A 144,179-nucleotide genomic window follows, 5' to 3' on the forward strand; every position below is an offset into this window, starting at 1 on the left:
CTCGGTTTTAGTTCTTTAAAGTTCTGGCATCCTCTGTGTCCTGCTTCTGGGTCCAGTTACAAAACAAATCGGCCCAGCCCCGCCGTGACAGTTTTCTCTTGGAAGAGTCCTGCATTTGGGTCTGATTCCTACCTACACCATGACATTAACACTGGTTTCCATGTCCAGATAGATTTCACATACCGTTAAACTTCACATATTTCCTTGATATGTGTATGATCTCTCTCTCTCTCTCTCTCTCTCCATATATATATATATATATATATATATATCCATATAATGATGCAGTGCTACACACATTCATATTTGAGTGTTATTGTTTTCAGAGAGACTGCTTTTTATTTCCTCATTGCTGTGCACTAAGGCCTGTTCTTTTATAACAGATTTGAAGGTAAAACTTGGAGTCAGATGCTGTTGAACCTGTTTTCTGGAACAGAGTCTTGAAGGAACCAAAAGCAAACTTTTATTTATGTGTCAACATTTGGAGATAAATGTCTCACTGTTTCTGATCCATCCGTGTCGGTTAATTCTGCCAGTTGGATTTTTATTTTTACAGGGGGATGAAGATGCTGCTGGTGTTGCTGCTCCTCATCAACAGTAAGATACACACTTTAAATACTGTTTAAATGCTGATTGTGTGTAAAACCTATGGAGCTGTATTACAAACAAGTAACTCAAATAGTGAGGAAAGAAGCTTTGTTTGTAAAAATATGAAAGACTGTAGTCAAAGGTTGTGCTTTTCCATCATTGAGACGCTGAACAACATCCTAAAATAGTTTTACACTAAATCCCTTTGTTTGTACGGTGGTTCAGTCCTCGTCTTACAAACAGGCGTTCATCGCAGTCACCGTACAAGTCTGTAGGCACTGAGAGCCAAGGATGAACATTTCTGACATACCTCTGCAGGAGTGCCAACTACTCACTGTGTGTGTGTGTGTGTGTGTGTGTGTGTGTGTGTGTATACATGGTGTAGACTTGTTTAAACTGATTCTACTACGGTGGTTATCCTCAGGCGGAAGGAGTGGCTGAGCAGCCTGCAGTTTATTCATATTGAGTGTGATGTACAAGAAGGTACAGTGTTGTGTGTTGTGTGTAACAGGAACAGGAAAACATCACAGTATAAAAGATGAAGATAAAGTCTGAACTGACAGCTGTTCCACTGCTGTCACATTAAGGACCTGCATCAGAATAATTTTTGTAATGTTGCTTTACTGGAACAGCAGTTATTAAACTTGTCACAAGATAACGCTCAAACAGAGACACAACACAATATTCACAGTCACATTAAGTGGTGAAGGAAACACTTGTATGTACAATAAATGTATCTACAACATCTGTGTCAAACCAGCTTACTATTGTGTTGTCAAGAGTCATGTTTCAATATTAAAACACATGTCTTGGGTTTCTTAAATTAATTTGTCACCTGAGGTATCTGAGACAAACCCACAGCATGCAGTTAATTTCTATGTCTGTTTATGTGTCTTCAGTTTCCCAGCATGGCCTGGCTGTGGTGGTGGAGGTGAATCAGGGGGAAAGATCTGTCCTCCTGCCCTGTCAGTACTCAGGTATTACACCCGAGGACCCCACAATGATGTGGACTCGCAATGATCTTGATCCCAACTCTGTCCACCTACAGCGAGAAGGAAGAGATGACCTTAGAGGGCAAAACCAGCATTACAGCAGGCGCACATCGATGAGGCGTGATGCTCTGCACACTTTAGACTTCAGCCTCACTCTGAGAAAACCACAACTGACCGACAGCGGCAACTACACCTGCTCCATCAGTTTTGGAAGAGAAGAGCTGACGCTGACATTTATACAGCTACAGGTCAAAGGTCAGCAAGAAACCCCAACACCTGCTCTTTATACAGCTCAGGAGTCAGTACTGTAGACAGATCAGACGTTAAACAGGTTAGATTGATTTGGTTAAAAGTTGTCATTGTTGTGTTTAAATTTGTCTTAAACACAACAATGACATGCAGTTTAAGACAAATTAAACTGCATGTTTAGATATTTTTCTGTTACTACCGTACATGTACGATGGTGGAGGAGGTTTAGCTATTAGTGTTTAACTGCAGGCACATTCCATATAAGATTGTGGTTTCCTTATTTGATAAGGAATGTTTACTTCCTGCCATTTATAGGCTCACCTGCACCGGTATATGAGAGACCGTTAAAGGGGTTAAACCGTATACAGGAGGGGTGAGATGACTTGGATGCTCGGATGAGCATGCACACACACACACAGTCCCTTTAACTTTTATGACACACCATATGGGTTTTACAATGGGGTTGTGTGTTGACTGAATAAAGGCTGCAAGGGGACGCTGGTTCTTTGGCGTTGTGTGGGATCAGGTGAGATCCCAGACAACTGATCCGACCGGCTTCCCTTGCAAGTTAAAACCCATCGATCTCTGATTGTCTTGCTTCGTTCATGGGGATAAGTCTCTGAATCAGTGAGGCCTGTGAGCGCAGACCTAACAAAGAGTGTTTTGGCAATTCTGTTATAAACGAAGACCAACATTTTAGATCTAAGCTCCATGGAAGCCGCAACTAAGGTACGATTTTAGTTTGAATAAAGCGATATTGATTCATTAAATCCTGAATTGATTTTTAAATATAAATGTATTTTGCCAGGAACACCTGAATCTCAGCTCACAAAACAATTTTAACAACCACCAAACAGCTAAAACACCAGGTACATTGATTCCACACAAACACCTAAACACAAAGCACAGACCATTTCACTCGACGGCACATACACAGACACGCCATCAGGACTAAAAGGCGAGATCTCACTGATTCTGAAGCTGCAGGTTTTGTCACTCTCTGACCAAAATTTACTGAACCAGCAGCAAAAGTAGATCAAAACTAAGCTTCACATTTGATAAACATCGTCTTTAATTCCCTCTTACTTTTGCCGTTTTACTTCCACCACAATAGAATCACACTTCCTGGATGGCTCTCTCTGTCAGTCACTTAATATGTTGATTCATGGTTTTCTTTCATTTTTGTTCTACTGCAAAATATTCTAAGGTAATATAAAAAGCTAGGCTAGAAAAAGGTTTTTCTGTGTTTTATTTTCACTTACTTTGACACAAAGGCATCTGCTGTGATGCTCACACCTCTGATGAAGTCTCACAAGTGTCAGCTTTGTTTTTATATATAGATATAAAAATATGGAAATGTACTGATAAATGATCAGAATTATAATATTTCTCACTGTCTGAGTCAAAATTGAACTGAATCGAGGATCAAATCGAGACCTTATGAATCAGAATCTAAACGATTATAGAAATCGACACCCATCCCTAGCCTCAACAGCAGAGTGGACTGATTCTTATATAACGCTTTTCTACTCTCCCGGAGTACTCAAAGCGCTCTATACAACATGCCTCATTCACCCATTCAAACCCACTCATACAAGCACTTCTAAACTCAAGTGCAAACTAAACTACATTCACACACATTCATACTCCGATGGATGCATCGGAGAGCAACTTGGGGTTAGTATCTTGCCCAAGGATGTTTGGCATGCAGACTGGGGAAGCCAAGGATCAAACCACCAACCTTCCGATCAGTAGCTGATCTGCTCTACCACCTGAGCCACAGCCACCCCCCAGAGGATACATAAATACATAATATTTTATATTTTCTGATGACCGTATTTAGTTGTCAAAACTGTGTAACACTCTTCAGAAATGTTGAGGTTTTTCACCACTTGCTGAAGCCTTTTCTAGTAAATACTGGCTCCCAGTGAAACTCAAGAATTCATTTAGTAAAGACAAGCTAACAAGCAAAGTAAAGTGCTGAGTTCTTCGGTACACTGTAGTTAACCAGCTTTTGTTAAAACTTGTCTGGAATGTGGGATGCTTCCAAAGAGCAGGTTACGGTTACACTGGGTCTGCTTGAGGATGTCCTGCTGTCATCAGCAATGTTAGCTTCCTTGGTGGGTGGAAGTCCCTTTGATTCTGTTGAATATAATATTTTATTTAATGCTTAAGATACTGGCTGGTATCTCTGGTTCAGCACAGTAGGAGGAAGGTTCCTCCTACTCGTCTAGAAAGACTTTTTGTCTCAGGGTAAGCAAACCCTCCTCTGACACTGCTGCTCTAATCTGTGGGGTAGTGCAAGGCTCAATTCTGGGTCCATTATTTTAATTTGATATCCTTTATTTAGCTGATGTCATTAAATGATATCAATTCTATGCTGATGACACCCAACTGTGTCTGTCTTTTAAGCCTCGACAGCTGGATAGACTATCCTCCACAGTCCACTCTGTGTCCCTGATAACTGCTCTCTACTAATAAACTTTTTTTTTTTAATGTAGCTTGCCATCGCCAGTGTGTGAATGACTAAATGTAGTGTGAAGCGCTTTGGGGTCCTTAGGGACTAGAAAAGCGCTATACAAATGCAGGCCATTTACCATTTATTTATTTATATTCACACAAGACTCAGACTATGACTACAGCTTCTCCATAAATGCCTTTAAGAATCAGTCAAAGGATTTCTGTCCAGTGTTTGTAATCTTTCTGTATTTGATTCTTGACTTATATGTAAAATCTCTTTGACGTTCCTTTAAAAGAACATTTCTAAATTGTTATAGTCTCCTGTACATAAATGCATAAAAGTATTCATGCATTTGTGTCATTGTGGTGGATTACTGTAATGTCTAGTTTACAAGCTTAGAAAAAAAAAGCTTTATTTATATCTCTAAGTGATACAAAATGCTGCAGCCAGGCTCCTAATGCATTGTAGTAAGCAACCTTGAAGCGCTTTTTATTTATCTGCTTTACAGTTGATTTATAATTAGATATAAAATTTTCATCCAGTGGAGCCCTGCCTTACGAAGACCCTATTTAACGAAAAATTCAAGTTACGAAGGCTCTTAACGGCAGTATTTCTGCCCATGGTACGGCAAAATGCCCGCATAACGAAATCCGCTGGCAGAGACCAGAACTCCCACAATGCCTTCCGAATCATGTGATAACCCCTTGGCTTTTGTACTTGCGTTTTGCTGTTCCATGTGAAAGACGTATCGTTGTTGCAGTGCACTATTTCGTGTGCTTCTCGTATGCAATTAGCCTACCGTTCATTCATAATGGGGCCGAAAAAACTTTCTGCAAGTGATTCGAGTGAAAAGAAGAAGCGTAAGGTGCTCTCGATGGAAACAAAGAGAGAAATTATTGACAAATATGAGCCAGGTCCTCCTCCACCAAGAACTTTGTCTTCAGCCAGCATCGCCTCACTCAAAAGGCGATGGAAAAAGGTGCTCCGACTTAACGAAAATTTTGACTTACGAAAGACGCTCTGGAACAAATTTATTTCGTAAGTCGAGGTTCCACTGTACTTACATATAGACCACTAGATGGGCTAGATCAATTTAGTGCTTTGTATGTACATCTGCCTTGCTCTGTGGACTTTTTCTTTTCAGTACAACTTTCTTTTACAGGCTTTTGTTCCCTTATTCCAACGTTTTTTGCGATATCCTGCTGTCATAAAATTCAAAATGAGATTTCTGATCAGTCAAAAAACAAACAAACAGCAAAAAAAGAAAACATAATTTAAAATACATTATATTTAAATTATAAAAACTTTTATAAGTGTCTAATATAAAGGTTTTGTGTGCATTAAACAATGTTTCCATGGCATCAAGGATTTTTTAATGCTGGAAATGATCAAACGATGATTAAATTGTTAACGTTAAAGATCCAGTTTAGCTTTCAATGGGAAAAAAGAGGCCAGATGATGATGTATTACCACAGAGACATAGATTAGCAACACTAATGCTCATATCCCAGATGACTATTTCATATTGTGATTTATTGTCCTCTCAGACCAGCAGGTGGGGATGAAGGTGAATGAAGGCTCAGAGTCTGTCATTCTGCCCTGCAAAACAAAACCTTACCTGCCTGAGGACAGCAGAGTGGAGTGGACTCGCTCTGACCCAGAACTCATGATGGTTCATGTGTATGCAAACGAAGGCGACCAACTTAATGACCAGGACGGCCTTTACAGAGACCGAACAACAGTGAACAAAGACCTGCTGAGAACTGGAGACCTCAGTCTGACCCTGAAAAAACCCACAGAGAGAGACAGTGGAGGATACATCTGCACCATCTACAGGGACAAAGACACCCTGAGACAGAAAGTAGTGCTGCAGGTCAAAGGTCAGAGATGTAGATAAAGGTCAGAGGTGCTGTAGATGTTGTCATACTATTATTATGTTTTAATATAATGGTCTATTATTGTTTTCTACACAGAGCCATTTCCATCCTGGGCCATAGCTCTCCCAATTCTCCTGGTTCTTCTTGTGGTTTCTGGAGGTCTTTTATTTTATTTCCGGCACTATTTCATGTCAGGTGAGTGTCTCCTACTACACTACCCATAATGCCGATGGTTAGCAGGTGTGATTTCATGGCTCCTCAACGGATGATCAGGTTTGAAATCAGTTTTCATATTTAATCTTTACTCTTTACACATAAACAGCAGTGAGTCTGCAGCTGATAAGTGAGCTGAAGAGAAACTTCCAGGTTTGTTCCAGAAGTCAGAAAACCTCCTTCAGACTCAGTCATTGATCAGTGAAACAGCTCCACAACATGACTGTACTAAACAGTAGGGCTGGGTATCGTCACTGATTTCTAGAATCGATTCAATTCCAATTCACAAGGTCCCGAATCGATTCGATCCACGATTTGATTCAATTCGATTTGATTTGATTCAATTCGAATTGAATCTGGGGAATTTTGCCTTAGACAGTCAGAAATATTATAATTCAGATCAGTACATTTACATATTTTTGTATCTATAAAAAGGAAGCTGACACTTTCCAGACTTTATCAAAGGTGTAAGTGTCACAGCGATGCCTTTGTGTCAAAGTAGCTGAAGATAAAACACAGAAAAACATGAAGGTGGTTTTCCTGGCCTGGGATTTTATAAAAATATTCTGCAGTACATCAAAAATGAAAGAAAACCATTAATCAACATATGAACGTTACCTCTGAAGTTACAGCGGTTTTATTAGAGACACGGCTAAGCGTTTTGCATTTTGCATAATTTTAGAAAGTTTAAATTTGTTCAGTACTGAACAGCAGAAATTAGGTTTTCTTTTCGGAAGAATGGAAAACGAAAAAAAAACAGCGGCCGACAGCCTGTAAACAAAGGTAGACTTGTGCGTAACAAGCAAGCGAATAATGCAGAAAACAGATTTTTACACGGGAAACTGTTCTTGAAGTACAGAGAGAGAGAGAGAGAGAGCGAGAGAGAGAGAGAGCTGTGCATGAAGTGTGATTTTATTGTGGTGGAAACAAAACAGCAGAAGTCAGAGGGAATTCATGCCGATGTTTATGTGAAGCGTAGTTTGGATCTTCTTTTGCTGCTGGTTCGGTCAACATTGTTTGGAGAGAGATCAAACTAACAGCTTTAGAATCAGCGCAAAAAGGCCGTAAACACAAAGCTCGGACCCGCCGAAACATCAGAATCAGCGAGCTGTCGGCTTTCAGCCCCGACCGTGTCCGTGCCGTCGGGTGAGAAAGGCGACATCTCACTGATTCTGATCCGCGGGTCCACGCTGTGTGTTTAAGTCTTTGTGCAGAATCCGTGTTCCTGCTCTCATGTACTGTTTTAAATGTTTGGTGGTTGTTGAAATTTTGAGGTTTCACCAGAGATTCTGTTAGGGCCGAGAGAGCCAGGCTGTGGACTCAAATGCAGACACAGGGAGGCAAAACGGGCGTGAACACAGTGCTTTATTTACAGTGCCTAGTGAACTTACAAAGCAGGAAACTATGAATGCTATGAACTGTGGAAGCTATGAACTGAGAACTGAGGCCAAACTATGAACATGAAACTCTGAGTGCTATGACTAGGTGCTAGATTTCATGGATGGATCCTGGGAATGGAAAAAGGGGCAGCGGCTTGGATGGAGGTACGCAGTCACTATAATGAGAGGAGACAAGTAGTCAGTGGCAGTCTAGTGAATCACAGCTGAAGGATTAGACTATGGTGGTTAAGGCTTACGCGTTGCAGGTTAAAATGTCATGCGAGAAGGGGGTGTCCAAGGGGTTCCGGGTGAGGAGTGTCCAGAGAGGATCCAGAATATACTTGGAGTGAGGGACTTGGCAGGGAGGCAGGCAGGTGTAGTCCAATGATGGAAAGGAAGCAACCAGATGACAGAACCAGCGTCCAGGCGGAGATGTGAGTAGTTTAGCTTGGGAAGTGCGACTGCCAGGTGGGTCCTATGACAAAGAAAACACGGTGAGGAGAAAAGCAGTAGTTAAGGGCTCTCACAAGGGCTTGGCAGCCTAGCACTAACGTGAGTTAGCAGAAGATCTGGCAGAGGTCTGTTGTGAATGCTGGTCTTATATGCTGGTGACTTGATTGGAACCAGGTGTGGAAGCTGATTGGACTCTCTGCCTGAAGGTGGAGCCCAGTGGAGTGGAAAAACCCCGTACTCACCCGGACCATGACAGATTCTGGCATTTCGGGCAAAATAAATTTATATTAAAAAATTGATTCAGGATTTTAATGAATCGATTTCACGTTATCCAAGCCAGAATCGATTTTAATCGATAAATTGATTATAAAAACCCACCCCTACTAAACAGTGTGTGTGCTTCACTGCATTGATCTGACACAGAGGCTGCATGTGGACAAGCTGTTCTTCTTCTGTGGTGGTAAACAGCAGCTGACATGGAAACATGTGCTGACAGTAAATGTTGCAGCAGCTTCAGTAAATGTTCCTCCTTGAGTTGTGCTCAGTCATGTTGTGGAGAGCTTCAGATGTTCAGAGCAGACACATGAGATCTTCATGGTTTCTGTGCTGATGTGTGTGAGACATGGCCGACTGTGGAGGCTCAGTCTGTCTGTTCTTCTGCTCTTCATCCAACATGTCTGCAGCACTTTACAGGACGCTGCAGACTAGTTACCAAAGAACGAGTCAGGAACACATCAGGAACAAACTGAGACACAATCTGACTGAGACTAGAAGACAAGGAGGGACAGGGAGGTCATGTGACCATCACAGCTGCTGCTCAGGTCATCATGTTGTGCTTTGTTGTCCTCTCAGATTACAAAGTGGAGGTGGATTCAGGGGTGGAGTCTGTTTAGCTGCCCTGTAAAGCCTGAGTTTGCCTGCCTAACAATGCTAAAGTGGAGTGGATGGACAAATATAACAGGAAGATCCACGTGTATCAGAACGGCTCTGACCAGCCTGAAGAACAGGACAAGGACTTTAAGGGCCGAACAGAGATGAATGAAAACCTGCTGAAGCTTGGAGACTTCAGTGTGACCATGAAATACCACACAGTAACACACACCTACACCTGCACAGTCCACAGCATGGAGGGACAGATCCTTTCTTTCACTTCTGATCTACTACAGAATATTTTTAAGGTCATGTGCAATAAACTCCCTGGCCATGTTTTTCTGTTTTGTCCTCAGTTACTTTGACACAAACGCATCTGCTGTTATGCTTACACCTTTGAGTCTTGCAAGTGTCAGCTTTCTATAGATAAAAATAAATGGAAATGTACTGATACGTGATCAGAATTACAATATTTCTGACTGCCTGCGGCAAAATTTCTGATTCAAAACGAATCGAATCGTCGATTGAATCAATTCTGAAAATCAGTTACGATACCCAGCCCTAATCATGTTGTCCTTTGTTATTCTCTCAGTTTACCAGGTGGAGGTGAGATCAAGGGTTGAGTTTGTCCAGCTGCCCTGCAAAACCACAATTCGCCTGCCTGAAGATTCTAAAGTGGAGTGGAAGGACAACGATGCCGTGAAGGTCCACGTGTATGAAAACGGCTCTGACCAGCCTGAAGAACAGGACGATAAATACAAGAACCGAACAAAGATGAAGAGAAACTTACTGGAACCTGGAGACCTCAGTCTGACCCTGAAATACCCCACAGACAGGGACACAGACAGCTATACCTGCACCGTCTACAGCAAGGAGGAAGAGATTCTACTTGAGAAACAAGTGGTGCTTACTGTGAGAGGTCAGTGCTCTATTAAAATTACCCGATACCCCTCATAAACCTACATGTACATATCACAAATCTGAGTGATGAAACAAGAAATGGGGAAGTGGAGGCCCTGTTACCATCAGTCCTGCTGTTCCACTTATACATGCTTCATTTTCTTCTCAGTCCCCCCGGAGGTGGTGGATTCAGGGGTGGAGTCTGTCCAGTTGCCCTGTAAAACCACACTTAATTTACCTAAACGTGCTAAAGTGGAGTGGAGAGATGCTTACAGGAAGGTCCATGTGTATCAGGATGGCTCTAATAAACCAGATAAACAGGATCCGTTTTACAGAGGCCGAACAGAGATGAATGAAGACCCGCTGAAAACTGGAGACTTCAGTCTGACCCTGAAATACCCCACAGTCACAAACACCTACACCTGCACCGTCTACAGCAGGGAGGAAAACATCCTGATGAAGAAACAGGTCCTGCTCACTGTCAGAGGTCAGTGCTGTAGTTACAGGTCAGAGGTCAGAGGTTAAAGTAAAAGTTCAGAGAAGATGAACTGTTAGGGTCCACATCATCCATGAGACTTTCATGAGTTTTTCACAATGTTTGTTTAGCATTTAGCTAGCATACAGCTGAAGCTAAGTCAGTTCAAATATATCTATTTTGTTAGCACTCACATCTCAGTCACAATAACTACATGATTGCTTTTAACCAGAACTGTGAAAGTTTCCTGATATTCCTCATAAACACACATGGAAATCACAAATCTGAGTGATGAAACAAAAAAAGGGGAAGTGGAGGCCCTGTTATCATCAGTCCTGCTGTTCATGTCTGTACCACTTATACATGTTTTATTGTCCCCTCAGTCCCCCAGGTGGTGGTGGATTCAGGGGAGGAGTCTGTCCAGCTGCCCTGTAAAACTACACTTACGTTACCTGAAGGTGCTAAAGTGGAGTGGAAGGACACATACAGGAAGGTTCATGTGTATGAGAATGGCTCTAATAAACCAGATAAACAGGATCAGGATTACAGAGGCCGAACAGAGATGAATGAAGACCTGCTGAAAACTGGAGACTTCAGTCTGACCCTAAAATACCCCACAGACAGAGACACAAAAATCTACACCTGCGCCGTCTACAGCAGGGAGGGAAACATCATGTTCAAGAAAGCAGTTAATCTCAAAGTCAAAGGTCAGGGATTCACACAGTATTCTCTCTCTGTATACACATGTTATATTTGTGTTTCCCTACTTTGCAAACATTCAAACTGTCTGTATTCCTTTGACTTACTGCATTAAGTTAACTGTTCTGCATTTGGATCTACAAGATTTTCTTGTTGATCTGTATTATGCTGTACATTAGACAAATAAGTCGTATCAGGTCATACATGCAGAAACAATTGTCACTTCTCCGAGTAAAGACTCAATACTTAAATTAATGTCCCTTCTCCTTGCTGTCAGTATTACTGAGGATAAGGGGTGGCTGTAGCTCAGGTAGAGCTGCTCACCTTCTGATCGGAAGGTTGGTGGTTCGATCCGCGGCTCCTCCAGTCTGCATGTCAAGTGTCCTTGGGCAAGATACTAACCCCCCTCCATCGGAGTATGAATGTGTGTGATTGTAGTTAGAAAGCACTATGTATAGAAAAAGGGCTTGTGAGACTGGGTGCGATTGGGTGAATGTGGCATGTTATATACAGCGCTTTGAGTACCTTCGGGAAAGTAGAAAAGCGCTATATAAGAATCAGTCCATTTTACCATTATTGAAAAGAAGACAATCACAGAGTTAAATGTGAGTGACCACCTGAGAGAGGTCACATGGTGACGGCAGAAAACGATGCTCACAGTTCTGTTAGAGACAAAGATTTAAACAGTAAAATGAGGCTAAATTTCACTTTAATCATCCAATTAGGGGGGTCATGTGACTTCAGCGCTTCCTGTGTGCCGATTCAAGACTGAATAAATGTGAAATATAGATAATATAGATCTTGATTTTGGGGGGGTTTTCTCTGCTTTCTTTGTATTATTGTTGGGTCTTTATCTTGCAGTATTATGCACCTTGAGGCAAATATTGATGTGATTTTGTGAATTAAGTTAAATAGAATTGATGTAACACTGTACTGATCCAGTTTCTGTGGCTACCTTAATCTGAAATGATCAAATTGATTTAATCATTGATCACTTAATTGAAAGATTTCAGTCCCATGTTACCTTCTGCTCTGATCTTTCTTTCAGCTTCCTCTACAACCCTGAAAACCTGCTGCTGTCTGTACAGCTCATGTTGTGTTTGTTGTCATCTCAGTCTGTCAGGTGGAGGTGCAGGAGGGAGCGGAGTTGATCAAACTGCCCTTTAAAACTACAGAAAACCTGCCTAGAGATGTTGTAGTAGAGTGGCAATGTGGTGAAATGATGGTCCACGTGTATGAGAATGGCTCTGAGCAGCCTGAAGAACAGGATGAGTATTACAGAGGACGAACGAAGATGAATGAAGACATGCTGAAAACTGGAGACCTCACTCTGACCCTGAAACAACCCATAGACTGGGACAGTGGAGAATACAGCTGTGAAGTCAGCAACAGGGATAACCGCATGAACAGAATTTGGAGACACAAAACTGTGCTGCTGATAGTCAAAGGTTTGTGTGTGTGTGCGCGAGTGTGTGTGGGGACAGGTATTAACATCTTTCTGGGGACCAAAAATTGAGGTTGTTCTGTTATAGCTTGGAAGAGTAAAACTAAACGCATTGACCATAGAGCACAAGACCTCTTCAAAATAAAAAAAGGAAACATAACCAGATGTAGGGCTGCTCGATTATGGCAAAAATGATAATCACGATTATTTTCACTGAAATTGAGATCTCGATTATTTGACGCTATTTATTTAACAATAACAATGTGTTGAATAATGACTTTAAAGATTGTCAAAAAATAATATAAAATAGTGTGCAAATACTGATAACAGTGCAAATGTTTGCAATATAAAAAATAAATGAAAAATGTAAACATCTATGTTTAGTGAACTTTGCAGTGTTGCTCTGTGGTGCAGCTACGACACCGTAGCAAAGTTTACACACTATGTCTACTTGATCCACGTCTGACTCCACGAACCCATAATGTTTCCACACCACTGAAGTTTTTTTACCTCTCTTTTCAACCAACAGCAGTCACTCTCCTCTCCAAATAACTTCTGCTTAGCTTTCCGAGCTTCCCTCGGGTCCTCTTAATCAGCGGTCCCCAACCCCCGGGCCTCGGACCGGTACCGGTCCGTGAGTCGTTTGGTACCGGGCCGCGAGAGTTGAGGCTCAGGTGTGAAATGTATAGTTTTCAGGGTTTTTATCGGTTTTCAGCGTTATTTTGTTATCGTTTTTATCGTTTACTCGGTTTTCCTGGGTCTTTTCACGTGTGTTATGAATAAATCTTCTTTTTTTCGGTACCGGTACTAGTTTTATTTTGTTGTATTTATCCGCGACACCTTAAAGGCCGGTCCGTGAAAATATTGTCGGGCATAAACCGGTCCGTGGCGCAAAAAAGGTTGGAGACCGCTGGTCTTAATTGTTGTGACACGTGTTCGAAATGCAGAGAGGTGCGCTCGATTTGCCACACGGAGCAGCGCGAGAGTAAAGCACGAGGGAGGGGCTAATAATCGGCTCAGTCATTTTTAATGATCGTTGAAAGCCCAGATCGTAATCGAGATTAAAATTCGATTAATTGAGCAGCCCTAACCAGACGCAGACATGATAACCTGAATTTGACAACATAAGACACACAGACATGAAACACGTGAAGGGCGAGGGAGGGACATAGAGGAGAAAATACAAGGGAAATCTAAGCAATAATAAACTATAGCAACCTAGGCATGACAGGAAAGAACTAAGATAACCAAAAGAACTTAAATATAAGTGTAGCCAAGTACAGGATAGGGTAGGGGAAGTTAAAGTAAGATGGAGAGAATGGGCCAATAGCTAGATTCGTAGGAGGGATAAAGTGAGTTGCGTGAAGAAGAATGACTGGAGCCACAGGTAAAGTTGCTTTGAATTGTATTGAACTATTTAGCAACAATTTAACAGCACTTCATGAACAGGAATGAAAACATAAAATAAAATACAGTGACAGCAATAATAATAACAATCAGAATCCTATCTGAGCTCAGACATGTCAGTCTTGCCGGCTCAGTGTTCAGTCAAGTCAAATCCAATAGGTCAAAAGTTTGTGATTGGTGCGATTTCATCCTACCGCACTGTTGCAATTGTTCGTGAAAGAAGAGCAACCTGCCCTTCTGGGCCAACTCGGAATGGCTGTGGTTCGGTTCAAAGGGAAAGGCTCGCCATCTTCCTCGTCAGGAAGAGATCCAGGTCTCACGATCCCATAAAAAAAAACCTAGCCTGTAAACAACAGGACTATTACTAATGCAGTTCACACTCTAATGATATACATGGCCATATGTGTAAATAATGCAAGTGCTATAACAAAACAAGCACAAAACATTAATTCTAATTTCTAACTATAGTCTATACAGTGCATCTTAATCATGAATGCGATCTTTAAATCACAATCAGCTTATTCTATCATCAAGGTGCACATTTCTATCAGAAACCAGAAATAAACCATAAAATACGGTAGATTATTTTTTACAGTATTGCCCTTTAACTGAATTACAGGAGCATTGCTTTACACTGCATAGCAATAAAGCAATATATTATCTACACTCAATGTACAGAATAAAATTACCAAAAGAATATACAAAAACCCACAGGCTGTAGTTTTACAGTATGTGGTAACGTATCAGCACAGTAAGAATACACACGGACATCTATCCAGTGCCGCTCGAGCATCAAATGTAACAAAAAATAAAGTAGATTCATGACCTTTAAGATCAAAATTTACTTATTCCATCATCTTATTTTAGTGCATTTAATATTCAACAAGTAATACTAGAACATCATCAGCACACAAGCTGAGTACTCAGAATGGCTGAACTCCGTGGGAAACCCCGTGTGTTCTCCCACAGTGAAAACGTGGTCAGCTACAGCTACAGCTATGAGCATTAGGCTAGTTAGCTTTTCAATTAGCCTGATTCGCCCAGTCCCAGTTTAACTCACCAGCACACGTCTAATGTTCAACTCTCAGAGAGGATCTTGTCCATTTCATCTGCTCCCGTGCAGATCTACAACATTGAAATTGGGCCATTATATTCCCCGTTAACTTCTTGTTAGCTTTTTAGCTTAAAGGTTAGCTTAACAGCTTCTGACTCACAGCGATGGTTTCAAAGTCCAAAATGCTCACAGCAAATTAGGTCAGTTTCTCCAAGGTCCATGCAGATCTCCAGTATGGATATTTGCTCAATTTATCAAGTTAATAGTTATTTTCCAGCAACAAGCTTGGCGGTGAAAATCAGCGATGGTCTCCCGCACCTCCGTCTCTCTCTGTGTCTGAGCACCTGACGGTGCAGAGCAGGGGAAGGCGGGGCTTGTTCCTTCCTAACCAGTAGGGGTGTTACTCTTTACAAATATACTCTTTGGGGTTTTATTCTTATATTTATATTATTTATCTTTTACTATTGATTTACTTTAGCTCAACTCAGTGATTAACAGAGTAAATCACTTCCGGTATGATGGCGCCTGTGTTTGGCTCTGCCGCTGCCGGTTGTAGTTTGTCGCGCTCTACTACTGTTGTGTTGTTTTTTTCTGCTCTACTGTTCTCACTCAGTTTTAATGATGTATTTGCGGCCCTGGTGTATGATCGCCTGGCTTTGCTATCCATCCGATCCTCTATGATGCCACACGATGTCTCGTCGTCCTCTGGCATTTTCCACCCTCCTCCATTAGCTGGATCCTCGTCAGGCGATTTCAGTGGTCCCTCTAGACCACGGAGAAGGAGAGGGAGAAGGAGAAGAGGAGGTATTCAGGTAAAGCTCAGGATGTACTGGCGGCGTGGTTTGGCTGGTAAGCGACGTCGAGCGTGCGTTGTCTCCTGTGTCCAGAAAAGCTCCATGGAGGGGGACTTGTTTTCCACGGCCTTGTTTGGATACGCTGGGCCTGGCTCTTTGAGACCGTGCCACCTCAGGAGGGTTTATCCAGACTCTTCTGCGGGCTGGCTTTTTCTTCCCTCGGTGAGTGGATTCTACGAGCGTGACGGCTCGAACCCTGTGTATTTACGTCCCTTAACTCGAGCCTCTGCAAATAATGAGGCTTCTAGCTCACTGAATATGGCGCTTTTTAACGCTCGATCTCTCTCTAATAAATCATTCTTGTTGAATGATTTTATATTATCTAAAAAACTCGATTTTTTATTCCTGACTGAGACCGGGCAGCGGGATGTAGACTACTCGTCACTTATTGAACTCTGCCCGGATGGCTGTACTTTTATTACCCAGCCTCGGTTGTCTGGTCGGGGTGGTGGGCTTGCCGTGGCTTTCCAGGACCGTTTCTCCTGCCGCTCCGTGAAAACTGGACTTTTTCGCTCGTTTGAGCTGCAGCTGCTTAAAATTGGTAACAAGGATCCTTTGTACTGTGCTGTGGTGTATCGTCCACCTGGATATAACAGGTTATTTTTATCGGAGCTCAGTGACTTCTTATCCGCTACTATGAGGCTGTCTAGAGTGCTTATAGTTGGGGACTTTAACATTCACGTTGATGATGACTCCGACCTATTCGCCAGAGACTTTATGAGCATTATGGATTCTTTTCATTTGACTCAGCATGTGTCCGGTCCTACACACAGCAAAGCTCACACACTGGACCTTGTTTTTTCTTTGGGTTTAATATTGATTTTATTTGCTCTGAGGACATTTTTATTTCTGATCACTATGTTATTGTTTTTAACTTGTCTTTTAATGAGCCTTTGTCCCCCGTCAGACGGATGGTTAGCTCTCGCATCTTAAACTCCTCCACAGCGGAGAAATTTGTGGATGCTTTTAACTTACAGCTATCTCCTCAAAATTGTGTTGATTTCTCAACCAGTCTTTTTAATAATTATTGCCTTTTTATTTTAGATGAAATTTGTCCGGTTAAGACGAGGAGTGTTTCTGCCTCTAAATCTCCTCCTTGGCTAAATGACAGTATTCGTTGTCTAAAACGTAATTGTCGTAAAGCGGAGCGCAGGTGGAGGAAAACTCATCTAAATGTTCACCTCCTCTATCTTAAGGACCTTTTAGCTTCTTTTAACAATGCGATCAGAGATGCGAGGGCTGCCCATTTCTCACACTTGGTTACAAAGAGCAGAGGCAATCTTAAGGTGCTATTCAACACCATTAGTCACATTGTTACTCCTGCTCTGCCTGCGGCCCCTATTTTTTCTAACGAGGACTGTGAAAATTTTCTCTCTTTTCTGCTTACAAAAATTCATAACGTGAGAATGAGTTTTACACACTCACCTGTTATCTCAATCTCTACCCCATCCCGGCCCATTATCTTGGATACTTTCTCTCCGGTTTCACTACCTGAGCTAGTGAAATTAGTGAATTCTGTGAAAGCATCCTCCTGTTCACTTGACATTGTACCTGCATCATTATTCAAAAATGTCTTCCAGTCTATTGGCCCATGTGTGCTCACTTTAATCAACTCTTCACTGGCATCTGGTACAGTTCCGGTTTGTTTTAAAAACGCTGCTATTCTCCCACTTTTAAAACAACCTCAGCTTGACCCCTCTCTTTGGAGCAGCTACAGACCTATCTCTAAGTTACCGTTAATCGCTAAGCTTCTAGAAAAGGTTGTGGCTAAGCAGCTTATGGCAGCTCTGGACAAACATGGCATTTATGATAAGTTTCAGTCCGGTTTTCGTCAATTTCACTCCACGGAGACAGCTCTTCTTAGGGTCTCATGTGATATCTTGATGAATAATGATGCAGGAAAATGCTCTGTTCTACTCATGTTGGACCTCACATCAGCTTTCGACACAGTTGACCATCACATCCTCATTGAAAGGCTGAAAAAATGGGTTGGTGTATCTGGAACTGCATTAGAGTGGTTCTCCTCTTGTCTCCATCACCGATCCTTTTCTGTGGCAGTCTCCGATTTTAGGTCATCCTCTACCTCCCTTACTTATGGTGTCCCTCAAGGGTCAGTTTTGGGGCCTTTATTGTTTTTAATTTATCTTCTCCCCCTCCAGCATATAATGGGCTCTTTTGAGGACATTTCTTATCACAGTTATGCTGATGATATTCAGTTGTACGTTTCTTTTATGCCCGAGGATTTATCTAAGCTTCAGCGTCTGAATGATTGCTTAGATTTGATCAAACGTTGGATGGCTGCAAATTTCCTCCAACTCAACGAGGGGAAAATCGAAGTCCTCGTATGCGCCCCTGATAGGTTTCTATCACAGATAGTGAAAGCCCTTGGTCCTCTCTCACTTTATGTTAAATCCTCTATCAGGAATTTAGGTGTCACCTTTGACTCGAGTCTCACATTGGATGGGCATGTGAAATCTCTGGTTCGGTCTTGTTTTTATCATTTGAGAAATGTGGCTAGGCTAAGCCCGGTTTTATCTCGCTCTGAACTGGAGATTGCTATACATGCATTTATTTCGTCACGCTTGGATTATTGTAATTCGCTGTTTATGTGTCTAAGCAAAGGTTCTCTGGATCGTCTGCAGGTTGTGCAAAACGCTGCATCTAGGCTTTTGACAAAATCCTCCAAGTACTCACATGTGACACCGTTATTGTCTCAGTTACACTGGCTTCCTGTTAAATTTAGAGTCGATTTTAAGATCCTGGTCTTGACCTACAGAGCTGTGCACGGACTGGCACCAGCCTACATCTTTGATCTGCTACAGCCCTATGACCCTAGCAGGTCTTTGAGGTCATCTGATCAGGGCTTACTTGCTATAAAAAATACTAAGAGGAGGACTAAGGGGGATAGAGCTTTTGCCACTGTGGCCCCGAGACTGTGGAACGCTCTCCCCCAAGCATTAAGAACTGTGGACTCAGTAGCTGTTTTTAAAAACCAACTCAAAACTCACCTTTTTAAAACTGCTTTTGGTTAATTTTTTGCCTGTTTTATTTTCTCTTTTTAAATCTTTTTATGACTTGTAATCTTATGTGCAGCACTTTGTGACTCTGTCTTGAAAGGTGCTATATAAATAAAAATGTATTTATTATTTATTTATTTAATGATAAATCCCAATTAACAATAACAATGTTGTTGTATTGCATTACTGAGTCGTGTAAACTCACTGGGTTACATAATCCATAAACATAAAAATATTTTAACACTCAAAACGCTGGGCCAAATGGCCTATGATCATGATAATTTGAATCCCCCTGTAGATACTGACAGGTAACCATGTCACACAGAGCTCAAGCCTTTGAATCCAGCTGTGATTGTTGATTTTCTATTGAATGGACTTTTTCAAATCCAGCTGTAGGCCTGTGTTTGTGAGCTCATTAACAGCTGTTTATTTAGAGAGACGTGGTCCTCACAGGACAGCCACTACAAACATATGATTTTATAGAATATGATGCATTACTGCAGATTCAACACAATAGAAAGGATTTGAAATGAGCTCAGCCTTAAACATGTGCAGCAGTAATATTGATCCATAGACACTGATGGGAACATTTTTCTGCACAATAAGTACTTTGACTTTTCATACTTTATGTACAATTTGCCAGTACTGCAGTTTTGTGTGTAGTGAGGTGTTTTCATGGTGTTTTCTTGGTGCTTTTACTAAAGGAACGCTTCTATCAAATTCTTCCAAATGTTGTCAAACTGAGCTGTGTGATGAAGTGAGTGTGACAGAAACACTCAGACTGTGTTTCTCTGCTTCATCAAGTCAAATCTGGTCCTCAGAGACTGAATAAAGTCCTGTCCCACTAACAGCAGCTCCAACAGTCTGTTCACTGCTTTCTTCCTGTCAGTCTTCATCTTTCTGCTGCGTCTCCTCTTCACACTGACCACTTTCTATCTAACAGTGAGCTCCCAGTGAAGCAGCAGCATTCAGCCTGTTAGAGGCAACACAAATGTCTCCATCCAAGCTCATGTTGTGCTTTGTTGTCCTCTCAGTGCCCCAGGTGGAGGTGGATTCAGGGGTGGAGTCTGTCCAGCTGCCCTTCAACACCACACTTCACCTGCCTGAAGATGCTAGAGTGGAGTGGATGGACATGAAAAACAGGAAGGTCCACGTGTATGAGAACGGTTCTGACAAGCCTGAAGAACAGGACGATGAATACAAGAACCGAACAAAGATGAATGAAGAACTGATGAAAACTGGAGACTTCACTCTGACCCTGAAATACCCCACAGAGAAAGACACCAGGACCTACACCTGCACTGTCTACAGCAGGGAGGGAAACATCCTGCTGAAGAAACAAGTGGAGCTGAAAGTCGGAGGTCAGTGCTGTAGATACAGGTCAAAGGTTAGGGGTCATGTAGGAGTTTATTCTCCAAAAGCTGTTAGTTTGAATCTACTTTCAGTTAATTTGTTTTGATCTAAAAGTCTGAAATGTCAGGTGGCGAAACTGTGCATTTAAATGAACAGAATAGGAAGACAATAAAAAAAAGATTCTAACTTCAGAATTAAGGCATCTGGTATGATTTCAGTGTTGATCAAATCAATAGTTTTGTTAGTTTAGTCCAAATCAATGTAAATGTATAAATATCAATAGTTTTAAAGCTGCTGAGATCATTCAAACACTTTGATCCAGTCATTTGGATGTTGTCAACTGTCAGGATGGAGCAGCGATAATATGAGGCTTTTATTGTGAAATGAAAATGATGACTTTGATGATCCAGAGGAACCCATGGGGTCTTTGTGGCTGGATGAAATGGTTTGTAGCTCTCCTTGTAAAGAGAAACAGCTTGAAGCTACAGAGGAGCTGTACACAGAAAACTTTACAAACAGCCAAATAAAAACTATTGAAAAGGCTTCAAGATCACAAAGAGCTCTTTTACAGCACATATGAGCCATTAAGAAGTGCACATTTGTGTGTTCCATAGTCCATGTTCAGAATCCCAGATTTTAAGCACTAATGGAAGTGGGCCCCAAGAGTGTCATTGACCCACTATTGATCATGTGCCTCATCATAATCAGTGTTTATCATTGTCCCAGAGCGTAGGGCCGGGAAAAGACAGAGCGTACGCCTCCTTTATTGTGAAATTCCTCACCATGGTAACTGATGCTGAACACATCAGAATAGAATAGAATAGAATGCCTATATTGTCACTATACAGTTGTACAATGAGATACAGAGCATCTCCTACTCAGTGTAAACATGCTGGGGGGGGGTACAGTTCTGCAGCGCTATATATATATATATATATATATATATATATATATATATATATATATATATATATAAGGGGTGCAACGATACTCGTATCGATATTGAACCGTTCGATACAGTGCTTTCGGTTCGGTACGCATATGTATCGAACAATACAAAATTTTTAATTTATTTTATCAACTTTCCTTCTGACGATGCTGTCTGTGTTGAGCGCTCAGTGGATCTGCGCTCGACAGTGCAGCCTAGGCGGAGTAGTCGAACGCAGATTCACTGAGCGCAGGGCAAGCTAGCAGACAGAAGTTAAGCTCTCCTTGCAACATGGCAAATTGAACCTCCCCCACCCTCATTCAGATCTGGGGTTTGGAACTATTTTGGTTTTCATGTGACGTATGACCCTGAAGGTAAGCGCGTCATGGACTAAAGTAAAACAGTATGTTGGATGTGCCACGCAATGCTCAATTACATGGGTGGGAACTAGTGTGTTAGCGCAGTTAGCTCGTTAACGTGTTGGCCGTCCAGCCCCACGCACGGGGCGATCCGCGGTAGCTCGTTAACGGAGATTTGCCGTGTTGTGGCGTTAACGTCATTTCAACGAGATTAACGCTGACAGCACTAGTGGGAACACAATGAATATGACTGCACATTTACCCCGACATCATCCTAGTGCAAAGACAAGTGGAAGCAGACAAAAACAACAAGCACGCATGCTACAAACTTTACCCGAGTCATTTAGACAGCCGTTAGCACATGATTCTCCTTATGGGGATCTGATATGTTTAATATGCTGCTGAGAATATAGCCCAGAAGAAGCGTATAGTATAGCTTTTATTTTGGAAAGAGCCATTTCTCTGTAATAAACTCTCTTTTCCAAAGATGAGTGATTCCTCAATCAGATACAGGGCTCGCAAAATCGCTAGCCCGACGTCCCGGGGCTAGCGATTTTTCCAGTCCGGCGACCAAAATCTATATCTGCCCTGCCCGTCGGGCTATCGTAGGAAGGAAGAATATATGTCAATGCTTTTGCATTCTTTCGGAAATGTAGCTGGGTAATTATGTCATTGGCATCGGTGAGCCACTGTCAATATGTGACATATTGAAATCGCGTTTGAATTTGCGCTTGTTTTTTGCTTTCACTTTGCAATCGCGCGAACTGTGTATAGAGAGCGACAGCACTGATTGGTGAGTGACGATAATTTGCGCACCAATTCCTCTGACATTGTCTTATCAATCGTTAGCTAAATCTCCCGCAGCTTAAACATGTGAGAGGTTGATCGCGCAGAGAATCGCTGAGCGTTATGTGAGTGCCTGTGTAAAAGCAGCAGGATATATATTTCAGTTCTGCTGAGCCAAATAAGACAGGTCAGGGTGAAGAAGTGACAGCCAAAGAAAAGCTTACCACAAAACGGAAAAGTTATGACAAATCAGACTATAAGGCAAAAAGAAAGTGCAGCTTTATGGTTTCATGGACAAAATAATTTCTGTGGCTGCAATATGACGAGCTAAATAACCAGGGCTGCACATAAGTGGTCCGCAGGTGCGCATTCGCTGTCAAAATAAAAAACGCGCACAAGATAAGAAGTTGCAACGTGTGTTTGCGTACATAAGAGTTTCAGGAGGAGGACAGACATTTGTTTAGAACTCTTAAAGATGTCGAAGAAGCTCCTTTAAGCTATTACTGTGATGTTCCTCCACCTCCAAAGAAATGTCAGAAGGAGTCCGAACCACAAAAGAAGCACGTATTCTCGGAAAAGTAGTTGCAGGAGGTGAGCTGGCTTCAAACAAATGATGAACGCACAGAGGTGTGGTGCAGAATGTGCCGTGAAAATCCCACTCTAGCGGACAAAAACAGTGCCTTTTATATGGACGCAAACGCGCGCTGCAACTTCTTATCTGGTGCGCGTCTTTTATTTTGACAGCGAATGCGCACATGCGGACCACTTATGTGCACCCGTGTAAATAACATAATGTTCTGCCGGGTGTGTTGTTGGTTTTCCCTCGATTTCTGAGTCGACAAGCGCCTTTGTTACTGGGACCAGTCATTTTAAGAAAGGCCCCCATTAGAACCCATGAGAAATGCAAGAAATGCATTATTGCTCAGTCTGCAATATCTTTCCCAGAACAAACACCAATTGCAAATAACATGCTAAAAATAAACCTGAAAATCAGTTTAGAACAGCGTACTATGTTGCAAAGAGTGAACTACCACTGGCACAATTTAGCAGTCTTTGCAAACTTCAAAAAGCAAATGGCCTCGATCTTGGTTCCACTTGCCTCTTACTCGTGACTTCAGTGGAAATTTCAAATTCAGGATCTGACACACAGTTCTTACAAGTTCATAGAAATTTCTGTTCAATTAGAACCAAGTATTTGAGTTGATGATTGTAATTTTTATACAACGTTGTAATTTGTGTTTCAAAAATTTTTTGATTAATGTTTTGTTTCCGTTACAATATTATACTTTAATGTATAATATTGTAACGGAAACAAAACAGGAAACAAAACATCAATCAAAAAATTGCTCTCTTTTTTATTTGGGCTACTTAAATTTATTTTGGGCTACCAAAAACTGAAGAGTTCCTGCCCGAAGGGCTACCAGGGATTTTGAAATTTTGTGAGCCCTGAGATATATTTATTTTTTTTATTACTTTTTTGTTTCAGCAACATTAAATTTAAAAACTGTACTTTTGAGTTAAAATATATATTTATAATTTTAATAAATGACAAATTAAAAAGGCATGAACATTTTTTTTTTGTATCGAAAAAATATCGAACCGTGACACCAAAGTATCGAATCGAACCGTGAATTTTGTGTATCGTTGCACCCCTAATATATATATATATATATATATATATATATATATATGTGTGTACAAATATACAAGCCGGTTTTTAAAAAAAAAGAAAAAAAAAAGTAATATGTAATAAATAGTCAAAGGAGCTTGCAAAGAAAAGCATCTGGACTTCTTTAAGTTGCTTGAAGACGTTTCACCTCTCATCCGAGAAGCTTCTTCAGTTCTAAGGTCAAATGGTGGAGAGTCCCAGATATAAACCTAGTGGGAGTTTCCCCCCAAAGAGGGACAAAGGACCCCCTGATGATCCTCTAATCGCCTGAGCCAAGGTGTGAAACTGGGTGTGGCTCCCAATCAGCCAGAGTTTCAGGTGTGTTCATTGTGAAACCTGGCCCCACCTTATCATGCGAATTCCTGAGGTCAGATGGCCCAGGATGTGAGTGGGCGTTCAGGCGTCTGGGGAGGGATCTCAAAACTGGATTATAGATGGCAGACAGTTGGTGTCGTAAACCCCCGCCTCTGTTCAAAGATGGTCGCTCACAGTGGACATAGATGGCTTCTTTCACTCCTCTTTCAAACCATCTGTCCTCTCTGTCCAAGATGTGAACATTGGCATCCTCGAAAGAGTGACCTTTGACCTTTAGATGCAGATGGACTGCTGAGTCTTGTCCTGTGGAGGTGGGTCTTCTGTGTTGTGCCATGCGCTTGTGAAGTGGCTGTTTGGTCTCTCCAGTGTAGAGGTCTGGGCATTCCTCGCTGCACTGTACAGCATACACCACGTTGTTAAGTCTGTGTTTTGGAGTTTTGTCTTTCGGGTGAACCAGTTTTTGTCTGAGTGTGTTGCTGGGTCTGAAGTACACTGGGATGTCGTGCTTGGAGAAAACTCTCCCGAGTTTCTCTGATACACCGGCTACATAGGGGATGACAATGTTGTTGAAAAGAAGATCAGACACCAGCGAGGGAGGATAAGAAAGACAGACGCAACAACATTGTCATCCCCTATGTAGCCGGTGTATCAGAGAAACTCAGCTACGCCTTTTCTTTGAAAGCTCCTTTGACTACGATGACCTGGATGACTGAGAACCTTCACAGACATATGTAATAAATAGTGTTGTGTATATACAGTTGAGTTATTGCACATAGAATTGGTATTGCACAGTGGTGGTCCATAGAGGAAGTGGGAAGAAAAAAAGTGTGTGTGTGTGTGGGGGGGGCTGTGTTATCGGTGCATGTGTGAGTTCAGGGTGGTTATGGCTTTGGGGAAGAAACTGTTTTTGAGTCTGTGGGTTTTTGTGTTGATGCACCTGTAGAAAACCAGCAGAGTGAAACACCTCCTGTTGTCAGGCCTGCAGGTTTATCCCTGTGCTGTTCATCTCTGTCTTTTGGTGGACAAACTTTCTTTTTTTTTTACTGGCACACATCATTTGTGGGGCATCTTATTGTGACATCTGATTGTTCTCTCATTTTAGTTTTAGTAATATTTTTTAAATGGTTGTACAAAATTTAAAAAAAACGGCAGGTGTATTGGCTGCATTTTTACATAAATAGTTGTATATGTTTACAAAATGTACAATTTATATTTGCATTTCAAGTTACAAAAATTTACTCAACACATCTGTGGGGGTTTTTTCACAGTTAAAAAAATACTGCTAGGATTTTAAGTTCTTTGTGTGATTTCAGATCAGTATGATGCAGTATGTCAGTGAAAAAAGAACTAAATTCAGTTGAGCTGAAAAGAAAGATACCAAACAAGCCAAGGGGAAAAAAATAAAAGAAAACAATTTGAGGGTGAAATACAAATGAACTCAAAAGGAGTCAAAAATGAGCAGTTGTGTTTCAGACCTCAGTGGGTTAATCCAACAAATCATGAAAAATTAGGTTAAAATTTTTGTTCATGACAGTGCAGATTTCTGACATTTTGTGTAATTTAAGCTGTAACAATGTGACTGTTTTCTAACAAAAAACAGTGAAACTTAAGTTAGACTTGTGTTTGTAAATGAACCGCCCCATGTTGTGTAGCTTTCTGGATTTTATACTTATTGGGCTACATATTTATTTATTATACAGGCTGTACAGTACATAACATCAAAACTCACATGTTTTATGTAACTAAAGTGTTTAATTATGTGGACTACAGACAATAATGAAGTTATAGACTATTTATAAGAAAAATGTGTATACTTAATGCATTTGAATAATTTTAACTGTATGTAACCACCTACATGTGTCTTCATATTCCCACTTTAGAGACAGGAAACAAAGTGAAGTGTGGATTGATGTTTGTCTCCATGATTTGGGCCCTGGAATCATTTCTTCATCTCCCACTTTAAGACATATTAATGTCAGCCTCACACGTCCCACAGTGGACATATTTCTATTTCTAGATGATATTTGGAGGATTTTCATGTGTTTCTCTGCTGTCACAGCTCTTTGTGATATTTGAGCGCAGCTGTAATGTTTGTGTGGTTAGAGCCACCAGACTCCACTGACAAAAACTCTCATTTTAGTTGTGAGAACACGGGACTGCTGTAGTAAGCATGTTGTGTTTGTTGTCCTCTCAGTTCATCGGGTGGACGTGGAGGCTGGGGCGGAGTCTGTCCAGCTGCCCTTCAAAACCACACAAAACTTGCCTGGGAATAGTATTGTGAGGTGGAGAGACAGTTCACACAACATGGTCCACTGGTATAAGAACATCTCTAACCAGGCTGACAAACAGCACCAGGATTACAGAGACCGAACGAAGATGAATGAAGACCTGCTGAAAACTGGAGACCTCAGTCTGACCCTGAAACAGCCCACAGAGAGAGACAGTGGAGAATACAGCTGTGAAGTCTCGATGAACGGACGGATAAGATACAAAACAGTGCAGCTCAAAGTCAAAGGTTTGTTTGATTGTTTCCTTCTGTAGTGTGTGTGTGTGTGTTTCTCTGACTGTCTTGTGTCTCCTCTGCAGGGAGAGTTCGGGTCCAGGATCAAATCAGGAACAGTAGCAGCTCCATTGATCAGACTCCTCTGATGGCTGATCAATCAGTTTGATCTGTGTGTTCTTTGATTATTGATCAGTGATGTCAGAGTGGAGTCAGTGTGATGTTGTTGTTGTGTGTTTGAGACTTTTAGTGTCCATGAAGGTCTCTGCTGCCGTAGATCCTCTGAACTGTGACAGAGGTCTCACTCTGGAGGAAACTCTCAGCACTTTCCAGCAGCTCCTCCATCATGGAGGACGTTCCCTCACTGGCTGTGTCCCAATTCAGGGTCTGCACGCTTGAAGTACGCATTTCAAGTGCGGTTACGTCACCGCCACGCGACGACGGCTGTCCCAATTCGAAGTGTACTTCAAATGCATACTCCAAATGCGCCGTCGATTTCCCCAAATATCAAGCGTGGTCCGGTGCACGCTTCGTGGTCCCATATATCCCACAATTCATAGTGCGGCGGTGGGTGTGGATAATTTTGCCGCAAAATACGGCAGAAGGGAGCCACCGAAGAGGTTTTCTTTTTTTTTTCAAAACTTTATTGAAATTATAAAGCGAACAGTCAGTCATTCCAGTTCAGTTTGTACAGTAGACATACAAGGCAAATAAGAGTAACAATATACAGTACAATGAAATAAGAAGGATAAATAAATAAAGGATAAAAAAAGAAAAAAAGGGGGGAATGTGACAGACTTCATAACAACTTTGTACTTGAAAGTTGTGACAGCTCATTCGTTAAACATTTCTGAATGAATTTCAATCAATGATAAACCTTTTTTATTGGAAGTTAATTTAAGAGAGTTTAAGTAATATTCAATTTCAATCAAAAACAAATTAAATGATGGGGTTGAGTTTTGAAATTTACATTTATGTATGTGGAATTTCCCTAATAAGATGGAGCGGCCGAAGAGTGAACTGTCAAAAGTACTGAATATGACGTCACTTATTTATGTGCGAATGTTTAATAATTAAAGTCAGTCATATATATATATATATATATATATATATATATATATATATATATATATATATATATATATATATATATATATATATATATATATATATATATATATATATATATATATATATATATATATATATATCATAATAATCTGACAATACTATAATATTGGCCATATTATATTTACATTACCACAGTGAGATGACTTTAGTCTCATGAACAACATTAACTAATTGTTATTTACTAACTAATCTTAAATGACTGTTCAGCACAGAGATGAAGCCCAACAATCATGTTTTACAGTCCTGTGGTCTCAGCCTCAGATACTCAACTAATCAAAGTGATGTCATGACAAAAATGAATGACCAACAAAACATTTTTCTCCTTCATTTCTGTCAAACAATGCTGTATGTAACGTGTCTCGCGGTTAGTATCATGGTTGCTAGGCAACCTGAACAGCGCGACGAAGCGTATACCGTCCCATTTCACAAGCCTCTCACTTCCGCACTTCTCGTACTTATAGTACGCACCGTACGTAGTACGCGTAGTGCGCGTACTTCAAGCGTGCAGACCCTGAATTGGGACACAGCCACTGTAACAGGTGGAGGAGAGAGGAGAGGAAGCACAGGTGGATCCTCTGAGGAAGAGGAGCATTCCTACAAACCACATGATCACATGACCAGAGGGGCGTGGCCTTCAGTGGTCGTGGTCCTAAACACGGCATGGTAGTAATCAAGTTCATATTCAAAGACTTTTTTGTCATTGCATTTGAAAATTTCCATCACATATAAGCAATATTTAAAAATAAGTAGAGGTTAATAAAAGGATCTATGCTTTCATGAATACTCAAACTAATAGAAGTCTAAAAAAATCTCCACTATATGCATATTTTAAAACTGAAATGACTCAGTGAAGTAGTTGCCCTTTGGTTTTGGAATTCTTGAACAATTGTTCTTAGTGGTTTGTGTTCTGCGTCATTATTGCCTGTGGGAAGAAACTGATGTTGAATCTGCTGGTTCTCGTCTTCAGAGTCCTCACCTGTTCCCCTCAGGAACAGGTGATGGCCTAGATTTGAAGAGTCATGGGTGATTTTCATGACCTTGCTGAGGTAGTGTTTGTCTGCAGTTTGGGGTCAGCCTTTTTTTTGGGGGGGGGGGTTATGCCCTGTTTATGATGCATTTTCATTTGTTTTTCTCTGTGGATGAGGAACATTAATGAAAGATGATGCCAGTCTCTTTATGAAGGAGTGGTAGAAGGACACCGGGAGTTTTGACCTGAGGTAGTGCAGGCACTGCTAAGCTTACTTCACTGTGGCAGTAGTGTGAAGAGTCTAGGACATGTTCTCAGGACTTTTAATATTAACTCCTCAAAAGACACCATGGCACCAGGCATATGTGCGACCAGTCTATAGTCAATCAGGTATCAGAGGTGGATTTATTGGGCACAGAGATGATCAATGCAAACTTCAGACAGGGTGGGATGTGTTGAAGATCAGCACATGCCTCGAGGATCAAACCTGGCACAACATCAGTGAGTGGTTTCACAGTGCTGTCAGGTTGAATCAGGGTATCGGGCTGGGGTCTCTCTTCCTCAAACTTGGCAAAGAAGTGATTTAGCTCTTCTGCCAGTGAGCCATTGCTGGTGACGTGCTTCTCTACTTTCTTTGTTATCAGACAAGTTTGCAGCCATGATATCCTTTTTCATGTTTTTCTCTTGCTGCGCTGTAGCTAGCAGTGTGGATATCAACAGCACATATATACACATATCATCCATAGAGATAATAATAAATATGTACAAGCATGCTCACACACAGAAGAACAGGCACAGAGACATACATACCATGTATACCACGATACTCACGTACACTTACAATTTTGGAATCGCAGAAATCTAAGCTCAACATATGTTGGTGGTTTCTGTACTCATAGAGGGGGTCTAGTGTACACAGTTCAATGTTGCCGCTGACTGGGACGTTATCGCTGTATGGCTGATTCAGTGGATACATTAAACACACATCCCAAAAATTTGCCCAAGACAAACAGTCTTGTGTGATCTTAAACAGTAAACAGATGTTACTCTTTGCTCCCCTAACGAGATGCATGGAAAAGGAGCTTTGTTGTGATTATATTGGCTTTGACCTGATTGGCTTTAAGCCCTGGTGCTCCAGTTAATCATACACATGTGAATATTATAATTAAATTAATTAAATGTAATAGGGGAATAGATGAGGATCTTCTAGTTTTAGGCAATCCATCAGTCTGAATAGCTCTGTCGCATCTGGAGGCACAAAGTTACAAAGTTATTGGGAGCTATCTTCAGTGTGGTAAACTCACAAAGTCTGGTATTGTCAGTGTAGGACCCCTGCATATATGTTCGTGAGCTACTGGGACAGTGTGTGAATGCACAGGAGCTCCTAAGGCTTCTGAGAATGAGAAGGATGCTGAAGAATCTGCGGTGGACAAACACCTTATGTGTGTTACGTTTTTATATGACTTTTTTTTTTTTTTTTTTTAGCAATTCTATACCCAGGTCAAAAATAAATAAAAAAAATACACTGTAAGTAAGTTATATTAAATATAAATGTATCTGTCCATTGATTAGTTATGTAACTACTTGGAAGGATGGATCTCGCAGCACAAATACATTTCCAACCTATTTTAAGAGTGTGTTGTATATTATTATACATAATGCATGTATCTGGTATGTTTATAAATGTCAGGAAATCAAAAGCAAAGTGAGACTACACAAGGGCACATGTTTGAACAAGTATGGTTCATTCATCATAATTATTTATTAATCAGAAAACAAACAGTAGCCCAATATCAGAACTGTAACATGATATTGAATAGAAGCTGCCAACTTAGCTCTGCAGAGTAGGCAATCATAATGAAGCATTCATTTTAATTTGTAGATTCAAGCTGCTCTTTGCATTTTGTCCACTGGATGCCACAAAAGAGGACTGTGTTGGAAAGCTTTGAGTAACAAACCCTTTTTTAAATATGAGCTTCAATACTTCATGAAGCTTTATTTGGCCGTCGCTGGTTTCTGTCATGTGATTTAAAACAATGACAAAAAAATAAAACAGGAAGGGAGAACCATAAGTACATGACAGCATAGACGCATGAAAGAACTTATCACAGGAGGATGAGACAGGAAACAGTGAAGGAATAAAATAAAGCAACATCAACAGTAACTGGAAATAAACACTCCAGACTGAAACACTGAGGAATAACACGAAGATGAAATAGAAACAATCAGCAAACTAATAATCACATAGAAAACATTTAATAATAAACACAAAGTCCAGAAACTCAAAGAGCCAGGACCATGACAGTTTCAGCCTGCTGTATTTCCTGTGCTTGTTTCCACGGTGACTGGGGTGACCAGCTGTTGGAGAGCATGTTTGTCTCTCTGATTTCCAAAAGTGAACATGTGTCAGCAGAAACCTGTAGCTCACAAACACGTCTGCATTTATCTCTATGAAAGCCAAAGAAGAGGCCACGCCCACAAACACTGTGACAGAAGAGCCTAAAAACAGATGTTCGCCCACATCTGTGCTCAGACACAGCTGGGAGAATGACGTGCGGATAATAAAGTTTAATTGGCTGTCACATGATTCAAGCAGAAAAGCTTCTGAAACATTTTTCTTTTTCTCTCAGAGTCTTCTTTCTTCTTCCATCTCCAGCCAAGAGCTTCCCATCAGGCTGCACTCTCCACCTCACACTGACTCTACTCACTCCTTTCTTCTTCAGCTGCTCCTTCACCTGTCAGACAGCAGCCACAATGTTTGTTCTTTTCATTCAAAATCAGGAAATTCATATACATATAAACGGTGTGAGTGTAAAGGTGGACTGTGGGAACTTGCCCTTGTCAGCAGTTCTGCTTTCACAGCAGAGTCATTCAGATCCACAGGAGAGTCCTCCACATGTACTGTGATCTTCACTACCTGCCTCTTTACTGCAGACACAGAAACAGAAGCTAAATGAAGCCACCATCATTTAAACCATCACTGCTACTGCTGTGATTGCAGGGACCAGTGAATGCTCTGGGTGGGACTGCAGAGCATGTTTAGCCCTCATTCTCCATATCACACAGGTCCAGACAATGTCCCACATTTTAATTTGATCTAGTTTAGAGAAATGAACAAGTCTCTCGCACAAAACGAGGCTGACAAAAAGACGAGCTCCTTTTTAGAATGCATTCTTAAAAACTTTATTAAAATCAATTGCAGTGTGTCTGACTTTGTTTGTGTAGAAGTGTTTTTAAGCTTCCTCTCATCCTTAACATTGTCTCACACAAACATGGTCTTTGTCCCACACTAACTTTTGGAGGTGTGTTTGGGGTTGTTATCATTTGGAATACTGCCCTGTGGCCCAGTTTCTGAAGGGAGGGGATCATGATCTGCTTCAGCTTCTTCGGTATGTCACACTACATATTGGCATTCGTGGTTACCTCGATTAACTGTAGCTCCCCGGTGCCACCAGCACTCCCACCACCATGTTTGACTGTAGGTAAGACACACTTATCTCTTTCCTCACCTGGTTGCTGCCACACATTCTTGACACCATCTGAACCAAATAAGTTTATCTTGATCTTATCAGACCACAGCTAATCCATGTCCTTAGTCTGCTTGTTTGCAGCAAACTGTTTGTGGGCTTTCTTTTGCATTATCTTCACAAGAAGCTTCTTTCTGGGATAACAGCCAAGTGATGCAGTGTGTGGCGTATGGTCTGAGCACCAAGAGGCTGACCCCCCACGCATTCATACATCTATTTTCAAAAGACAAACTCTGGATATGACACTGAGCAATTGCACTCAACTTCTTTGGTCGACCGTGGCAAGGTTTGTTCTGAGTGGAACCTGTCCTGTTAAACTGTTGTATGGTGTTGACCACTGTGCTGCAGCTCAGTTTCAAAGTGTTGGCAATATTCTTTCAGCCTAGGCCATCTTTATGTAGAGTAACAATTCTTTTTTTCAGACCCTCAGAGAATTTTTTGCCATAATGTGCCATGTTAGAGTTCCAGTGACCAGTATGACAGAGTATGAGAGCGATAACACCAAATTCAACACACCTGCTCCCCATTTGCACCATGGCCCTGTAACATTAACAGGTCACATGACACCAGGAAAGGAAAATGGCTAATTGGGCACAATTTGGACATTTTCACCTTGGGTTATACTGACTAGAGGTGGCTTTTAATTATCGATTTTCCGATACAAATCGATTCTAGCTTTAATAACGCGATATTGATTCATTAAAATCCTGAATCGATTTTTAAATATTCATTAATTTTGCCCGAAATGCTAGAATCTCAGGTTAAACCTCACAAAATTTTGACAACCACCACATTGCTAAAAACGTAAATGAGAGCAGGTACACGGATTCTGCATGAAGACGTAAACACAAAGTGAGGACCCGACGCATCAGAATCAGTGAGTGTCGGCTTTCTTACCCGACAGGACATACACGGACGTGCACTTTTCACTTAAAGTTGTGAAGATGTAATTTCGTGGCATAGCCACAAGGGGGAGAGAGCTATGGGTGTGATAAGCCGTGGCAATGCTCCTGTAGCACAGACAAGGAAAGGCCTGCAGACCGAATGCAACTCATGTCTCCTGTCTCTGCTTTTCTGTTTAAAAACAGGATCCATAGAAGACCTGTAACATATGCTTTAAGTGTCTTTCATCTACTATTAGTTATCTTAAATATACATCACCATGCAAAAGTCTTTTTTTGTTTGGTTTGTTAAGCCACCTAATTCTGACCTGCAAATCACTCAAGCATAAAATACGTTGATCTTGAACTCTCTGAGGGTTTACCTTATATAAACTATATTTCCGTTTTGGAAAATTTAGTAAGTCTCTGCAGCTGTTTCCCATTTCTCTCCAGAAAATGCAGAAATTACAGGTGGCTCAAGACTTTTGCACAACACTGTGTGTAAAATTGCTTGTGATCCTTAAAAGAAAGACAGTGAAAGCTCACCAGGTGTAGGGAGGCTGTAGCAGACAAATGGTAATCTTGTTTCACAGGACAAAGTCTTCCATTCTCCTGAACGAGTCAGAGCTGCACAGATTGTACTCATACCCCTAAACGGGTTCATCCCACTGGCCCAGTTTGAGAATGAGTACTTTGTGCCGTCAGACCAGTAAATGTGTGGCTCTCTGTGCAGGCCAATCCACACCCTTTTACTCTGAGCCTTTTCATGGACTTGTTGGTTCTCTCCGTCGTTCTTGACAGTGGCCAGGTCCAAGAAGTTCTCCCTGCAGTACCTCTGAGCATCGGACCAACTCATTTCTTTATCCACCAAATCAAACTCAGGGTTCATCCGTGATCCTGAAAGTTAAAATGTAGAAACTTTTTGTCTTGTTGCATGCTCAATCATCGAGATAAGGAAATCCAATAAGTTAATTGTATTCATCTGGACGTTTTCAGTGAGAGAAACGGTTCATCAACACCCAAAAGCCTTCTTCAGTTTCAGCTGACTGCAGGTTTCCTTAACCTTTTAAAAAGTACTTTTATGCAATGACTGAAACTAGAACGAAACCGAATGAAATGGTCTTTGATTGCTGGTCAATGGTCATGACAATTTGCATATTAATGATCGTAAACTGACCTCACAGCCCATTGTTTATGCATTGGGTTAGTTTTTCCATTGTGCAAAGGTGTTTATAAGGTTTGGGAAACCCGCAGTCAGCTGATGATGATGATGATGATGATGATGATGATGATGATGATGATGATGATGAAACATTTCTCCCACTGAAAACGTTACGTCTAGTTGAACATAATCCACTTTTTGGAATGGAATTTTTTCTTTGTAATGGTGCACTGAAATCAAAGTTTAAAGTTTAAAAGTTTAAAATCAAATGTAGGGTTTTTTTCTACCTCTGTAGCAAATAAACTGGAGCTTCTTACTGCACTGATAATCCCACCATTTTCCTTTTAAAGAGGACACACAGAACTGAACCCCAGAGTAAAAATCTGGTTCATATTCAGAAGTGTCCCAGTTCCTGTAGTCAGCTCCACTCCCTGTGAGCCCATCTGACCACCTCCAGCTGATCTGACTGTACAGACCGATCCAGAGCTCAGAGCTGTGAGCAGCAGGTGAAACTGTGCTGTTCAGCTGCTTCATTTCTTCAGTGTTCTCGATGGAGGCCAGGTCTGTGTGAGTCTGTTTGCAGTAGCTCTGAGCTTCAGTCCAAGTCTTTGCATCATCAACATAGTGGTACTGATGGGGACAGCATGTGCAGACAAACCAGCCTGAAAGGGAAAACGTTTGACTGGGTCAGTTTGTAGAGACACTCTGAGTCTATCTGAGACTCTGGGCCTATCAGGGACTAAGACTGATCTGAGTAATAAATGCTGTTGTAGATGACAAACAGCTGGACTTACCTGAGAAGCAGCAGACACACAGCAGGATCCTCTCCATGATGCTGCTGCTCTGGATTCTGTGTGTCAGCAGATTCACTCACTGATCTCTGTTTGCTGCTTAGACTCATTTACACACATTCAAACCAGCTTCATCATTTCACTGGAAATCCTGATGTATGCAAAACCTCACTCTGTGCTCTCCATGCACAGCTGTGAGCTCACATCTTATCTTCCACAATAAAGTCTGACGCACAACACTGCTCACTGTCTCCATCCAGCACACAGTGAGAGCATGAGGGAGTGAGCAGGTGTGGTCCTGGTACTCCTGTCATGTTGTTGATCAGAGTCCAGTGCAGTCCATATGCAGCACTGTTACTTTGTTTCACTTTATTTGGACTTGGCTCTGAACATCGTGTCATAACTTACATTTGCCTTCAAAAGTGTGGCAGCCATCTATAACCTGTGCAAAACACACAGCTGCTGTGTGTCCTTTCACACACACACATTTACACACAGTGTGTGTCACCACCAGCTAATGTTCTAAAAATCACGTACTCATCCTAAACTCTGTGCGAACGTCCATCAGCACCGCTACCATCTGACTGTGGCTCAGAGCATTCAGAGCCTTCAACACAGGATGTGACATCATCAACAGTGATGACGGGCTCCACAGTAAATATATGAGCGAACATGAACAGCTGGGAGCTCAGCTCATTATAAACAGATCAGCTCATGCAGCAGTGACTTGTGCTGAAGGTCAAATCAGTGAATCCTCAGAGGAACAGCAGCTCTCACACACGGACAAAGAGTTTGTGCAACAAGCCAAATATTTGAGTTTGTGCTGCTTCATGAATCAAAATTACAGTAAGAATATTTAAACTAGTGACCTGATGCTGTCACATCACAGCCACACAGCACTCTGACTCTTCCTCATATCCACCGGGGCAACTCTGTGCTACAAACAACATGAAATGGTTGATAAACAGCAGCTCAGCTGGATAACGGTTATTCTCTTCTAAGCTTCACATGGAGGTAAATGAATATGAAGCTTCATCTGTCAGTCTAACCAAATCTCATCATTTCCATTGCTGACCTCAGAGCTTTATCAGCTCTCTGTCCTTGAAGCAACACTTTCATTTGCTTCATCAAACACAGATATCGCCCATGTTTGAATGTTTCCCTGTTCAGCAGCTGAATGTATTTATGAACTGTGAGTACTGAGATCGGTCCCACTCACCCAGTCCACAGTCTTCCATTTATGTCCTTGTTTACACAGATGTCTTTCAGGTGTTTCAGTGCTCTTTCCATGGAGACAGTGAGAAACCGGTGAGAGGAAGTAGAATCAAAGAGAAATACATAATCAGGGTGGATGCAGGACCAAAGCGCAGGACTCTGAATGCAGAAACACGAAGTTCAAACCAACGAAGAGGTTCATCAGAAATTCACAACAACACAATGCAAAGTACTTTGTATTAAGTCATTGAATTTGTGGAGCCACCACATCCATGAACTTTCTTAATGTGTTCATAGTGAGGTTGTCTTGGTGTGTGGGAGTGTCTGGAAATTTTCCAGGGGGAGAAACCACCAGCCTCTTTTCCATGGTTTGAGCCATTCTCTATTGAATCCACTAATCCCAGTGTTGGTGCCTCTTAAAGGACGTTTAGCCCATCTTGAGCAGGAAGCCAAAGAGAGGGAACTGGAGTTCTAGCTCAAGTGTCGGCAACTGGAAGTTGAGACAGCTGTTAGGATGCGTCAGCTGGAGTTGCAACCTAATAAACTATCTCCTGAGCCTTCTGCTCCCCTTCGGTGAAGGATGAAGATAATGTTAGTAATCGTTCAGATTGACCTCCCCCTGCGCCTACACCTCCAACATTTGACGCAGGCAAAGATATTGCCCTGGTTCCACCATTCCAGGAGACATGAGGGCGTTACTGTTGCCCTGCACTGGGGCAAGGAGGTTTGGTCCCTTTTTCCTCAGTGCAAATAGTTGGTAAAGGACAGGAAGTATGTGCAGCTCTCACTATTGAGGACAGTCTTGTGTATGACAATGTCAACTCAGGGCCTATGACTTGGTGCATGAGGAATACAGGCAGCATTTCAGAACCTTGAGGAAATCTACTGCACAGACATTTCTTGAGTTTGCAAGGGGGAAAGGGATACTTTCTGACAGGTGGTGCCAGGAAAGCTAAGTTAAACTTTAACACACTTTGTGAAATAGTATTGTTGGAGGAATTTGAAAACTGTTCCCGAGCATACAGTGTTGTACCTGGATGAGCAAAAAGTTACCACTTTGCAAGAGGCAGCTATCCTGTCAGAATTTGCTTTGACACAAAATTTTTGTGGGTAAATTGGAATCATCCTCTCATGACCAAATGGGGAAAGAGATAAAGCCCCACTCTCAACTTCTCAACCCGGTTCTCCGGGTTCTAAGTCTGATAAACAATGGTTTTACTGTCACATATAGTGTTATGATCCAATGTTGTCAGTGTTTGTTTATGTGTGACTCCTCCCACCAGAGGATGGCTGTGGGTCTTTCCCCTTTCTCTCTTAGGAGGTGGACATCTGGGCGTGCCTTCTGAGTAGCTGGGTGGAGTCTCTTCCTGTCCTGGGATTGGATAATTGGTTGATCACCTCCAGTACTTAACTACCAGATGACAGCCACCTGGCCCCCTCTCTACTAGCCTCCACCATCCAACAAATAGCATGTGTTTTTGAGTCGTTGTTTCATAGAGTGTCTTTACCCGTGTGTGTGTGTGTGTGTGGCGTTAGCATCTTAATTTTGTAAATAGCTGTAAATAGATTTGTAAAGTAGCAATTGTGTATTTTGTTCACCTTGTATATATTCTTCACTGCAGCAGCCTAGTAGGCGTGAGAAGCCATTTTTGTTTGAGTTTTCTCCTGTTTTTCATTTAGGAAGTTAGGTAAGTGAATTGTTTTTTGTTTGGTTTTCATTTGTGTAGGAAAGCGTAGGGACCATTAGGGAGTTTTGTTTGTTATTTTTGGCACTGCTTACTGCTGAAGCAAATAAATGGCTGCTTAGCACTTTAAAAGATACTACTGTTTGTGTTCTTGTTTTGGTGGAGTGGGAGTGGGCCAATTTCTTGTGTTCAATACACGCCTAGACAAAGAACGTAACAATAGTTTCTGACTGTTTGGCCTTTAAATGTAAGCAGGTGCCCCAGCAACCAAAACAAGCTAAATGGGTTGGCTGGTCAAATTACTGAACTCTTCCCCTCATGTGACCACGAGTGAACCCAATAAGTGTTTTAAACCCTTCATTTTTGATGGTTTTGTCTCCTTAACATGGGATTCCTGGGGATGAGAAGCCAGTAAAAATACTGAGAGACACGGGGCTCACATTCATTTTTGCTGGCTGACATTTTACCAGTCAGCAATGAGTCATCCTGTATGCAAGTACAGTAGTGCAAGGGATTGGAATGGCCCATGTACCAGCATCATTACATCATGTACAATTGAAGCTAGCCTCTGGTTTCTTCAATATTGCGGTGCGAAACTAATTTCCTATTCAGGGTGTTGAATTTATAATGGGAAATGATATTATTGGGGACAAGGTGTTCCCTGTTCCTGAACTGGTGGATAAACCCAGCTGTGTGCTAGAGGAGGATGAGATGTCGAAATCCCACCCTGAAGCATTTTCTGTTAGTGTCCTTAACAGGTTGCAAGCTCGTAAGCTGGCAGAAGTGAACTTGAGTGAGACTGTTCTTGGACCTATTCTAATTGAGGTGGATCGTAGAATAATGTAGCCAATTTTAGCAGGGGTGTGATCATCACTGTAGGATGTGTGTGTAATGTGAAGTGTTTGTGCATCGCGGTCACACATCTATCCAACCATCTTTTCCTGCATGAGTTTGTGTGTCCTCTACGAAAAGCTTGAGAGCTGCTTCAAATCAGCACTCGATGAGCAGAATCCAACTACCACATCATAAATGTGTAGGGGAGGAACAGACAAATATCTAACCATGCAGTTTAAAGCATGGTTTACAAATTTAAGTACAACAATGACAACATTTAACAATTTACTCTGATATTATTATTTCATCAGTGCGAGCAAACATCAAAGCGATTTGAGCCTGAACAGAAACACATGAAAGGAAATCCTGTTCATTTATTAATCACATAAAAAGAGACCAAAGAGTCAAACTGTGAGTCACAGTCAGGGCTTAAAGTGGGCCATGTTTTTATTTGATATGTTTTTGGGACAACAGCTGAACGACTGCAGGTGTCTGTAAGTTGTGTTAGCGCTACTTTAGCATCTAGCTAGCCCTGCTGAAGAGGAGCGAGCATAAAGGGAGGAACGTTTTTGAAGTGTCAGCTAATTTCAAATGCAGCGTTTCTATCAGCTCAACAAACATCAGCAAACACACAAACTGTTTGTGTGCAGTTTGTCTCACAGTGTGTTGCAGCTAAAGGTCCAGCTGCTGTATTTCACAGGGAGAGAAAAGAAAGAAAAGCTGCTGTAGGAGAGGAACCCAAGCTTTGGCATCGCTCCGAAAACTATCGCTGATCCTTTTACTCGCTGGCTTTCAAATAAAAGCTGAAATGAAATTTGTGGCGTTTGCAGGATCTAATCAATCACACAGGATCAGGGGATAAGACAGCAGAGCAGCTGATTTTACACCTGAAGATAAAACTGTAATATTAGAAACATGTGAAGATATTACAGACACAATACAGACTGCAGCTCAGACAGCTGCTGTGTGTGTGTGTGTGTGTGTGTGTGTACTTTAACTCCTTTATTTCACACAGACAGCTTCAGCATTTGTTCTGCTTTCTCTGCTTTTATTTGACTTTAACAGAAAAACACGACTAGAATTTACACAAACGTGTTTACAGGCTGACTTTAATGTGTTTCTACACATGCTTGTCCTCTGGTCATGTGATCATGTGGTTTGTAGGAACGCTCCTCTTCCTCAGAGGATCCACCTGTGCTTCCTCTCCTCTCTCCTCCACCTGTTACAGTGAGGGAACGTCCTCCATGATGGAGGAGCTGCTGGAAAGTGCTGAGAGTTTCCTCCAGAGTGAGACCTCTGTCACTGTTCAGAGGATCTACGGCAGCAGAGACCTTCATGGACACTAAAAGTCTCAAACACACAACAACAACATCCCACTGACTCCACTCTGACATCACTGATCAATAATCAAAGAACACACAGATCAAACTGATTGATCAGCCATCAGAGGAGTCGGATCAATGGAGCTGCTTCTGTTCCTGATGTCCCCTGTTTGATCCTGGACCTGAACCCCCTGCAGAGGAGACACAAGACAGTCAGACAGACACACACACACACACACACACACACACACACACACACACACACACACACACACAGAAAAACACAGAAAAACACAGAGATAAACAAACCTTTGACTTTGAGCAGTACGGTTTTGTATCTTCGGATTTCTCTGCTCCAGGCTGCACATCCATATCTCCCACTGTCTCTCTCTGTGGGGTGTTTCAGGGTCAGACTGAGGTCTCCAGTTTTCAGCAGGTCTTCATTCATCTTTGTTCGGTCTCTGTAAACCTGGTGCTGTTCTTCGGGCTGGTCAGAGAGGTTTCTATACACGTGGACTTTTATTAATGGTTTAGGTTCAAAACGTTCCCACAGCACTTTAGCATCAACTGGCAGGTTTTGTGTGGTTTTGAAGGGCAGCTGGACAGACTCCGCCCCCTCCTCTACCTCCACCTGACAGACTGAGAGGACAACAAACACAACATGAGCTGTACAAAGTGTGATTGGTGTTCACAGAGCAGCATCATGTGACTCTTGTTCTGCACTAAATGAAGCGATGGAGTGGCGCCTCCTTCAGGCAGAGAAACAGCTCATGGAGAGAAATAATTATTAGAGCAAAAACAAGAGTGGAGCTGCAAATAAGGCCGAGAGGAACGCTGCAGAAAACTGTTCATGTGTGAATTCATAACTTCATAGATTTCTTTGAGCACTAAAATCAGAGCTTCTTCTATTTCTAATATGACAGCTGTACATTAGAGCTGGAACACTTTAAATGTGAGCCATAAAAACATGATACTCTACAAGTGCATTCAGCTCTGACACTGTCACATCATGAAGGAGACGTGGAAATCACTTTGTTACACAAATCAAAGTCAAATCAATTCTATTGATGGATGTTGCCGCGCCAGATCCGCGGCCCCGAACCGTAGTAAGGAAACCTCTGGCAGTTACTTGAAGGTTCCGTAACTGGCTCGTAGCCGGCAACAGCTTACTATACAGGTCAACTCCGCTAGCAAAAAGATTGAAGGAGGCGTAGGAAACTGCTTCACCGAACTTTATTTCTTCTCCAAGGCACGAACACCGCGTACAGTGGGCTGAAACAGTTCACTCACAGCGAGCATCGCCGACACAACTCTGGCTGTCGAGGGAGTTATTATATTCCTTTTATTTATTTTCTTTCCATCTCTTCTGTAGCTAACCGTTACTTTTCCCCTTCTCCGCTCTCTCTCTCTACACACCCACACCAGGCAGTCCCGCTACACACATCCCGAATACATTTCCCATCAGGCTTCACCCTTAAAGGGCCATGCCTGTAACACTACCCCCACTCTGGATGATAATTAAACCCTTAACATCATTCCAGCACATGAACCCCCCATTAACAAGGAAACATACAGCATTCTATGCGGGACAGCAGTCATGCCCCCAGTCCATAAATGGCGATCCTTAGGAGGGAACAATCTTGAAGTAGACAACTGTCCATATCTTGCATACAAAAAAAACATAGAATGTACAGGGTTCACTTTGAGGAGGGTGCAAGTCAATGTCCATATCCCGTCCTTCACATATACAGTATTCACAAAGAAAGAAAAAAAACACACACACAACAGCATTTACATCGATCCCATGAGCGTTCAGAGGTGATGCCCATATTATCCAAGATGCGCTATGACATTAAGGCACTACAGCTGAACGTTTGCCCCTCTCTTACACCATTTGCCCCTATATCCAGCTTTACTTCATTAGTATAAACAGTTCAAACAATAACTTGCAGCCCGTCGACAGCCATATTACCAGCAAACAGAAAGACAAACAAGCCCAACAGTACACGTAAGAATAGCCCCCTGTAACAACTCAATCTACAACAGTCATATCACTTAACATATGTAACATGAACAATTTTTTTATTTTTTATTTTTTTATGTTCGAACGACTGAGCAGGGCAGCGATCCGCCTACACCCCGACTCAGTTTGGACATACTAGCCTAGTGACTGACCCAGTCATCAAACATGTCCGGCGCCCGCTGCACACGCTGTGGTCTGGAACAGGGTGTGGACCTGAAGGAAGGGTGATGTCCTGGTCCTTCAGCCTCATCCACGTAAGGCTGAACAGGGCTGGCTGGCAACCCGCTACCGTCTCCTAGAGCGGGTGGCGGAGAGCCAGTTCTCAGGGAAGCACCAGTATCTGGTTGATCTGCCCCGGATGGGGCCTCCCACAAGTCGAAGGGACCGAAATCAATGTCAGAATCGCTTTTGTCGAGCGCTGGAGGAGGCACCTCGATAGGTGCTGCCTGGTCGGAGTCTTGGAAGACCCAGCTGTTGTCCAGCGGCGTTCTTGAGTGATAAGGCTTGAGTCTGTCGTGATGAACCACTTTAGCCTTTGCTCGGGGCCCCTTTTTAATGCAGTAGACCAAATCATCCAGCAGGCCCACTACGAAGTAGGGGCCCTCATAGGAAGGCAAAAACTTGCGAACCTTGTGCCGCACTCTCTTGGTCCCTTTGATCAGATGCCACACTGCAGTGCCGACTTGATGCTGAACTTGGCAGACATTCTTATCGTACTGTTTCTTAGCACGCTCAACAGATTTCCCGAGAGCCTCCCGTGCCAGTTGGTGGGAAAGCTCCAGCCTTTCCCTGAGTTGCACCACATACTGTGGTGCAGTGCAGTTGGGGGTGTCGTCGGCTGGCAGACCCGCAACCAGGTCAATAGGCTCGGTTATCTCTCGCCCCAGAAGCATCATGTTTGGGGTCAGTCCTGTGGAGCTGTGTTTAGTTGCCCGATAAGCCATGACAGCATATGGGATCATTATATCCCAGTCCCAGTGGCAGCGCTCTGCGGTGGTGGCTAAGGCCTTCTGAAGGGTAGCATTAAAACGCTCTACCTGGCCATCGGACTGTGGATGAAACGGCGTGGTGCGCGTCTTTTTGATTCCGAACAGTTCGCACATCCCCTGGAACACAGCTGACTCAAAGTTGGTGCCCTGGTCACTATGCAGAGACTGTGGGGCTCCATATCTACACACCCACTCCGCAACAACCTTTTCTGCCACCGTGGGTGCTTGTCCATCGGGGACTGGATAAGCCTCCACCCACTTGCTGAAATAGTCTTGTACCACCAATATGAACCGGTTATGCCTCTCTGTTTCGTTCAACAGTCCCATCAGATCGACTGCAATCCTCTCCATGGGGGCGCCAACACGTACCGTGCCCATCGCTGCCTGGGGGGTTTTTAGGGGCCGCGCCCTTTCAGCACAACTGGTGCAAGTGCGGTATCACAGGGTCACATCATCTTTCATGTTGTACCAGTAGTACCTATTCTTCAGGCGTGCCAGGGTCCTTTCTGCCCCAAAGTGGCCGCCCACTGGGCCATCGTGCATCTGCTGCATTACGGAGTAACGATAGGTGTGAGGCAGAAGGATTTGGGGGAAAAACACATTACTTTCTGTACAGTGGAATTTCCTCACCAGTACTCCATCTTTTAGGTACAGTCTTTTCCACTGCGCCCAGTAGGCTTTGGTTGCGGGGCTGCATGCTGCTACATCAGCCCAGACTGGCCGACCTCCCCCCTTTTCCTTCCATTCCCAAACTGGGCCTATATCCACGTCGTTCTTCTGGCTAGCCAAGAGCTGTTCTGGGGTCCACCCACTGAACAAGCTAGTGTGATGTGACTCATCCACCCGGTGGATATTTGGGCGGGTGTCGTGGCTACTACCGGAACAACAGTCCACTGCTGCTACGGGTGCACACTCTGGTCCTGCTACCCGGCTTTTCCCATTGTTACCATCAGGCCCCACTACCCCCACTGGGGGCTGCCCTGGGGGGGTTATGCTGGTACAACAGTCCTCTAAGTTACACTGCACACCTTTATGCTCGAACCGGCCGCTGTTGATGGTGGGCTCTGGAAGTGTGCACGGGCATGAAGCGCGGCAGGGTCTCCTGGAAAGTGCATCCGCATTCTGGTGGTTTTTCCCAGGTCGGTGCAGCACCTGGAAGTTATACTCTGCCAGCTTCTCCAACCAGCGGGACAGCTGGCCCTCGGGCTCCCTTAGCCTGGTCAGCCAGCGGAGGCTGCTATGGTCAGTCCGGACAGTGAACGGCCTACCCAGCAGGTACTGTCTGAAGTGGGAAGTGAACGCCACAACCGCCAGAAGCTCTCGCCTGGTCGTACAATAGTTTTGTTTGGTAGCTGACAGCCGCCTGCTCCCATAAGCCAAGACCCGCTCTTCGCCCCCTTGCACTTGGGAGAGAATTGCTCCGATCCCACAATCGCTGGCATCAGTGTCAAGTAACAAGTGACCCTGGTCCAGTGGGTAACCCAGGACAGGGGCTGCTGTAAGCCGTTTTTTTAATTCCTGGAATGCTTCCTCGCACTCAGCAGTCCAGTTAAAACGGGCATACTTCTTAGTGAGTTCGTGGAGGGGTTTGGCTATTGTGGCAAAGTCCTCCACGAATCGGCGGTAGTATGAGGCTAAGCCAACAAACTGACGCACTTCTGTGATGGTCCGCGGTGTAGGCCAGTCCGTCACCTGCTGAACTTTCTGGGGATCTGTGGAAATACCTCCAGCAGAGATGATATGGCCCAGACAGGCCACCTGCTCCCGAAACAGGCAGCATTTAGATGGCTTCAGTTTTAGGTTGGCTCCACGCAATCTGATGAACACTTGCTCGAGCCGCTCCAGCATCTGGGTGCTATCCTGACCCAGGACAATGATGTCATCTAGGTACACTAAGCACGTCTCCCACTGCAGCCCAGCCAGGACTCTATCCATAAGCCTTTGGAATGTGGCCGGTGCATTGCACAGTCCAAACGGCATCACATTCCACTCGAACAATCCCTTACGGGTACAAAATGCAGCTGCTTTTCAGGCTCTGGGGGTCATCTCTACCTGCCAGTACCCTGATGTCAGGTCTAGTGTACTGAAGTACTTGGCAGTGGAAAGCGTGTCAAGGGTGTCCTGGATGCGTGGCAGGGGATAAGCGTCTTTAAGGGTTCATTCATTTAGTAGTCTATAGTCCACACATAGTCTGGGACTCTGGTCTTTCTTCTTCACCATCACAATTGGAGCAGCCCAGCCGCTATTGCTAGGTTGAGCTAGCCCAGCCTCCAGGCTCTGCTGTACTTGCTGGTCGGCCGCTATTTGTTTGTCCCCTGCCATCCTGCGCGGCGGGTGCTTAACTGGTGGCTCTGGCGTGGTCAGGATGTCATGCTGGACAACACCAGTGCGACCAAGGTCATTTGGGCCAGTGGAGAAGACATCACCATAGGACCTCAGCAGGCCTGCCAGTTCGCAGCAGGCAATGTGAGTCAAACCAGGGCTGCTCTCAGCATAAAGGGCCTGCAAATGGCTTGGCACAGAAGCAGGGGGAGTACCATTAAGCTCGAGGGCTGCCAAGACCCTTGGTGGGTGACTCCCCGACCCCTCCAGGACCTGCACCGGCTGAAGAACCCCTGCCACGGCACCCCGCTTTAAGGTAACAGCTGAAGCCCCAGGGTTTAAGACTCTGATTGGGATGCTAGAGGGTTTACGAGGTTGCACAACTGCGTGAGCCACCAGCACTTGGTGCTTCTCCACAAAGCCCTTTGTGGGGCTTAGCATCATGTCTCTATGAGCGGCACAATGGAAGCTGGAAAACCCGGGGACCACATACTTGCAGCCTGGTTCCAAAACCGTAGTGCGTGCCACATTTAACAACAAGCACCTGGGGTTGAGGGCACAAGCCAAAGCATGGTATCTTTTCATCAAACAGGGTTATCTCTTGGCGGCCGTAGTCTAAGCAAGCGCACGATTGTTGCAGGAAAGGGTGCCCCAGGATAACTTCAGTGCCCTCAGCCATGTCGGCCAAAAGAAAGTCTACATTTTTAACACCGCTCCCCACATGTACAGGCAGGATGACCTCACCCAGGACGGCCAATCCCTCTGGACCAATGCCTTGTAGAGTCTGAGCAATGGATGCCTGCACCTGGGGTCTTGACTCTGCGGGGATGGTGTTAAAATAGTGGAGGGGCAGCACATTCCGCCGTGCACCAGAATCCAGTAAGGCCCGTATTTCCCGTCCCTGTATTACTATCTGGACACACATCACATCTTGGCCTCTGTTGTGGAACACTGTGCAAAGGAGGCGTACGCTCTGGGAGATTGATTGACAATAGTAATGATGAGGCACATGATCAATAGTGGGTCAACGACCTTCTTGGGGCGCTCTCTCACCAGGGCTTAAAATCTGGAACTCTGCACCTGGTATTAGCACTGAAGAAGCTTCTTAGATCAGAAGTGAAATATCTAGAAGAAACTTAACCCTCTGGGCTCTATGGTGGCCACTTCACCTTTCTTTTTTCAACCATTCTCGCTGTGTTAATAAAAAGGGAATGAAACTTCCCAAAGGTCTAGATTGTTTCCAGATTTTTTAATTTTCATCAGCTGCTTACATATATCAATAATAATATACCAATAATATTCACTATACATCAAATTGTTCCTCTTGGTTCTATCTTGGCCATTTTTGGCCAATTGAAACCCATTATAATAATGACCTTTATCGATTATTTGCTATTGACAGTAGTAAATCATGCAATTTAGGTCAAATTGCTTTCATTCTAAACTCAACACAGGAAAATACTAGTTTTTAATGTTTTTTCTTAACCAAATTGCACAATTTTACCAATTTTTGGCCAAAGAAGCAATTTCATGTAATATTCTTAGTTTCCAATAGGGGCGTTTGATGGCTTACCACACTCCAAAGGACCAAAAGAATGACACAGTTTTGACATAGGTTTGATCTTAAGGATCTAATAGTTTGTGTTTGTGCATGACATTGCAGCACAAATATGTATTTGCAAGATAGACTGGAATAAATTATGCCGCATCAAACATTACATAGGCTGCAGTGAATTTCTGTTGATGCAGGCTATCGAGCTTTGTGGTTCCTAGTCAAACTTAGCTTTGAAGCACATGTTAAAAGCACTTTTACTCTTGTATCTTTTATCAAAAGAGACCATATCCAAAATAATAAGTCTCTCTCAAAAAAAAAAAAACCCAATCACCGGACATTTTGCAGAATTCAAACCTGCAGCTGCAGCTGCAGCTGCAGCGCAAACAACAACAAACACTGTTTGTAAACGTGTCCTGGAGTTTATGCAGGTGCAGACGTTGCTACTGCTGTAAGTAAGCCTAACAGCTTCCAGATCATTTATTCTGGATATATGGCAAGAAGGTCATCACTACTTCAAGCACTGTCTATATGATCTGGTCAGAGAGCAAGGACACCAAGCAGTCCTCTGCCCTTGAAGAAAAGACATCTGCCCAAGATGAAGAAACTTCCTCTCCAGAAGATGAGGGGACAATCTCCAAAGAGGCTGACTGCATAACCACTGATGATGAGTACTAGTCAGTGCCTGAATCCTCTTATTTGGAGGGAATTGGGGTTGGGGGGCATGGAGGTGGAGGCCGAGCAGCTGATGGAAAAAGAACGTAGCGGCATTTTCTGAGAACGAGGAGCCGGTGACTGAGTGGATCCTTAATGAAGGGAAAACCATGTGGGTCCCAGCACTGAAGAGAGACTGCTCTACAATCCAGTACCCACTGGTATCAAACCAGGGCTCACCCTGTATGCAGTTCCCTGCATTAGCAGCCGGAGATCTACTTTTGACTTTTTTATAACAAAGGAGATCTTTTAGCTGCTGTGCACCCTTAAAAACCTGCACGGGAGGCGAAGGTGTGAGAATTGGAGGATTATAGATGAAGTGGAGATGTGAGCCTAAACCAGAATAAAGCAATACATGGCATGTTGGATGACAATACTGGGAGTTCTCAGGAAGTAAAAAAGGGAAAGGGGTTCAGAATTTATATATACCTTTCTAAGGTGACTTTGTTGTCCCTGGCTCTCTTTCTCTCTCTTTCCCTCCCGCTCTGTTCCTGTGCTACTGCCAGTGTAACTACCGCCCCTCCCCCCTCTTCCCAGTGCAAAGCACAAGGCTCGTGTGTGGAGTTAAGCGGGAAAAAAGTGCGAGAGAGAGGGTGAGAGAAAGAAAAAAAAACCCACGGCTCCCAATAAGCAGCCGGCTCCCGTCGTTCACTTCAAAGAGTTGGCTCTAAGAGCTGTTTCGTTCGCGACCGACACATCACTAGTGGAAAGTGTGCCTACAAAAACCACTCTACTGTGGTTAGCACATCTTGCTGCTAATGAGGATGCACACAGAAGCACACACACTGAAATATAAGTTTTGATCATTTTAGTGGTCATTTCAGTGGTTATTTGGTCATTAAATGGCCTTTCTGGCCACTAACACACCATGTGTTATTTTCTTTCAGGCCATCCATCCAAAAAAAATAAAATAAAGTAAAAATAAATCATTGTTCCTGTTACTGACCTGCAATGATGATTAAAAAAATATTAGGTTTAATCATTCATATGCTGTAAAAATTTGAACTTGAAGCTATTTTTCTTTGAAGCTATTTTCCCCCAAAACACGTAGTAGTAATATGTAATCTGGCTGGTATCATTTCTGAATTTGAATTATATTTTATAAAAAAAAATCAATTTGTCAAAGTAGAAAAATGTTTCAATGTATATTAATTTTATAGGATTTTGTGAACGTAAACAGGAGGTAGCCATTTTTGGCCACGAACAAGCTGAGGGGGAGTTTTTCTGTTTTTATGTCACTGCATAAAAAAACAATGACGCATAAAAGTCATTGATACTGTTATTTATTGCTTTACATCTAACCTCCATCATGGTTAGAAAATAAAGATAACCTAATTTTCACTCTTATTACTCTTTAACTTCACAATAAAAGCCTCATATTTATGGCTGCTCCACCCTGACACTTGACAACATCCAAATGACTGGATCAAAGTGTTTGAATGATCTCAGCAGCTTTAAAACTATTGATATTTATACATTTACATTGATTTGGACTAAACTAACAAAACTATTGATTTGATCCAAACTCAAATCATGCCAGAGGCTTTTATTTTGAAGTTAGGATCATTTTTAATGGTCTTCTTAGTCTGTTCATTTAAACACACAGTTGCTCCGCCTGACATTTTTGGCTTTTAGATCAAAACATCAAAGAATTTATTTTATTTGAATGAACTGAAAATAGATTCAAACTAAAAGCTTTTAGAGAATAAACTCCTACATGACCTCTGACCTTTGACTTGTATCTACAGCACTGACCTCTGACTTTCAGCTTCACCATTTTCCTCAGCAGGATGTTTCCCTCCCTGCTGTAGACGGCGCAGGTGTAGGTCCTGGTGTCCCAGTCTGTGGGGTATTTCAGGGTCAGACTAAGGTCTCCAGTTTTCAGCAGGTCTTCATTCATCTTCGTTCGGTCGCTGCAAAACTGAGGCTGGTTGGAGCCATTCTCATACAAGTGGACCTTCGTACAGCTGATCCCAAAACCTGTATAATTGTCCCTCCACTCCACTTTAGCGTCTTCAGGCAGGTGAGATGTGGTTTTGAAGGGCAGCTGGACAGACTCCACCCCTGACTCCACCTCCACCTGGGGGACTGAGAGGACAACAAAGCACAACATGAGCTTGGATGGAGACATTTGTGTTGACTCTAACAGGCTGAATGCTGCTGCTTCACTGGGAGCTCACTGTTAGATAGAAAGTGGTCAGTGTGAAGAGGAGACGCAGCAGAAAGATGAAGACTGACAGGAAGAAAGCAGTGAACAGACTGTTGGAGCTGCTGTTAGTGGGACAGGACTTTATTCAGTCTCTGAGGACCAGATTTGACTTGATGAAGCAGAGAAACACAGTCTGAGTGTTTCTGTCACACTCACTTCATCACACAGCTCAGTTTGACAACATTTGGAAGAATTTGATAGAAGCCTTCCTTTAGTAAAAGCACCAAGAAAACACCATGAAAACACCTCACTACACACAAAACTGCAGTACTGGCAAATTGTACATAAAGTATGAAAAGTCAAAGTACTTATTGTGCAGACAAATGTTCCCATCAGTGTTCTATGGATCAATATTACTGCTGCACATGTTTAAGGCTGAGCTCATTTCAAATCCTTTCTATTGTGTTGAATCTGCAGTAATGCTTCATATTCTATAAAATCATATGTTTGTAGTGGCTGTCCTGTGAGGACCACGTATCTCTAAATAAACAGCTGTTAATGAGCTCACAAACACAGGCCTACAGCTGGATTTGAAAAAGTCCATTCAATAGAAAATCAACAATCACAGCTGGATTCAAAGGCTTGAGCTCTGTGTGACATGGTTACCTGTCAGTATCTACAGGGGGATTCAAATCTGTTTCTCGCGTGGCTATAGTACAAGTGAGCTGACACATCCATCAGTGGAGACTGTGGGCCAGTAAGGAGCAGCAGCTGCCTGCAACATGGGCTTTACATTGAAAACACATTGAAAACAGCCACATGTCTGGGCCTAACCACGCCTTTGGACTTCTTCTTCATTTCAATGAGATTTACATTTCAGGGAGTTCCCCTGGAAAAAGAGCCATTTTGAAAGCTGTTTGCTGACTTCATCAATAATCTGCTTCAATCATCCAGATGAGAATCCTGAGAATGGAGCAGCCCTGATAGCAGCTCATAGGATCACAGTGTTTTTCATTCAGCTGATTGATTTCACAGGTTAGGAGGTGAACAATCTAACTGTGCTCCTCCTTCCACCTTTGGACCACTCATTTAGTGACAGCCAGGATGTGACAATCAGCTGTGACACAGGAAAACATGAGGTGGGAAACTCTGGAGAAGATTTGCTTTTCTCTACAGGGAGGCTCGCACATCTAATCTGCTCACAATCACTCAACTCACTTCAACACCTATATAATAAAGGCAAAAATGCCTCCAGTAGAAATCTTTGCAAACACAAAGTCCCACAGCAGCCCCGTGTTCTCCGGCTAAAATGAGAGTTTTTGTCAGTGGAGTCTGGTGGCTTTAACCACACAAACATTACAGCTGCGCTCAAATATCACAAAGAGCTGTGACAGCAGAGAAACACATGACAATCCTCCAAATATCATCTAGAAATAGAAATATGTCCACTGTGGGACGTGTGAGGCTGACATTAATATGTCTTAAAGTGGGAGATGAAGAAATTATTCCAGGGCCCAAATCATGGAGACAAACATCAATCCACACTTCACTTTGTTTCCTGTCTCTAAAGTGGGAATATTTCAGTGTGATGAACAAACGGCCTCCAACAAATAAAGCTGATTTCCTTTTCCTGTCTTTTCTCCAGCGGCCTCAGCTTCTTCCTCTTTCCCCTGTCTTCTTCTGCAGACGCTCCTCTGTAGCTTCAAGCTGTTTCTCTTTACAAGGAGAGCTACAAACCTTTGCATCCAGCCACAAAGACCCCATGGGCTCCTCTGGATCATCACACTCAGCATTTTCACAATAAAAGCCTCATATTTATGGCTGCTCCACCCTGACATGTGACAACATCCAAATGACTGGATCAAAGTGTTTGAATGATCTCAGCAGCTTTAAAACTATTGATATTTATACATTTACATTGATTTGGACTAAACTAACAAAACTATTGATTTGATCCAAACTCCAATCATGCCAGAGGCTTTTATTTTGAAGTTAGGATCATTTTTAATGGTCTTCTTAGTCTGTTCATTTAAACACACAGTTGCTCCGCCTGACATTTTTGGCTTTTAGATCAAAACATCAAAGAATATATTTTATTTGAATGAACTGAAAATAGATTCAAACTAAAAGCTTTTAGAGAATAAACTCCTACATGACCTCTGACCTTTGACTTGTATCTACAGCACTGACCTCTGACTTTCAGCTCCACTTGTTTCTTCAGCAGGATGTTTCCCTCCCTGTTGTAGATGGTGCAGGTGTAGCTCCTGGTGTCCCAGTCTGTGGGGTATTTCAGGGTCAGACTGAGGTCTCCAGTTTTCAGCAGGTCTTCATTCATCTTCGTTCGGTCTCTGTAAACCTGGTGCTGTTCTTCAGGCTGGTCAGAGCCGTTCTCATTCACATGGACCTTCCTGACATATTTGTTCTCCTTCCACTCCACTTTAGCGTCTTCAGGCAGGTGAAGTGTGGTGTTGAAGGGCAGCTGGACAGACTCCACCCCTGAATCCACCTCCACCTGGGGGACTGAGAGGACAACAAAGCACAACATGAGCTTGGATGGAGACATTTGTGTTGACTCTAACAGGCTGAATGCTGCTGCTTCACTGGGAGCTCACTGTTAGATAGAAAGTGGTCAGTGTGAAGAGGAGACGCAGCAGAAAGATGAAGACTGACAGGAAGAAAGCAGTGAACAGACTGTTGGAGCTGCTGTTAGTGGGACAGGACTTTATTCAGTCTCTGGGGACCAGATTTGACTTGATGAAGCAGAGAAACACAGTCTGAGTGTTTCTGTCACACTCACTTCATCACACAGCTCAGTTTGACAACATTTGGAAGAATTTGATAGAAGCGTTCCTTTAGTAAAAGCACCAAGAAAACACCATGAAAACACCTCACTACACACAAAACTGCAGTACTGGCAAATTGTACATAAAGTATGAAAAGTCAAAGTACTTATTGTGCAGACAAATGTTCCCATCAGTGTCTATGGATCAATATTACTGCTGCACATGTTTAAGGCTGAGCTCATTTCAAATCCTTTCTATTGTGTTGAATCTGCAGTAATGCATCATATTCTATAAAATCATATGTTTGTAGTGACTGTCCTGTGAGGACCACGTCTCTCTAAATAAACAGCTGTTAATGAGCTCACAAACACAGGCCTACAGCTGGATTTGAAAAAGTCCATTCAATAGAAAATCAACAATCACAGCTGGATTCAAAGGCTTGAGCTCTGTGTGACATGGTTACCTGTCAGTATCTACAGGGGGATTCAAATATGAAGGAAACATGAAGGTGGTGCATTAGAAAAACTGCTGCTTCAACTTTGTACATGCAGCCAACCAAGTGATTTCTCAGAGATGTTAATGTGAAAGTGTATAAGCCGTGAGACCAGTTTTCCCGTGCTTCACTCGCGTACGTCAGTTTGAAGAGGAAAAAGAACTCCACGGGACTCCGATGTGAAAAGATGTAACAAAAAATTTATTCCACAGTTTGCATCTTACAGGAGTGCTCAGGTTTAACTTATCCTCAACAAAATAACCTACTACGGTAGGAAAACCGTGTGGCTCTGTTCTACCCTGCTGCCGCGTATCGCTTATGCCGTATTAACTCTTTTTCTCTCTCTCCCCCCGCCCGCACCGCATGCGCTAATTTGCATACATCCGTGATGCCCGGATTTTACTATAAACACGAGTCTTTAAGGCACATGTATTCATGGTACTACGTAACCAAATCAACACAGCAATAAAATAATTTTAGTTCCACCATAAACATGCATTTACTTCCTAAATTATTAATTACACAAACAAGCTTAACAACAGCAAAATATACAGGGAGTGCAGAATTATTAGGCAAGTTGTATTTTTGAGGGATAATGTTATTATTGAACAACAACCATGTTCTCAATGAACCCAAAAAACTCATTAATATCAAAGCTGAATGTTTTTGGAAGTAGTTTTTAGTTTGTTTTTAGTTTTAGCTATTTTAGGGGGATATCTGTGTGTGCAGGTGACTATTACTGTGCATAATTATTAGGCAACTTAACAAAAAACAAATATATACCCATTTCAATTATTTATTTTTACCAGTGACACCAATATAACATCTCCACATTCACATATATACATTTCTGACATTCAAAAACAAAACAAAAACAAATCAGCGACCAATATAGCCACCTTTCTTTGCAAGGACACTCAAAAGCCTGCCATCCATGGATTCTGTCAGTGTTTTGATCTGTTCACCATCAACATTGCGTGCAGCAGCAACCATAGCCTCCCAGACACTGTTCAGAGAGGTGTACTGTTTTCCCACCTTGTAAATCTCACATTTGATGATGGACCACAGGTTCTCAATGGGGTTCAGATCAGGTGAACAAGGAGGCCATGTCATTAGTTTTTCTTCTTTTATACCCTTTCTTGCCAGCCACGCTGTGGAGTACTTGGACGCGTGTGATGGAGCATTGTCCTGCATGAAAATCATGTTTTTCTTGAAGGATGCAGACTTCTTCCTGTACCACTGCTTGAAGAAGGTGTCTTCCAGAAACTGGCAGTAGGACTGGGAGTTGAGCTTGACTCCATCCTCAACCCGAAAAGGCCCCACAAGCTCATCTTTGATGATACCAGCCCAAACCAGTACTCCACCTCCACCTTGCTGGCGTCTGAGTCGGACTGGAGCTCTCTGCCCTTTACCAATCCAGCCACGGGCCCATCCATCTGGCCCATCAAGACTCACTCTCATTTCATCAGTCCATAAAACCTTAGAAAAACCAGTCTTGAGATATTTCTTGGCCCAGTCTTGACGTTTCAGCTTGTGTGTCTTGTTCAGTGGTGGTCGTCTTTCAGCCTTTCTTACCTTGGCCATGTCTCTGAGTATTGCACACCTTGTGCTTTTGGGCACTCCAGTGATGTTGCAGCTCTGAAATATGGCCAAACTGGTGGCAAGTGGCATCTTGGCAGCTGCACGCTTGACTTTTCTCAGTTCATGGGCAGTTATTTTGCGCCTTGGTTTTTCCACACGCTTCTTGCGACCCTGTTGACTATTTTGAATGAAACGCTTAATTGTTCGATGATCACGCTTCAGAAGCTTTGCAATTTTGAGACTGCTGCATCCCTCTGCAAGATATATCACTATTTTTGACTTTTCTGAGCCTGTCAAGTCCTTCTTTTGACCCATTTTGCCAAAGGAAAGGACGTTGCCTAATAATTATGCACACCTGATATAGGGTGTTGATGTCATTAGACCACACCCCTTCTCATTACAGAGATGCACATCACCTAATATGCTTAATTGGTAGTAGGCTTTCGAGCCTATACAGCTTGGAGTAAGACAACATGCATGAAGAGGATGATGTGGACAAAATACTCATTTGCCTAATAATTCTGCACTCCCTGTAAATACTAAAACATATGAACTATCTTAACTTGGCTCCCACAGAAAGTGCTGCTTAGCCTCCACCTGTTCAACTTCCTGTTTTATTAAAGCAGACATGGCAGGAGCTGACGTCTCCTTTCCATCATCAAGGCTTTCTTTGCTAACGTGCTAAAGGAGTTTTTCAAAGCTTCTTCACACTGCACTTTGACTCCTCTCCATCACGCATGTTGGCCCAGGTGCTCAGTAAGAGGAAACTGAGCTGTTACCATGAAAACGCACACAGACTCCTTTACCTGCTAATGCTAGCTCTGTTTGCACACAAGACAAAATTCAGACGTTCATTCAGCTCTGACCCATCAGGTGATGTGTTCAGCATCATTTACCATGGTGCCCTGTCAGGTAAGAAACAGTCCACCTCGGTTTATCCAGTTACTATAAAGTTTGAGCTTTGTCCAACTTGCTCAGATCAGTTTGGAGAGGTATTTTATTTTGATAGTTGATATTATGTTAAGTATTATTTTTGAATAAATTTGAATTCTATTTAATTGACCTCCTTATGGCCCACTGAGCTCTTAAAATCTGTTATTTTTGTGACTGTGTATTTGAAGGAACTTCTTGTCTTTTGGGGGTACAATAATAAAACCCATATGTTGAAGATTACACCTGTGCCTGTATAGTCCCTGATAGCTTGGGAGGAAGAAAAGATATGGACACATTTCAATCAATCAATCAATCAATCAATCAATCATTTGACTTTGATGTCAAGGGAAGATTAGATGCTTGTAAACTGTGTGGAGCAACTCTCATTTCTAAAACACAACAAACATTTACTCTTTAGATTTACCAAGTAGACCAAGTTTACATTCAGTCTGCTATAATCTTCTGATGAAGGTAAAGGTCATATTTAGCTTTAATTATGTTCACTGTGCAGGAAACTGCCTCGCTTTTGTGTGTGGATTCAAATATGGTTAAGATGCACAGGGCTACTTTCCTCATATCTGACAAACTTGTCTCAGTGGAAAGTGAAGGTCAGATAGTGAAGGTCAGATCTTATGAGCTGCTCTTTCGGTTGATTTGTTAGATCAGCCGACTGCATCTGGAGAGGCCCACCATGTACCCAGTTAATCTTCTGTTTTCATTGTCCACCTTGCACACAATCATTTGTTCCACATTTTTCTGTCTGTTTTCTTTTTCTTAACTTTCTCCAGCACAGTCATCTGTATCTGTCACGGCCCGGAGGATCAGCAGGTCACTGATCAGTAGTTTTGTGTGTGTGTCTCTCTCTCTCCCTCTTGCCCTCTCTCTATCTCGCCAGGGCGGAGCTCACTGTGGGTTCACGCCCTCGGCCCACGCCCCTCTGAAGAGGAAACACCTTATTAGTGCAGCTGGCATTTAAGCCAGGGAGTGACTTCTACTCATCGCTGGATCATTGCAGGGTCTGCAGCCTTAAAGGCCGCATTTTAAGGCCGATTACGTCACAGCGACGCGACGAAGGCTGTCCCAATTCAAAGGCTGTGTCACTACCCGATCCATACCGGAAACCCGATCAGTACCCCGCATGCGCAAGTCTGACGTCACTTCCTCTCTTTGCCAACATTGTGACATTCAATATATTTGAATGATACGGTCAGCGCCCAGTTAGCTCCTAGCATTTCTCAACAGCTCTGCCTCCTTTTCGACTACAGGAGGGAGCAGGAGGGAGGGGGTGAGTGAGTGAGTGATTCGTTTATGCTATGATTCAGCACAGGAAGGGAGGGGGTGAGTAACTCAAATGTGCTGTTAGCATGTTAGCAGAGCGATGCTACTGTGAGCTGAGGAGCTATTGTCTTGATGTGAGCTTCTACTCAGGGTTTTTTATTCCAGTTCAGAGCAGAAATGTTTTTGTTAAGAAACTGGCTGTTGTTTTTTCCACACAACTTTAATTATAAGCTAGATATATTTCTACTAATGAAATTAGTTTGCTAATAGCAGCAGGGATGAGTCAGTGAGTCAGTTGGGCGTGTCAATCATGATTCATGAGTCAGTAAAGTGATTCTCGAGTATTGAACGATTCGTTCATGATTCGCACATCACTAGAGCCAGTACCATAAAGAGCAGAAAAGCTGCACCAGTTAAACACCGCCAGGTGTTAAATCTGTGTGGTTTGGGTCCGTATGGGACAGCTTCTTGGTCCAGATCACGGTCTGCCTGTTAGTGACCTCTGCTCTAGACTGTTAACACAAATAGTGTGCACTAGGATAGCCCTCACTGACCTCAACCATGCTATAAATATATTACAGAAGGCTCACCCTGAGTGTGAGCCCAAAAAGCTGCTGGTGACTAAACTTTACCAGTTTGTTAAATGGGCTGCCAGTGAAATTATTACTGAAGTGTGAAAATGCACGTTTTTTCTCTGAAACATGCTGAGCAAACCTGGGTGCATCTGGTGAAGCTTCAGCTTCAGTGGTTATTTTGGGCATCACTGTGATTCTGGTCCATGGTTCACTGATTTGGTGAGTAAATGGTAGTTATGGCCAAATGAAGCTTTCTGAAGCTACTATTAAAAAAGGTTTCATTACTCGAAGCTTTGAAATCTTCTTTGATGACATCTGGTGGACAGAATGTGAAGAGTAGCTTGAATCTACAAATAAATATGAACTGCTTCATCATGAGCGCCCACTCCGCAGATCTGAGCTGACAGCTTTTGTTTGACATCAGTGACAGTTCTGTGTGATATCAGGTTGCTGCTGTGGTGCTTTCATAATGTTTTGGGGGGGGGTTAAAAAATGATGTTGTGTCTGTTTGATTAGGAAATAATCTTGATGAATACACTGTTCTTGTTTAAACATGTGCCATATTTGTTTGTGGCTTCTTGTGACATTTGTAAACATAACAGATAAAAATACATTATATATAATAATATGCAGCACAGTCATCTGATAGGCTGGGGGTGTGCTAGTGGTTTGACTTTCCTGCCTTCACATTCTTATGTAATTAACCTGTGGACAGGTACGTTTATATATAACATATTATAACTTATATGTACAGTGTATATTTTAAGGATGTTTTTACCTGGGTGTAGAGATGGTCATGAAAGTAAAATAAAAATGAAGTGAACATATGGTTGTTCTTTTTGTTTTTAATTATTAAAACAGAACGTCCTCTCTTCGTCACTGGCTCCATGTCTGTCATTATGATGCACACTGGTTCACCCTATTTGCACAAAATTGCCAAAACAGCACCTGTTACAGGTGGGGGCGAGTTACTGTTGGGGTATAAAACTGTATGGCTTGATTCAAGGTCATCCTTTGTGTGAAGCACAACGGCTGTGTTCACATCGAAGTCCAGCGCTGTAAACTTGTAACTTCAACTGCAGAAGCAAATTAAATCTTTTTTAAATGACAGACATTCCTCCTGTACTTCCCTCTTAAAAAAATCGAAAGGTTGCTGATGCAGTTGCTGTCAGATGCCAGAACTGGAGACAACCGATTCCGGGTCACGTTCATGGCAGGCCTTCAAAATAAAGGTAAGCAGAGCCTGTTTTCTATCGAAACTGCAAAATTGGACATACACCAAATTTAATTGTGAGCGGTGAGTCGTTGTTTTTCTCAACTGAGTTTTCTCAGTTAAAGTGTTTTTATATGGCATGATACATGTTTAATGCACAAAAAGTTGGAATTACAAGTTGGCAATAAAAGGAAAATATAAAGGTTAAATATTTTAATTTGGTGTTAAAATAAGTCTGGTTACAAGTTAATAAAGGTTAGGTTAGGTTAAATTTGGTCAAGGAAGATTAAGGTTAAAGGTTACAAGATTACAGGTAAAATAAGGGTAAGGTTAAAAGTTGAATAAACAGGTTAAATGAGGTTGAAACAGGTTAATAAAAGTTAGGTTAAAAGGTTAAAGGTTAAATAAGGTAAATAAAAGGTTAAACCAGTTGGGAATGCATTGCAAACCGCAAGGAGGTCTTGATCACCCCTCCTTAAAAAAATTGTTTGTACTGAGTAAAACACTGAAAACTATTAATAAAACAGTACGTTGAGCACAATAACCGTGGTAGTGCTTAATCATTGTTACTCTAAGGAGGGAATTCTCCTTAAAAAAGAAACAGTAGTGTTCTTTAACAGTACAGAATTTGTGAAAATCTTGAAATACCGGGTGTGTTTTTGTTTGTGATTCAACTATGAGCAAGCAAGTGTTCAATAGGTGTATTTCTGTGTAGTGTTTCGCTGAAGTTTAGACTGAAAGGGATTGCGTAATCGCTTCTTTCCAGTGTCTGTATGTAAACTCTGTGTAGTTCCAGTGTGTGTCCGTATGTGTATGCGTTGGGGGGCCTGAATAAGAGTGTTTGCAGCTGTTGTTGTTGTTTTGTTTTGTTTTTTTGCTGGATCATTGGCTGACGGGGGAGCTGAAAATGGTGGGAAAAGCAGTGGCTTTCGTTCGTGAGCTAAAAATTTCATCAGTTACTCTGGCAGAAAGCAGAAATAAAGGGTGATTTTAGACCGCTTGAAGAGCAGAAGTGTGACTGAGCTGAAACAGGAAGTGTGGGAGAGTTTGGGATGTATGTTTCAATCTAGAAGGTGGATAATGGCACTGTAGGTCACCATTGCCCATTTGAAATCAGAGTGAGTGTGATATTTGACATAAATGGCTGAATTAACCAATTTGTAATTTAGTTCCATGTTCTTTTCTGTTTTAATTAGGATTTTTAAAGAATAGCTGTGTGCATTTCATTACTGGTGAAAAAAGTTATTTTTATTAATTTTTTAATATTAATATATACATTACATAAAACTCTGAATAAAAGTGAATTTCTGTTCATGTTTGGGGGAAAATTTTATGCAAAAAGTGGAAATAAACACATGATAGTCACATAAATAAATACAAGCATATTATTGAGGTTTCTGTATGAAAGCCAGTGAGTGGAAAAACATTTCTTGAGTAAATGTTTCTGAAGTTATACTATAAATGAAACTTTGTTTTTTACGGTGGCTGGGAAGTGCAAAGCGCAAGAAATTAAAAATCCGCAACAAATTAAAAAACGGCAACAAATTTAAAAACCACAACAAATTAAAAAAAAACGCAACAAATTAAAAATCCACAACAAATTAAAAAAACGCAACAAATTAAAAATCCGCAACAAATTAAAAAATGGCAACAAATTAAAAATCCACAACAAATTAAAAAACCACAACAAATTAAAAATCCACAACAAATTAAAAAACCACAACAAATTAAAAATCCTTGACAGAAAGGGATTGTCTCAAATACGGGAAGTGACACAACGATTAGCCTAATAGAGCTTTTGGAGAGTGATGTCACGAGAGGGGGCGTGGCCAGGATTTTTGGTTGAGGCACCATGTTTCTGGGCCGAACAAAGCGCTAGCGAAAAAGGAGCGAAAGTACACGGATAACGTACGGTTACGGTGTAACCTTGGTTCTCTTAGTGAGAGACTATCTCTCCACACCGTTACATATTCCATATGTACGGGGTACGACCCCCCTTGGTCGCGGCATGTGGATATTTCTTTAAGAAAACAGCTTATAAAACAGCTATAAAACAGCTGTGCAGACGTGACACCGGTGATCGTTTGATCGGAACGCGTCTCCGAGTGGCCTCACGGTGGAGAGATAGTCTCTCACTAAGAGAACCAAGGTTACACCGTAACCGTACGTTCTCTAGCATATCGAGACTATCTCTCCCCACCGCTACATATTTCATATGTACGGGGTAACTCTGTAAGACACCCCGCGAGGAGACAGTGCAACCAAACCGCCGAGAGTGAAGACCAAAGAACTATGTGTACACACCATCAATGTTCCCTCTAATTTTTCATGTGTCTGAGCGAACACACAAACTCCCTGAGCGATCCCTTGGACCACTGTGAGCAACAGCAGACGTGTGCACTGTGGTCACGCCACCATCTAATCCATCCAAGTTTCATGGTTTATTAAAATAATCAAATTACAGCATTTATGTCAGACTACTTTTAATTAACAGCTTTAGCCCATTTACAATGAAAATGTAAAAAAAAATCTTGTTCATAACCTGTGTAGTATGTTAACACTATTGGAAGTAAAAATAACTTGAACTCCCCCATATGGAAAATATATATATAAATCTTATAAAGTTTGTATCTGTCTTGTGTGAAACTTGTATGAAAAGCATATAAGAGTGAAAACAGATATAAGATCCCTTGAAAAATTATATAATGAAACTTGTATGTTTTGGATACTTACTAAAACAATATATGAAAGTAATGAGAAAGTGGCCACTTTCATGAGTAATCACATATAAGTTTTTACTATTTCTTTTCCATATGGGCCAATTTTGAAAACAAAACTTTTTTTTAAATTCTTTTTATAAAACTCTGACTTGTATTATGAGTATGAGTCTGTGGTCTGGGAGAGAGTCCTGTAACTCTCTGTCTCCAAAATACAGTATATAATGACCAATGTTGGGCAATTAATTATATAGTTACTTCTTCAAAAAAGTAACCGAGTTTGGCAAACAAAGTTTTTTGCAGCTATTTTTTTTAAATGCAGCCAAGGTATTTTTAAATAAACATTTCAAACTATTTACAGAACAATCAGCTGTTCTGCATAAAATCTGATGCCACACAAATTATTTGTGTCACTCCAAAAAATTATTTCTGTCCACTATGAGATAAAGGAGAACAACATCCTGATAACTGCAGGCCTGACAACAGGAGATGTAACACCTGTAACATTCAGCAGTCGCCTCATGTTCCCCTTGTGGGACTAATAAAGGTATATCAATAACAAAACTATTGACTACACTAAACACTAACGACACAAGATTTGCGCTAAACGTCGCAAGTCTCTCACATCTCAAAACACCGCCATCACTCCTAAAACTTCCCCCGTTTCTTAACAACTAGATGCCACGTTGCCATATCATTTTTTGATTGGTCGACATGGTACTTTTTTGGACGAATAGGAAAGGCAGAGGGGGGTGGGGTGTGTTTTTGCTCACAGGCGGAGAGTGCTTTCGAGCCTTTTTTCTTATAAAACGCCGATTTAACCGTTTCTTCCTGCAGTAAATATAAACAATGACAGTATTCAGGAAGAAAACCAAATATTGCAGATATTTTATCATAACTCTGGTTTCACGTGGCCTATCAACACAATTTAAAAACTGGTATAAAGTCCACACTTTTTCCGTCAATTGTTCCGTCTGTCCTGCTCACATCTCCAATGGTTGTACACGTTGTCATTAACGTGGCTTCATTCCACATCAGCCGTGCCGCTTTGCCAGCTAAAACACCGGTGTCGGCACATAAGGACACTGTCATAGCCTGTCAACGACGTTGATTAGCTGCGCGTATACGCATTATTGGCTGGACTATGGGATAAGGTGGCATCGTTCCCATATGGGAGCAGCCAGTCACTTACTGACTAACACTGCAAAACAGAATTGTTAAAGTATTAATTTTAATTTTAATTCAGGTTAGATTTTTTTTGTGCGCAACGCAGAATTTCTGTGCACAGAGACCGTGCCAGCAGTGCGCAATTGCACACGTGCACAGCTTAGAGGGAACATTGCACACCACCCCGGTCAGGGCCAAGCCAGACACGAAGGCCGAGCCAGGGGGTGGAGGCAGCAGTCTGCAGATGCCAGACTGGCCTGAACCAGTCCTGCAAGTGATCGGCCACTCAAGGTCAACCCGGGAACCGCGAGGCAGATAGCCAGGGAACGCAGCACACCGAACCGCCAAGTAACAGCCCGCTGGTCACATAGGGCTACGACATGCGGGCAATGCCAGACAGAGAGTCGGCACTACAGCTGGAGAACTCTCACTCGCCACAGCGAGGTCCGACTGGCGTGTACGCCGGCGAAGCGGACAACCACAGGTGAAGCTTGGGATGTGGCCCGTCCATCCTCAAAGCTGAAGCCACCCCGAGCTGTTGACAGACAGGGAGGGGGGGGGGGGCTGGCAGCCTAGCCTGCGTAAGTGGAGCGCTGAGCAAGGCAATGACCCGACGGTCTACCCCCAGCACCGTCACCACGTGCATGTCTGCAGACAGTGGAGCCTCAAGAGTGAACTCAAGGTCAGACACTCGAGGTCAGACACAAAGTCCCAGCTACTGGGCGTCCCCGTGCTGGCCATGTAAGTCCGTGACACACAGGCAAAGCACCAACCGGGAGTCAGCATCGCAGGCTGGGGACCTCTCACTCACTGGCCAAAATGTCAGACACAGCAAGGTCTGACAAGCTCAACCTGCGGCATGCGGTCGGAGCGACAAATGGCCAGAAACACGGGCAGTCGGCTAGGACGAGCCCGCGCATACGCTCCCCAAGGATCCCCAGCTGGAGCCTTCGGAGCCCAGGGTCCGAACCTGGAATCCCAGGAGCAGGAAGAGGAGAGGAAGCGTAGCTCATCAAGTCGCTGAGAGGAGACCCTACTGGGTGCCTGCAAGAAGCGGGCAACGCCAGACAGGGAGCCAGCGCCGCAGGCTGGGGAACACTCACCCGCTGGCTGAGGCATCAGACACAGCGAGGACCGACTGGCGGGCAAGTCGGCGAATGCGGCAACGCGCCAGGGGAACACAGCCTGCAGCCGCAGCAGCCTATATGCCAGACAGAGACTGGCTAAGGAGGCTGGAGAACACACATGCGCTGGCTGACGTATCAGACACAGCGAGGACCGACTGGCGGGCAAGCCAGCGAATGCGGGCAACACGCCAGAGAACACAGCCGGCAGCTGCAGTGCAGCCGCTGGAGAGGAGGGCCAAGCCAGGGAGAGAGAGAGCGCCTGTCGCAGCAGCTCGGCCACTCAGAGGATGGCCGAGGTAGGATGAGGCCCAGGGCCTGTCCCAGGAGTAGCGGGAGTACCTGTCCCTCACTGAGCGGGCCCTGCCGGCCACGTAATCCGCAACATTTGGGCAATGTGCCAGACAGAGAGCCAGCGCCGCAGGCCGGAGAACTGTCAACTGCTGGCCGAGCCGTCAGACGCAGCGAGGTCCGACTGGCGTATGAACCGGCGAAGCGCGGGCAATAGGCCAGGGGACCACAGCCTGCAGCAGAGCTGGCCACTAGGCCACACTCAAAGGATGTCAGGAGGGAGGAGAGCGGCTGGAGGACAGCTGAGCCTAGGCTCCGAGTCCTCCCCACCTCAACTGAACACGGCCATCTCTGCACGCCTGCAGAGGCCCCTCAGCTTCTTTAAAGCAAGGTGGCAGCAGGCCAGACAGACAGTTCCATCAGGCAACCCTAGTCGTCTGACCAGAGCCAAGCGTCATAAACATCAACCTCCTGACCATCAACCTCCACCAGCCCAGGCCTCAAGGAGGCGGAGCCATGGGAGGGAATGCCGTGGGAGGGCCCCAGAACCAGGGAACCCAGACATGGGTTCACCCGTCCGGACCCTACCCCAGTGGCAGCCAGAGGGGATTGAAGCTTCTTCAACATCCACCTCACAATAATCAACCTCCACCGGCCCAGGCCTCGCAGAGGCGGGGCCCTGGGAGGGAACACTGCAGCCATCATCCTCATTTAGCCTGAGAGGCACAGGATTGGGGTGGGCTCTCCATGCCCAGCCCGCCTGCAGCTGTCGTGTCAAGCACCAACCATAGAGGGAGTGACAGAATGGCCACCAGCAGGGCATAAGTAACCCTCACGCCCCTGTCAGGGCATGCCGCCCTGCCCAGGGAAGGCCCGAAGGGGCAACTAGGGACCAAGGGGGGGGGCTACGGGGGAGGGGCCAAGGGCAACTACTCCCGCCATGCACGGCAGCATCCAACTGCGGGCAGGGCACACACGGCCTGCAACCAGGCAGCAGGGGCACCTTAGGCAGTAGGCGCTGAGGCTGCGTGATAGCAACAACCTGGAGGTCCACTCAGCTAGAGGGGACCTCAGGAAGGGCTAATTCCCACACCCGGCATGCTCCAATCAGGAGCTGAAGGGACCCAACTTGCCAGACACCGTGCCCGGGGACCAGCAGGGGGCAGCCCAGGGACAGGAGGGCAACACCGGAGGAGAGGATGGAAGCTTCTTCAACATCCGCCACCCGACAGTCAACCTCCAAGCCCAGGCCTCACAGAGGCGGAGCCATGGGAGGGACGCTGTGGGAGGGGCCAGCAGTAAATCAGCAACAGGTGTGGGAGGGGACCTAGCCCATGGCCTGCCTAACTGGAGTTACAGCAGTGGCAGCCATGTTCCCCATAGTAGCCTGCTCTCTCATTTTTGGAGGCAGGAGAAGGGGGGAGGGGCGGGCCATTTAATGCTTTCAAACCCAGCACGGTCTGCCTAGTCCGCGCTGGCAACAAAGCAGTGCATGCAAGCAGCAGCTACTTCAGCCAGCACAGCATGCTCTAGGCTGCTTTCATATTAGTTATATATTTGCCCTTTTTCACCCAGGCACAGCCACACTGCTTGTGCCCACCATAAAAAGGCAAAAATGCCATACACAGACATGTTTGGGACGTGTGGGCTGCCATACTTCTGCTACCAAGCAAGGGGGCGGGGCCACACGCTAACCAAGAAGTGCTAACAGGTAGCCGGCGCTAGCCGCAACCTGAATTCCCCTTCCACTGTTTATTAGCTCCTGCGTCACAGTGCTGACAGGTAAAAGCATATGCTTGGAACTCTGACACATTTCCCCAATGTAGCCGAGCTACGAGCGGAGCCCTGCTGGCAGCGTTAACCCGCGAGCTGCGGGCGACATGCCAGACAGGCTAACCGGCTGGAATGCTACTCGCAGGCCGGCTAACGATTAGCTGGCACAAACCGTAGCATAATTCCCCACTGTTTATTCCCACAGTGTTAAGCGGGCCAACAGCGAACGTTTGGAACGCTGAAGCCACATCCCCTCTGTGTTAACACAATTAGCAGCCGAGCTGCACAGTGCCAAGGCGACAGCGTATGCTTGAACGCTGAAGCCGTGTCCCTGCCGTGTTTCCTCACTGTAGCCGACCTACTCGCTAGCCGGCAGCTGGTCCGACCGGCGCATAAGCCTGTTTTTTTTTCGAGGTGATATGCTGGGGAAGGGGGACTAACCAAGCTAGGGGGAACCAAGCTAAGGGACACCAGGGGAATACCGGGGCTACCAGGGGAATACCGGGGCTACCAGGGGAATACTGGGGCTACCAGGGGAATACCGGGGCTACCAGGGGAATATCGGGGCTACCAGGGGAATATCGGGGCTACCAGGGGACCTAGAAGGGAGAAATACATCACCCCCGGAGGATGCCGAAGCACGCTCCAATAGACGCACACACACAGTACTCTCAAGGTAAGCACTCTTTCGCACACACACACAACAAGTGGAGATCAACGATCACCGGTGTCACGTCTGCGCAGCTGTTTTATACGTAAGCTGTGGGGCGTAGCCGGGCGTGCCGGAGTATCTTAAAGAAATATCCACACGCCGCGACCAAGGGGGGTCGTACCCCGTACATATGGAATATGTAACGGTGTGGAGAGATAGTCTCGATATGCTAGAGAACACCAGCTATGGTTCGTACTTGCTGTGCGGTCAGTTGTAAAGTTAGATCGCACGACCGGCAAGGGAATAAGGTTGAAAATGGTTTATCTTTTCATTCTTTCCCCACCTGGAAGCAACATGAGGCAGCTCATGTATCGGATGTTACCAAAAGAAGGCGTCTAGTCTGGATAGCAGCTGTGAGACGAGCTGATATCCAGTTCTCTTCCATCTCCAAATATCTGTTGGTGTGCTCCAGACATTTTCATTCCAGTAAGTTATAGATATGTTCATATCAATCTTTATCCGGTTTTTAAGTCTGACATCACTTGCCGTGTCTGGGCTCAAACTCTGCTGCAGGTCCATAAATCATATGATCACTGTGGCATCACTGAGAGTTGAAAAACTATCCAAAGACGGAAAACTAAACAGCAGTGACGTTTGTAGGGTACTGTGAGTAAAATGCGTTTTTTTTCCCCCCAAACATTCAAATTAGTGCAATCATAAATTCATTCATGACGGACAAATTGCAGTGAGAACATGTGGAGGCTCTGGCTATGTTCACACTGCAGGCGAAAGCGCATCAAATCCGACTTTTTTGACCGTATGCGACCCATATCCAATCATGGTATGACAGTGTAAAAACAGCACAAATCCGATATTTTCAAATCCGATCTGGGTCACTTTCGTATGTGGTACTGAATCCAATACATATCTGATGTTTTAGAAAGCAACTGCTGTTTGAATGGTCATGTTGCATTAAATCCGTCTTTTATGTCACTGACACAAAACATATGCCAATTATCAGTGCTGGAGAAGCGTCCGAGAAGACATTGAGAACACATGAGCGCTTTGTGTCCATCCCGTGTAGATGTTAGTGAAACTGTTGGGAAGACAACGTGAACATTTTATTTATACTGTATAATCTGCATATCCTTTGAAGCACCGCTCCTCTCTAAAACGGCAATAAGGATAATTATTAGGCCAAATGTAAATAACAAAATAACTTAAAGCAAAATTGGGGAACGTAAAGTCTGAAACAAGTCTTTATATTAAGGGCCATCAGTCAAACAATACTGTTTGGTCTGGGTCTAAACAGAGCGCGTTGTGTGTGACGTCTGCTTTTGCATATGCGGGCCGCTTTGAGGGTTCACAAAGAAATGCGTTTGCTGTCACATTTTATTTGTAGTGTGAACAAGCAGACAAAAAATCAGATTTAAATAAAAAAAATCAGAATTGAGCATTAAGACCTGCAGTGTGAACGTAGCCATAGTGAGTTCAGTGCATTGATGTGACATTGTCCTGAAGGATTTAGTTATTCTCAATGGTTAAAGAAATTGCAATTATTTATTCATATTTATTAGAAATAATCCTAATTATATATCTTGCTTCCATGTTTGTGTCCTGTGTCACAAAAAATACATTTTTTACTATAATACATTGATTAATGACCTGCAGAATCTCCTTATCATATTACATGTCCATAATTGTCACCTAAAGTCAAACTTTATGCTTTCTCCATCATGAAAGTGATTACATCCTTGCATTACATACTTTAGTTTCATTTTCTGAAGGCAGGTTTCTGAAAGAGAACAGGCAGATTTGGAATATAACATGCAGTGTTCTATAGAGATTGAAAATGTGACGTCATTCAGGGGTAAAACCGCAAAGGATTCTGGGAACTCGTGGCAAGAGGTACTAGCGCACGCAGGCTTTCAATTGAAATTACATTACACAGCGATAAAAAGAAACACAAAAATGGCAAGAAGCTGTTGTATTATTAACTGCAATAGCCGGTCGCATGGCAGCCACGGGAAGCTGACGGGTAAAGAGATGACGGTTGTTATCGGATTACGTTGTTGAAGAGAAATTGTTCGAGCCATGTTTCCAAAGTAACAAAGAGCCGACGGATGGCCTGGATTGCAGCCATTCGAAGACCAAATATAACGTCCCAGAACACTCCAGCTCACATGTTAGTCTGTTCCAAGCATTTCCACAAAGGTCAGTGTTTTGTAGTAGTTAATACGTCATTTTTCATAACATAATTGGTGATATAGGTTACAAGAAAGTCTGGCGCTGAACAGAAATTGTCGCGCTATGCTCCTTTGTTTATTGTGCATAAATAGTGAATTGTCCTGACACAATATTGCGTTTCGCTTCTGTTATTACCATGGTACATTGACAAAAACATATACTTTTATTCACAGGATAAAACAGGTTTTGTTGTATCACTAATTGCCCAGTACGATTACAGCATACAATATTATTGTCACTGCTACATTTCTGTGATGCGAACCAGAAATTATTTCCACTACTAATTAATTACCGTTGAGCTTAAAGGTCCTATTAATAAACGGTTAACGAATGTATATTTATGAAGACGATTTGTGAGACTGGTGAACTTATGATAGGTACGATGGTCTTTCGTTCTACACGGTGTATTTCAAGGTCCTGTACCCATCCGTCGGTAAACTGTACCTGGGCTTGTTGCAGTGACCTGAAGTTACTAAACTTCATGAGTGTATGCACTCACTCCAAGAACCGTATAATTATAAATATGAGCGTGGTGAAAGTTGGGCAGCACGCTAACGTATTTTGTCCACTCTGTATGCTCGTAAGGGTCTAACCCTTTCACTCCTTTGATTTTATCCTCGTATCTTTTCTTTGACTTTTCATCAAGTCTGTCTTTGTACGGACCGACATTGTTCTCCTTCGTTTTGTACATAACTTTTTTGGGGAACAAAGAAAAAGCAAGAAGGTATTGGAACCGGAGAATGAACGTTTTGCGGTGCTGCAAATGCTTGCATTTGATGCGGTACTTGGATTGTTTTGCCACGAGTTCCCAGCATGCAATGCGCGAAAGTCACGTGGTCTGTCAATCTCTATAGGTGGATACATAAAAAAAGGGAAAATTACATGTATGTGCTAGCTTTCTAAACACTTTGTTACATTTATGATAAATGGATTTGAAAGTAGATAAAACACATTTATATCGGCCTTGGCTCACTAGAGTCTTTGTCTTTAAATTAACTTTGTATGTTTCAGGTACTGCACTCTCAAAGACTGAATGAACCAGCATTGCAGCCATGGGTCATTGTGAGCATCACAGGGAAGGTTGAAGCCGCCCACTGCACCTGTATGGCCAGAGTCGTGGAGACCTGCAGCCATGTCGCTGCTCTTCTTTTTAAAGTAGAAGCAACAGTGCGGATCTGTGGCACAAGGACTGTTACAGATGAACCTGCATACTGGGTTTTGCCTGGTAATATGACCAAGATACAGCCAGAGGTTGACCATAAGAGACCTCTCCTCTTCAGCTGCCCCAAAAACGGCTCTGGATCAAAACATAAACAGACCATCCGTATTGAAAGGTAAAAGGAGCCGTCCTCAAAAAAGAAAAATCCCACCTGCTACTGTGGAGGAGTTGTCACTGCTATTGGATACTTTGCTGGTACACAGTAAAGCTGTGGGTTGTGGGATAACCCATAATGTTTTATATAGGGGTCTAGATTTATGCCTGAAGTGCACTGCCATACCATTTGACCCTAGAACTGAAGAAGCTTCTCGGATGAGAGGTGAAACATCTTCAAGCAACTCAAAGAAGTCCAGACGCTTTTCTTTCCAAGCTCCTTAGACAACGGTAAATAAATAACAGTCCTTATTCCTACAGGATAACCAACACAAAAAATAGATAAGACAATCATAAAACTTAAAAGGAAAAGGGATAAAAATGTAAACATAAATTAAATAATAAAAAGAGAATTTAAATAAAAGCGTAATGGCGGGTATTGCAATTTCACCTGGAATGGAGAACTTGGGTCAATTGGAAAAATATGTCAATGATCGGATGCTGGATGGTATCGAAGATAAGAAAGCAAGACCTAAAATCAAGAAGAAATTGAACAAGAGATGGGATCACTGGAAAAAGGAAGGTTATGTATTATCTTGTCTTGGGGGGCAATGCTCGGGAGTGTAACCATATTCCAAATAAAGAAACAAGCTAATGAAGAATATGAGCAAGCACAGACAGATTGGAAGGAGGAAGAGAGGAAATCAGGAGTCTCCAAGAGAAAGGAGATGGACAAAAAACAAGACCACATGATGACAACCATAGATATCTTCGACAGGGTGGGCCATTTATATGGATACACCATAATAACATGGGAATGGTTGGTGATATTAAAGTCCTGTTTATGTCACATTAGTATATGTGAGGGGGCAAACTCCTCAAGATGGGTGGTGACCATGGTGGCCATTTAGAAGTCGGCCATCTTGGATACAACTTTTGTTTTTTCAATAGGAAGAGGGCCATGTGACACATCAAATGTATTGGTAATGTCACAAGAAAAACAATGGTGTGCTTGGTTTCAACGTAACTTTATTCTTCCATGAGTTATTTACAAGTTTCTGACCACTTATAAAATGTGTTCAATGTGCTGCCCATTGTGTTGGATTGTCAATACAACCCTCTTCTCCCACTGTTCACACACTGATAGCAACACCGCAGGAGAAATGCCAGCACAGACATCCAGTATCCGTAGTTTCAGGTGCTGCACATCTCGTATCTTCACACCATAGACAATTGCCTTGAGATGACCCCAAAGATAAAAGTCTAAGGGGGTCAGATTGGGAGACCTTGGGGGTCATTCAACTGGCCCACGATGACCAATCCACTTTCCAGGAAACTGTTCATCTAGGAATGCTCGGACCTGGCACCCATAATGTGGTGGTGCACCATCTTGCTGGAAAAACTCAGGGAACGTGCCAGCTTCAGTGCATAAAGAGGGAAACACATCATGTAGCAATTTCAAATATCTAGTGGCCTTGAGGTTTCCATTGATGAAGAATGGACCCACTATCGTTGTACCCCATATACCACACCAAACCATCACTTTTGTTGTTCCAACAGTCTTGGAGGGATCCATCCAATGTGGGTTAGTGTCAGACCAATAGCGGTGGTTTTGTTTGTTAACTTCACCATTCACATAAAAGTTTGCCTCATCACTGAACAAAATCTTCTGCGTGAAATGAGGGTCCTGTTCCAATTTTTGTTTTGCCCATTCTGCAAATTCTGTGCGCCGATCTGGGTCATCCTCGTTGAGATGCTGCAGTAGCTGGAGTTTGTAAGGGTGCCATTTGTGAGTAGCTAATATCCGCCGAAGGGATGTTCGACTAATGCTATTCTCCAGTGACATGCGGCGAGTGCTACGCTGTGGGCTCTTGCTGAATGAAGCTAGGACAGCTACTGATGTTTCTTCATTAGTGACAGTTTTCTTGCGTCCACATTTTGGCAAATCCAACACTGAACCAGTTTCACGAAACTTAGCAAGCAGTTTGCTGACTGTAGCATGGGAGATGGGTTGTCTCGTAGGGTGTCTTGCGTTGAAATCTGCTGCAATGACCCGGTTACTGCGTTAACCAGATATCAACACGATTTCAATCCGCTCCTCACATGTTAACCTCATCGACATGTCAATGGCTGTGAACAAAGAGAAACTTGTAAATAACTCATGAAAGAATAGTTACGTTGAAACCAAGCACACCATTGTTTTTCTTGTGACATTACCAATAAGTTTGATGTGTCACATGGCCTTCTTCCTATTGAAAAAACAAAAGTTGTATCCAAGATGGCCGACTTCTAAATAGAATAGAATTAGAATAGAATTCAACTTTATTGTCATTGCACATGTCACAGGTACAAGGCAACAAAATGCAATTTGCATCCATCCAGAAGGTAAAGAAGAATGGTGGCCATCCAGAAGTGGCCATCCAGAAGTGGCCACTTCTGGATGGCCACCATGGTCACCACCCATCTTGAGGAGTTTGCCTCCTCACATATACTAATGTGCCACAAACAGGACTTTAATATCACCAACCATTCCCATGTTATTACGGTGTATACATATAAATGGCCCACCCTGTACTGTATGTAAAGAGGAGAAGGAAGATGAGTAAGAGTCCAAAATCCAGACTACAAGTTACAGGGCAAAGACCAAAAATTACAAACATCATCACAAAGAACTGGGCTGCTGACTGTAACACCTGGAGCTTCTACTGTGCTTAAACTCCACCCTGAACTACCTGTCTGTTTGAGTTTGTCTAATTCTGACAGCACACCTGGCGACACCGGTCATCTAGTGAAGTTGAATTCAGGGATAATGGGCTTCACACCTGAGGGAAAACCTGATGCAGAAGAAGAACAACAACAGGATGGAGGTGAATAGAATGTGGAGGAGAAAAGGTGGTCCTTTGTAAAAGAAGGGACCGTGAGATTGAAGAAGAAGCTATCAAGAGATTGGTCTGACATGGCTACCAGAGAGGATGCAGCCATCAGTGAGCAAACTCAAACTGCACAGATGTCAGGTAAGGAAAGCACACGGATGCTGGGGCCCTGGTCTGAAAGGCCTCCTCCCATAATTCTTCCATAATCACTTCCTTCCTCCAGACAAGCTACAAGAAGATTCCACACTGATTCTTCTGATAACAAATCAGGAGATTCTAGCAGGAGAGCAGCAGACTGGAACAAAGGAGTGTATAAATGACTCAGATTCTGGGAATCACAAAGAAGACACCAACAATGAATGAGGAGGAGACTGTGGCTCTCAGTGAGAAACATTCTAACAAAACTGAGGGACGTCATCAGTCCAAGGAAAAATCAAAACTGAACAAACAAATAAAAATGACAAAGACTGGCTTGCTGAATGCTGAAATAGTGGGACAAATAGAAGAAAAGGACACAACTGGATCAGAATTGGAGCTGGGGGAAACGTATCGTTCACCAGTAACATCAAGAAGCCAGAGGGATAAAGATGACACGGAGGATGAAATTGATTATCAAGAATTACCTGCATCTATCAGCAGAGGTAGCCATGTCACCTGGAGGAAAAGAAGCAACATCAGCCACTTCCTATGCCAGTTCACATGACAACAACAGGAAAACCAGTCTATCTCAGAGATAAAGAAGGACTGGTTAGAAAATGACCACCTTTATCTGCTGGAGCACCAGCATGGATTTTGACTTTTGAAGACAACACAACTGGAGAGACACTTGCCATTGGAGACATTTGTGCCTTGCTTTTTCAAACAGAAGGGGCACACAGTGCACGGAGACTCTTCGAAGGAGTTGGGATTGACTCTGGAACCCGCGATAGCGATTGCTTTGATCCCTTCAGAAATGCCCTGTGGGAACATATAACCCTGTACCAAGGAATGAAAGCTCCAAGGGCACTTGAAGGATTCAAGTTGGAAGCCAATGAGTCCTTGACTGAGTAGATAAGATAGATAAGATAAGATAAGATAACCTTTATTAGTCCGACACGTGGAAAATTTGTTTTGTCACAGCAGGAAGTGGACAGTGCAAAAGTTATGAAGCAAAAATTAGAATACAATAAGAATAAATACAGTACACAACTGTACAGAATAGAATAAAATAAAATAAAATACTATATACAGTAGAATAAACTAGAATAAAATATACAATAGGATAAAGTAGAATACAAATGCTGTATACAACTGAGTAAAAATATAATGATGCCAGAAAAGAATATTGCACTTAGTGTTATTGCACATGTGTGGATGTGTGTGTTTGATCAGTTAAAGTCTTTGTTGTGGAGTCTGACAGCAGTGGGGAGAAAAGACCTGAGAAATCTCTCCATCCCACACCATGGGTGCTGCAGCCTGCCACTGAAGGAGCTGCTCAGTGCTGTCAGAGTCTCCTGCATGGGGTGGGAGATGTTGTCCAACAGAGATGATAGCTTAACCACCATTCTCCTGTCACTCACCACCTCCACTGGGTCCAGAGGGCATCCTAGAACAGAGCTGGCCCTGCCGGAGCGAAAGATGAAACAACGAACCAAATGCTGGCTAAGTTAGTGGACTTAAATGTTAAACAAATATCTTCCAGTCAGAGAATGTTGCATATAATTAAATTTTGCTTGATGGATAAAGTTAAAAGTAATAAAACAAGTTTTAAAAAGAGACTTTTCCATTTGATTACATTTTGTATGATGGATTATGCAGAAAAAGTAGAATTGGGCTGAAAGATTTATCGCTTTATTACCTATTCAGGTTGTAAATCGTGTTTTTAAGAAGTAACTAGGTAACCAAGTAATTAATTACTTTTGAAAATAAGTAATCAGTAAAGTAACGGGATTACTTTTTGGGGGAAGTAGTCAGTAATTAGTTACTGATTACTTTTTTCAAGTAACTTGACCAACACTGATGATAACAGGGTGTTCTAGTCAACAAGAAATAGAGACTTCATTGTGTTTGTTAAAGCTGACATCAGCATGAAAATAAAACATCCCTGGTAACAACTGTAAAGTAGGGAGGAGTTTTCTCACACAGGACAAGATCCCTGACTGGAGCTCAAAGACCGTTGCCATGAGGAAGGACCACGAGGAGAAGAAATCAGGGAGCCCCGAGTCTAAACCATTGCATCTCCCTATCAACAGCCAATCACAAATATTTCCTGTTTCCATGTGTCTAATATATACTTTGAATTATGAATTGTACCTCATTTCTCTGTGTGCTGCCTGCCTGACACAGAGAAGTCCACAGCTGTGCGACCTGATCTTTAATTGCCTGATAATAAAATAGTGTGAACTGATGGATTGTCCTGTTCATACTGAACTCTCTGAAAAAGAACACCACCGTGCTCACAATGAAAAGTTAACAGCCATGTTTAAAAATTCACAGCTCTTTTTTTAAAAAATATACTTTCAAGGCATTATTGTTTGTTTACATCAGTTTTGTTAACGGTGTAATAATGATTGTGTATCTTGAGGGTCTCACTGTTTCCTTGCAGCACACGCGGAGAGACGAGCCATCCGTAACAGATGGTGACCAAAGTCATGTCACAGGTTAAATAAACAACCTTTATTTGTCACATACACAATCATACAGAGTGCAACATGTAGTGAAATGCGTGGTGTCCGAGCTGCGGACAAGCTGCAGACGTAGCTGCGCCATTCCAGGGCTTGTATTCCAGGACCCCTAATGCCCACATAGCAAAATTGGTATGGCCCAGATCTGGCCCACACAATGTGCTTACACATGGCCCACATACTGCAAAGAATTACGGCCCTTTGGTGGTCCAGATCTGGTTTGCCAGATGTGGCCCACACATGGGCCAGCACAAGGCCAGTTGCAGACACACTGCTGGTCCTGTGCTGGCCCATGTGTGGATTCCCTTTGGCAAACCTGATCTGGCCCACCAAAGGGCTGTCATTCTTTGCGGTATGTGGGCCATGTGTAAGTTGTGTGCAGCCACAGGCCAGTTGTAGACACACTGCTGGCCCTGTGCTGGCCCAGAACAGTTTCAGCTCTGGCCCCAGATGTCAGCCTAATGTGTACCTTAATCAAGCCATGCATTAACAACATGTGCCAGAACATGCAAAACGGTGCAAAAGTAATATGACGAAACTCCATTCAGACAGTGAATGGACTGACTCTTACATAGCGCTTTTCTAGTCTCCCAAATTACTGAAAGTGCTTTATACAACATACCACCTTCACACACTTTCTCTAAACTGAGTGCTTCGTAACTACGTTCATACACATTCACACTCTTGACACGCAGACTACAGGAGCCAGGGATCGAACCACTAACCTTCCGATCAGTAGGTGACCTGCTCTACCTCCTGAGGTACAGCCACCCAGTGGTACACATGAGTAAACCGTCACTAGGTTTTGGATAAAGTGTACACTCACAAACCTGCATTTGAAACGTTGGCCACCATAGCAGTATAGTATTGCAACATGGCATTTTTGTCTTCTAACTAAAATAGGAAAATAGGAACATAAATAGTGCCGTCATTGCCAGACCTAGCCCACATACAATCTGCCATGACACCAGTCAGTCAGAAGTGCCAGCTTGATCTGGGCCACATAACGCAAACCACAATCGAGCCAGATAAGGCATGCCATCACATAGACAGTGCCATCTATACCAGGCCTGGCCCATATCTGGATGACATACGTCTTATCATGCCAGAAGTCAGCCAGCAGTGCCGGCTTGATGCTAGATCCGGGCTAAACCTCCTTGCTATGTGAGTAGATACCAGGAGGGAATTGAACTTGTGACTCGCGCTCAAAAGGTTTGTAGTCTTACCACTACACTATTAGGCTGCCATGTTGAGGCTCATTGCATCCACAGCCATCGACCACTGCACTTAAGGGAAGTAGAAACCATATTAAAGACTTCAGGCAGTTTCCCTTTTATTCGGACTTACATGTACTTTGATGCACTTGGATCACCCAAAATCCACGACAGTTAGACTCTGGCTCTGTCATGGTCCCAGGTCTGGCCAGTGCTTTTGCGTTTCCTGGTTTTTGAACATTCTTTGATTTAGCGTTTATCATGGTTTAGTCATTTGTATTTCTTGCTTCCTTCATCATTCCCCTGGTTGTATTTGATAGTTTCTAGTCTTTAGGTTTGATGACCTCCTCCAACTGCAGGACTGTTTTGATCTGACATACTGGTCAGACCTGGAGACCTTCACTCAGTCCATCCTTTTCTAAGTGTTGTGTAGAAAATGTGACTGTGACAAAAACCATCTGCGTATTTCCTAACCAAAAACCTGGGATGACAAATGAAATGCAAAAACTCAACTCTGACCAAAACTCAAGTTACGATTAACAGCTTTAACTGTTGCTAGATTTACTATATGTATGCCTTTTTATTAACAAACCTGCAAGCCATGCGCTATGGATGCAACTTTATGGTCTACAGTGACCTCCTGTGGACATTGTGAGAGATTGCTTGTTGTCATGGTTATCTATGATTTCACTAAAAGAATTGCCTGTTTCCGTCTTCCAGAAAACCATACTCACACTCACCTGTATATTATAACACAATGTAATCACAGCTGCACTTCATTTGCATTTAAACTGGCAAGCAATTGTTAAAGACATCTAAAGAGCTTGGAAGAAAAGTACAAAGAGCTTCTTCACCTCTAACAGCAATTGGTGGAGAGTCCTAGATTTTAAGCCCTATGGGAGTGTCCCCAAGAGGGTCATGGACACCTATTTCTTCCAAGCTCTTTAGACTATGATGACTGGAGGTCCTGGATGGCTGAGAACCTTCACAGACAATTAATTGTTAAAGACAATTTACCCAACTCCCGGAGTGCTGCACTCTTTCTGACAGAAGACTGATGCCAGACTTGTACCCACAGCATTGAAACATACTTGGCTGAAACACAGCCAGCAACACACTGAATCTCTGCGGGAAACTGTACTACTACTGCCTGTTACCCCTCCCAGGGCATGGGCCACCAAACCTTGAAAATCCTGACAGCAGCTTTTTAACTCCAAAGGAGGTTTAGCTCTGGTGCAGAGTAATAGTGACTCTGCCCGCGGACACAGTTATTTCTGCAGGTGACCTTGTTACAGGTGGATTTGTAGGAGATTCCCTTTCAGAGCACTGAAAGCTAGGGATGGGTATCGTTTAGGTTTTATCCGATTCTGGTGCCAAATTGGTACTTTTGAAATGGTGCCGGTGCTTAAACGGTGCCCGAACCGGTGCTTAAAGAATGGAGAACACAAACTTTGTCCAAAAACCTCTCATGTTTAGCTGTTTTTTTGTAAAAAAGATAACTATGTTAGCCTTTTCTGCAGCTATAGGGCATATATGGTATCACTCTTGGTTGGAAGCAGTGCTTAAACAATGGAAAAAACACAAGCTTTGTCCAAAAAACCTCTCATGTTTAGCTGTTTTCAACTTTTTCTTTGGTCATTTTAGCCTTTTTGGCCAGGGTGAAGGGAGTATCTGCCATCAAACAAGAAGACAGCCACATGTAACTACAACAGTGTTTGCTAGTTCACCTTAAATGCATTCATTTAATAACGTGGTTAGCCTACTCAACGTAAATTACACACAAACAACATTAAGCTACTCACGCAGAGATGAATGGCTGCCATCATCATCCGTCATCATATCTGCTACACTGGCAGGGCTAGGGGCCAGGACTCGGGGTTCTCGGGGGATGTTGCTAACTCCGGGTCCGATAACAGGCACCACACGCGCAGTAGATGTGCTCGGTGTGATGTCTTGCAGCAAGCTATCAAATACGGTGCATTTCTCGCCTTTTAATAAAACCCGTCGCCTAGTGATGGGATTTCCGGCTCTTTTTAGAGAACCGGCTCTTTCGGCTCCGAACCCTCTCCAGATTGTTTTTTTGCTTTAATTAATTTATTATTAACAATAATATAAAATTATGCACAAAAGGAATTATTAATGTAAAAAAAAAGTGATTTTATTTATACATGTTTATATATAAATATATGTGGTGGCCCCTAGAGACAAAGCACGTACAAACTCCAAAACACATTTCTAGCTTTAACTGAACTTCCAAAACACAGCTACCTAGATCACTTAAATTACACAATTGAAAGCATATGTGTATTGTTTGTGTATTTATACACAAACAATCATATATATTAAAATAATTTAAAATAAAAATGTTAATTTACCTGTTACTACCACACACCAAATCTGGTCGTTGGTACTTCCTGGCTTGTGTAGCCACTAGGTAACAAAAGCTCAACACTGCACCTAGCATCCTGGAGCACTTCTGCTGTGTTTTGGAGTTTTTACGTGCTTCGGAGTTTGTACGTGTTTTGGAGTTTGTAGGTGTTTGGAGTTTGTACGTGTTTTGGAGTTTGTACGTGTTTTGGAGTTTGTACGTGCTTTGTCTCTAGCAGCCACCGTAAATATACGTTTATTTATTCACTCCACATAAAATGTAATAAATAAATCAGATAATACAAAAACCAACTATTCACATTTAAACTTTTAACTATTTAAATTTTCAGCTTTTTCCTTTTAAACAAATTTAAAGTGAAACAACACAAAACACTGCAAACCACAACACAATTAAATATAAATTAAAATATGAAAACAAAAAGAACATGCATATTCTCTGTCATATGGACCTGCATGAATAAACTTTCTGAATCCTTTATCATCTGCAACTGAAAATAGTTGTGGATGATTACTATACCTTTCTAATGTGACGTTGTTGTCCCTGGCTCTCTTTCTCTCTCTCTTTCCCTCCCACTCTGTTCCTGTGCTACTACGAGTGTAACTACCGCCCCTCCCCCCTCTTCCCAGCACAAAGCACAAGGCTGGCATGTGGAGTGAAGCGGGGGGAAAAAGTGCGAGAGAGAGGGTGAGAGAAAGAAAAAAAAACCCACGGCTTGCGATAAGGAGCCGGCTCCCGTCGTTCACGTCAAAGATCCGGCTCTAAGAGCCATTTCGTTCGCGACCGACACATCTCTAGTGTCACCAGGTGTTTCATCAGATTCGAGGTGTTACCTCCTTTGCACAGTATCACCTTAAAGCACTTGTTGCAGGCTGCTGAGTTTGCATCTTTTGCTGTGAAGTACAGCCAGACTTTTGACCGCTTAGCCTTGGGCATTTTTAATCTGTAGCTCTGCTCTAAAAGAACGTACGTACCTGGGCCCGCCTACTATCCTTGGAAAGGTAAAATGATTGGCTAGAATCCAAAGTGTATGACATCTCCGGAAAAAAAAGCACCGAAATAAAGCACCGAAATAAAGCACCGAAATGTGCGCTGATTTTCGGTCTGGTTACTACCGTTTATGTCAGAACCGGTGCCAGATACCGGTACCCATCCCTACTCAAACCTTTGTGGCAGGGAGTTTACTGCAGACTGCAGCATGTTTAATACCAAGCATGATGTGAGCCTGATGTGGCTGATAGCTGCTTCTAGCAGTCTTCATGTATGTGGAATGAGAGGGGAGATGTTATCAGGACCAGTTGGTGATTGGACGTCTCAAAGCTGTGAGCGCAGTGCTGAAACTTTGGCTCTGTCCTGTAGCTCTTCACTCAGTCCTCACCCTGAGTGTTTAGAGCCCAGCCCCACATATTATATTATTATTATTATTTTATCTTTATTTCAGACATATACAGCAAACCAATATATACAAGTACACATACTTGCATTTACATGTACAAATACATATGTAAATACACACACGTATGTTCTAAGACATGACATGAAATTACAATTATTAAGTCTGAGATGGAGTAGGAAGAAGTATATACATACTTATTAATCCCTACCCCATGCTCAACATTCTATTGAATCCCACTATTCATTGTTACCCCTAATTCCAATTATCACTTACCCCACACAATAGACAAGGAATGAAGAACATGTATAAATATAGCTACAGTGATAGATATACATATTCCTGCTCCTCAGGAATTCTGCGATTTGAAGGAAACGCAGCTAAACTGACGCTAACACGGAGGTCAAGGGGGAGGAGCCACAATACAAGCTGCATCCAGCCAATGGGTGCACTGTTGAGCCTGAGCTCATGGATGTGCAGAGGGTCACATGTTTACTCCCATTTGTAGAAACGTGTCCATAATGAAGACAAATGCAGTCACACAGCTCTGCAACAGCACAAATCACTTTGATGGAGTTTGTTTGTGCTGCTCTCAGATCTGTACAACACTGACATGTGTGTCAACATGCTGCAGACTCACAAAGATGTGCCGTGTTAGCTTCATGTGTCCATCTGACACTATATTATAGTGACTTGAAGAAATCCCTGCAGCATCACATGGCATGCAGAACAAACAGAGGAACTGTGCCACATGTGTAAAGCCCATGCCTGCAACATGGGCTTTACATTGAAAACAGCCACAAGTCTGGGCCTAACCACGCCTTTGGACTTCTTCTTCATTTCAATGAGATTTACATTTCAGGGAGTTCCCCTGGAAAAAGAGCCATTTTGAAAGCTGTTTGCTGACTTCATCAATAATCTGCTTCAATCATCCAGATGAGAATCCTGAGAATGGAGCAGCCCTGATAGCAGCTCATAGGATCACAGTGTTTTTCATTCAGCTGATTGATTTCACAGGTTAGGAGGTGAACAATCTAACTGTGCTCCTCCTTCCACCTTTGGACCACTCATTTAGTGACAGCCAGGATTTGACAATCAGCTGTGACACAGGAAAACATGAGGTGGGAAACTCTGGAGAAGATTTGCTTTTCTCTACAGGGAGGCTCGCACATCTAATCTGCTCACAATCACTCAACTCACTTCAACAACATGCTGACTCAGTCATTTCTGCATGTTTCCTCATGTTACAGCCCTGACTTCAGTTCAGCTGACGTCAGGGCTGAATTACTCAAAACCTTTGAGTAATTTTGACATTAACAATTAGATTTATGTTGACATAGGTGACAAACATGTTGAACTAACATCAATTAAATTTTATGTAAATGTGTGGTGGACCACTAGAGGGCTCCACTCACACCCAGTGTATAGGAAGTGTGTTCCTGTGTTTTGTGGCGCGATATGCTCAGTTGATGTTGGAGACGAATAAAGAAGGAGTGAGAACTGAGAGCTCTGTGTCGTTGATGCTTACCTCCACATTGGTGACCCCTGACTCGAGCATGCAACGGGCCGCAGATATCGCAGACTCCGCTATGGATGCATCAGCGGCCGCCGGACCTCCGCCTCCTGTTGCAGCTACGTTCGCTGTGGCGCTGAAACTGACGGACTTTTGGCTCCATGACCCCCCGTCATGGTTTGTACACGTGGAGGCTCAGTTCGCCCTTCGCGGCATCTCAGCTGACGACACGAAGTATCACCATGTGGTGGCCTCGCTCGACCCGCTGGCCACCCGTCGCGCGATGACGCTCCTCCGGGACCCACCCGCCCAAGGGAAATACGCCGCCCTCAAGGAGCTGCTTCTTCGGCGCTATGCCCTCTCCGATGCTGAACGAGCCGAAAAGCTCCTCAACCTGTCAGGCTTGGGTGGCGGTACTGCGCTCGAGCTCATGGAGAACATGCTATCGTTGCTCGGGCCGGATGACGGTGGTTTCCTCTTCGCCCACCTCTTCCTCCGCCAACTACCGGCCGCCGTGAGAGCTGTCCTCGCGAACTCCCCGCTTCTGCCTGCGAAGGATTATCGCTCCCTGGCTGAAGAAGCGGATCGCATTCTCCTGGCTAGCCGCACTTTCGACGTTCACGCCCTGGCTACGGCCAGCGGCACCTTCCACGCCTCCACCTGCCTCCCCCGGAGCATCCGCCCCCTTGCTGACGGCAGGGATTGCTACACGCCGGCACCGCGGAAAGAGCATCTGTTTCTACCATCAGCGTTTTGGCGACAGAGCGCGTCGCTGCCTGCCGCCTTGCGCTTTCACGGCCCAGGGAAACGGACCCGCCAGCGCGCCGTAGCAGCCGCGACCGCTGGCAATACAGAAAGGCTGCTCTTCATAGAGGACTCGCGCTCCGGGAGACGTTTTCTCGTGGACTCCGGCTCCCAGAAGAGCCTCCTTCCCCCTACCGCTGCCGACGGACTAGCAGCGAACTGTGGGCCGCAGCTCATTGCAGCTAATGGCTCTCCCATCAAAACGTTTGGGGAAAGGTTGGTGACTGTTTGTTTTCATGGCCGGGATTTCCAGTGGAACTTTGTTGTTGCCGCTAGCTCTGTACCTATTTTAGGTGCTGATTTCCTGTGTGCTCATGGACTGCTTGTCGATGTTGCTAACAGACGTTTAATCGATGCTCTCTCGTTTTCTTCGCTACCCTGTTTTACTCGGGCCACCGAGCCCCTGATTCGGGCTAATGTAGTGACCTCCGGGGATGCTTTTCAGCGTTTGCTTTTAGAGTTTCCATCGCTGTCTGTCCCTAATTTCTCTAGCACGGTAACGAAGCATGGGGTTGAGCATTATATTCCCACGGTCGGGCCACCGGTGTTCGCGCGCGCGCGCCGCCTCGACCCCGCGAAACTGTCCGTCGTTCGGGAAGAGTTTGCAGCCATGGAGCGCCTCGGCATTGTACAGCGTTCAAACAGTGCATGGGCCTCTCCGCTTCACATGGTGCCCAAATCGGACGGTCGGTGGCGGCCATGCGGGGATTTCCGCCGTTTAAATAATGCCACGGGGAATGACCGTTACCCCATCCCCCACATTCAGGATTTTTCTGCCAATCTCGCCGGAACGTCGATTTTTTCTAAAATTGACTTGATGCGGGGGTATCACCAAGTTCCCGTGCGTGCCGAGGACGACTAAAACCGCTGTCATTACCCCCTTCGGCTTGTTCGAGTTTTTGCGCATGCCGTTTGGCCTGAAAGGTGCCGCCCAGACCTTTCAGCGGCTGATGGACTCCGTTTTGCGTGGGCTGCTGTTCGTTTTTGTTTATCTGGACGATATATTGGTGGCCAGCTGCAGTTTGGCAGCGCACGGCCTGATCATCAACCCTTCCAAGTGCCAGTTTGGGTTGCCTGTTCTGGATTTCCTCGGGCACCGCATTTCCGCTGAAGGTGTGGTTCCGTTGCCCGACAGAGTCCAGGCCGTTTCGGCTTTTCCGCGTCCCACGTCGGTTAAAGCGTTGCAGGAGTTCTTGGGGATGATAAATTTTTACAACCGCTTTCTCCCCAGAGCTGCCCACCTGCTACAGCCACTCTATGCTGCCTTAAGAGGTAAAACGGCCAAAGATCCGGTTGACTGGCTGCCGGAACGCGTCCATGCGTTTTCCGCAGCCAAGTCTGCGCTGGCTGACGCCGCCCTGCTGGCCCACCCGCTTCCGTCGGCAGAGATCGCGTTGACCACTGACGCGTCTGACGTGGCAGTGGGTGGGGTGTTGGAACAGCGGGTTTCAGGTCTCTGGCAACCGCTCGCCTTTTTCAGTCGTACGCTCAGGGATGCTGAACGCAAGTACAGTGTTTTTGACAGGGAGTTGCTGGCCCTGCACCTCGCGACACGACATTTTCGTTTTTTCCTCGAGGGTCGCAACTTTACTGCGTACATTGACCACAAACCTTTGACGTTTGCGATGTCCAAGGTCTCTGACCCATGGAGCGCACGCCAGCAGCGCCAGTTGGCGGCCATTTCAGAGTTTACCACAGACATTCAGCATGTGGCTGGTAAGTCCAATCACGTCGCTGACTGTCTCTCACGTGTGTTGGTTTCTCCGGTGTATGTCGGCGTCGACTATGCTGCCATGGCTGCCGAGCAACGTGCTGACCCGGATGTCCTTGCCCTTCGGTCAACAAAAACGGGCCTCGTGCTGGAGGACACCCCGGTGTGGGACGGCGGTCCGCACCTTCTTTGCGACGTTCCCCTTTCGTGGCGTCGTCGTGTTTTTGACTCGGTGCATGCCCTCTCTCATCCCGGCGTCCGGGCCTCGGTCAAGCTGGTCAGCGCCAGGTTTGTTTGGCCGGGCATTCGCAAGGCGGTGAAAGAATGGGCGGCGGTTTGTATCCCATGCCAACGCTCGAAAATCCACCGGCACACACAGGCACCCCTTGAACCTTTCCGTGTCCCGGGTAGGCGTTTCGATCACGTTCATGTGGACCTGGTTGGTCCCTTGCCGCAGTCACAGGGTTTCACGCACCTTTTGACTGTGGTGGACCGCACGACCAGATGGCCGGAGGCGGTACCCCTGGCGTCCACGACAGCGGTGACGGTGACCAGGGCATTTTTGTCAACGTGGGTTTCACGTTTCGGTCCCCCGGCTGACATTACCTCAGACAGGGGCCCCCAGTTTGTTTCTGAGCTTTGGTCTGCTATGGCTGACGGCCTGGGGGTCAAGGTCCACCGCACCACAGCATACCACCCGCAAGCTAATGGGATGTGCGAACGGTTTCACCGGTCACTTAAGGCCGCGCTCCGGGCTTCCTTAACAAGTGGTGACTGGGTCGACCGTCAGCCGTGGGTTTTGCTGGGATTGCGTAGCGCGGTTAAAGAAGACCTCGGGGTTTTCCCGGCTGAACTGGTCCTCGGCCAGCCTCTCCGGGTCCCCGGGGAATTCTTACCTGAGAGCCCTCCCCCATGTTTCGATACCTCTTTGTTGCCTTTTCGCCCCCCAAGAGACTCGTTTCCTGGTCCTGTGCACCACTGCCTGCCTGACACTTTTGTTCCGAGTTCGTTGGACTCTGCTCGTTTCGTTTTCGTCAGGCACGATGCCCATAGAACTCCGCTGCGTCCACCATATGACGGGCCATACAGGGTTCTTAAACCAGGCGACAAACATTTCATTTTGGACTTTGGCGGTCGGCAGGAGGTTGTCTCTGTGGACAGACTTAAGCCTGCACATGTTATGCAGGAGGATCAGGTGGTCCCGGCCCAGGCCCCTCGCCGCGGCCGCCCACCTGCCACCGGGCTGATGGATTCTGTTTTTTCCCCCAGGAGCGACCCAAAATCAACGGAGTCCGAGTCGTCTGCAGCTTTTTCTGACCGCCAGTGCCAGCCTCGCTCCCGGGCTGGGTTGCCCTCTGTCAGTTCCCCACCCCTCCGGTTCAGCCGTTCCGGCCGTTTGCTTAAGCCCCGGGTCCTGGACTAGTTCTGCTGGGTGTTCGGGGGGGGCATGTGTGGTGGACCACTAGAGGGCTCCACTCACACCCAGTGTATAGGAAGTGTGTTCCTGTGTTTTGTGGCGCAATATGCTCAGTTGATGTTGGAGACGAATAAAGAAGGAGTGAGAACTGAGAGCTCTGTGTCGTTGATGCTTACCTCCACAAATGAAATATTTCAGATTTATCAATAAAAATCAAGAGAGGTCAAAAGAGAAGTTATGTTAAACACACTCCAGTCATGTGGGGAACAATGTTCACAATAATATCAGGTAAATTCAGCTGAGCAGTCCTGAAAACTCTGGGTTGATGTTGATTGGTTAATCTGAGAATAGACGAACACACAGGTGCCATTTTTAAAAATCAGGCAACTTACCAGAGAAAAGACAAAGAAATGGACCAGTAAGGTGGAGGAGCCTTTTTATCGCCTCACGGTGCTTCAGAGAAAGGTTAGAGAGCAAGAGCAGCAGTAGTCAAGCAAGATACACAATGAACTGAAGAGAGGTTCTCTTGAATCACAAAATTAAAGTTTATTCTGCGTTTGTTTTTCTATCCTCCTGGGGTCCATGACCTGAGATATCAGTCACGCCATGGGGACCAATTTTTCCTGCTCGACCTTGTCCGTGTGTGGTTTGGTGTCAGCGGCCACCTTCCAGGTGTTGCCATCGACCTCTGGGTTGGCCCCCGGAGTTACCGTCTTGTATTATTGAGCCACTGGCCTCCGGGTCGGCCCACTGAGCTGTGTTTTTGGACTCTGTGTTTTTGGTTTTCCCAGCTCATCTGTTTAGTTTTGGACTCCTGTTGCCGGGATTTTTCTTTGTTGGACTCCGAAGTTTCTGCTGGTTTTCTGGTTTCTGTATTGGAGAGGAGTGTCACCCAGGGTCAGATTCGCTGACAGAGGGATCGAACTTCTGGGAATCCTGTTCGCAGCTGGTCACCATGCTGTCACTGGAAAACTACTGAAGACTCTGATGTGGTCCCCCAGCCACCAAGGTTTATCCCAAAAAGAACCCCTGGTGTACAGCCACCTCTAAATTCTGGAAATCCATCAGCAGGTGAAATGTGCTCATCTCCTTGTTGTTTCTCTGAAATCGGGATGCCCACCAGCACCGAGCTCCAACCATTTTGCTGTCCCCACAAGCAGCAGGGAAAGACAGTCAAAAGCAAGCATGGCCACCCAAGGATGGCGAAAGTGCACTCTGTGCAAAAGACAAATTCCCTGGCTCGGTGAGCAGTGCAATGTGGGTCTCTGTCTCCAGGTGGGTAGGAACTGCTTCAGGGTCTATCACACAGGCCCAAAAACGCCTGGACGCTTGTAATATAAAAAGGCCAATAAATTAAAAACTGAGTGAGCAAGGATAAAAAAAACATTTTTGTACATATTTATTATAGTTCATATTGCAAGTTGATGTTGTGTTGTATTTTGTTATTGCTGAATATCAGTTTCCACTATAAATCTCAAGTTCGTTTTTTTTTAATTTAAACTGTTGTTCCACTTTCATAACAATAAAATAATATAAAATGGCTGCCAGGTATTGAAAGCTGAGGTTATTCTAAAAAATGGGGCAAAAGCATTCAGTTATAGTATGTTTTTTGACCCTTTTACAGCCAAAATTACCAAAAAAGTCCAGGCGACCTAAATTATGCTTGGTCAATAAAAGGTTAATTAATAATTTTGGATGTTAAAACCATATTAAACTAGTTTTTCTTGGATACATTAATATTTTGTTAAAACACAAGTTCAGCAATCTAATGCTAACACTTTGGTGCTGAAGGGAAGGGATGAGGGAAAACACACTTTTCCTGACTTTTGCGGTCCTCACTTTACCTATTCCCATCCCCCACCCGCTGCAGTCACAGGCTTGCAAGTGTTGCTAATTAGTCGCGTGCTCGGTGCAGCCAGACACGCGGGGCGTAGCTCGGAGGCGAGAGGAGACGGCTGGAAGTATGAAGAAGCGTGACAGAGAGAAAGTGGAGATGTCCGACAGTCAGAGAATAGAGGATAAAGGGATGAATGTGGTAAGTACATTAAACAAACTGTTTTAGTGTTTACTTAATAATTAGGCAAAGTGAAGTGTTTGCAGCCGACAGTTTGCTCTGTAGTTAGCATGCTTTGCTAATGCTTGCGTGACTTAGCTTAATGGGGTGTTCGACGACATTGTCCTAAACTGTACAATTTTTAGCTGATATCTTAACATTCATGCAGTCGTGAATGTCTGTTTTGGACACTTTTATTAGTTACTGTCGTAATTTTCGGGCGTCTGTGGGACTGAAAATGAACGCTTAATGAGCAATCAATGAGCTTAATGAGTAGCTAGCAATAGTGTTAGCTCTAAATGGTGAGTAAATTTCTAGAACAACTTCGTTCAACTATAGGCCTGAAGTATTCACAACAAGAAACAAGCTAAGCAGCTACAGAGTCTTTTCTTTTCAAAGCGCCAAGTTTTTGTCGTGGCGGGGAGGGTGGCAGTCGGAGCAGCGAGACAGACCCGGCGAAGCTAATCCAGACTCCTGGATTAGCTTCGGCTGTCGAGGACCCAAGTTCATAATGCAATTATTGTTGTGACGAGCTAAGAAATGGCTAAAGTGTAATGTTGTGTCGTGGTATGCAAAACGAAGCGTGAGGTCGCGGGGGCAGCGACAGTACCAGAGCAGCAGGCGAACCGACTTTTCCCTCAGTTAAATATTCAGCCGTGGAAAGTAATTTAGTGGTGGTTTAAGTTTTGTTGTGATTGTTTATGATAGACAAAAAAAATACATTTTACTTCTGCAGTGGCTTGATTGCTGTTAATCACAAACGACGAAGTACTAAAAATATTAAATAATAAAATTACTATCATAGTAAATTAAGATAAATAAATCTAACAATATTAAGCATGTGAACGGACTACTGCACAGCTTCATTTAAACTATGACTTATATTCAAAAGATTGATTTTTATAAAACCGTATTCATATTTGCACCATGTCTTTATAGTGACTAACATATGTGATTAGACCTATTGATGTCACCTTAAATACTATCCCATTATCACTAAGTGTGTATTTCTTACTTGTTGATGTATAAAACTAGTGTACTTCAGGTATGGACATTTTATGTTAGCTGTTTTGTGTTTGACCTCATCCAGAGTAAACAATCCACCAGACTGAAGGCACGTTTGCAGCGCCTGAGAGACCATCATGATAAATGCTTGTCAAGAGCCATGGACTCCTTAAAACACCAAACACAGGTAATCATGATAGGGTTTTGACTTTTCCCATATTACAATATTAATAAATACAGTGGTGCTTCTGACTTAGATTTGTGACAGTATGAATGCATGTGCCAAAACATTCTGTAGGGGTGTGTTGGTTTGATTACGCAGGTGTACTGAAAAGATAATTATTTTTTTTTCACCAAAGCCAGGTGCTGAAGTTTGTTTTGTGTGTGTGTCTCTGTAACACCCGAGTTTCACCCAAGCAACTTTAGCATCGTGTCAGCTCTTTAGTTAACTAATTTGAAATGGCTTTTGCCATGTGTGGGAAGAGGGGGGAATAGTGTACAAACCTAGGACTGACATTTAAGCAAGACATATTAGCCTTTTATAAAGAAGTAGAACCTGTACCCAAATGTCATTCTAAACTAAAATGTAAAAATTTGTAGAAAACTAGTACTTTGGTACAAAAGTGCATCATTAAGTTCTTAAATATCCGATATATGTATCTAAGTATCATAAATATTACCTGGCAAATAATGTACTTCAATATCAAATGTATACATAAAAGCAAAGTGTGTACACAGTTACATGTATTTCAGGGGGTGTTATCAGCCTGGCTGATCTGAAATTAAGCTTTTCATTTTTTTTTTTTTTTTTGTACTTCTGTACAGTACTTGAAAAAAATGTTTGGTACATCCCATCACTCAGTGCAAGCTGAAATTGTCTACAGCTTAGTTTACAACAGTACTGAGGGCCACTTTTTAAGATGGAGCCATGTTTAGTCAACTATAGGCTAATAGAAAGGGTTTTTTTTTTCTTTTGGTTGTGCTGTAATTAAAGCCTTCTGAATTTAGACATCAAAACCAAAGTATGTGTAGTAATGCTGTGTTTTCTTACACAGCATTAGGTTTAAATAAAACAGAGGATGCATTTAGTAGTGTATTGGTCTTGTTCATCACCTTTTTGTGAACCTTATCAAAAGAAATGTTTGTCTCTGTAATGTTTAGTCATCGGAGAGAACAAACCAAGAGGGTGAGACTTCATCACAACCCCAGCTCTCACCTAAGCAACTTGCAGCTTCCAAGAGTTTGGTAAGTAACAAATTGATTTTAACTTGTGGTATATAATAGGCTCAGTACTCTATAAGTTTAACAGTTTACCATGTAGATATAGATGAAAAATTAGCAGTGGTGCTAGTATCGATAAATAAATAAATGTGACAGCTGCCAGTCATTATGTGGCTTTTCTGCCTTTCTTTCACTGCATGTTAGCCTAATTTGTATAAAAGATGGGTTATGTTCACACACACGTAGGTGACAGAACAGAACTTGACACACAAGCACAAGAGCACAGCCCACAGAAGTGATAATGAAATGGACTTCAGGCTATACCTCATGATTGAGAATTCATAACTCATTACCCCCCTTAAACCACACTCAATTAATTTTCCACAGTTATATCTAATGCTAAAGTGACTTTGTTATCCTCCACAGCTCATGAAACTTAATAAAAATTTGCATTCTGCATTGGTTGTATATTAAGATGATGTGCAAAGTATGTTGACACTCAAGCTAAGTCCCAAAACCTAGGCCGCATCCTTCGAAGACCGAGAAGGCCGGAAGTGCGAGGCTTGTAAAACAGGACGGTCTAGCATTCAGATTTGCGTCACCAGCTGTCTCGTTGGCGTTTAATAAACTCAGCTGTCTCGCCGGCTCGAGTGACCTTTGAACCCTCCGGTCAGCTATCGAGCAGCTGGGTAACAGAAGTCTCTGAAAACGTCTGAGCACTTTTGCAAATATGCGATCTCTTGATAAACTGAGCAGATATTTGAAGTTTACACAGCTACATTCTCACCTGAAAATATGTTAAAAGTTTATTTTGTGACCCAGAAAGAGTAATAAGATTAATAGTTAGTAGCGGCCGCCATTGTTGGAAACTGGAATCTGCTGGGCCGCGCTATGAATTCTGGGATATGGTGGGGCACAAAGGATACACCCAACCCATCCTTCAAATCTGGGGAAAAGGAGGACGCATTTGTCGGCCAGATTCGGAGGAGTCTACGAATTGGGACAGCCTTCGTGGCGTCGCTGTGATGTAATCGGTCTACAAATGCGGCCTCGGGAGGTTGCAGCTGACGTTTTGGGTGCCAGCTTTAGCGCCAGTCAGGACAAGAAACCAAACAAATCTCTCATTTACCTGAAAATGTACTAGTCCAGTGACCCTGAAAGGCATTTTAATAAGTTTAAAGGCAAGCTCTGTTGTATTGTTTTAAGGCAGATATTTCCATGATTTTAAGTGTTTACATTTGGCCTAGATATGTTATATGTTTGGTTATCATATCGATATGTGGAACAAAGACTTGACATGGTTAAACAAGATACAGGAGTGATTCTGTTAACTTTTTTCATAACTAAGATATAATTATTGTGGTCATGAGCTACGTACTTCTGCGCTGTACTGCTTCTTAATTATAGAATGCTTATTTTTCAGTTCAGGATTGTTAGGAATTTTAAAAATCCACATTCAACATTTAGGATTGAGTAAACAAATAATAAAAGCCAATGGCAGTACTTCAATACCAGTTCTTGTTACCCATCCTGTGTGAGAGGTGAAGGAGAGCCAGAATTGTCTGCACCGTTTCTGATGTGGATTAGATGTCATTCATATTTAGTGTTTTCAAGGTGCAAATTGCTGAATTGACTTGCATGACTTTCAAAATTGCAAGTATGCTTTACCACACATCTTATCTAACATGTTCCTCATTAACATTATGTATGTAGACATGGTGATACATGTGTCCTTTTTAATTTTATTTTAAAGCCCTCAGCAAGTCTTAATCAAGAGGGGGAGACCTCATTGTCAGATCTTTCATTTGAGCTACCAACATCATCTGAGAGCATGGTATGTGTCAAATAAGCACTTTTAGCTTATCCCATATGACCATAAGTAGCTCTGAAACTTTTCATAACTTGCAGGTTTTTGCTAGAGTGAGTTAAGCTGTCAGTTTTAAAGAGAACCAGCAAACACAGCCCTGACCATGCATTCACTGTTTGGTTAGCATGTACTGTCTTTATGTCACATACTGTCACACATGGCCTGGCAGAGAACTGAACAACAGGAGGTTCAATCTGGCCTATGGGTGGCTTTGCTTCAGCTATAATGCTTTGCAATCTTGGAGTTGAATTTTTCATAAAATTAACTGTTTTCCTGGTGTGGTGAAGTCAGCATAAGTCTACACAGGATTGCAAATGTATGGGAAGTTAAAATTTCTAGATATGTTATTCAAATCAAACTATGAGGTTGTTGGTTTACTTACAGAACTCAAAATGTAAAAATTTCTTTCTTAATTTGCTTTGGGTTGAGAAGTTAAAAATCAGGTTTGATATCTTTCTCGATGTATTACAGTCATTGCTGTCAATGTCTTACATCTCCCCTCTCTCCATAGGAAATAATTGTTGATGTTGATGCTGATACTGACATCGATATAATCACTCCTGAAAGTTCATACTCTGATGCTGCTGACCCAGATGTGCCGTCACTCAAACGAACTGACAGCATATTTGTAAGTTTGCATAATTCTGGTCATTTCCACACTTTTATTAGGGCTTTAACTTACTGTAGAAGACTGGCATTGCAGCATTGCAATTTTTAAACTATATGTACTTAACAAAAATCTTGGGCCACTCTTCATTCTTTGTATTTTACTAGCTATATGGGTATAGTTCTCCAGGCTTCTTGAAGGACTTTCAAAGGTCCTCTTTGGCTGTTTCTGCATTTGGTTCTGTTCTGTCAGGTGACTCCACACTGCTTCAATAATGTTAAGGTCCAGACTCTGGGGAGGCAAATCAATGACTGTTAATGTTCCACTGTTTTTTTTTTTTTTTGGTCACAATTTCATCAGTTTTGAGAAGATCTCCAACACATGCTGCCCCAAACCATGACAGAGCCTCCACCATGTTTTACAGATGACTGTAGACCCTCACTGTTAAACCTCTCTGCTATCCTCCTGCATACACGTTGATGAGTTAGAAACAAAAAATTCAATTTTGGATTTTTTTACTCCACAAGCCATGTTTCCAGTGATTTTGTTTTTAAGTCCAGTTTTTGTGTAATTTGGCATACCTCAACATCTTCTCAGTTTCATTTGGTTTAATAACCATTCTTAAGCAACACAAACATGACAAGACTTTGAGATACTGATCTGCTGTAGGTAATCTTTTTTTTCCCTTTTACATTTTCATGGCTGCGATTTCTTTCTGTGCTTCGCTTCTCCACTTACCTCAGATTTTATTTCTTTCAAAGACACTGCACACCATGCTGAGAGATGCAAGGTTTTCAGGTCGTTGGGAATCATACTGTTGGTCTAAAAATATTATTTTATGCCTGTAACTGTTATCTTTGGCATTATTCATAGATTCAATTAATGAAATGGAAACAAGTGATGTTTTAGTGACAGTCTGCTAGAAAGAAATTACCTACAGATAACATTTAAATTTTATTTGTTTTCTAAGTTGTCTATGTGGGGACACAACACTGGTTCATCTCTCAGGTTAGGAGACTTTTTTTTTTTGCTTTGAATGATTCATAGGTCATTGTTAAGTAGTTCAACAAACAAAAACATTCCTCTGAAAATGGTCAGGTACAAGGACTGGACTCAAATGAGTGAAAAAGTAGCCAATGTCCAAAGAAAAACTTTGAAAGACCTTCCGAATGTCTGGAGAACTATTGCTCAAGAGCACTTTAGAAATTACAAGTCTGCCTCCTTGGAGTAAAAATGTAAAGTAATGAGAGAGAGGAAAAAATACAGGAGTTTTCATCCAATTATTTGAACAGCTCTGTTCAATAATTATTTTACAGGTTGTTTTTTGAGGGGTTTTTTTGTATCTTGTTTGACACAAACATTTGACATTTGGTTGTCAGCTGTGAATTCTTATGGTAGTGCTGAAATGGTATCATCCAGCCCTAATTTTTCCTTGTTAATTTTATGGTTGGGTTGAAACTATCGGTAAACAAGTCTTTGTGTATACAAAGCCAAAGTTAGTGATAAAAATGAAAATCACTAAATCCTATAACCCTTCATTAACCTGGTAACAGTTCTAACAAATTAAAGTTCACTTTAATGAAGGTGTTAAAGGGGTCTCACAGACGGTGTAAGATTTTCACACCTGGGTAATTATTCTTGCAAATTTAGCTATAAATGTGTCTATCTGGTTTTTCAGCTTACCAGTGAATACCTGCAGTCAATCTCCAAGGTGGCTGACACATCAGAAGCTTCTGGGAGTTGTATTGAAAGCACTGATGATGAATATATTCCATCAAGACTCACGGAATGAAAGCAGTTCAGAGGGATCTGACAGTCCTGCAAACAGGGTCCCATTGTTGAAAATTAAGAAAACAAAGAAGTCACAAAAGACTTCCAGAAGAAAAGCACTTCCAAGTACATCTTCGGGTAAGGACCATGAGACAGTAGAAAGTGAAAGCTCTCAACCTAACCAGGGAAATATTTTTGTGATGAAGCTGCAAAAAAAGAAAAATGGGGCTAGAGTATACAGTAAAAAGCATCACTGCTTATACTGTCCACAGGAGTGCCATAAAATGGCAAGGCACTTAATACGCAAGCACAGCAGTGAACTGGCTGTAGCAGAAGCAATCAGTTTTCCTTTGAAATCAAAGGAGCGCAAACTACATTTTGACCTCATTAGAAACAAGGGGAACCGTGCACATAATATTGAGGTTCTGAAAGCGGGCTGTGGAACACTAATCCCAAGTCAGCAAACTAAAAAACCAGTGAAGCCAAATGACTACATGCACTGCGTTAACTGCCAGGCACTGCTGAAAAGACATTCATTATGGAGACACATTTCAAGATGCAAGCTTTCACAGAAGTGCAGCACAGCAAAACCAGGCAAAAGTCGGATCCAGTCACTTTGTGCCTTTGCACAGCCTGTCCCAGATGGTGTCAGCAGAAAGGTTTGGGAACTGGTGAATGCTATGCATCAGGATGAAGTCAGAAACATCATCAGAGAGGAGAAAAGTATCTTGCGACTAGGAGAACACTTGTATTCAAAACATGGACATGACAAGACCAAACATGAGTACATCAGACAAAAAAATGCGAGAAATGGGACGGTTACTTCTGCGCTCACGGGAAGCAGGGACACTGAAAAAAATGGAGGATTTCTATGTACCTTCAAATTTCAAGTTTGTGGTTCAAGCAGTAAAGGATGTGGCTGGCTTTGATGAAGACAAAAACATCTACAGAGCTCCATCTTTGGCTCTGAAACTGGGCCATAGTCTCAAGAAGATTGCAGATATTCTTGAGTGTGAAGCAAAGATGGCAGATTTTCATGATGAGGAATTTCTTAAGAATCTGAAGAGAAGAGATCTTTATGAGAAGAAATGGGATGTGTGTGTTTCATCTCGTGCCCTGCAAACTCTAAAAGAAGGAAAATGGAACACTCCTCAACTCCTCCCTTTCACCGAGGATGTAAAAACCATGCATATGTATCTTGATAGGTACAGAAAAGAATACCAAACCAGACTTGCCAGTGATCCCAATAAGAAGAACTGGTCAATGCTGGCCAATTTGACTCTTTGCGAAGTGATACTGTTTAACCGCAGGAGAGAGGGTGAGGTATCAAAAATGCCACTAACTGCATTCACCCTGCGAGACACTTCAGGAGTCCATTCGGATTTGGCAGTAGGACTTTCAGAGTTGGAACAAAAACTTTGTCGCCATTTCCAGCGCATCGAAATAAGAGGGAAAAGGAACAGAAAAGTTCCTATCCTCTTAACACCAGACATGCTGTCCTCAATGGAAGCCTTGGTTTCACATCGGCGGGCCTGTGGTGTGTCTGATGAAAATCCCTTTTTCTTCTCTAGACCTGAAGCAGACACTCACTTCAGGGGATCAGATGCCATCAGACAGATTGCAAAGGAATGTGGAGCGAAGCATCCAGAAACACTGTCCTCAACTAAGTTGAGAAAGCATGTGTCCACACTGTCCACAGTCCTAAACCTGAGAGACAATGAGATGGACATCCTCGCAAATTTTCTAGGCCATGATATCAGAGTCCATAGGGAGTACTATAGACTGCCTGAAGGAACACTTAAGTTGGCTAAAGTCAGCAAAGTGCTCATTGCTCTAGAACAAGGCCGACTGTCAGACTTCAAGGGAATGAGCCTCGATCAAATCCAAATTAATCCCAATGGTAAACAAAATGTTCTTATATTTTTATTTCAGAGTAAATGTCTTTTGTGCTACATGGTTTTCTTATCACTGCTTTACAGAAGAAATGCAGGAAGATGTGGAAAGTGATCTTTCAGAGACAGATGCATCAAAGGAGTCATCTTTCAGTTCCTCAACATCGAGTAGGTGACAGGTTTAACTGTTTTTAGCATCCAGCCATTTACTGCATATAAAAATAGATGACATGATGGTTTTTAAATTTGTAGCAAAAAACGTGGAATCTTATAGTGGCAGACTGTTAACAGAGGGGACAAACTAAAACCCCAAAGTACATGCCAAATTGTTCCGAAAGAGTTTCTCTCATTTTACTTAGTTATCACATGAATGTATGTTCAATTGTTAAATTTTCTGATCAGTTCTGTTTGAAGTGTACTTAATGTTATAAAAAGGCTGTGAGCTGTCATTATTGATAGCTGATTTCAGTTTGTTTCTGGCAGGCAGATGGACAAGAACTGTACCCCTTGCTGCACTGCCCCATCACTATTGTGCAGACACTTGATCCAAATGACAAGCAACAGATGTCTGCGCTTGTTGTTATGGCTTAATATTTGAATAGTGCAAAGATGTTGAGACATGCCATTCATCTTTACATACAGTTAATACCTCTAACAAAAAATACATTGCGTAGTGTAAAGGCTGAATGGGCACAGAGTTCAACCATATACCATTACTGACTTTGACTTTTGACTTTTTTTGTCAAAGAATCCCAAAGATCGAGAAGTCAGCCAACCACTGAGTTTGATGAAACACCCACAGGTATCCAGCAGAATAACCAGATGGTACCTTTTTTAATTATTTTGTGGGTTTTATAAACACAGAAATTTAAAATATATATATATATATTTTTTTAACAGGATCCTCAACACCTAAGAGAAGAAAGGAGACGGGATCTGACATTGATGACCCTAAAGAGGGTACTTCTCACACCCACCGCACACCCTGTTTTGCCTCAGGTACCTGTCTTAATTTAGCCTCTAAGCAAGCTTCACAAAAACCTAAAAAACAATTACAGAATTTTGATTGTGCGCTATCTCAATTTGTTAACAGGAACTTCAGCAAAGGAAAAGGAGTCTGACACTGATGCCACTAAAATGGGTAATTTGCACACAAACTACAGGACTTTAAGTCCCCCCCCCCCCTTCCTTTTTTTGAAACCTGCTTTTACAAATTGGTAGAATTAAACCAAACAGGAGCACAGAGAGTGTAGATGTTCTTTTTTTTGGGTATATTTCAGTTGTGCAAACCTGAAAACTTTTTGATTGGTATGACTGTCTAGAGCAGATTTCACATAATCCACAAGAAAACCACAATTTCTGTAATTGTAACTGGATGTACTGAATGTACTTTAGAAAGTATGTTAGAAGTTTTTTAGACTGATCATTTTCAGTATCCCCTACCAAAGAGCCTGATAGCACCATTGTTGCCTGTATTGTGTAACCTTCTTTGTACCCTTGTGTGCTTATTATTGTTAGCTTTTTCTATTGCTGCTAGCTGCTTGCCCACCATTTTATTGTAAAGCCACGTCAGTTCATTTGGCATTAATTCTGTATATAGAGAACCATGAATGGGTAAAATCGTTTGCTTCAACCTTTGTGATTGTTTTCCTTCAAGAGCTCTGCCAAAAAAAAATCACATTCTTTAACTGAAGGAGACTGGACTAGGTATTTGACTGACAGTGTAATATTGAAACTTTTCAAATATTTTAAATTTTAGCACAGTACATGAGTTATGTAGCAGGGTGATAAGACTGTACTGCATTGCAGTCACAATTTTGCATGTTTTTCAGTATTTGTCTTCTCTGTTCCAGGGTCACAAGGTACATATTTTTTCTACTTACACAGTTTACTCTTCTTCCCATAGGACCACCAGGATTCAAGCAAGGACAGTGGACCACAGATGAGCCTGATGGTGACCACGCTACTGCAGGTATTCCACAGACTGAGGCTTGGCATTTGCCCACATTTCTTCTTTACCCATTCCCTTTTCCACACAACAGCTAAAAAGGCTATACTAAAATAAGCACTGATTTGCTTTCTCACCTTAATAATGCTTTTATTTCAAAGTTGTACAAATGTTCTTAGTACAACCTATCTAGACTGGATGATGACATGATGATGAATTAGTAATGATTAATGTAACAAGGCAGTAAGAAAAAACGGAGGTCTTTCAGTACAAGGCTTTCGTCAGCGTTACAGCAGGCAAAATGTGTGCCAAATTTATTAAGGCTGACTACTTATGGGTGATTAGCTGGTTATTACTCTTGTCCAAAATGACTGTTACTGGTCAAAGAATTTACTGTTGTTACTTAACAGAAAAACACTTCTTCCTCTGTCAGCTCTTTTTTGAGAGCTCCAGTAGGTGAATACTTTTACCTGAAGCAACCAAAGTCATACAAAAGTCTTTATGTCATGTTAATTCTGGACAAGATCATTCCAGGAATCGGGGCTCTGTGCCAGAAAACATGTTTGGCTAAAACTAGGTAATCCAGGTTTTCCATTTCAGAGTGAGGGTGGATGCGGAGTCAGACCCTGTAAACCTAACCTGCAGGATTTCTTTGACTCCTCTCCTTCTCCTGGTGTATCTGAACTGGCTGACTTGCATTTTTTTTCTTTTTCTCATCCATAAAGTTGCCATCAAAGGTCATAGTTGAGTGGTTTATTTTGCAGAAATTTACATTTTTACAGACATTGAGAGACGTAGTGAGATAATAGTTTGTACTTAACAAGACCGCATTTTATAATGATTTACCAATGTAAGAATGGAAACAGAAATGACATCAGATTTACTATCAGTTAAAGATGAAATTTATAGCCCATTTTCTAACTCTGGATGGCAGTACAGCTGTTAGGCTGGTAGTTCCCATGTATTCAAACATTTCCTGTACGTTACTGTTTAAAAAAATCTTTTTAATAGCATGTAGTGAGTGTCATCAGATATGACACGCCACAATATGTCATTTTTGATGACAAAGATCTCATACTGATGCAAATACATACACTGGGTGCATCCTAATTCACTAATTTTCTTGTTCTTTTTTTTTTTTTTTTAAATTGAAAGTTGGTTTGATTCTAACTCTTGCAGGCCATCTCAAAGCTCGTATTTGATGAGTGAGGCAACATTCACAGAAGCAGGCTTCACAAAAGTAGTTTTCCATCTGACAAACCACCCTATTTATATATTACTGATATTTTTATTTTATTTTATTTTTTTTGAAGTGGCTGAGCAAACTGGTCTAATCCATCACATAATCACTGAATTTCATACCAATGATGGGGTGTTGGATAAAGTCAGTCTGTCAGCAAGAAACACTGATAACTAAGTTATTTGTTATTTCTACTCACAGGCAGATCGTTTCTAAGCATCTGATTTGATCTTTGAAATTTCATTTTTGTCAACCATTTAAATTAAATGGTTTCTAGTATTATGAATATACTAGAATATTTTGTATTATTTAAAAAAAATTAAGTTCACAATTAGAACTTAAATACATACTGACACTAATTCTGTAAGTGGATTCTGTCTCTGAGCAGGATGCAGTATGAATCCAGATGGCAGCTTGTTACTTATGTACAGGTGCTAAAGTGATAGCAGGCTACAGGGAGAAAACAATGCTGCTCTATTATTGTTAGTCTCAACTGTTAAAGCTGACTGACAACTGAACTGTGATTAGCTACCTCACTTGTTAGAAGTGGATGTTTCCTTAGATTTTCTTGTATCTATCCTCCATCCTTCTTGGGAGGTACTAAGAAGCAAGGAAAAAATGCAAATGATAGAAAAGTGTAGGCAGTTTCAGGGACCTATGATGTATCCACATATAACTGTGATAAAGAACCTAATGTGTAATTTGCCTGTTCACTGACAGATTTATTTTATTAATATTCTGAAAATTCATGATTTAACTGGACCCTCAAAAGCTAAGAGGAAACAGTGCAAAATTTAAAAGTGATTACTCTAAAACTGAAGCGTCTACCCTTTTTAGTTTTGCCTTAATTTATCTTAAATTAATTATTACAACTGTATTAAGTCACTTTCTTTTCTATTTTAGGAACATCAAAGAAGAGGACTTGGACATCAGCTGAGGTCCATGCTGTGGAAAAGACACTGTCCTTCATTGAGTCTGGTAAAGTACCAGGAAAGTCGGAGTGCGTTGCCTGTATTGAGGCTTCACCGAAAGCACTTAAAAACAGAACCTGGACAGGGGTAAAGTTCTATGTAAAAAATCGAATCACTGCAATGCAGCGTAAAGCTGCAAAAAGAGTTTAACAGCCTGTTCTTAATTGTTCATTTGTGCCTTGTTTGCCCCTTTGCAATGTTTTTACGTTCTGTGCTAGACCAATGTTTTTGGACGTCAAAAAAAATGTTTGGAAAGAATGGAACTCATGTTCTATTTTAATTAGTTTTAATTATGTTTTGAAAAGGAAAAGGCATTCCTGTTCTGACATATCTAAAAATGCCACCTTGCTTACCAGGGAGTACTGTCTTATATATACTTATATTTATACTTGTATATAATATGATATATAGATATATAGATAGATATATGTATGTGTGCGTATATAGAGATATAGATAAACACATACACTGTTTGTTGGATGTAAGGGGCTGAAGGTCTGACTTTAAAAGGCTGAAATAAATGTTACGTGAAGGCATAAACTCAGTTTGTCTGCCCATTTCGTACAGTAGGTGACTTCTTTTAACCGTCAAATGTGGTTTGGTAAAAATATCATTGTTTTCTGTTAAAGCAGATCTGATGCTTCATATCTGATGAAAATCAACTGACAAACTGAATTGATTTAAAATTGTTTTATTTGCATATGTTCAGTCATACCAAGTAAAACACTATAGAAAATGTTACCTTTTGCTCAACTTTAACAACATTCTTAAATTTCATTAGTAGTGTTTGTGTAATTTCATAACTTCCTAACTAATATTTTAGAATCAGATTTAAAAAAATAAATTAATAAAATAAGTATCTGGCAGTCAGGATGAGATTAATAAAACAATCCATCCATTTTCTTCCACTTAACCAATTCAGGGTCTCAGTCATTATGTAATATGATAGTAAGGTTTCATGGATCAGTGTTGTTGACTGTATGCTCATAGACACATGACTGGTCCCCAGTATCAGTAGACGGGTTATGTCTGGTCCCCAGTAAAACAAAAATTCAGGTTTAAAATTTATTTGAGTGTTTGACTTTTCAAGTCATATTTAAGTTTAGATGAATTTATTATGAATTTAGGAGTGAAAATCATGTCTTTACACCCTTTGGAAAGGGTGGATCCCATCAGGCACCTGTCACTCATTGGACCCCACGATGTAGGAAAAACAGGTGTGTGTGTGTGTGTGTGTGTGTGTTGATACATATAAACAAAAAGCACCAAAGCCAGATGTTTTTATAAACCCTGAGTATAAGAACAGCTGTTGCAGCATCAGCAAAATTATTTAAAATATCTTTTCAAGTTTTCATGTCAGTTTCATCTCACTGTAAAGAAAATGTTCTGAAAAAAAAGTTCTGGTGATTTTTGATGGATGGAAAGCGACAGACTGTTGGTTCTGACCTGTATCCACAACACTGACCTCTGACTTTCAGTTCCACTTCCTTCTTCATCAGGATCTTCTTCTTGTTGTCGTACGCGGTGCAGGTGTAGGTGTTTGTATCCCAGTCTGTGGGGTATTTCAGGGTCAGACTGAGGTCTCCAGTTGTCAGCAAGTCTCTCCGCAGCTCTGTTCGGCCTCTGGAACTCTGGTCCTGTTCTTCAGGCCGGTCAGAGCCGTTCTCATACACGTGGACCTTCTTGGAAGTTTTGACCATCCACTCCACCTTTGTGTCTCTGGGCAGGTGAATTGTAGTTTTACAGAGCAGCTGGACAGACTCCACTTCTGAATCCACCTCCACCTGTGGGACTGAAAGGCAGAGGATCAGGATGAGTAGAAAGAACTGTGATAGAGTTTGAGCTTATTCATGGAATCATAATCTTATTGAAAATAAATGGAAAAACAAAAACATGGGCACTGATTTATGCACAGCTCTCTGAAACTCCACCACAGCATTTCATCATCGCCTTCATTGTTTTGTTTTTCAACCATTCTCTTGGACATCCTTCAGCCAGAGGCCAAAGAGATGACACTTTCTTCAAAAAAGACTTTGAATTGGATAGTTAGCTATAGATGATTTTCTCTGTATTTTTGTAGGTATTTTCCTTATAATATAAAGCGCACTGAGGCCACTGTTTTAATTTTTCCTATACAAATACAACTGAATTGAGTTTTATATTCTTTTGATAACTTCCATTGTAAACCTCTTAGCATTAAAATATAAAAAATGCAAAATAAATGGAGAACAATTTATAGTCAGTTTGACCTTTCAGACATCTTATACTGCAAATCAACTGTTTCCACTAAAATTTTTATTTTTGCACACAAGCTTCCTCACAGATCCCAAAGCAGATGTGGAGGTTATTTCCTAGACTGGTGGAACTTTATTTTTCATTTAGCCTGTTGTTTGCTGGGTTGTTACTTCTTCAAACCTCTGTTGGAATTATCAGCACATCCTTGATCTTTTTCTGCTTCTTTCACCTAGTTTTTTCTTTTTTATTGCTCTACAGGTTTTATGAAGGTGCAACCAAATGAAACAACCTCATGGGACGTGACGCCCACAGGATGGCGCAAAGCTAGCAGTTAGCGAGTCGAGCTGCGAAGAAAAACTTCAGCGAAGAAGTTTTTTCTGATGACGAGCAAGGTGAGCGAAAGACAAAAAAAGTGACGAAAGAGTGGTTGGAGGACAGACAGGGAGTGGACGGTTGCAGAGTCGCGCCTGGGACCTGACACCACTGGAAGAGGGGTGAGGCGGAGTCAGGAGACGATGAGTGACGTTTTGATCTTTGAAGGCAGCTTTTGGCATAATCTGAATGGAGAGTGGATCAGAAGGGCGAACACAAGTGGTGAGCTCTCAGGAGGATGAAGACGTGGTCTACAGTAGTGAAGAAAAAGGGAGGAGGAAGGAAGGATTCAGAAAGGTAACTGCATCTGGGAAACGGGCTGTTGAGCATGAGCAAGAAAGAAAATAATGATGGAAGATTTCAAAGTCATTCTGAAATTTAAAGCAGGGCAGGAAATACTGGGAATGAGTCCTATTAGTCTGACTAATGGATTAAAGACAGCGCTTGGGGACATAGACTTAGCCAAAGTTTTGTGAGATGGGAGTTTGCTCATTATTTGTCAAAACGCTGAACAAAAGAAAAAGGATCTAAAACTACAAGTGTTGTGTAAAAGAGAAGTACTGGTGAGTAATCCCATTGGAGAGAAAAGTGGAGTGAGAGGAAGGATTTCTGGGATTCCTGTGGGGAAAAATCTGTGGAATTCGAAAAAAGTAATTAGAGGAGGAGATGTTACAGGAATAACACAACTACAGGCTTTCAGGAATGGAGAGAAGGTGGACAGTACATTTGTTTTTTCTGGAATTTAAGGATAAAGTGCTCCCTGATAAAGTTATGATAGGCTATATGAGTTTTAATTTAGGAGTTTGTATGTTATAACTGTGCAGGAAGCCAGACTGCTACATACAGAGGGTGTGTCATGAGGAAACAGGCATCTGCTATTTAACAAATCAGAACAGATAAGAGTCATATATGCAGCACTGAAGATGGTAAACCGCAAAGAAAGGGTACAAAGTTCAAACCATGCAGGACGGAGAGCTACATATTTTAACCAACTCGTTATTAGTTTGGAGAAATTGATTCCATTAAGGGTATATATAATCAACTGTTCAGAGCAGGCAAAGACTAAAACTGAGAAAAGAAAGGCTGTTGTGAAAACAGCTGCAAAGTTTTTCAATGACGAAGATGTACCTAGGGGGGAAAAATCCATGCTGATCTCAGACATGGGGAAAACGCATCTGAAGGAATTTGAAAACAGAAAATTATAATCAATTCTTGATCACTGGAGAGGCAGGATCATTTGGTGTGGGGATTTTAATTCACATAGCACTTTATGGGGAAATCAGGACCACAGTAATGTGGGATTAATAGAAGAATTAATTGAGGATAAGGAGTTGTTAGTATTAAATACCGGATCAGGTCACGGTTGGCTCATTTGAGGGGGTAAGGAATCAGCAGTTGATCTTACACTGGTTTCATAATCTCTTGCTGGTATTTGCAGCTGGGAAGTATTCAAAGATAGCACAGCAGGCAGTGATCACTATCCAATTTTTATTAGCATAAGAGTAGACACAGAAGGAACAGAGAAACAGAGGAAGAGTGGAAATTCAAAAAGGCAAACTGGGATGAGTTTAGGGTGCTGAGTGAGGGTAGTTTGAAAAATCTGGATTAAACTACAGAACGAGGCTTTCAAAACATTAAAAAAAATATTATGTTTACATAATCTAATAAACTGCAAAAGGAAAAAAAGCAAAGGTTAAAAGAATCATTAAAAAAGCTAAGAGGGATTATTGGAGAAAATACTGTGAATCACTGAGTAAAAATATACCTTTGGACAGGGTTTGGTGTACCATTAAAATGTCTGGTAATTCAAAAGATAATCTGAATTATTAGCAAAAGTACAAAGTACAGAAAACCTTAGTAATAAAGAAAAAGAGCACAGGAAACACCATTACAGAGAAATATCTAAAAAGCCTTCAGGATGAAGAAGATTTAGATTACATAAGAATTAGATAAGGCCTTGAAGAAATCTAGAAAAACAACTCCTGGAAAAGATCGAATCTCTTGTTTCATGCTGAACAAGCTGATTAAGGCAAGTAAGAAAATACTGAGAATTATATTTTTAAAAAAAGGTATGGGACGAAGGAAAACTACCAAATACATGGAAAGAAACAATTGTTCCAATATGTACACCTGGGAAAGATCCTAGTTTAGCAGGAAGCTATAGAGCAGGGGTCCCCAATCCCCGGACTCTGGTCGAAATCCAGACCCCAAGAGGAATTTGTCTGCAAAGCATGTAGTTATATATTTTAATACTGACGGCTGCTGTGGCTGACCTTTGAACAGGCGCGGCGGGCAGCTATGTGGGTCTTTCTGGTCCACATTCCACGCCAGCTGGTGGCAGTATTGCACCACCAGCCACCAAAGAACAACCTATGCTGGCCCTTCACTGTAGAAAACATGCGTGTTGCTAAGTTACTAGCTTGGGAGCTTGCGCTTGCTGACAGTACATTGATGACTTGGTGGTGCACAGATGAGTGAGTAAAAGAAGATGGCTTTGTCAAAAATATGTAAAGTGGACTATGAAAATTGGACATTTAAAGATGAATGGACAAAATCCACTCACAGCTGACTAATGAACATTTGAATGCTTGATTAAGAATTGCATTGACCCCATTTTACCCAAAATTTGAAATACTAGCTGCAAATGTCCATGCAAATTTCTTCCACTGAAGTGAGAGCCAGCACTGATTTTGCAGTATGTTTTAAGTTACATTGGGTTGAGTTTGTCAAACATATTTACTGCACAGTTTAAAGGACTTCTTAATTTTCCTGAATGGAATGTCAGGTGAATTGTTTGCAACTAAATATTGTCCCAAAAAGTTGATTCTGTTCATCTGGACGTAGCGTTTTCACTCATGCAAGTGACTTCTTCAGTCTCAGCTGACTGCAGGTTTCCCCAACCTTATAAACAGTACATTTGCACAATGACTGAAACCAGCCCACTGAAGGAACAATGGGTGTGAGGTCAGTTCCTTGCTCATTAATATGCAAATTGTCATGACCATTGATCAACGACCACTGTTCACCACTATCCCATTGATCAAAGCCCACTGATCAATGGCCATGAGTACCATTCACAGAGAGTTGAGGAATGGCTGCAATCACAGAATTGTAAGATGGTGAAACATGTACCCTTAGGCCCCCCTCCTATGGCGTTACTTTTGTGCCACTATTCTAAACGCACGTAAAAACATTTTGAGCGCGCATAAAAAAATTTTTTGCAGGTGCAAGTGTTACATTTTAAGGAGAAATTTATTTTGAGCGAAGAAAAGCTAAATTTGAGTGAACAAAATTCATTGCTGCGTGCAAAAAATGTATTTCAGTGTTTGCTATTATCCACACACACACACACACACAATAGCAGCCCCCTCTTGCTCAGTTTTTACACTTGCGCTCGCTCGCAATGTGTTGCTTGCGTGCTCAACATTTCTGCCCGTGGGCGCTCAACTCTTTCTGTACACCGTTATAGTTGTGCCACAAAACCAGCCAATCACAGACTTGGATGCAAAAAAATCTGATTGGCTGTTTTGGTCTCCAATCAGCTCGAAATGACAAAATGCAATATCCCAGAATGCATTTCGTCCAAAACTCAAACGAGGCAGTGGCGGAGTTTGAAATATTACTCTTTCTGGATCATAAAATAAACTTTTAAGTTATTTTCAGAAAATGTTGCTGTGTAAACTTCAAATATCTGCTCGATTCATCAAGACATCATATATTTGCAAAAGTGCTCTAATGTTTTCTGAGATGCCTGTTACCCACCAGCTGACCGCATAGCTGGCCATTGGGCCAATGGTGTTTTTTCATTTTTATGTTTGTTTATTTTTGTAACGGTATAAACAATGAAAGGTGGGGGATTAGCCAATTGGTCATGATATACCTTATTGCGGTGAAAAGGAACGCTATTTGTCCTGTACTTAAGCTAGAATGGAAAAAAAGACACAAAGCTGGAGTTATTCTGTGTCTTTACACTGCACAGCTGCCTTTGGTCGAGCTCAGAGTTGGGCTTTGAGTATTTTGGATCAGTAGCACTGCTGTGTTTGTTGCATCATATTGCTGTAATTGTTTATATGCTTTATATATTCTGAGGTAAGTTGATCTATAGTGTTACATCATATTCTATAAGGATGTTATGTGTTTGTAGACTTTCTGCCCAGTTTGACCCATTTAGCAGAAGTCAGCCTGTTTAAGGCTCTGATATCTATTCTGTATGACTTAAAGCAGTTATGACATGGTCTGATTTTCTCACCCAATAAAGGAATATTTCATATATCAGTCTACTCTTCATTCTATCAGACACAGTTATCACAGCTCGTACATTTGCTTTTTACACATATATGTAAGCATTGAGTCAAGTTTAGTAATGCCAACATATTAAACGAACAATATTTGTCTCTTATGTATAATACATCTATATATACACTGTCAAAGATACTCGTCTTTGAGTGAAGATTTAAGGTGATAGGACATATAAATGACTGCAACTTGAATCTTTACTGAAGCTCAGTAAACTCCACACAGAGTTCAAGTTCACTGCTGTAATAACTAATAATGATTAATATGATAACTGTAATATTGGACTGTTAAGGCTGCAGACCCAGAATTGGGAAATGGTAAATGGCCTGTATTTGTAAAGCGCTTTACTCATCCAGTCACCCACCCATTCACACACACTGGTGATGGCAATCTACATTGTAGCCACAGCCACCCTGGGGCGCACTGGCAGAGGCTGCCGGACACTGGCGCCACCGGGCCCTCTGACCACCACCAGTAGGCAACGGGTGAAGTGTCTTGCCCAAGGACACAACGACCGAGACTGTCCAAGCCAGGGCTCGAACCTTCCGATTACAAGGCGAACTCCCAACTCTTGAGCCACGATGCCCCCCCCCCCCCCACACACACACACAGCCTATATGTCCCTCAGCCTCACTCTCTCCCCACTTTCCTGTCTACTCTCTGCACCTATATAATAAAGGCAAAAATGCCTCCAATAGAAATAGAAGTCCCACAGCAGCCTCGTGTTCTCCCAGCTAAGGAGAGTTTTTCATCACACTCATCATTTTCACTTCACAATAAAAGCCTCATATTTATGGCTGCTCCACCCTGACATTTGACAACATCCAAATGACTGGATCAAAGTGTTTGAACGATCTCAGCAGCTTTAAAACTATTGATATTTATACATTTACATTGATTTGGACTAAAAAAACTAAAAGCTTTCAGAGAATAAACTCCTACGTGACCTCTGACCTTTGACCTGTATCTACAGCACTGACCTCTGACTTTAAGCTCCACTTGTTTCTTCAGCAGGATGTTTCCCTCCCTGCTGTAGACGGTGCAGGTGTAGGTGTCCGTGTCTCTCTCTGTGGGGTATTTCAGGGTCAGACTGAGGTCTCCAGTTTTCAGCAGGTCTTCATTCATCTTCGTTCGGTCTCTGTAAACCTGGTCCTGTTCTTCAGGCTGGTCAGAGCTGTTCTTATACACGTGGACCTTCCTGTTAATGATGTCTTTCCACTCCACTTTAGCGTCTTCAGGCAGGTGAAGTGTGGTGTCGAAGGGCAGCTGGACAGACTCCACCCCTGAATCCACCTCCACCTGGGGGACTGAGAGGACAACAAAGCACAACATGAGCTTGGATGGAGACATTTGTGTTGACTCTAACAGGCTGAATGCTGCTGCTTCACTGGGAGCTCACTGTTAGATAGAAAGTGGTCAGTGTGAAGAGGAGACGCAGCAGAAAGATGAAGACTGACAGGAAGAAAGCAGTGAACAGACTGTTGGAGCTGCTGTTAGTGGGACAGGACTTTATTCAGTCTCTGAGGACCAGATTTGACTTGATGAAGCAGAGAAACACAGTCTGAGTGTTTCTGTCACACTCACTTCATCACACAGCTCAGTTTGACAACATTTGGAAGAATTTGATAGAAGCGTTCCTTTAGTAAAAGCACCAAGAAAACACCATGAAAACACCTCACTACACACAAAACTGCAGTACTGGCAAATTGTACATAAAGTATGAAAAGTCAAAGTACTTATTGTGCAGAAAAATGTTCCCATCAGTGTCTATGGATCAATATTACTGCTGCACATGTTTAAGGCTGAGCTCATTTCAAATCCTTTCTATTGTGTTGAATCTGCAGTAATGCATCATATTCTATAAAATCATATGTTTGTAGTGGCTGTCCTGTGAGGACCACGTATCTCTAAATAAACAGCTGTTAATGAGCTCACAAACACAGGCCTACAGCTGGATTTGAAAAAGTCCATTCAACAGAAAATCAACAATCACAGCTGGATTCAAAGGCTTGAGCTCTGTGTGACATGGTTACCTGTCAGTATCTACAGGGGGATTCAAATATGAAGGAAACATGAAGGTGGTGCATTAGAAAAACTGCTGCTTTCAAGTGCAGAGCAACAAACTATTTGAACTGATCCAACTTTATTAACACAGACTAGTGATGGTAAATTTGATTCTTTTTACTGAATCAGGTTTTAATGAGTCACTCACCAAAGTGAATCGGGTTTTTTGAGTCATTTGATTCACTGAGTCAGTTGACCAGAGAGTGCACAAAATTTACATTTTCACTCAAACTTAATTTGTTTCTCTTTTCATGTAAATCTCACTGCTAGGATGAATGATTCTAAAAAAAACAACTATTTTATAGAGCAAAAACATTTCTAAAATTAAGCAATTTCCTATCAAAATTGCTTAATAAACATTTATTTTGTTTATTTTTATTTTATTAGTATTTTCCTTAAATGTGTTAAATATATATTTTCTCATCTAAATGTCCACTGAGCTGTGAGCCAGGGGGCGGTAATGCGCCTTAACATTGGTTGCCAACCAAGAAGAAGAAGAAGCTGTGAGCCAGGAGGGAGGGGGTGAGCGAGTCCTGAGTGATTTGCTTACACTTACGATTCAACACAGGAAGGGAGGGGGTGAGTAGCTCAAATGTGTTGTTAACATGTTAGCAGAGCGATGCTACTGTGAACCGAGGAGCTATTTTCTTGATGTGAGCTTCTACTCAGGGTTTTTTCTTCCAGTTCAGAGCAGAAATGCTTTTGTTAAGAAACTGGCTGTTATTTCCCCCCCCCCCCCCGCAATTTTAATTATAAGCTAGATATATTTCTACTAAGCGAATTAGTTTGCTAACAGAAACAGGGATGAGTCAGTTGGGCTTGTGAATCATGATTCACGAGTCAGTAAAGTGATTCTCGAGTATTGAACGATATGTTGACGAATCGAACATCACTAACAGAGACAAAGATTTGTGGATCAGCTGCTGTTTGCTGCTAAAGATATAATCCAGCTGATGTGGGAGAACTACATGTGACACTTTGATGCAGCCATGAATCTTTCTGTGCGCATGCGCCAACCAGCGTGCAGCCGGTTACAGTCGCTCCTGCTTTTTCTCTTAGTTTAGCTCTTTTTTCTTAAGTATTCTTTTTTTTTCTGACTTGTATTTTCATCCGTTTATTATCTTTTACTCAATCATGTGGATTGAGAGAGTTTTTGTTCTTCTGGTGGCCGTGGAACTGTTACTTTTATCAAGGAACGGGACCGCGGCACATCTCCTACACTCACGGACTGTTTACTCCAGAGATCAGCTGATCGCCCTGATGCCGGCCGACTCGCTGGCCAGGCCCGCAGAAGTACCAGCTGAAATTTGGAGGAAAACACATCGGGGATGCAGAGGTCAAGGACAGAAGAGAAGAAAGAAGGAGACGGTTAGACAGCGGAGGCTCGAAGCGAGGAGGAGGTATAAACCGTGTCTGCCGTCTATCGTAATGGGAAATGTGCGATCGTTGGCAAATAAAATCGACGAGCTCTCAGCACTGGTACGGAGTCAGAGGGAATACCGAGAGTGTAGCCTGATGTGTTTCACCGAATCATGGATGCACCAGGACATTCCCGACGAGAATGCTTCCGTGGAAGGCTTCCACACTGTTCGGGCGGACAGGGACAGCATCGCTAGCGGTAAGCGGAAAGGAGGTGGGCTTGCTGTTTTAGTTAACAACCGGTGGTGTAACCCTGCCAACATAACAATCAAAGAAAAGATTTGTTGCCCGGACATTGAACTGTGTGCTGTTGGACTCAGGCCGTATTATTTACCCAGGGAATTCTCTCACGTCATCTTGGTGGCTGTTTATGTTCCTCCCTCTGCTAACCCCACAGCTGCATGTGACACTATCCACTCTGCCATAGCCCGGTTACAGACTCAGCACCCGAGTGCCTTTATTGTGATCTCGGGTGACTTCAACCATGTATCACTGGACAATACACTAACAACATTCAGACAATATGTGGACTGTCCCACCAGGGGAGAGAAAATTTTAGACTTACTGTATGCTAACGTCAAGGATGCATACAGCTCCTCCTCCCTCCCCCCACTTGGTAGGTCAGATCATAACCTGATTCACCTCACCCCCCGCTATGTGCCAATTGTGAGGAGGGAACCTGTGACCACGAGGACTGTTAGGAGGTGGTCAGAGGAGGCCTTAGCAGAACTACAGGGCTGTTTCGAGGTGACCAACTGGGAAACACTCTGTGAGCCTCACGCCGAAGACATCAATGGGCTTACTGAGTGTATCACAGACTACATAACTTTCTGCACCGACTCCATTGTTCCAGCTCAGACTGTTCATTGTTACCCAAATAACAAGCCGTGGGTGACTAAGGACATCAAAGCCCTCCTCAACGACAAGAAGAGGGCTTTCAGAGGGGGCAATAAAGAGGAGGTGAGGAAGGTCCAGGTGTTACTAAAGGACAAGATCAGAGAGGCTAAGGACAATTACAGGAGGAAGCTGGAGTGGAAACTCCAGCAGAACAGCATGAGAGAGGTGTGGAGGGGCATGAAGACCATCACTGGATTCAGGCCAACCAACAGCAGGGGAGCTGAGGGAGGTGAGAACAGAGCTAACGAGTTGAATCTGTTTTTCAATAGATTCGACACCACAGTGTCTGCTCACACCCCCACAACCTCACCTGTAGTCAGCCTGGAATCCAGAGCCACTCCACTGTGCCAGCCTCTCTCTTCACATGGCGCTGTTGCCTCCTGTGAGATTCCTGACACCCCTCCCCCACCCATCACCTTCACTCAATACCAGGTTGAGATGCAAATGAGGAGACTTCACTCAGGCAAGTCTGCTGGACCAGACGGAGTGAGTCCCCTCGTCCTCAAGACCTGTGCCCCCCAGCTGTGTGGAGTCTTTCATAAACTGTTTATGCTGAGTCTGAGTCTGCAGAGGGTACCAGTGATGTGGAAGACATCATGCCTCGTCCCTGTACCAAAGACGCCACGTCCCAGTGGCCCCCAGGATTACAGGCCCGTGGCACTGACCTCCCACATCATGAAGACCCTGGAAAGGCTCATCCTGGACCAGCTGCGACCCATAGTAAGACCACACCTGGATCCCCTTCACTTCGCTTATCAGCCTCGTCTCGGAACTGAGGACGCCATCATCTACCTGCTCAATTGTGTCTACACCCATCTGGACCAGCCGGCGAGCACTGTGAGGGTCATGTTTTTTGACTTTTCTAGTGCTTTCAATACCATCAGGCCGACCCTCCTGGGTGATAAGTTAGCAGCGATGCAGGTGGATGCTTCTCTGGTGTCCTGGATTGTTGATTACCTGACAGGAAGACCACAATATGTGCGTCTCCCACAGTGTGTGTCTGACAAGGTGATCAGCAACACAGGGGCACCACAGGGGACTGTCCTCTCCCCCTTCCTCTTCACCCTCTACACCACAGACTTCAGCCACTGCACAGAGACCTCCATCTTCAGAAGTTTTCTGATGACTCTGCGGTGGTTGGATGCATCAGCAGGGATGATGAGACAGAGTACCGGGCTGTGGTCGACTCCTTTGTCACGTGGTGTGAGCAGAATCATCTGCAGCTCAACGTGGCAAAGACCAAGGAACTGATCGTGGACTTCAGGAAGACCAGGAAACACTTGACCCCTGTTTCAATCCAGGGGGTCAGTGTTGACATTGTGGAGGACTATAAATACCTTGGAGTACACATTGACAATAAACTGGACTAGGCTAAAAACACCACAGCACTTTACAGGAAGGGCCAGAGTCGTCTCTATTTTTTGAGGCAACTGAGGTCCTTCAACATCTGCCAGAAAATGCTCAGGATGTTCTATGAGTCTGTTGTGGCCAGTGCGATCCTCTATGCTGTTGCATGCTGGGGGAGCAGGCTGAGGGTCGCAGATGCCAACAGACTTAATAAACTAATCCTTAAGGCCAGTAATGTTGTGGGGATGGAGCTGGACTCCCTCAAGGTGGTGTCGGAGAGGCGGATGTTGTCCAAGATAAAGACAATGTTGGATAACACCTCCCACCCACTCCATGACATGATGGTCAGTCACAGGAGCACGTTCAGTGAGAGACTGAGATTACCGAAAAGCACCACTGAACGACACAGGAACTCATTCCTGCCTGTGGCTCCCTGTACAACGCATCCACTTAACACACTGGTTACTGCTACAACTACACGTTTCTTTTCCAGCTATTTATTTATGAGTGACTTATGTATGTATATATATGTATATATTGTACTATTCTTAGTTAGCATATTGTCTGTCTTGTCTTAATGTTGGTTTATAATGGAGCACTGTAACAAAAAATAATTTCCCCCAGGGATTAATAAAGTATTCTGATTCTGATTCTGATTCTGAATCTGACTGATTTCTTTCCATTTTCAAAGGTTGATGCATCAGTTAAAGTCCTTAAAAAGCTCAGAAATAAAGAGAAAGGTTGGTTAAAGCAAAGAGAGGCACTGGCAGCATTGAAGACACTAAACAAGAGAAACAGATCAGAGAACATCAGACTGAATAAGTGGAATAAAGTGAAACAGAGAACTAACGCTCCCTAAGAATGGAGCTGTCAGAGGAAGAGAGCAGCAAACTGAAAGTCTCTGTTAGCTGCAGAGCTCTGAAACTTCACACAGCTTTGGATGATAACATGGAGAAAGGATGTGGAGATTTTCACACTTCTGCTAGAAATCATCTTCTAGTTATTGTGACTCAGATATGACTGATTATAGATGAGGACCAAAGAAGGTTTTACTGAGATTTGAGCTGACTTAGCTTAGCCTGTGTTTTAGCCACTTGCTAAACAAACACATGTTCAGAAACTAGAAGATGTTACCTTTCAGATGAAGTCTCACACATGAACTTTGCTCCTACAGTTCATCTGCTGAAGCTTTAAAGTTTGGGTGGAAATCAAATAAAAATCAAAACAGCCACAAACATCAGACATGCTAACACTGTAACATTATTGGATGGAGCCCACTGAGACTGAACCACCATCATGAGTCTGACCTCTGACCTTTGACCTGTATCTACAGCACTGACCTCTGACTTCCAGTTCCACTTGTTTCTCCATCAGGATGTTTCCCTCCCTGCTGTAGACGGTGCAGGTGTAGGTGGAGTTGTCTCCATCTGTGGGGTGTTTCAGGGTTAGACTGAGGTCTCCAGGTTCCAGTAAGTTTCTCTTCAAGTTTGTTCGGCCTTTATAACGCTGGTCCTGTTCTTCAGGCTGGTCAGAGCCGTTCTCATACACGTGGACCTTCCTGTCGTCTTCATCCTTCCACTCCACTTTAGCATCTTTAGGCAGACAAACTGTGGTTTTGCAGATCAGCTGGACAGACTCCACCCCTGAATCCACCCCCACCCAGCGGACTGAGAGGACAACAAAGCACAACATGAGCTGTAGTGAAGGTTACTAATGTTCTCCTTATGACCTGTTACAGAGGACTTATGTCTGTGCTTGTCCTGTTAGACCTCAGTGTAGACCACAACATTTTACTACAAAGAATAGAACATTATTAAAGAAAAAAAAACACACCAGAGTGGTTTAAATGTTTAGATTCCAGTTTTTGGTTGTTTTTTTCACACATAAAAATTAGTAATGAAGTTCCACTGAGTTTTGTGCTCAGTTATGTTTACAAGCTTCTCTTAGGTAATTATTTTAGAAAACACAATAAACAATTTCATTAAGTTAAATCAGTTACAGGCATGTCTTAAAGACATAAAGGCCTGGGTGACCTCTAATTTCCTAATTTTAAATTCATCACATGGATCCTGGATCTGTATACAACTATAACTAACACACGCATATTGGTGTTTTTTCACATGATATTAGTGAGCACTGTGTGACTGCTGCAGTCAGACAACCGAAGCTCTCAAAATCAAGGTTTTAAATGAGATTTTAAGAATTTCTTTGAACAGACTGGCTGATGTTTAGACAGCTCAGAAACCGCCAAGCTTTTGCTTTAAAAAGAATTGTGTACTTTTCTGAAAAATGTGACATTTTAAACTGCTTTATATGTTTTGTTTCTTCAGGGTCTATATTTGAATCTTTAAATCAGAGTTCAAACAGCTTAATGAACAGGAGGCTCTATCTGTAGCCACGTAAACTCAGTCTGTGGTTCAAGCCTTCAGCTCTTCTCCTCTGAGTCTCCTGGAGGTCCACAAGACCTTAAATCTGTTGGATCCAAATAAATCTGCAGGATCAGATCAACTTGACCCTGATTTATTTTTTTTTACCTGATTGCAGATGTTATAGCAGAAACACAAGCTTATATTTTTAATTTTATCCTTTGAACAGTGAGATCGCTGAAATATGGAAATCTGTCCATGCCCACCCTTTGATGAAAAGAGTCGATCCTTCAGGTCATAATAACTACAGGCCCATATCTAAATAATGTGCATTTAGTAAAAGGTAACAAAAAAAACTTATTAGTGAACAACTTAAAGAATTTTGGGAAAAATTTAACTCTTTCCCAACATCAGTCAGGATTCAGAAAACAACATGGCACAATAACTGCTGCTGTTTAAGTGGTGAAGAACATCATTGATAAGCTGCTCTTTTTCTCGACTTATTGAAGATTTTACACACAGTGTGTCCTGTCATTTTAGTCAACAGACTAAACAATATTGGTCTATCTGTAAATGCTGCAAGTTTGTTTTTTTTAACTCATCAGCTAGAGCACAGTGTCCGTATTGCTTTATATTTTCTCTATAAACAAATAAACTCTGTGATAATTTTTATCTCCTTCAGTCTTACAAACACTTGAATTTCTGAAGTCTGTCTTTGATGTTGTTCAGTCCCATTTAACTCTGTTTATGTTGGTGTTAAATGCAGAGAAATCCAAGTTCATGTTATTCTCAAATGACAGAGTTGTTATCTACGTTTCCTAAGATCAAAACCATTCAAGGGACTGAAAATGAAATGGTCACATCTTATAAGTATCTAGGTATCATTATAGATCAGAATTGGTCATTTAAAGCTCAAATTGAAAGGCTTGTGTCCAAGCTGAAATTTTAACTAAGTTTCCATTTTCGGATGGATTAGAGTGATCTGCTTTTATAAAGCACCCGTCCTGTACCTAAAGGGGTTGGATACTGTCCATTATTTTGCTTTATGTTTTATTGCTGGATAGACTGTTCTCTGTATGCCAATGCTAAATGTCCATCTCTGTATGTCTACAGATTTTCCGTTTAAGTCATTTTTAAAGAAATAAGAGAACAGCTCTTTTAGTCAGTGTGACGCTCTTGTAATGATCTGTTATTTCACATGAATCACATGTTTGTGTTCACTTGTCTGTGTGGAATATTGTATTTGTTTCTTTACTTGTTATTTTGCTGTGTGTTGTATTTGTTGTAACTTCTACTGCCCTCTGCTGGTCTCTCTCAGAAAGAGAGTTTAATCTCAATGAGACTTTTACCTGGATAAATAAAGTACACATGCAGCCTCTGTGTCAGATCAATGCAGTGAAGCACACACACTGTTTAGTAAAGTCATGTTGTGGAGCTGTTTCACTGATCAATGACTGAGTCTGAAGGAGGTTTTCTGACTTCTGGAACAAACCTGGAAGTTTCTCTTCAGCTCTCTGTATCAGCTGTTTGTAACTCTCAACTCTTTCAGCTCCTGGAACAAGTTTGTGTGAGCCACAGTCAAGGAGCCACCAGAGGACACCTGCTAACCATCGGCATTATGGGTAGTGTAGGAGGAGACACTCACCTGACATGAAATAGTGCCGGAAATAAAATAAAAGACCTCCAGAAACCCCAAGAACAACCAGGAGAACCAGGAGAGCTGTGGCCCAAGATGGAAACTGTTCTGTGGAGAAACACAAAGAAGACCTCTGACCAAATGAAATGAATGGATTTAATAAATAGGCCTATACTTCAATCAAAGAGCCAACATGGTTATTCTGACAGTGTTAAAATAATAAAGTTTTATCTGAGTGATTTCAGATGTGTCTACAGCAGATGTTTGTTGCTGACCTTTGACCCGTAGCTGTATATCACTCCTACTCATTTTATGTCCATGTTCTCTAACGGAGCAGGTGTAGGTGGCGCTGTCAGACAGTTGGAGGTTGGTCAGGGTCAGGCTGAGGTCTCCAGTTTCCAGAGCATCAGTCTTCATGGATGTTCGGCCGCTGTAAAGCTGGTTTTGATCTTTCAGTTCGTCTCCTTGAAGCTGACGCTGATGGATGGTTGGAGGACTGAGGTCGGAGCGACTCCACACCACTGAGGCATTTCTTAGGTTGAAAGTGTCAAACTCACAGGGCAGCACTACAAATGATGCCCCCTTATATGACTCCACAGCTGAGGCATGCTGGGAAACTGAGGACACACAGACAGAGACTCCATGAGTCACTTTGAGGTAAAGATCAAGTTTAGACACATTTACAGAAACCAGGAGACAGAACGACAGAAACATTCAACATTTTAACAACTCACAGATAAAAAAGGAAGAGGCAGGAAGTCCAGAGTCTAATAATAATGTTAATGATCCAACAGCAACAATCAATGATTGATCACTGTGATCAGAGCTGTTTCTGTGCGGTGGGAAACAAACTTGAGAGAGATTTCTGGAAATATTTCTGCTGTTCATGTGTAGGATCAACTGAGAAGCAGCAGACTTTTCAACGTTTGAAAAACGGGAAGTTTGAAGTTGCTCTAAAGATGAGCTCAGACAGGATCCAGGAGGTCTTATTACCTGGAATAAAACCCTGTGGTTGTTCATCTTTCTCCCAGTTCCTCTCAGCTCTTCTGCTTTGTGTTTTTATATCTCTGCTGTGATCACTGAGACATGGAGGACATTATATTTCTGATGTTTCACCTTCAAAGGGGCGATGTCATCAAGGACAGATTTCCATGTACATACTGAAATGATCTAAGAGTCCCTGAGATCAGGGCTATGAGGGCAGAGACAGCTAAGAAGCTGCTGCTGATTTTGAGTTTAGACGCTGAGATGGATGCAGGTTTGTGAGCAGGAAACAGAAGCAGGGATGGAAGATAAGATCCTCGTGACCACAGACAAGAACATCAAGCATTTCAACATTACTCAGAGAGATGCCAGAGAGCAGCACACGCTCAGATCACTGCAGAGTTTCACCTGCAGATAAAAATGTTTGGTGTCCACCAAAGGAAAATCAGCAGGACTGTGATTTTACAGCATTTTTATAAGTGCACTTTCATTTAAGCTTAAACACATTTGAGTTTGTCAAAGAGCCAAAATAACAGGAACACAACCAGACTGGTGTAAATTCAGCTCACACAGACTCTTTGTGTTCACTACATGCAGACCAGCTGTGCTCATGTATGCAGTTACAGCTCATTTAGAGGCAGGAATATCCTGCTATGTCCCTGTTAGGACCTGCTTCTTTGACTGCTCACCACTCAAACAGCTTCATGAAATTAGCAGTAAGAGCAGATGTGGATCCACAGCAAACATGTATGTTGGTCAGAATCAATGAAAGAAGCTCAGAAAGCTCTTCAGTAAAACCAGTGTTAGAAATGAAACACACAGCAATTATAAGGACTCCCATCAGGCACAGGGAGGCACGTCCCCCTAACTACTCATGCTGATTAACACAACACACACGTTACATGCACTTCTCTCCACGACCACTAGATGTCTCCACACTCTGTGCTGACTCCAATGATCAGAGCTGCTGAGCCTGTTTGCAGACAGAGGAGGAGCTCCTGGTGATCCGTGTGGGACTAAAAAGCTCTGATAACGTCCATCCAGCAGCTGATAACAGGGACATTTGGTGCCATGTCAGAGCTGCACAGTCAATCATCAGTTTGGCTCTTTAGTTTGAAGAGTTCAAAGCAGCAGCAGAGAATCTAAAGTGTGTCACACAGCACCAAGTTTCCTTTGGTCACATATGAAATGTGAGTCAGAGCTTCAGCTACACAACAACACACACAGCAGCTGATTGTAACATGAGCTCATCTGAAAGCCACCAAGAAGAATCCAGTGATTTGAAAGTTGCTGCTTTGGATTGTTAGTTTGATCTGAATCAGAATCCAGTGTTTGATGGAAATCTCCTCCTGCTGCACTTCAACACATTAAAGAGAGAGAGATGAAAGAAAAGCTGATGATGAGAGCAGAGAGAGGAAGGTGTACTTACCGTGCAGGAGGATCACAAACACCACAAACATCTTCATGTTCCTGTCAAACTCAGAGACTCTTTAAAAGCCCTTCAGGACATCAGCTCACAGCAGCTTCACTTTCCTCTGCTGATCATCTACTGACACTCTCACACTGCTCACACTGTCACAGCTCAGAGTTCAGCTTCACACTTTGTTAAAGCACATCTGTGGAATGAAGTCCGGCCGGCCACAGATCACTTCTGAGACAGCAACACCCAGAAAGCTCAAAGTCCTGTCACATGACCATCATTTACAACCAGCCCAGAGCAACTTTATGAATCGAGCACAATAAAACTGAAACATGAAGCTTTGGTGCTTCAGTGAGTTTATGTTAGCATGGATGCTACACACTGCACACACACACCAACATGAAGCTTGTGGTGGTAATGTGTTGATTTCAGCCTGAGCCAGAACCTTTTTATGACATGTCACAGACTCCTGTGAGTTTTTGTGGAAACACTGATCACACCTTTGACCTCCACCAACACAAACAGCTGCACTAAGAAACAAACAGCGCCTGATATATATGGATGTGATTAATCTGAGAGACCATTTTTGTTTCAAAGACCAACAAAACTCACTGAAACTGTGTGTTTGCACAAAGGCTGAAATGTACATGTGTGTTATTATTTCAGATTCATGCACTGAGCTCTAAATCTGTCATTAAAGTGTTCACATGTAAACCAGGCTGTTTGTATCACTGCACACTTTACTCAGAAACACATGCAGACATGTTCTTCTGCAAATAAAAGAAGGAAACAGAAGTGGTGCTTTATGTTGATCTCAGCTCTACAATCAGGAACAACAGAGAAATAAAGGACAAATGAGGGAGATGAAATGATTAACTACACATGAAATATAACACTGAACTCTGAACTCTGGACTTCAGATCAGAAACAGGTGGAGGTTTTATGACGGTCAGAGAAATCAGACTAAAGTAAAACATTAAACAACAAAACAGCAGCAAATTAACAAGACAAGAAATAACTAAACAGGATACGGAAGCACACTGAGGAGGCAGCACCACAATAAACTCACAACACAAACGGAAACAAGTTACATGAAATAAACCCGAGACAGGAACACAATGAAAAAGTCAGTGAAACAGTGAAGCAGCGATAAACAGAAACACCATTCAGTAATAATCAATCTCAGAAACACAACAACCAATCCCACTGACCACCACAGACACACAACTGTCTCATTCTAGATTACAATCAGAGCTGAGTTTGTAAAGGTTTCTGCCTTTGTTCAGCAAGAACTGACTTTTATTCATAAAAGTTACAGAAATAAACAAAACTCATTAGAATTTAGAGTTTAACAAATCAGCTGTTCAATGATTCAACTCCAAAGATGCCACAGAGCAGGACATCACCCCTGCAGACACAGGTGGAGACGCAGCAGGTGGAAAATTGTGAGTGAGCAGGCTGAGGTGGTGTTTAGTCTCTAACATGTTGTCATGTTTCCATTCGTCCTCCTCAGTGAGCTGCACTCAGTGATGACAAACTCAGCCCTGAGTTTTTGGAGCTTTTCTACATTTATAAGAAAAAATGTGAACTCTCACATTTATAAAAGGATTCAGAGCTTTTGCACAAACACCTGAAACTGAGCTCAGGTGCCTCCCATTTTTCTGGATGCTCGCTGACATGTTTCTGTGCCCTGATTGGATAAAAGTTGTCATGAGTCATGAGAACAGAACACGCAGCAGAAACTGTAACTAAACAATGGACAAATAACACAGTTAAAATGTCTGAGCGCCACAGCTGTGCTGACCGCACTCCTCTCTCCTCCTCTGCTTGCCTATACGGTGGAAGGGACCAAGGAGGAGAGGGGAGGAGGCGAGGATGTACGTAGTGAGGAATAAGGAGGGGCGTGTGCTTCCAGCACAAACAGCAGCAAACCACCTGTGCTAAAGTGTGTGTAATGGAGACCAGGAGTTCCATTACCCTTACCTCTATTTTTATTAATTTGAGTGATTTGTATTTAAAAAATACATTAAAAAAGAAACACATTTGTGGTTAGCTATTCTTATTAGGTTCATTAGCTAGTATTTAAGTGAACTGCCTGTGGAAGGTGAAGAGACAGGGGGACTGGCCACCCTACCTGTGTTAGGAAAAAGAACCTGAGTTAGAGCTGTTCACGTTTTATCACCATCATTTGTCTGTAACCTAAATTCTTTGTATATGTATTAAGAGAAGTGTGTTAACAGTACTCACGTTTCGTGGTTGCTTCTTTTTCAGGATATGGAAACAAAGAGTAAAAGCAGCAAACCTATGTACCAGGTTAGGGGTTAAGGTGTTTTCATTTATATATAAGTGGCTGAAGTCTATATGTTATTGAATTAATTATAGGACTTTGTACAAATATAAATATGTCTTTCATGTGTTGTATTGTGGTTTGATGTTTACTCATGTGGAGGTTTGTGTTTTCATTTATAACTCTAACCCTAACCCCAGACTTGGGCTATCCCAGATTGTTACGTCCCCACGATGAAGGCCTAGGGGTGTGTGTGTGTGTGTGGGACTGGTAACAAATGGGGAGGCACTTCCAGTGGCGAGGAGGCAATTCCAGGGGCCCTGTTACACCCCTACATGAAAGCTAGGCGAAGAGGGTGGGGGACAGTAACAGTTGGATCCAGGTTGAAATGAAAAGAACACCAGGCAGAGGTATTTAACACAGAATATCTTTATTATAATCAATTAACTCAATATTCATATAAACAGTAATAACAAAAAGAGACCGCAACGCTGCTTTAATGATAAATCAGACAGGCCAACCCAAAGAGATGGTGACCACTTCAACAATGAAAACAACTATATGGCTTCAACAGAAAAAGACAGCAACGCTGTTCTTAGCAAAAACCAGGCAGGCCAAACAAAATAATCTATTATTTTGTTTGGCCTGCCTGGTTTTCCCTAAGTGTCGGTGGCCTCCACCGACACTTAGGGAAAACCACTGCTCAGTTAAGAGCTACACAAAGAGCCACGCACAGCAGGCCTTTTCCACACCTAGACCAGTATCACATACTGACCAGCACAGAGGAAATCCACCAGAAACCTCTCCCCACTGCTCCTACCACGCCACGCCATAGGCAGGGCAATCACACACCGAGCACTCAAAGCGGAGACACCAGAGAAAGCCACTCTCCCACATCCAGCCCATCCCCAGCTTATATAACCTCAGAGAGGTGATTGCTGACTGGGCCCAGGTGGTAAATGAGGCCAATGAACAGCAGCTGTGTCCTGGGGAGAGAGAAGAGCAAGAGAGAGACAGAGGGGTGGAGCAAGAGAGGAGGAGGCGGAGAAAAACACCACGCCCACACAAGGGCAGTTTCAGGAGGCCCAGCTAGGGCCGTAACAGTAGTGATGTGAATTTCTGTATCGAGGCTTCGAAGCTTGTGTCGAGTAATGGAGGGGGCGTTTCCACGATGCGCGTATCGAGGCTTGCTTCGTTTATGGGAGGAGCTGAAAATGATGACGTCCGAAGCCTCGCTGCCCGGCTGTACCACGTGACTGGTTCATGAAGTGGTTTGAACTTTGCCGTGAGCTATGATTGCGATATAAACCCCTCAGACTTCATTCAAAATGTGGATGTTTGATGGAGAGTTGCGGTTAGTGAGAGTTTGGAGACAGTTTGGAGGTTTATGAGCGTGAGGAGAGAAAGTCAGGAGAGAATGGAGCCAGCTGAGAAGAGGAGGATGTCCTCCCCTGTGTGGGAACATTGTGATTTTATTCCTCCCAACATGGTATGTAAATTTCTACAGAAGATGTATTTTCATAATACTGATACAATTCATGTTAAGCTGTCTTTACTTTTGTACAAGGTGAAGTGTTTGCTATGTGCCAGGGAGCTGGGATATAACAACAACACCTCATCCATGCTTAGGCACTACAGAGCTTTGCATGAGAATAAGGGGAACACCGATTGTGGAGCAAGACCAGGTGAGCCAGCAAATGCCATGATAATATAGCATGCAGTAATGTTACTAAATGATATAACAATATTATACAACTGTAATAAGTTACATGTGTGATATTTATATTTGTGCTTTGTCTTTATTGTCTTTCCTCAGGAGAACAATCTCCAATAGATGAAGACCTGGTTAGCATGGTGATTGAGGACTCCCAGCCATTTAGTATTGTGGAGGACAAAGGATTTAAAAGATTTGTTAAATCATTAAATCCTAGCTATGTTCTCCCCACTAAAAGGTCATAAAAGCAGTGAAAATTAGGTTTTTACAGAACAAAATGTGGGCAGCACTGAGGCTCAAAGCCTCAGTGCGTAGCTGTCCATACCTCAACCACACCTCACAGTAAATGATCATTTCCATTTTAAGCATTTCCAAATAATCATTTTCCATACTGCCAGTATAAATATACACAGTATGCTGCCATCACTACAATATAGATGTTTTACAAACTCCTTTTGTTGTTGACATTTACAGGCTGTGTGCAAAAGGCCACACTCTTCAAATTCATGCCAACTAATATTTTTACGTCCAGTAGGTGTCCTACTAGAGCAAATGAAGCTTCAAGAAGCTTTGCGCTGGGATGAACCAATTGGATGAAAAGCTTCAGTGCTTCACGAAGCTTCATCTGCCCATCACTACGTAACAGGCCCACAAGCTCACCCTGTCACTAGCAGCAGCTAGCTTTACTGCTGCCGAGGCCCACAAGCCCACACTACTCACATGAAGCAGCTACACTGCATACTGCTTCCACAACTCCACACCACAGGCAGGACACTCACTCATCTAGAACACAAAGCAGAGACACCACAGAAATCACCCTCTCACATCCAGTTCATCCCCAGCTTATATGACCTCAGAGAGGTGATTGCTGACTGGGCCCAGGTGGTAAATGAGAACGAGGCCAATGAACAGCAGCTGTGTCCTGGGGAGAGAGAAGCGTGAGAAAGAGAGGGTGGAGCAAGAGAGGAGGAGGCGGAGAGAGAACACCACACCCACACAAGGGCAGTTTCAGGAGGCCCAGCTAGGGCCACAGATGCTCACCTGAGTATAAAAGAAAGCCAGTTGCTTTTAGAGGGGTTGGGTTCTTTGCTGTGTGTTGGTGTGTAAACGCTTGTTCTCTTTAATGAAGTCTTCCAGTTGATGGATACATTTTATTCCAGTCTCATGCCATTTTGTTTGAATCGACACATGACCGCCAGCCAACACTGAATGTGTGGCAGCAGCTGGAAACAGGCCTCGTCATCTGCAAAAACACAGGAACCGGACGCTTCATACATGTGGGTGAAGCGCAGCAGCTGATGGAGCTCAACGTTTCTTCACAGACGTAAGGGTGGGAAGGAAAACAAAGACAAAGTGCAGTTTAGTGCTGTCGTGGAAATTTAAAATAAACTGCAAACACCCAGTGAACGTCTTTTTGAAGTAGTTTTAATTACATATTGCAATATGGATAGAAAGGCTGTGATAAAAGCGATCTCTTAGAGATGGCCGCCGCCCTGACCTCTTATATACACACACAGACAAAAACATTCCACAACACATCACGTGAGTCTATACCATCAGTTCAGCTCATCCTTGAAACTTTCCCTTCAAACAATTACAAGCATGCCATTACCTCCCTCCCTCCCAGAGAAAAACCCAAGGCCCCAACACACACGATGCCTGGATGTTTCAAGCATACTCACAATGGCCCCATTGTGTGTGTGTAAACATAAGACACAGATGTGAAGCTATCCTAAGTGACAAAGTGATATTACTATTACCAAATTGATATTGTTAAAATATCTGTGCCACCACAATTCCACCCTTTGTGATTACCCAAAATTCACATCAATTACATTGTAAAATCTAATTCGTTCCCAGAACCCCAAAAAACTGTACAAACTCGTTGCCTCAAAAAAACCCAAGTAAAGCTTACTTAAGATGACTGTTAGGAGAACTTATTGCAAGTATGCAGTATAAAGAATAACTTAATGTTTCTTACTGTGCAATACCCACAAGAATACCCACCAACTGTTTACCCACTGAGAAACATTTCAAGTTCTACTAAATTAAAAAACAATTTGTGGTAACGTGATTATGATTCAAAAAGAATAATTAACAAGACTTCTGCTTCTTCTGTTAAAATCAGCCCAACTTTTATTTTCAAATGCAAAAAAGTATATTAGCCAACATACTGGACACTGTTCTGCTGAACAACAAACAATTATATTGTTATAATCTTAAAATGAAACAAAGTGTCAGATTTAATGATTCTGAAACTAAGTTTAGGCCTACCACAACTTTGTTTTGTACTTCCATTACTTATATAATCAAAATAAAATATATTTATTGTTCTGTCACAAGTGCAGTCTCTAATTTAAACAGCACATTTGTTTTTCATTCCAACACAGAAGCTGGAATGTTGTAATATTTTAAGGATGGCTTGTTTCCAGTCCAGGTATTACTGCCCAAATGACTGTCCTGGATTTAGGTGATCCAAATGTAGGTGCAGAAGAAAGTCTTTAACTTCCCTTAACTACAGTGGCAGTGGATGTGGGTTGGAGATGCAATGACCTTCGGCCTGCAGGTGACCATCTTCACTGACCACACCATCTGTGACAGAGGGCTACATCTCTCCTGGTGTCCTGCAAGCAAACAATCAAATTTTTTAGAACATCAACATATTTGCTCTCTTAAAACATTTTTTCTGCATTTGCTACAGAACAGACCTCAATTTAGACAATCTCAGGCTCCCTCCCCTCCAGAGAGGTGACATTCAGTGTCCCACTTGTCAGTCTGGACAGCCCTGACTACCACCCCGCACACTATAAAGTCATGAAAGCATATTTTTAAAAAGGGCTGTGCAAAAATGGCCAATAACTTTTTATTCTGATGATCTGCAAAATGATTTGGGCACAAAACAAATTTCACTGTTCTAAAACTTGAAGACTTCACTATATACAGTGTGGACTCTAAACCAGGGGGTGTCGAACTCCAGGCCCTGAGAAAGGTGACTAAACAGGAAAAACTCAATGCATCATGGGAATCCCCGGCAGCCTACGTCTATTGCAGCATAACTAAGGGATGATTCAGGGTCACCTGGTCCAGCCCTAACTATATGCTTTAGCAAAAAGCAAAGTTTTAAGCCTAATCTTAAAAGTAGAGATAGTGTCTGTCTCCTGAATCCAAACTGGAAGCTGGTTCCACAGAAGAGGGGCCTGAAAACTGAAGGCTCTGCCTCCCATTCTACTTTTTTACATCAATGGGCTTACTGAGTGTATCACAGACTACATAACTTTCTGCACCGACTCCATGGACTTAATTGAAGAAGTAAGACAACTGAAGATTGTGATTAAGGAAAAAGACAAGAAGATTGAAGAGCTGGAAAAAAGAGTTGAAGATTTGGAGCAGTATACAAGAATGGAAGATGTGATTATTTCTGGACTGAAGACAAATCACTACACCTATGCACGGAGTACAGCAGGTGACAGGGAGGGGGAAGATGCACCAAGAGCTGAAAAGGATTTGCTTGAGCAGCAAGTTATTCAGTTTTTCAAAGACAAAGACATTCTTTTGGATAGCAAAAACATAGCTGCATGTCATACTATTCCACAAAAACATACCAAGATGCCAACTATCATACTACGATTTGTGAACAGGAAATATAAAGTTGAACTGTTAAAGATGGGAAAGAAGTTAAAGGGAACCGGCGTATATGTGAATGAGCATCTCACCAAGAGAAATGCTGAAATTGCACGACAGGCAAGACTATTGAAGAAGGAAAGGCACATCCAAGATACCTGGACCAGGAACTGTAAGGTATTCATAAGACTTAATGGGACACCAGAACAAGCTAAAGTAATTGTTGTCAGAGACATTGCAGATCTTGAGAGATTTAAACAAAAGAAATAGAGTTCAATGTAGAAAAGAATTGTGTTGCTGACTGTGATATGAACAATATCTGATAAGTGTGAGAAAAATAACTATGCATGTGAATGTGTGAACAAAAAAAGGCAAAAAATGGAATATTTTGGATCTCATGATTATAAATTTTATGAGTTGGACAATAGTATTGATCCAGATATCCACCTCTATCAGAATGTTGATATGACATGTGAATATTATAATGGGGAAGAGTTGGATCCCAAGATAAAAGGTTTTGCATTAATCCACTTTAACAGTCGGAGTCTTTACAGTAATTTTTCTAAAATCAAAGCGTATCTTGATCAATTCCAAAATAAGTTTGCAGTGGTAGCAATTTCAGAAACATGGTTGAATGACGACAAAGAATTGCAAGATGGACTAGAGGGCTATGAAATGTTTTGGCAAAATAGGAAAAATAGAAGAGGAGGAGGTGTTGCTATGTTTGTTTTTTCACATCTTAAATGTAAAGTTGTTAACAATATGACTGCTGTGATTGATAACTTGATGGAATGTTTAACCATTGAAATTCAGGTTGAAAGATCGAAAAACATATTAGTTAGCTGCATTTATCGTACACCTGCATCCTGTATAGATCAGTTTACTAAAGAAATTTCTGTAATATTGGAAAAACACAAGGAGAAGGTGACTTTTTTTTGTGGTGATTTTAACATCGATCTATTGAAGGCAAACGACCATAATAAGACTTCAGAATTTATTGATACAATGTTTAGTTTTGGATTGCCACTTTGATCGACAATATTTTTGTCAGTAAGATAAAAGGCAAGATACATAGTGGACTGTTAGTCACAGATGTAAGTGATCACTTGCCTGTCTTTTCAGTGTTTGAAATGAACAATCAACTTCATTTTCAAGAGGAAAAGCAAATGGATTACAGTGGTAGAATAAAAACACCAGAACAAATTGCGGCTTTTAAAACAGACTTAGAAAATTATGACTGGCAAAAAGTTTATGTGGAAGACACTAATGATGCATACAATGCGTTTTTGGATATATTTTTGTCAATCTATGACAGCCATTGTCCAATTAAAAAGTTTTCTAAAAATTATAAAAAGAAAAAACCATGGTTTACACAAGGTCTGGAAAGAGCCTGTAAAAAGAAAAATAGGTTATACAGGATTTTTCTGACACATAGAACAAAGGAAAATGAAGACAAATATAAGAAATATCGAAATAAATTAACATCTATTATGCGATATGAAAAGAAAAGATATTATGAACAGCTGCTTCAAAAACATAAAAGTAATATTAAGGCTACCTGGAGTGTATTAAATAGGATAATAAAAAATCAACATAATATATGTTCTCCAACACGTATTGTAACAAGAGGTAATGTAGTGATTGAGAATACTGAGAGCATAGTTAATGAATTTAATGATTACTTTGTTAATGTAGGTCCCAACTTGGCAAAAGAGATTTCTGTACCAGGAGGAAATGATGAAGTAGATTCTACTTCTTGTAAATGTAACTCAATGTTTCTTGGTGGAGTCTGTGAGAGTGACATTGTAGAAGTGGTGAGTAAATTCAAGAGTAAAAAATCCATGGATTGTGACGACCTTGACATGTCACTAATTAAAGAAGTTCTTCATAGTGTCCTTCAACCGTTAACATATATTTGTAACAAATCATTTCAAACTGGAATTTTTCCAGATAAAATGAAAATTGCCAAAGTGATCCCACTATATAAAACTGGTGATAAACAGATTGTGTCAAACTATAGACCGGTATCTTTACTGCCTCAGTTTTCAAAGATTCTTGAAAAACTATTTGCAAACAAACTAGATTCTTTTATTGATAAATATGATTTATTGAATGATCATCAGTATGGGTTCAGAAGAAATCGCTCAACATCTCTAGCTGTGATGGAATTTATTGAAAATATTGCAACGGCTGTGGATGAAAAACAGTTTGGAATAGGTGTGTTCATTGATTTACGTAAAGCCTTTGATACGATAGATCATTCTTTACTTTTACGGAAGTGTGAAAGGTATGGTTTAAGAGGTGTTGTACAATTTTGGTTAAATAGTTACTTGAATAATAGGTTCCAATATGTGAGTATTAATAACATGAAATCTAAACTTAGAAAAGTAACTTGTGGAGTTCCGCAAGGATCTGTTTTGGGACCTAAGTTATTTTTACTTTATATAAATGATATTTGTACAGCCAGTGATACTTTAAAATATGTGATGTTCGCTGATGATACAAACTTATTTTGCTCTGGAAAAGACATAAAGGAATTACTGAAAACAGTGGAAACAGAACTCATGAAGTTAAATAGATGGTTTGTATTTAATAAACTATCACTGAATGAAAGTAAAACAAAATTTATGTTATTTGGAGGTAGTAAAAGTATTATTAAAGTAAAATTGAATTTAAATAATGTTGAAATTGAAAGAGTATATGAGACAAAATTTTTAGGAGTAATTATTGATGATAAACTTTGTTGGAAGCCCCACATAGAACATGTGAAACGAAAATTATCCAAGTCTATTTCTATTCTTTATAAAACAAGAGATTTTTTGAATAAGAACTGCCTTTATTTATTGTATACTTCCCTTTGTTTTCCTTATATGACCTACTGTGCAGAAATTTGGGGGAACACATACAAAACATATTTGGATTCAATATGTAAATTGCAAAAAAGAGCTATTAGAATAATAAATAAAGTTGGATATAGGGAGTCCACCAACCAGTTTTTTGTAGGATCATCTATGTTAAAATTCATGGACATTATATATTCTAAAACTTTAGAAATGATATATCGTGTGATGAAAAAGAATGTTCCAATTTGTATTTTAAGTATGTTTCAACTAAGAGATGGAAAATATGATTTAAGGGGATCTTATAAGTTTGAAATGCCTAAAGTGAATGTTAAGTATAGATGTGTGTCAGTTTTGGGAGTGAAATTATGGAATGGACTTAATGATGAACTGAAGATGTGTTTTTCTTTGTCATTCTTCAGGAAGATTTTAAAAATTAGTATTATACAAGGTTATAGAAATTTGGTTTGTTAAATTTTTTTTGTGTTGATTTAATTTCTTGATTTATCATTGATTTGTTTTCAAACTGTTATACAACTTATTTATCAATGCTATTTATTTTCTTGGTTAAGGATTTGATTATTTCTATGGGGGTAAGGGATAGGATAAGTATAAGCCATAAGGCTTCAGCCTATTCCTTTTTCGGTTTCTGTTTGAGTACTTTTATGTAAAATTATAATCTGTTGTTGTTGACTGAAATAAAATTTCAATTCAATTCATTGTTCCAGCTCAGACTGTTCATTGTTACCCAAATAACAAGCCGTGGGTGACTAAGGACATCAAAGCCCTCCTCAACAACAAGAAGAGGGCTTTCAGAGGGGGCAATAAAGAGGAGGTGAGGAAGGAGGTGGCACTGACCTCCCACATCATGAAGACCCTGGAAAGGCTCATCCTGGACCAGCTGCAACCCATAGTAAGACCACATCTGGATCCCCTTCAGTTCGCTTATCAGCCTCGGAACTGAGGACGCCATCATCTACCTGCTCAATCGTGTCTACACCCATCTGGACCAGCCGGCGAGCACTGTGAGGGTCATGTTTTTTGACTTTTCCAGTGCTTTCAACACTATCAGGCCGACCCTCCTGGGTGATAAGTTAGCAGCGATGCAGGTGGATGCTTCTCTGGTGTCCTGGATTGTTGATTACCTGACAGGAAGACCACAATATGTACGTCTCCCACAGTGTGTGTCTGACAAGGTAATCAGCAACACAGGGGCACCACAGGGGACTGTCCTCTCCCCCTTCCTCTTCACCCTCTACACCACAGACTTCCGCCACTGCACAGAGACCTCCATCTTCAGAAGTTTTCTGATGACTCTGCAGTGGTTGGATGCATCAGCAGGGATGATGAGACAGAGTACCGGGCTGTGGTCGACTCCTTTGTCACGTGGTGTGAGCAGAATCATCTGCAGCTCAACGTGGCAAAGACCAAGGAACTGATTGTGGACTTCAGGAAGACCAGGAAACACTTGACCCCTGTTTCAATCCAGGGGGTCAGTGTTGACATTGTGGAGGACTATAAATACCTTGGAGTACACATTGACAATCAACTGGACTGTGCTAAAAACACCACAGCACTTTACAGAAAGGGCCAGAGTCATCTCTATTTTTTGAGGCGACTGAGGTCCTTCAACATCTGCCAGAAAATGCTCAGGATTTTCTATGAGTCTGTTGTGGCCAGTGCGATCCTCTATGCTGTTGCATGCTGGGGGAGCAGGCTGAGGGTCGCAGATGCCAACAGACTCGATAAATTAATCTGTAAGGCCAGTAATGTTGTGGGGATGGAGCTGGACTCCCTCAAGGTGGTGTCGGACAGGCGGATGTTGTCCAAAATAAAAACATTGTTGGATAACACCTCCCACCCACTCCATGACATGCTGGTCAGTCACAGGAGCACGTTCAGTGAGAGACTGAGATTACCAAAAAGCACCACTGAACGACACAGGAAATCTTTCCTGCCTGTGGCCATCTCCCTGTACAACGCATCCACTTAACACACTGGTTACTGCTACAACTACACATGTTTCTTTTTCAGCTATTTATTAATAAGTGACTTTATGTATATATATGTATATATATGTATATATTGTACTATTCTTAGTTAGCGTATTGTCTGTCTTGTTAATGTTTATTTATAATGGAGCACTGTAACAAAAAAATAATTTCCCCCAGGGATCAATAAAGTATTCTGATTCTGATTCTGATTAAATACTCTAGGAACAACAAGTAGGCCTGCAGTGCGAGAGCGAAGTGCTCTAATAGGGTGATATGGTACTACAAGGTCATTAAGATAAGATGGGACCGGATTATTTAAGACCTTGTATGTGAGGAGCTGGATTTTGAATTCTGGATTCAACAGGGAACCAATGAAGGGAAGCTAAAACAGGATAAATCTGCTCTCTCTTTCTAGTCCCTGTCAGGACTCTTGCTGCAGCATTTTGGATTAACTGAAGGCTTTTCAGTGAGTTTTTAGGACATCCTGATAATAATGAATCACAGTAGTCCAGCCTGGAAGTAATAAATGCATGAACTAGTTTTTCAGCGTCACTCTGAGACAGGATATTTCTAACTTTAGAGATGTTGTGCAAATGGAAGAAAGCAGTCTTACATATTTGTTTAATATGTGCGTTGAAGGACATGTGCTGGTCAAAAATGACTCCAGGGTTCCTCACAGTATTACTGGAGGCCAAGGTAATGCCATCCAGAGTAAGAATCTGGTTAGATACCATATTTCTAAGATTTGTACAATAACCTCAGCTTTATCTGAATTAAGAAGCAGAAAGTTAGCGGCCATCCAGGTCTTTATGTCTTTAAGACATTCCTGCGGTTTAACTAATTGGTGTGTGTTATCTGGCTTCATGGACAGATAGAGCTGGGTGTCATCTGCATAGCAGTGAAAATGTATGCTATGTCTTCTAATGATGCTGCCTAAGGGAAGCATGTATATTATAAACAGAATTGGTCCTAGCACTGAACCCTGTGGAACTCCATAATTAACCTCAGTGTGTGAAGAGGACTCTCCATTTATATGCACAAATTGGAGTCTATTCGATAGATATGATACAAACCACTGCAGTGCAGTACCTGTAATACCTGCAGCATGTTCTAATCGCTCTAATAGGATATTATGGTCGACAGTAGTGACGTGTCCTGTGTGTCGAAGCTTCGATACCTGTGTCGGGTAAGCAGTTTTGTAGGAATGGGGTCTAAAAGACACGTTGATGGTTTGGAGGAAGTAATTATTGAAGTTAACTCAGAAAGATCAATTGGAGAAAAAGAGTCTAAATGAACATCAATGGTACTAAAAGTAGCTGTAGATAATATTACATCTGTGGGATGATTATTGGTAATTTTTTTCTCTAATGATTAAAATTTTATTTGTGAAGAAGTTCATGAAGTCATTACTAGTTAACGTTAAAGGGATGGTTGGCTCAAAAGAGCTCTGACTTTTTGTCAGCCTGGCTACAGTGCTGAAGAGAAACCTGGGGTTGTTCTTATTTTCTTCAATCAGTGACGAATAGTAAGATGTTCTGGCTTTGCGGAGGGCTTTCTTATAAAGCAACAAACTATTTCTCCAGGCTAAATGATGATCCTCTAAATTTGTGACACGCCATTTCCTTTCCAGCTTATGAGTCATCTGCTTTAGGCTACGTGTTTGAGAATTATACCACGGAGTCAGGTACTTCTGATTTGAGGCCTTAGTTTTCACAGGAGCTACAGTATCCAGAGTCATACGTAGTGAGGAGGTAAAATTATTAACAAGATGATCGACCTCTGTTGGAGTAGCGTTCAGGTAGCTGCTCTGCTCTATGTTGGTACAGGGCATTTGTGGCACTATGTTAAAGACTGAGACATGAAAATAGTAGCCCCCCATTTTATTTTATGCTCAAATGGACTTTCTTTTAGTAAGGCCACTGTAATGTCAGTTTTACTGTTATCTAAGTTCCACCAGCAGAGGGCACTCGGTCTTGTACGCATCAGTAGGTGATGCCAGTGTTGCCAACTTAGCGACTTTGTCGCTATATTTAGCAAGTTTTCAGACCCCCTTGGCAACTTTTTTTCTAAAAAGCGACTAGCGACAAATCTGGCAACTTTTTCTGGTGTTATTGGAGACTTATTTATGATGACTTTTTGAAGTGAAAGCGTGTGATGCTCTTACTCTAAACAAGCAGCAGGTGCTGCCGTGGACACCTCGCCTGTGCCAAAGCGCTCACCGGCGGCAGGTAGTCCTCACGCAGCAGTCGGCCCCAGCTGATGTCAGAGCAGGAAATATTCACCCCTATATGTACAAAATTGCAAATGAATTGCGCATGAGAAGCTGTGAGCCAGGAGGGAGGGGGTGAGCGAGTCCTGAGTGATTCACTCGCTCTATGATTCAGCACAGGAGGGAGGGGGTTAGTGAGTCCTGAGTGATTCGCTTACGCTTACGATTCAGCACAGGAGGGAGGGGGTGAGTAGCTCAAATGTGCTGTTAGCATGTTAGCAGAGCGATGCTACTGTGAACCGAGGCGCAATTGTCTTGATGTGAGCTTCTGCTCAGGGTTTTTTCTTCCAGTTCAGAGCAGAAATTTTTTTGTTAAGATACTGGATGTTGTGTTTTTCTCCACAATTTTAATTATAAGCTAGATATATTGCTGCTAACAGCAACAGGGATGAGTCAGTGAGTCAGTTGGGCTTGTGAATCATGATTCATGAGTCAGTAAAGTGATTCTCGAGTATTGAACGATTCGTTCATGATTCGCGCATCACTAGAAGAAGTAGTGTCAGCGTTGAAGAGGCAGCGTACGGCCCGCGCGCCGAAAGAACTGATTAATGTCATATTTTTCTGTTTTTACAGGTAAGCTGGGTGGTTGATAATATAAAACAGAGGTTCTAAAAGTGACAGACAGCAGTGGCGATTAATGATAAATGTCTTGTTTGTGGCGAATGTTAAGCTAGAGAACTAATTTCCAAGTTGGTCCACTTGTTAGCCTGTGCTCATCCAAGTGTTAGACTGCACCGAAAGTCTGCGAGCTCGGTGCAGGTATTTTTTGGGTTAAAGCCACAATATATATGTTTTGCACAATAAGAGAAAATTTGAATTGCTTTATGTTTAGTTCATGAAGAGTGAATGCTATAGGAATATCTTAAGAAAAATGTTTATTTGAAAGAGATCTAGTTTAATAAATACAGTTAATAAGATAGGTTCATAAATAGATTAAAACAGTAATAAAAACCAGATAAAACTGTAATGAGAGTTTGCTATGGTGCTTGTGCATACTGCAAGATGTATTTCTGTGATTTAAGCAGTTTATAAAAGTGGTGCATGTGGATATGAAACTGTATAAGTTTGTAAAAAGTAATGTTAGCTACACTAGAAGAAGTAGTGTCAGTGGTTAGGAGGCAGCGTATGGCCCGTGCGCCAAAGAGAACTGATTAATGTCATATTTTTCTGTTTTTACAGTTTTCTGTAAAAATAAATATGTTGCACGGGAGATGAGTTGGCCCATCATTTCAGCGGTGTAACACATTGAAGATGATAACAGTGGGTGGATTATATTCTTAAACTTAGTTACAGCGCTTTCAGAAAGACATCTACTGTGATAAAGTCTACTCTCCACTGCTGTGTAATCAATTATTGTAAATGTAAATGTTATCAGGAAATGATCAGACAGGAGAGGGTTTTCAGGAAACACTGTTAAATGTTCAGTTTCTATGCCATATGTTAAAACAAGATCTAGAGTTTGATTAAAGTGGTGGGTGGGTTCTTTTACATTTTGAGAGAAGCCAATTGAGTCTAATAACAGATTAAATGCCATGTTGAGGCTGTCATTTTTAGCATCTACATGGATGTTAAAATCACCCACAATAATTATTTTATCTGAGCTGAGCACTAAATCAGATAAAAAGTCTGAGAAATCAGACAGAAACTCAGTGTAAGGCCAGGACACATCTAAAAACCGCAGGACACCGAGGCCTGGAGTTCGACACCTGTGCTCTAAACTAAGTTTGGGGGATATGAGCTTTCAAGAAATGTAGACCAAACTGTCATTTTTTGTATTTACTTAGCCAGCATGTCTTGTAGAATTTACTGGAGTCATCAGCAACAGCAGAGAGCAGTCATATCGCAAGTCTAATAAGAGAAGACAGGAAAAGATTGGTAAAGAAACAATTTCCCCAAACCAAAACACAAACGAAACAATAAGTAAAACAGGTTGATTGAATGCTTACCACTCAGTTGATGTCTTTCTGTCCAACAGCTCCTTTTCTAGACTTGTAAGGGTTTGATGTAATGAGAGGAGTGCAAGCCTCAAAGACAGTAAGAAGCAAGCAGAGGGAGAAAAACCATAAAATTATTTAGAAGCTGATTTGATCCTTAATAGCTGTGCAGCCGTTATAACTTACAACACAGAAGCATGTAGACCTCATACCACCAAATTAGACTAGCACATATAATATTATGTCCAAATTCGAAGACTCCGACAAATGCGGACGATAAAAAACAAAAACAAATGCGTCCTACTTTTCCCCATATTTGAAGAATGGGTCGGGTGTTGCTACCCGATCCGTACCACGCATGTGCGATAGGCGTCTACTTCCACTCGAAGCATTTTACGATAGTTACGGGTCATAGTAGGGATGTCCAAATTCATAGGCTGCATCCTCCCGAGGACCCATCCTTCGCGGTCTACGTGGGCCGGGTCCTCAGAAGGTATGGTAGGCCGGAAGTAAACGGCTGTGAAATTGGACGGTCTAGCTTTCAGATTTGCATCACCGCTGTCTTGGTGGAGTTTAATAAACTCGGCCGTCTGCTCCTTGCTATCTAAAATATAACAGGACACTGGTGTAAATTCTTGACCATCTCACACTTCTGTTTAATCAGCTTTCTGTTTGACGTTTATACAGCTGTGTGAAAACCAAGGAGGAACCCACCCTTGGGCTTAATAAAGTTTTATTTAATCTAATCTAATCTAATAACTTTGATCTCAGCCAAACTGATTTACTCATGAACAAATAAAACACTGAAAAAAGCCAAGCAATAACATTTTTAGGTTATCTAAGTGATTTATATATTACATTTAACCTGAGTAGCGAAAGACCGCGGTGATCTGAAAATGATGTTCCGGGAGTTGTGCCGTTCTTGGCAGCTCTAGTGAGCCTCGACCTCCCTGTCAGCTATCGAGCTGGTGGGTAACAGACGTCTCCTAAAACATCGGAGCACTTTTGCAAATATGTGATATCTTGATAAACCCAGCAGATATTTGAAGTTTACACAGCTGCATTCTCGCCTGAAAATATGTTAAAAGTTTATTTTGTGACCCAGAAAGAGTAATAAGAGTAATTGTTACGGCTGGGGCAGCAGTCGTGTGGTGGAGTTAAATGAGGACTCAAGATGCAAGAAACGGCTAGATGCAGGTGAGCGTTTTATTTACAAATGGTGAAATATACACAGAAATGAGGGTGGCGAGGACTGCACAAAGACACGAACCTAAAATGGGAAAAACTAATAAACCTGGAACACGAGATGGAACAGAGAGAGACACGGAGAGATACCAACTAATGCAGAGAAATACAGAAGACGCAACGAGGAGCACAGGCAGACACACACTATAAATACACACACCAGGTAATCAGGAAATGGCACACAGGAGGGGACACAGCTGGAACTAATGGGCATAACGACTGTTTTACAACATGACTCGGGGACACAAACAGAGTACAGAGGACAGACACAGGTAGGGCTGATAAAACACTTGAGCACTAAACACAAGAACGAAACCCTAAGAACTAATACCAAAATTAGAATAAACACAAGGTGAAGTCAAAAGGAAATACAAAACGCTGGGTCAAAATGACCCAGGATCATGAGAGTAATATTTAAACTTAGTAGTGGCCGCCATTGTTGGAAACTGGAATTGGCTGGGCCGCGCTATATGGGATATGGTAGGCCACGAAGGATACACCCGACCCATCCCTCAAATTTGGGGAAAAGGAGGACACATTTGTCGGCTGCATTCGGAGAAGTCTACGAATTTGGACAGCCTTCGGCGCATCGCTGTGACGTAATCGGTCTACAAATGCGGCCTCAGGAGGATGCAGCCCATGAATTTGGACACCCCCAGTATCTGTTATATAATAATAAGTATCTCTTAAAATGTTTGCAATAATGAAACATTTTAATACAATGTAGACAAAAAGAGAAAAAAAAAGTTGCAGATCAGGACTCCCCGATCCTTACTGCGCATGTGCGCATGTTCTCTTCTTCTTCTGTTTCGTTTAATGGCAGTTTACTCCACAGTGTACGAGGATACCGCCACCTGCTGACCAAGCGAATGAGCCCTATTGTAAACTGAACTTGCCTCATTAGAAATCGTGTTTGCGTATTGTTTTAAATGTGATTTAGATGGAATTAGATAGAATTTTTATTTTGAACATGCAAATATAACTGAATGTCACGGTCTGCAGTGGCAGATCGTGGAGTTGGCGAAAATAGGACCCAAAATGCAGGACTCTTTAGCTGAACAGTGAATCAAATTCCTTTCTGGAAAGAGAAATTTCAAAGCCTTGTGATAATTGGCAATCAGATGTTTCAAACAGCAAGTCGTGTCGTGAGTTATAATGGGTGAAAAAACAATGTTGTGTGTGTGTGGAGTTTGTGAGAGAGGGACCCAAAATGCAGGCATGGCTGTGATGCGAATGAGCTTTTTTCAAAAGATTAGGACGCAAACAGAGGTGGAGATAGCATGTACAGAAAGTAAGGATAACCTATAGTGGGGAAGCTAACAAAACAGACCTGAAATCTTAATCCACAGGAAGACATGTAGGGAGAAACGTACAGAGGTAACACAGACAGACCAGTGACAAGCACAAGAGGACACACACTATAAATACACAGAGGGGAACAAGGGAAATATACACAGGAGGGAGAAAAGGCTGAACTTAATTAACATGACGAAACAGGGAGGGTGTGAAACTGAACACACTGACATAGGACTCGGACCTTCAAAGTAAAACCGGAAATACATAGACTGGACTCAGAGAAATAGTACAGACAGAGAACAGAGAGAACACATGGGCAGACACTAAACAGAGGAAGCACAGAACCAAAACCCCAAGAACAAAAAAACAAAATATATAGACAGAATACACTAAAACTCAAGATCATAATAGTAAACACAAAACGCTGGGTCAAATGACCCAGGACCATGACAATCACTGCTTCAAGCACTGTCTGTATGATCTGGTCAGAGAGCAAGGAAAGCAAGCAGTCCTCTGCCCTTGAAGAAAAGACATCTGCCCAAGATGAAGAAGCTTCCTCTCCAGAAGATGAGGGGCCAATCTCCAAAGAGGCTGACTGTATCACCACTGATGAAGAGTACTAGCCAGTGCCTGAATCCTCTTCTTTGGGGGAGGATTGGGGTTGGGGGGCATGGAGGTGGAGGCCAAGCAGCTGATGGAAAAGAACATAGGAGCATTTTCTGAGAACGAGGAGCCGGTGACTGAGTGGATCCCTCATGAAAGGAAAACCATGTGGGTCCCACTACTGAAGAGAGACTGCTCTACAATCCAGTACCCACTGGTATCAAACCAGGGCTCACCCTGTATGCAGTTCCCTGCATTAGCAGCCTGACATCTACTTTTGACTTTTTTATAACAAAGGAGATCTTTTAGCTGCTGTGCACCCTTATAAACGAGTGAGCCAAGTTGTGAGGATTGGAGGATTATAGATAAAGTGCAAATGTGATCCTACACCAGAATAAATCAATGTGTGACATGTTAGATTAGAAGACTTAAAGTTCTCATGGAGTCAAAAAGGGAAAGGGGTTCAGACTCCAACTGACAGAGGAGCTCAGAGGAAAACGTCTTTCCTTCGGTCACCTTGGCAGAGGAACTCCTCAGATGAAAACTGGCACAGGGGAAACAACCCAGAGCTTCCTCCCCAGGTCCTCCAGTTGCAACAGAGGAAGATTTTGTTGTCTGTCTTTGGCTTCACCAAAACTACCACGGCGATATCCCACATGCCAAAGCAACGGAGGAATGTGCTTCTTTTAACCACAACACACAGGGAACCAGCAGTCAGTAATGGGGAATAAAGGAAGCCTGTAAGCATAAACCTTTGATAACTTAGAGAGGATGTTGGCACCTGGAATTGTTGAAGGAAAACTAGCCTATGGTTGCTGGCTCTTTTCTTCAATCTCCTGGATGTCTTGGGATATGATGCCTTTGTCCGGTGGAAACGACTTCACTGAAGTGGGGGAGTCCTCTACAACCTACAAATGAAGAGTGATCCTGGAAGAGCTGGGACACATGCTGGTGACCTCAACAACTGTAAGACGGCCTTGTCCCCGATTCTCAGTGTGGTGGCAGATTTCTTTTTTTTATGAATTAATCACATATTTTAATCATATCACTTTAGTATAGCAAGAGCACTCCTGTCACTTAGGATTATGTGATCTAACTGGTATTTAAAGGGTTAAAATTCTCAATTTGAATTAAATTTTCATGACCACAACTAATGCAAATTTAAAAAATCAAGTCAGTGACGCTGGAAAAATATTTTAATATATTAATTTTATAGCATTTTGTAAACGTTAACAAGACATGCTAAGACGGAGTTTTATCTATTTTGCTTTTCCTGCACAAAAATAACAATGCATCAAGGGCGTAGGTTTGGCATGGATGGAAGGGACATGTCCCCACCAATATCCAGCAATTATTGAATTGTCCCCACCAATAATTTGATCTCTTCAAGTAAAGAAAAACAACCCGATAGAAAGAAAAAAACGATCTGTCAACGTCTCATTCACCCAGCGGTGCAGAAAGAGTTAAATTATGTTCTCTACTGGAGTCCTACCTCATGTGACAAATACGGCCAATGTGATTGGCTGTGCCTTTCAGGGAGCTCTGTTTAGTTTCAGCAGCGGCAATCCTGCGCTGCGAGGACCTGCAAGGAGGAGAGGTGGGTCCTCGTATTCTGGGGCCTCTGGATGTCTGGGGCCTGGATCTCCTCCATACCTGCTTCATGCCCTGGGGGACGGGGCTGTGGCTCCCCACACACTCCCTAGCAGACCATTACATGGAGAAACCTTTTGAATACAAGCGTGCCGATCCACACAGGTGTACACACGGGTTTTCACAGACACAAGCTACACCTTTCTTGGCTGCTACCTCAAAGCACATTGTGCGCTGTCGGTCTTGTGTACTGCACAATAACTTGTAATATTTAGTATCTACTGTTATCTAGTGTTAGCTAGTTTATTGTGATGGTGTTGCATTTATTATGTTGCTCTTTTTTGTTTGTTTTCTTGTCTGTTTTTTCTTATCCCCATACAGGTGATCCAGGTGTTTTGTTTGTTTTTCTTTCTTTTTTTTCTTTCTTCCCCTCTTTCTCACCATCTCTTCTCCCCTCTATTTTCTTTCTCTCCCGCTTTCTTTCATTTTTCCTCCCTGTCCTATCCCCCAGTCATGTCTGTCCTGTCTGTAACAACCGAAAAATAAAATAAAATACATACATAATTATAACAAAGGTCAATCAAATGGACCAATATGGCAAGGCCATGATGATCCAATTGGTAAAGTAAATCTGCTTGGCATCTTTCTTGGCCTTCAGACAACAATTCTGATGGCTGAAGATCCAAACGGGACAGGCAAAAAAATAAAAAATAAATAATAATAATAATACAAGAAATTCCAGTAGCACTACAAATATATTAAAATGTGAATTTTGAGGTTGTTTTTTCAGCTAGTGCACAAACAAACTGGTGTTTAAAGGGTTAAAAATGTAAAAAGTAATGTCTATTTTATATTTATTAAAAGAACTGATGTTGATTAAAAACTTTATGCAGAAAAAATAGCAAAAAAACAAAAATTACAGATCAATCTGTTAGCCACAAGTAAGCTGAAACTTCAATTGTTCACATTTTCACTTATTCCGCAATCACATTTTCATTATATATCTGACTGTAACATGATAATATTGGGTTGAGATGTATTCAAAAACCATCTAAAGTCTGCTGGAATTTATTTCCATGTGAACTATAAAATAAGATATAGTAATTTTTTTATCTGTAAGATAATGCTTTACCTCAGTGATGTTCTAAGTTATGAGCCTGAAACAACTCATGCAAATTTACTTGGTTATCAACGCCCACTGTTACCATATTAAAAGTAAATATAGAGTTCAGGGCCCGTATCCCTAAAGATTCTGAGAATCCTCTCAGAGAGCTCCTAACTTAACCTGAAAATTCCTTGCCAGGAGTTTTAGCTTAGAAGTGATTCCAGAACATTTTCAGTGAACTCTGAGCAAGGAATGGATGGAAAATCCTATCTTAGTGAGGAGGTGTGGTTGACCCCGTTGCTAGGTATGAGTCATCATTTCAAAAGCCGTGATTGGTTGATCCTACAAGTTTGATGGAAATGAGCTTTTGGTGATAATGAGCAAAGGCTGTACCCTCAAATCAATAAACATAATTATACACTCTAATCTTGTGCTGACTGTAATTGTAAATAATTTTTCACATTCAAGAAAATATCTGGAAAATGAATAGTAAGCTGTAGGGGTTTATGCCTAACATTAGAATCTAAAATATGTGAAAACTTAAACTCATTTAAGTTTTTTTAAGTTAGACCAATCAAATAATGATTCATGTCTTATTTGCTCATATTAATATCCTAGCTGGCATATTTTGTACTTTCACTCCCATATGGACCCCATTGAAAACAAGATGGCCTATCTCAAGGGGCTGTCCTTAATGAAGTAGAAATCACAACGTTACAAGTCCAGTGTGATCTTAACGAGGGTAACACGGCTCAGCTTTCATCAATGTCTGTGATTGCTGGCTGGTCTATTTATAAAGGCTTGTTAACAAATATCCTACAAACACAGAAAATGGAGAAAAAAAGGACTCGCAAGCCGAACTGGACTGAGGAGCCAGGTTTGTTGCTGGCCCAGTTGGTGAACGAACATAAAGGTATGTTACGAGGAAAATTTGGCCCAACTGTCACTAGCCAAGGCAAGAGGCGCGCCTGGGACACAATATCCCAAACAACCAATGCCTCTTTTCCACTAGTGGTGCGGACAGGCGACGATTGTGAGAAAAGGTGGTATGTGCTGCAGTCCAAGGCAAAAGATGAGATTGCAGCACACAAGCGGGAATCCTCACTCACAGGTGAGCAAAATATTATAGCCTACCACATAATCTGGCAACTTGCTCCTGCTGGCAAAGTTAATTTACATGCCTAAGTACTGTGTTCATTGACTGTTTCTTTCTAGGGGGTGGACCACCTGCAAAGCGGCTGTCCCAGGTGGCCGACACTGTCTTTCAAGTCCTGGGACACTCTGAGGTCAGTGTCACCGGGCTGCCAACAGGCATTGACACATCATTGATGCAGGCCCTTGAAGTGCAGCAAAGGTAGGACACAGGGTTATTCATATCTACAGTGTTTATTCATTGCAGAAGCCATTTCATGTGTTATCCATGCTCATTGTATTAAATTAATTTAATCAAAACAATAATTAAACTAGGCCTATGTATTTCTGTAGCATGGAGCCATCACAAGAACCGGGCCCATCAAGTTTGCCGATGAGATTGCCGCCTGAACCATCTGCAGCTGCTACTCAGGATAGCCCGGCGGATCAAACACCATTCCCATCCGCAGCACCTGCTCCGTCAGCATCCCTGCAGGAGAGCAGATTGCAACTCACAATTGATGTGTTTGAACAACAAAAAAAAGTCCTTTCCCTTCAGGAGGAGTACTACCGCCTTAAAATTGAACACCTAAAAAATAAACCATTTACAGATTGTGTTCTGTGTCTTGCATTAAACAATTGCAGGTGATGTGCAGTAAAACTGTGGTAGTTCTTAATACCATCACAAGTTCCCAAAAGACATGGGGCTACAGCTTGCCTG

General features: G+C 42.4%; 4 protein-coding genes across 7 annotated transcripts; 3 read left to right on the top strand and 1 right to left on the bottom strand.

The window, feature by feature from the left end:
* Positions 1 to 485: 485 nt before the first annotated feature.
* LOC146389515 (uncharacterized) lies at positions 486 to 27,918 on the top strand. The gene is made up of 11 exons (XM_084912183.1): positions 486 to 597; positions 1,488 to 1,835; positions 5,838 to 6,170; positions 6,264 to 6,362; positions 9,675 to 10,001; positions 10,152 to 10,469; positions 10,841 to 11,164; positions 12,272 to 12,604; positions 19,967 to 20,293; positions 26,537 to 26,857; positions 26,929 to 27,918. The coding sequence occupies exons 1-11, from the start codon at positions 561 to 563 to the stop codon at positions 27,009 to 27,011; spliced, it is 2,850 nt and encodes a 949-aa protein (XP_084768309.1). The 5' UTR covers positions 486 to 560; the 3' UTR covers positions 27,012 to 27,918.
* Positions 27,919 to 40,084: 12,166 nt separating this feature from the next.
* Positions 40,085 to 120,032, bottom strand: LOC146389516 (uncharacterized). The gene is made up of 10 exons (XM_084910501.1): positions 119,839 to 120,032; positions 117,697 to 118,042; positions 117,435 to 117,556; positions 114,764 to 115,090; positions 108,677 to 109,003; positions 102,259 to 102,585; positions 52,297 to 52,626; positions 49,713 to 50,045; positions 40,653 to 40,996; positions 40,085 to 40,548 (listed from the first exon to the last, which is right to left on the bottom strand). Exons 1-10 carry the CDS (start codon positions 119,873 to 119,875, stop codon positions 40,459 to 40,461), a joined length of 2,583 nt encoding a protein of 860 aa, XP_084766627.1. The 5' UTR covers positions 119,876 to 120,032; the 3' UTR covers positions 40,085 to 40,458.
* Positions 88,122 to 101,161, top strand: LOC146389517 (uncharacterized). 4 transcript variants are annotated; one of them, XM_084910886.1, is made up of 12 exons: positions 88,122 to 88,254; positions 89,363 to 89,464; positions 90,439 to 90,522; positions 92,252 to 92,332; positions 92,877 to 92,993; positions 94,651 to 96,642; positions 96,722 to 96,802; positions 97,383 to 97,459; positions 97,535 to 97,633; positions 97,728 to 97,775; positions 98,541 to 98,606; positions 100,726 to 101,161. In XM_084910886.1, the coding sequence occupies exons 6-12, from the start codon at positions 95,502 to 95,504 to the stop codon at positions 100,882 to 100,884; spliced, it is 1,671 nt and encodes a 556-aa protein (XP_084767012.1). In that variant the 5' UTR covers positions 88,122 to 88,254; positions 89,363 to 89,464; positions 90,439 to 90,522; positions 92,252 to 92,332; positions 92,877 to 92,993; positions 94,651 to 95,501; the 3' UTR covers positions 100,885 to 101,161. The 4 variants fall into 4 exon arrangements, with proteins under 4 accessions (XP_084767012.1, XP_084766985.1, XP_084767002.1 ...); XM_084910859.1 differs by having other exon boundaries at positions 97,383 to 97,436; positions 100,726 to 101,160; XM_084910876.1 differs by lacking the exons at positions 88,122 to 88,254; positions 89,363 to 89,464 and having other exon boundaries at positions 90,236 to 90,522; positions 97,383 to 97,436; positions 100,726 to 101,160.
* On the top strand, positions 111,021 to 114,119 carry LOC146389518 (uncharacterized). Its single transcript, XM_084909202.1, has 2 exons — positions 111,021 to 112,878; positions 114,115 to 114,119. The coding sequence occupies exons 1-2, from the start codon at positions 111,021 to 111,023 to the stop codon at positions 114,117 to 114,119; spliced, it is 1,863 nt and encodes a 620-aa protein (XP_084765328.1).
* Positions 120,033 to 144,179: the final 24,147 nt, after the last annotated feature.

The sequence above is a fragment of the Perissodus microlepis genome, chromosome 3, assembly GCF_051167445.1.
Source record: "Perissodus microlepis isolate ML-2025 ecotype Zambia chromosome 3, ASM5116744v1, whole genome shotgun sequence".
NCBI lineage: Eukaryota > Metazoa > Chordata > Actinopteri > Cichliformes > Cichlidae > Perissodus > Perissodus microlepis.

Excerpts from the sequence above, each read along its gene's own strand:
- LOC146389518 (XM_084909202.1), top strand. The coding sequence starts at position 111,021 with ATGCCGGCCGACTCGCTGGCCAGGCCCGCAGAAGTACCAGCTGAAATT.
- LOC146389516 (XM_084910501.1), bottom strand. The coding sequence starts at position 119,875 with ATGAAGATGTTTGTGGTGTTTGTGATCCTCCTGCACG. Across the intron at positions 118,043-119,838 it reads GTTTGTGATCCTCCTGCACG|TTTCCCAGCATGCCTCAGCT; the intron begins GTAAGTACACCT and ends GTGTGTCCTCAG. Across the intron at positions 52,627-102,258 it reads AGTGGAACTGAAAGTCAGAG|TCCCCCAGGTGGAGGTGGAT; the intron begins GTCAGTGTTGTG and ends TTGTCCTCTCAG.
- LOC146389517 (XM_084910859.1), top strand. The coding sequence starts at position 95,502 with ATGGACATGACAAGACCAAACATGAGTACATCAGACAAAAAAATGCGA. Across the intron at positions 96,643-96,721 it reads AATCCAAATTAATCCCAATG|AAGAAATGCAGGAAGATGTG; the intron begins GTAAACAAAATG and ends ACTGCTTTACAG. Across the intron at positions 96,803-97,382 it reads TTTCAGTTCCTCAACATCGA|AATCCCAAAGATCGAGAAGT; the intron begins GTAGGTGACAGG and ends TTTTTGTCAAAG.
- LOC146389515 (XM_084912183.1), top strand. The coding sequence starts at position 561 with ATGAAGATGCTGCTGGTGTTGCTGCTCCTCATCAACA. Across the intron at positions 10,470-10,840 it reads GGTCCTGCTCACTGTCAGAG|TCCCCCAGGTGGTGGTGGAT; the intron begins GTCAGTGCTGTA and ends TTGTCCCCTCAG. Across the intron at positions 12,605-19,966 it reads TGTGCTGCTGATAGTCAAAG|TGCCCCAGGTGGAGGTGGAT; the intron begins GTTTGTGTGTGT and ends TTGTCCTCTCAG.